Here is a 115215-nt window from a genome sequence, read left to right as displayed (position 1 = left end):
AAAGTGTAAGTCCTAAGCTATACAACGTATCAAAATCTGGAAGAAATTCACCGGAAGGATGAGAGAGCTCATCTAGATTCGCTTGAAGAAAACAGTCATGTCTATTGGCATTTCGAAGGGGGGAAAATGGGCTGCAATCGAGATAACACGTAAAATGGTAGAATTTTACAAGGGTTGACAACTTCAATCGATTTTTTTTTTCACGATGATGTCATGATGGATAATAGGTTTTCCCGGCCAATTTCGCACTTTTGTCAGTCCAATTCGTTATTGCTGCATTCAATTCAGCGTATTATAGATGACACATGTTCGGTATTTCAATTTTATGATCTCTTCATTCAAATTCATTTTGGAGCATTCAAATTACCTTTAATCTCATTCTAATTAACACCTTTTCAATTTGAATTCGTAAAACAAACACCATTTCGTTATTCGCAATTTAAAATAAATATTATGGTCACGTGATTACGTTTATGCTGCGCTCGTTCATTCGAATTCGTTTTGGGGCATCCAATTTAACATCTTTTGCAGTCAATTTAGCACGCATGTTTATGCTTTGGTTCTTTCTTTCTTTTATACAACATATTGTTTTGTAACAGGGGCGGCGCAGCCGTGGGGGCCGTGGGGGCTCGGGCCCCCACACTTTTTGTGCACCATACAAAGGGATACATAAGGTGTCATCACTTTTGGCCCCCACACTTTTTTGAACCCGGAAGTACGTAAGTGGCACTAAAATGAGAGGGGAGAGAATGAGCTGAGGATTTTTTTTTTTTTTTTTGCTTGTTAGCTCATGAAACCCGAAGTGGGCCCCCACACTTTTGAAAACAGTGCGCCGGCCCTGTGTAAGCATCATTACACTTCATATTTTAGTATTTATTTTGGAGATTTTGGCAACAGCTTTTTTTTTTTTCATGTGCTTATTGAGTCTCCCAGCCCGAAAATAGTGCATGTAACATAACACTTATCTGGCCGTTGAGCGCTTTATTTCGAGTGTTTTAGCCAGTTCTAGGAAGTCAAGGTTATGATCATCAAAATAATGTTCCTATAGTCTTTCTCTGTCTTCTTGAAATATACGTCTGTATCTAACTTGTGCTGTCATGACTGTAAGAAGATGAAGTTAATCTGTAGTGTTGGTACTTACATGATTTAATAGGCCTATGTGTATGAAACAAAGGAGAGTCACAGAACAACAAAGACCCCGTTTACACCAACCGAAAGGCCGGCCTTTCTGTTGATGTAAACGCACAAAAGTCGAAATGCGGTACCAAATAGGGTACTAAATTGCGGTGTATACCAAATGGCGGCCCGAGACTACCTCGAGGAGGTAGTCTCGGGCCGGCCTCGGGCCTGCCGGCCTTTCGTTGGTGTAAACGCAAGCGGACCCTATGCGCGTCCTGCCCTCTCAGCTAGCTGTCACAGTAGAAATCTTGCTGACGTCACGCACCGGTTTGGTTTCATCAAAGATCGTACATAGTCCATGGGCCAAGACCGGAAAATGGGTTATTTGTACCACCTGAGGTGGCAAAACCATTTTGGTGTCATTTTGTTTGTTGGACATTATGCTTATCAAGCTATGATAGCATTTCTAAATGAGTAGCTTAGTCATGATAAATGAATTTTTAACAAATTTAGTCTCGTTGTTATATCCCTATACTTCTGAATCACGCTATACATATATTTCCGCGTCATCATTACGTTTTGTTCTTAATATCTTGTTTGATTTGTTCCCCCCCCCCCCCACCCCGTACGTTCGAAACCGTCGGCGTCTTCTTTTGATCCAGAACGAAAGAAATTGCAGCCGTTGCTCTGTGTAACATTTTGCCCGCTAAATATAAAATGACATGTGTGAACACAATAGACATTATCATTTTGTCCGCGTCAATCACGTTTTGTTCTTATCTTCTTTTTCTTTTATATAAATTTTGGTGAACGAGCGCAGCGAGCGAGCCGAAAATTTTTGTATTTTAACCTACAAAACATGGAATTCTTGTCATTTTTTTTGGTTATTCAATCTTACAATTCTAATCAAGATTAGATATAGTGACGGCCTTATAGATAACGGTTTATATCAACAAACTGAGGACTTTAAAAATACTCTAAGCTAGTACGCGCGAGTGAGCCGAAATTTGTATATTTCTGCGTCATCACGTTTTGTTCTTAACTTTTTTTTGATAAATTTTGGCGAGCGAGCGTAGCGAGCGAGCCGAAAAATTTTGTATTTCACCTTACAAAGCATGGAATTCTTGTAATTTCTTCAAATCAAGATAAATAGTGACGGCCTTATAGATAACGATTTATACCAACAAACTGGGGACTTGAAAAAAAATACTCTAAATTAGTACGAGCGAGTGAGCCGAAATATGTATATTTCCGCGTTATCATTACGTTTTGTTCTTATCTTGTTTGATTTGGGTTTTTTGCGCCCCCCCCCCCCCGCTTCAGAACGAAAGAAATTGTAGTCGCTGCTCCGTTTAACATTTTTCCTGCAAAAATGACGTGTGTGAACACAATATGCATTGTCATTTTGTCCGTGTCATCATCACGTTTTGTTCTGATCATTTTTTTACAGATATATAAATTGAGCCGAAAAATTTTGTATTTCACCTTACAAAGCATGGAATTCTTGTCAGTTCTTAAAATCAAGATATAGTGACGGCCTTATAGATAACGATTTATACCAACAAACTGGGGACTTGAAAAAAATACTCTAAATTACTGTAAAACATGATATATTCGCGGCACGAAATTTTCGCGAATTGGAGCCGACGACCTTTTTCGTGGTAAGAAATTTTCGCGAATTGCCTCTTGCGTTTAATGCATATAGTGTAGATAAGAAATTTCGCGTGCATTTTAATTTCGCGAATCTTGGCGCTCGCGAAATTCGCAAAATTAAAATGCACGCGAACATTTCTTGTTTTACAGTAGTACGAGCGAGTGAGCCGAAATTTGTATATTTCCTCGTCATCATTACGTTTTGTTCTTATCTTGTTTGATTTGTTGTTTTTTTTGCACCCCCCCCCCCGCTTCAGAACGAAAGAAATTGTAGTCGCTGCTCCGTTTAACACTTTTCCTGCTAAATATAAAATGACGTGTGTGAACACAATAGACATTGTCATTTTGTCCGTGTCATCATCACGTTTTGTTCTGATCATTTTTTTTTTTTAATATACAAATTGAGCCGAAAATTTTTGTATTTCAGCTTACAAAACATGGAATTCTTGTGTGAACACAATAAACATTGTCATTTTGTCCCCCCCCCCCCCCCCCCCCGGTCCGGGCGAGGTTTTTTTTTTTTTTCTTCTTCTTCTTCTTCTTCTTCTTCCTTTTTCTTCTTCTTCCTTTTTTTTTCTTCTTCTTCTTTTCGTCTTCTTCTTTTTTCTTCTTCTTCTTTTTTTTTTCGTTTTTTCGTTTTTGGCGCCCCCGGGGAGTGACGCCCACGTGCCCCCCTTGCCCCTCCCCTAGATACGCCACTGGTTACTTGTGTCATTCTCAACCTTTCCTGCAAGTTTCATTCCAATCCGTTCACTACTTTTTGAGTTATTTTGAACACGGACAAACGAACTAACCAACTTACTAACGAACAAACCAACGGTAACGAAAACATAACCTCCTCCCTTGGCGGCAGTTCAGTGCTTGGCGGAGGTAACAAACCAACGGTAATGAAAACATAACCTCCCCCCCCCCCCCCCCCCCCCCCCTCCCCCCTTGGCGGAGGTAATCTAAATATTGCTAGAGGAACCAAGGTACAGTAGTAATCACAGGCATAGATACTAGTAACTCATAGAGCAGTATTATGAGTAATCCAACTCTTTGGGATTACCGATTACAGCTGTACAGCTGTAGGTGCTGCCATCAACGTTCATATATCTATAGCTATAGTTTGGCTTGCTGTTGCCATGCATCGTTACGGGAAGAGATAAGTTTACTCAGCTAGCTAGCTCGAGGCAAGGCTAGGCGCTCAAGAGCAGTTGAGATGGGCATGTTATGGTGGTCGAGGTAGGTGATCGATCCGCCGGCGACTCGCTCGACCGACGTGTGTATAGTGTGACGAGACTTGTGTCTGTGAGATTGAATCTAACTGGTGTCGTATGGAATGTTTGTGGTGCAGTGTAGAAAAAAATAACAGAGCATCTACACTATTACAAGTTGTCCAGGCTGTTTCAGTGAGGAATCCAGAGTCTACATCATGTTCATGTACAGGATCAGGAGAAGCTGACGCCGCAACTGAGATCGCATGAAATGCCTAACAGTAACGTTACATACAACTGGTGCGTGGTAGGGGTAGAATCCAGAAACGTCGAGAGTAGTAAGAGACAAAGGCTCCTCAAAGCTAACAATTCTAACAATGTCAATGAGAGTAGAAGCTAACAATTCTAACGTTAAGTTGTTAGACATCTAACAGTAACACTAAACAGTTATGAGTTACCGGTATCTTATTAGAACTAACAAGTCAGGGTCTATTTTTTTTTTCTCATGTCCGTCCTTTATTCTTTGTAAATAAAACAACTGCTGCCGAAAATATTGAAGGGGACAGCAAACCGCTGCTGGCTAATGTGTTTATTTTATTAAGAATGATGTGTAACAACGTTACTTACAAAACGTGTGGTGTAAACACTAGTGTTGACTGTTATCAAGTGTTATATTTGTCTGTTGTCAAAGCAATTTATTAATACCTGTGCTGTGATTGAGTGCATAACTTCTCGGTGGCACAGGTATAGCATGGGTACAAAGGCATGCATACATCCCCTATACATGAGTGTCCCACACATTGCCATATATAGTCAATATTTAGCAAGTGCATGGTATTTCATTCACTCTTTATTAAGCACTAAAATTCTATGAAATCCTACTGACATAGTCTAGATCTACCGTTAGATCTAATGCTGAAAATTCCAATGGAATTAAAAGTTCAGTGATGGATGCTGGAAATTTGTAGCTTTCATCGTCATACAGACAGTGTCATTTAGATACATGTGCTAAGGAAGGGCCCCACACTTCACCACCCTATGTCCCCATTGACATCATCATCCCACCACTTTTTATCTGTGTTTGTTCCTGATAGTGGGGGTTGGCTGGAATTACCTCACATATCACAGCTCTCACAGCAATAGCTCTCACACTTTCTTGCTGTCTCTGCCAAGAATTTGGGGCATCCCCCTTTCTCAAGCCAACCCTCCTGAGCTCTTCCTCCACCTATCTCTTCCACATTTTCTTTGGTCCCCCTCACTTTCTTGGCTCATTCACTTAAACTAAACTCTAGCACATTCCCCAGGATATCATCCTCATCCTTCCTAAACACATGCCCATACCATCACACTCCATTTGCCCTTGCCAGCTGTTCAACTGATTCCTTCACCCAAGTATCTCCATCATATCCTCAGTCTTCTTTTTATCCATTAGTTTCATACCACACATAACTCTCACCATTAGCTCTCGCCATCTTCAAAATTGCCATATTTGGCGCTCCCTCAAACACCACAGCTCACTCCCATACATCATTGCAGATCTCACACAACACCGATCAGATAAACCCTTCCTTTCATCTAGGAAAACCTTTTCCTATGATAGCTCTCCACATTCCCTGAACTTTGCCCAGCCAAGCCTCATTTTTGCTGTCACAGCTGCTTCACACCTGCAGCTGTACCACTTGCATTCTCCTATCCCCCAAAAAGCAAAACCCCTCACTGTTTCCATGTCATAATGTTTCAATTGTATGCGCCGTCTCTATATCTGTCTTCTCGCATCTCCCACAGATAAAATCTCTTGCAAGTCTTGGGGTCACCTTCTTCATTTTCGTACATCTACTATGAATCCCACATGATTTCCCACATTTTGTACACAGCACCAACTTTGCAATGATGCTCTTCCCACACACACCACATGGATTTACTGTACTGGCTGACAATTCTCCTGCCAGTCCACTTAACCATCACTTTTGTCTTCTTGAGATTTACCGGTACTGTCAGCCCTGTGCGGTCAAATGCCACTTTCCACTTCAAAAACTTCTTCCTCAATGAATCCCTCCGTTGTCTTGCTCATCAGAACCAGGCCATCCGCATACACTACCTTTTGTACTGGTACCTATTCCTCTCTTGCACTCTCCATCACCACGTCAACAGCTATTGCAAATGCCTATAACGACAACACAGATCCTTAATGTCTGCCAACTTATTCCACCTGAAACTCCTCCGACAGCTCTGATCCAACTCTAACTCTTGTCTTTGCCCCTGCGTACAAGCTGTACATATCAGCTGACCATTCAACTACCTTCTCAGAACCCTGTCGAATGCCTTCTCCAAATCAACGAAGCACATAAACTCCTCATCCTTACTCAATATTCCTCATTGCAATCTCCTAAGGATTGCAATCACATCGATCATAATTATGTATTTACATACTTGCCAACTCTACCAGATTTGGCAGTAGACTACTGCTTTTGAGAGATTTCATTAGCATTCAAGCTAGCACTGCTCGCGTAGGCATTCTGGATTCTACCACTTTCTCAAATGAAAATGTTGGCAAGTATGGAATAATACCCTGATATAGTATGTATTGCCCTGTATTTCATACATTGATTTGTTTTGCACTTTACAGTTTTGTTTTGCTTTGTTTTGTTTTTTTTGCCATATCTTTGTACACAATGTTTAGGGCTCACTGCTTGTTTAGCCTACCCTCCCCTTCACTCATGCTGTTGCTATTACACTCTTTTCCCATTCTATCACTGGCCCACCTCTGCCTTTTGTGTGTTCACCCCCTTGCTTTGATCCCCCTTCCTTATACTGGTTTGTCTCCCTGCCTTTGACTTCTAACAAGTAACAAACGATTACCTTTTGGTAGTGATACGAGAATTTTTGGGAATTTATGAAGGATTTTTGACATTTTGGCAGGTAGGGTCAATGAACTTGGGAGTTCAGGCTGCGCGTATTTGAGGTTGGCATACGCTCACTAAAGTGCGTGCTCTAGTTTCTGCTAGGGCGAGGCGCGCTGTGCCGCTGAGGGTTTATGAGGTAACAAAGGCTTCTTTCTATATTGGGAAATTGGGCAATTTTTCAGCATGTAGACCTATGGGTGGAAATCACTGATCTCTATGGAAGATCCCAAAGAGCTTTTCCCCAGTGGTAGAGAGGAGGAAAAACTCTCTTTGGGAAAAGCAAGATCATGGGTGGAAAGTAACTGCTTGGCGGAGGTCTGTGCGCTCAGAGTGCTTTTCTAGTTTTCCATGTGCCCATTAACATGGATAGGACTTCACCCCAAACTACAGTTTATTATTTGATTCTTTTTTTTTTAATTCTCCTGTCATTTTCTGCAGTTTAGTTTTAAGCATTCAATTCTAATTTACTTTTCAATTTGTTTCTTTTAGTACATATAACTCCTTACATATAACAGGGCTGCCAACTTACGAATTTGGAGTGAAAATGGATGAAGCGACTGAAGGGGATGATGTGGAACAGGGGGTGTTCCCCCATCTATGGTAGAGCTCTAACTTTTAGGGAGCTTTGACAATTTTCCATTTTATATGGTGCAATCTTGTGCATTACTTTAGATTGGGTGTAGACTTGTTCTAGTCCTGATGTGAACACATACATAGACTGAGTGAACCTGTGGAAAAATCTTGAATCTTTGGGCTTGAGTATTTTAAATGTTTGAAATATTAGGGATTTTGGAGACCTTTTTTAAAACATTTTTTTTTTGGGGGGGGGGGGTAGGGGTCAGCATAAGACTTTGTTCACCAGAGTGAGACAGTTAGATTGCGTGAATTGTGAGAATTGGCAGGCCTGTAAAATAAGTGTAGTTCTATCTACACAGGTCTAAATGACTGTACAATGTACCTGCCACAGTGCCAGGGCTGTGGATCAACTGGAGTCTACACATTGATGATGTGGCTGAATTTGCAGAGAAATCTACTCTGTTCTTGTAGTTTTGACAGACAAATGCTGTACCATGGTGCTCTTTAGTCTTGCTCTCTCTGTTACATGTAACTACCGAGGTATTCTCAACATTTTCTTTACAGTAAACCAGCATATACAGTGACTGTCGGCATCATCGACCATGCCAATAACCAGAGTTCCAGTTGTGCACAAGTTTGGAATCATCTCACAGTCTCAACGAGATGAACTCCAGGCGCGCCTCCTGCTGCAAACCAGGACAACAAATATCCCTCAGACGACCAGGTGATTAAAGTGATAAGAATTTTAATGATACATGTACTTTTAGATTACTTGCTATACATGCTGATGCTGATAACCAGCATTGGTACTGATATCAATTTCACTTTTATTTCATTTTTTTTTTCTTAGTCACAACATTTGAGCTTTTTTCTTTATGTTTACTTCATTCATTATCATTTTTTTTTTTTGAGGGGGTGAAAAAGTTACATTTTGCAACCTAAAAAGTACAAAAGATTTTATGCATGCGGTCTCACCTTCTGAATAGGGTTTCACATTGCCCAAACAGTCAAGGAAATCCCCTCTGTTTTAATGAGATATGACCTTAATTAAAAAAAAAAAGGTTCAAAAATTTGATGAGACTGAAAAATTAATGTTATGTGATTGTTTCTTTGTTCCCTCAAACTATGGCAGAAATCCATTGGAGCTGTCTGAAACATTCATCCAGCAATTCAACAATCCAGTCAGCGTTGAAGAGAAAGATAAAAATGAAGACACTGCCCTCAAGCTGCTTGCAAGAATTAAGGTAGGTGCAGCAGAATTTGTGTCTATGTCAAAAATACTGATAAATGTTCATTCTTGTTTATTTGGTAAATTGTCTTAGGAGTATCTTCAGATTGCATTAGACAAATACTGGAAAGTTTCATGTGATGCACAATTTTGCAGTGTGGAAATGGATGAAATTAAGTATGAATAATCATCGACATATTGATGAGTGCCACGATACTGATGTCCTAGTGTGTTCTGGTTTCTTTCAGAGAAGAGCAGGGTTGAAGGGAGGTGGCGTTGGGAGCCATGTCGACATTCCAAGGGCCTGGTCGGAACTCTCCATGCTGGCACAGTGCAGAGGAAAAGTGCAAGAAGGTAGTGTGTAATAATTAAATTAAAAAAAAAGAAGTATTACCTTTAAATCACCTTTAAGAGTGTCTCATGATAGGCTGACAAGGAAAAACATACGATTGTGTATTAATTTTTCAGGGGCGGATGCAGGAATTCCGTAAAGAGGGGGAGCCTTTACAAAATTAAAGGGGGGGAGAGGGCACCCCCATTTTTTCTTTTTATTTCTTTTGTTTTAACAAAAAATAAAGGGGTCACGCGCCTGATGTGCTCCCCCCTGGATCTGCCTCTGTTTTTGCCATTAGAGGAGAGATAGAAAAAAGAAAAGGCTATTATTTTTCAATGAAGGCAAGCAAAAGGTTTGATCACAAGCAAATGGTTATGCATATGGATTTCAGCAATTGCTTGAGCTTGATCTTTTGCGTGACAAATTTGTGATTGTGCTTGAAGCACTTAATATACAAATGGCACAGTGGCAGAGTCCTAAACTGTTATTTATACACATTCTGTTTGCAGCATTAATGTGTGCATTTGTGTTTTGAATATGCAGAATGACAGTGACATCGTGAAAACAGAGCACACACCCTTTTATCTTTAGTACATGATGTTTTGTGCAGGCATTGTCACAAGCCAGAGCTATCCCTTTCATGTGGTAAATGAAAAACTAGGGGTGAATTATGAAGTCATTTTGAAACTTATAAAATGGTATGTCTAGGGAAGGATATTGTGATTAACTTTGAGAAGTTGAGAGTGTTTTTGTTTGTGCGGTAAGGTGCGTAATCTCTGCAGATGTACAGTAATATCGATACCAAATTAGCCCCACTTGAAATGAAAAAACAAAAAAGCAATAAGGATGAACTCTTGCATTAGTTACTGAATATGTACACCCCAGCTAATGCTCAGTTCTTGGAGAGTGCAGACAAAATGTAATATTTACTGTTTGTTACTACCTTACCTTGTACAGAGTGCCTTGATACCCTGATTGTGTCACTACGTCAGGCTGAGTTCTCAGTGGACCACATTCCAAGCCTATTTTATCTAGCTGAAACCACTCTCTACTGGCTAAGAACTGATGCCATGGATCAACCCTTTCTGAGAATAGGGGAGATCAAGTTACTCAAGGTTTGATAATTTTCTATTCCATTTTAAATATCTTCTTATCTATCTCTTCTCTGTCATTTCTTGTAGGTGACTTTGAGGGAAAATATGAAAGAGAAATGGATTTCTATGATTATTTGTTGGACTTACAGCTGGTTGTTTGTATAAGATTTACAAGATTTTGGTGGTAGGTTCATGATATATCATCAACTATTTAACTTTTGAAATACCAAGTCGGAAGACTTCAAAGGAGAATGGTGAAAGAAGACAGTAAATAGAAAGAACAGAAAGCTGATGTACACTCAGGAAGCTGTATGTGGATATCTAGTGTGTTTTATGAGGGAGGTTCGTGGTTCCGTTTTTGGAAGCAGATATTCCTCTCTGGAAGGTAGTTTGGGCTACAAGTCATGTGAGGAAATCGCATGTGAACTCTGTCCTGTGCTTCAGCGAAAAAGAGCAAACATTCTTTTGAAGCTTTCTTTGTTGTTGCTTTACCTCAGGCTATTTCTGTTGATACAGCAAAGATGGAGTTATGTAGTATGCCTGCATTGTTCCCAAGTGTTTCTTTTTCTCTTTTTCTTTTGTGCCAGATCTAATGTAATGTGGATGAGATCACACAATACAATTAAAAGTTCCTTGTTTTCACTTTGACAGATGGGCCAAGCTGTTTTTCTTAGGTTGTTCTACCACCACATGGCTGGCCATCTTCAAGGCCGATCTGACTTTAAGACAAGACTTCTTACATATCTCTCAGGTAATACAGCATAAGACAAGGATTTTCTATCACATTGGTAAAGTGTTACTAGTAAAAGTTTGAATTTCAGGCAGGTATCAAAGTGCAGCAAATTCTTTTGTCAAATACTATCCAAGTATTCTTTTTTGTTTTCTTGAAATTTACACCTAAAGTGCATGGACATCAATCATATGAGTCCACTACAGGGTAAAATTGTGCAGTTTTATGAATAAGATGTGGATAAATGAGAATGATATCAAACCCTGCTGTCTTGCAAGTTGTAGCACAAAAAATAAACAAAACCAACAAACAGTGAAAGTGATATTGATAGTCAGTTTGATTTGCTGAACTTCCATCATAGCCCATCCTTGTACTGGTATTCTTAATCTGCTACCTAGCTGTTATATCCTCATTGCAGTCATGTTGTATAAGGTGGCAAGAGTCTGATGCTAGCCATCCATAAGAAAAAAAAAAATAAAACCTCAAACCAAACAATCAATTGGTTTTATTTCAAGCCAGAAATGTAAAGAGATGAAATTGGTTTAAGATCAACCACTTTGGTCAAGTGACCATGACAAGGAGATTTGCTGTCATAGCACTCCTCAATTACTGTAGGAGCTGAAATTTTCGCGATGGTTTTATTTTCGCGAATTTTGCGAATTGCCTTTGAACCGCGAAAATAACAACGCGCAAATAAGTAAGTTCAGTTAGACCCTCGCAACTGCGAAATTAACAACACGCGAAAATGTCCTCCAAGTAGCAATTCGCGATAATATCTGTACGCGAAAATTTCAGCTTGTACAGTACATGAAAACTAAAAGATTACGTTCACATCAAATCAAGAATATAGGATTTCAGGGATTATTTCTGATGGTCATTCATGACCTTTGTATTCAAATAAACAACAGTACTGAAAAGTACAGATGCACTGGTACTCATGAGCATCTGCATAGTTTCATATATATTTGGTGCCCTCATAATATATATTGCCTTTTAGATATATTTCATCCCTAACTGTGATAAGAACTGGTTCTTCTCATCTAATCTTCATACCTGTCTTGTTACAAATCTTCACACTAGCACTGGAATGACCGACCAGTCAATCAGTTTTTGTTTGACTTGAAGCCACAATCCTGCGTACAAATGGCTGTCTACTCACACTCCATCCTCCTCTCTCTCTCTCTATTTCTCTCCGAGAGTGGTATTCACAATGGAGTTACACTAAAATTAATTTTTTGACCCTAGGCAAATATTTTTTTTCATTCAGTAATTGGATTGTTTTCAACCATGTTAGTCAAGATCAAACGATGCATTTATTTTCCTCATATAAATCCATGCCTGCAACACAGCCATCACAGAAGGTAAGTCTAAGTGATGTTCAACCATTACAAAAGGACAAGGCAGGCATATCGTGACTTTTTTATTTTTGTTTGTCTGTTTGTTTGTTTTTTATCCCACGTTGCAAGTCAAGTAAAGCTTGCATAATTTGCAAAATATTCTTACCTAAACTAACATCATATGCTTACATTGCTACAAACTAAAATGACACACAACACAACCCTCAGTAATTTTGCAATGGCAAGCATAATGTGTGTAATTTCTAACAGCTGTAGAAATTAAGTTATGCATAAATGCGATATAGTAACTACCTGCAGATAACATCTTTGATAATATTGATTTAACACTTGTGTGTAAAACACTTGTTGTTGTTTGTGTGTGCCTGCGTGCGTGTGTCTGTGTGTCTGTGTGTTTGCTTGTTCACTTGTACACTCATTGCGCAAATCCAAATATTACTGCTTCTAAAACTACACATAATTTGGGTGCAGGTGCAAAAGGACTGGGGTACATGCATATCTGTCCTTTCATGAGGGCAAGTAAATCTTTTCGTGGGCAGGTAAATTGAACGTTTCAGTCCGTGGGTATGCATGGACATTCATACATGGCATGAAACTATGAAATTGCTTTGCATCCTGCATGCATGCAAGGGTTATGCCTGTTTTCATGCTTTAATAGATTGTAAATCAATCATATCTAGCATAGGAGCACAGCATACACACACAAAAAAAAGGTACCCACCAATCAAAAAAGGGTAACCTTTTTACTTTAACAAAGAGGTCTTGAGGAAAATAATTTGGCAGGGAATTCCTACACGAGTTAACTAACTTCTGTGCGAAAATTAGAATGATCTGTTAAGTCATGCATGAGTGAGCACAAAATGGTCACTTTTCAAAAGATGCAGGAGCCATGGGGGTGGGGGGGGGGGGGTGGGGGTGAGGGTCTGTGAAACTTTCTGTTTCTGGTGAATGTTTAGATTTTGTTGTTTAAACATCCATCCTTTCACCCCCTCAGTCCTATCCAGACACTTTATGTTTTCTGATTGTTTGGAGAGCACAACTTAGAGGAAAATGGTTCCTGTAAAAGTGGAAATTTTTCGCCAGAAACTAGCACGAAAATAAAACCACGCGAATATTTTTGCTTGCCATACGTTCCTGTGCGTGATGTCTTGATTCCGCGGAATTAAAAACACGCGAAACTCTTCTGACCCGGCCAAGCGCGAAAAATTTGTCGCGCGAAAATATCCACTTTTACAGTATGTTAAATGTTCCTACAACTGCAAAATCCATTCAGTTTATTGGAAGAATTTGAATCCGTATAATCGATGTTAAGTATTGTTAAATACACAAAATGTGAACAATAGTTATAATAAGAATGCTTCCAGACTAAACCGTCTACAGTTATGGTTTATTGAGAAAAATGCTGATATCTCCTTATATTTTAGGCTATATTGCGAAAATTTTATATGGTAGGATGTTTTGTGATACAACAGACCTACACATATGCATCAAACGTATTATCTTGAACATTTTTAAAATCACTGCTCCCAAAGGTAAACTGGACCTTTAAACATTCACCAGAAACAGAATGTTTGATAGACCCCCCAAAATGACTTTTGTGACTGTTGAAAATTGACTATTTTGTCTTTAATGTTTGCCCACTTATGCATGACTCAATAGATCACTTCTCATTTCCACAAAAGAAGTTTAATAATCAACAAGTGTAGAAATACCCCTGCTGAATTATTTTCCTCAAAACCGTTTTGTTCAAAAGTTTTGTCATGTTGATTATCTGATTAGTTTCATTTTTGTTGTGTGAAGTTTTTCACATTTCTAAAACATTCATGTTCAGACACCATAATAGTCTCATTGCTAATTACTGATGGCAAGTAACATTCCATGAAACAACTGTCTTAAACTCTGGCCAAAGTATGTGCATATAAACATGCACTCACCATGGTGGAGGTGAAAACAAATTTAAAGGAATAATTTACCATTTGCAGATCGAACAAAAACCCAGCATTAGTGCTGCAAAATAGTTCTAAAATGTGAGTTAGGGATAGAAACACTTTAAAAATTTGAACCAGTATAATCGAAGTTTAAGTATTCCAGAATAAACCGTCTACAGTTATGGTTTGATGAGAAAAATAGTGATATCTCCTTATATTTTGGGCTTTATTGCAAAAATTTAGTATGGTAGGATGTTTTGTGATACAACTGACCAACACATATGCATCAAAAGTGATATCTTAAACATTTTTTTTTTTAAATCACTGCTCCCAAAGTTAAACAGGACCTTTAAGCTAAGCTCCACCTCCTCAATTGTGTTTCAGAGATGAAACCATTCAGATTACAAACTTGCTCCCAGAGACGAGTTGAAAATGAACAGGCTATTAAACATCAACAGACCATACATGTCAAAACATGCTTTTAAAACATACGTGTGAGAAATTTCATTAAAGTTTACCTTCAAATTTCAATTAATCATTTTTGCCTAATGAGTGTGAAACATATTTCTTGAGCTCATAAAGAGCTCACTGCCATTTTGAGCGGGAATCGGTATTCATTAATGCAATAACTGTGAGGAGGTCATACCTACATCTACATGTGAGGCTAGCAGCCCATTGACCATGAAGCCGCAGCTGCCATTCTGACCCTAATGCAGAAAGGGGAGCATGTAGAGTGGCACACAGAAGAAGTAATCTACCTAACTGCCAAAGCTGCTTTTCATCAGTATGTTACCAAAGCTGTGTGACAAGAAAAAAAAAGAAAGGATTTTTGGAGTAACTTGATTCTCAGAAACTGATACTGAGTACATGATCATCTGTGCATGCGTGTGTGAGTTCAGCATTACTGGTTTTGATTTTTTACTCCAGTCAGCCATATGACACATTTTAATGTTCCAGAGTGCTGTGATTAATGCTATTAAATGGACATTGCATAATATGCACTTAAAGCTGCAGATGTTACGGCAGTTATTGGTCTATGAGTAATATATATTTCCCTACTACACAGAGTCAAAGAGTAGAGTTTCAATAGTGTAAATGAAGTTTTCGCCTTGTACTCATTATAGAGAGCAATCGATTCTTGGGGCTTTGAGCTAAGCTTATTTCCACCAATAATACCTACAATGTGTAATACCTGGTTAACTATGCATTGTCAGTCACATGATGGATAAACAACAACCGGGTAGTGTGATCTCAAGTTTATCTTTTTAAATGATGATACAAAATCTCAGTGAACTGTAACATCCAACATTCTCCTTTGTTGCCTCTTGAGATACAGTTCATGTCAATAATGGTTTTGGAGGCCTTTCCTAAAGGAGTTAGCTTTAATTTTGAACTATGAATTATATTTTGTCTTTTCCTTATAGTGAAGTGATGGGTTGGTGAGAAGCCAGGGAATGCTCAAATTTGTTGCACAAATATTGCTATTAGCATCTTAATTTCTATGATGACAGGTTTTGCTGAAAATGAGGAGGCGTACAATCCTTACCCTGGGGCTCATCTGTGCCTTAGACTCATTGCATCCATCGGCAAGATGATTGTGGGTGAGGTCGTGATGAATGAGCTCAAGAGACAGTCGGTAGATATTGGGACTGATATCAGTGCATTGGAGCGTAAAGTTGATGTAAGTGAGCAATTTATATTATCACTTGTTTGCAAGTGGCCGGTTTTCATCAAAATATGTAATTCACTGAATATTTGATGGGGGGGGGGGGGGTGGGGGGAGCAGAGGGTTTCTCAGAGGTTGAACTTCAGTTTAAGAGATTTCTGTAATATTCAGTGTGTAGTTCATAATGATGTTCCTTCATATCAACTGAAGATTGGAAAAAAAGTATGGGCCTGCATGTAAAGTTTTGTTCAGAAAATCTGTATCTTTCATGGTTGTCATTTGTTATTGTGCCTTTTATAATATACCATGTAACACTTATTAGAGTTACTCCAGAAATTATTTGTTGAAAAACTGGGAAATATGTGCATATTTATATTTTTTCAAATGTATCAGCCAACAGTTGAAGCATATTGACTAATTTGTTACTATAACTGTATACATATATTATGTGAAGTGGAACTTTTGAGGAAATTTTACAAGTGGATGAATTTGTGGCTGAGAACTGTATTGAAGGAATCACAAAGAATTATCCCTTTTCAAAAGGCAATATCCACTTTGGAAATGGTAAACAATGCATTTGTGTTATGCAAGGAAGTATTCATGCAATTATTTAAAAGCAGGCCAACTTATGAAATTTGCAGGAAAAAATGAAATCACTGTGAAATATACCATGTACACAGTATTGTACTGTTGTTGATGATTTTGGTAATTTCCAAAATCTTGGTATTGGTTCATTATTTGCAGAATCTACCAGCAGCTTACGACAAGCCAGAATCCCACTTCCCATCCAGTCCCCCTAACACAATTGCTCACTCTGCCCATGGATCACGAGACACACCCATGACCAAGCAACCTCCCCTCCAGCAGGTCCGGTCAAGCACCCAGCGAAATGCTCATCTGCAATCAGGGCTGTCTCCTCAACACACACCAGTAACGCAGCAGCCTCAGGCCCCACTTCGGCCTGACACCTACACCAGCAGCATTCATGACCTGAGCCCCAGCCTGTGGCATGCCTTGGACGTATGGCGATGTACTGTGCACCTCAGCGCTGGGTTCCCTGAGGCTCTTAAGGCCCTAGCACTATGTGGAACCACACTAGGTTCTGAGCACTGGTAAGTGATACAGCATCTAAGTTAGTCCTCTGGCAGATCTTTCAGCTTGAAATGATCCATGTGCACAGTGGATATACCGTGGGTCAAATATTGAAAACACTTCATAGGCCAATATTCATAGGATGATTTACATCATATTTGTCAGGTACTATCATTGTTATGCTGATGATATCCAGATATATACATCATTTTTACCTACCCAAACCAATGTCGTTGATATCATTCAGAAACTTGAGACTTGTATCCATGATGTCAAAAAGTGGAAGAGCTGTCATTCATAGCAGTTAAACCAGGAAAAGTCAGAGTTGTTATTTATTGGCTCCAAAGTTCTACTTGACAAGGTCAGTCTTCCTTCTTTAATGGTTGACAATGATGTGGTTATTGCTCCATCTAAATCGTGTAGAAATCTTGGAGTATTATTTGACTCTGCAATGTCTATGTCTGTTCAGATCTCTGCTGTCTGTAAATCCGTGAGGTATCAGTTACACAATTTGGGCATTATTCGCAAGTATTTAACTCGTTCAGCCACAGAAAAAATAGTTCATGCTCTTATATCGCCCCGACTTGACTTTGGTAATGCACTCCTATTTCAGCTACCACAATCTCAACTTTCATGGTTACAAAAATTGCAAAATTCAGCAGCTGGTATTGTTACCCTTACCAGAAGAAATACTCACATTACCCCTGTTTTGTCCTCATTGCAGTGGTTACCCATTGAATTTCACATTGTATTTAGATTATTACTGTTTGTTTTTCATTGCATACACGGATCTGCCCAGAGTACAATGTTAATTTGCTGACATTTTATAACCCTCCCAGATGTTTGAGGTCATCCGATTGTAGATTGCTTGTTGTTCCAGAAACGAAGAAATCATGGGGGGATCGGTCATTTGCACATGCTGGACCTTACCTGTGGAATCAGTTGCCTCAAGCTATCCATTACATTTCGAATGTTGACTCCTTTAAAGTTGCCCTCAAGACTCATTTGTTCGTAACCGTTTTCCAGTAGGATTGTATATTATTTTATATTATGATTTTTTTTTTCATCACCATTATTGTGTCATTCATTTTCTTGTGCATGTTTGTGTAATGATTTTTGTACTTCATAACTCACTTTTTTTACTGCGCCTTGAGCACGTTAGTTATGTGGAATTGGTGCATTAGAATAAGCCAGTTCGGAGTTCCACTTTGCGCATGAGCAGAAACAAGGTCATTCGGACCAGCAGGCATGTTGGTTTTAAATTTACTGGGATAAGCATCTGTCATGTAATGATTATTCAAGTAATCCTTATAAATGCCGCTTGCCAGCACATCCACCTGACAGCAAAAGTGGTATTTGGCAATATCAATAGAAAGAGATTGTCAATACATCCAGTGCAAAATAATGAAATAGATGCTTTCTCAAGTGTGAATTGACAGATCATTCTGCTCATCTGGTCTACGCAAGTTTATTCTTTGTTTGAACGGGATTGATGAATCCCATAAATTGTTACGTAAAGCATATGCATTATGTCGCTCTGAAAACGAGTGAAGTGCCCCTAACCAACTGAGAAAAAAGAAAGGTCATTCGTACCAATGTGCCCACGAGCTAACTCCGAACTGGATTATTACCCCGAATTATTATTATTATTATTATTATTACCACTACTATGTAATTTGTACAGATATTTAGAAGCTTCATGTGTTTAAGTGTTTTAATGAGTGCTTAAATGAAAATTGTGCAACCACTACAGTACCTTATCCTTTCAGTGATTTGGGTGTTGTCGAAGTAAAATCAAAGTCTGAAATATCCATTCTTTTCTGAAGTGCAGTTTAACTTGCTGCAAACATTGTCGGAAAAATTTTTAGTTGGCAGCCAAAATAATGAGTAACCACTGGCCAGGTAAGAAAAACTAGAAACAGTCAACCATTGAAGTGGAGAAAGGTGTGCTTTGGCATTGACATTCTATGTTGTGCTGTTATTTTCTATCAACTCATAGCTAAGAATCCTTCCATTAATCCCCTCTTCGAAAATCATGGGAGTACTGTGTAAGCCCAAACTAGAATATTGTGCTAGAAATAGATGAGATATATGCTGAGATATCTGTTGAAGAAGTATCCTGGCATGTAAAATACTATTAATACATGACTAACTTAGTATACTACAACCTGTGTAATAGTCACATTTTGTTTTCTCAGGGTGGATGCTGTAGTTGCCCTACGCATCATCTCAGAGGCAGCCAAGGGCAACATGAAGGTGATGCAGACTCTCCAGAACTTGGCCAAGGGTGTAGTGCCAGGGGCCACTGTGAGCTCAAGAGGGAGCAGTTCAGCACAGTCCACATCTAGTGCCTCACAGACCCGGCCTGTCAGTGGCAGACAGTCTGAAGATGAGCCAGGGTTAGCTGATCCTGAGGACTTGGATGATGGAAGTGAATTGAGCTTGAAAGGTAGATCATTTTAGGCTTTCCTATTCATTCATACTGAAGCATCCATGACCATAGGGCAATATATATGTATTAATATTTTTTCTATTGTAGTTTGGGATAATTGCATGTGTTCGCATGCTTCAAGAAAGTAGGAATAACCCCACCTGTCACAATCTTCTATGCAACATTTCAGGAATATGAGAAAGAAACTGTAGAATGTCACTTTTGTACACTGTCATATCAGCTGTAATGAATGTTCACATTCATCTTTTTGCCCATGAAAAGTAGTTTGTGACTTACTGTGCCTCTGCTTTACAGTGGTGCTGGAGGTATTACACTGCAATGATTTATTGTCACTACAAAAACATGAAAATGATGCAAAGTACCATATAAAATTAGCTATTTCTGTAAATGATCAAACTCATATCAATCGTTGTAATGGGACATGCAATGTGGCATATCTCACTTCAGTAACAACCTCCTATTCCTTTCCCCATATAGAATGTCTGAGTGACACGCAGAGTGTGGAGATAAAACTCAATGACATGCTTGATTCCAAGATGGAAATGCGCGTTGACTCCAAGACCAAGAAATCAGGCATGGAATCTGAACTGTCCCTTGGACCAAAGCAGTTCAGCAATTTGAGCAGTAACTCACTGCTTAAATCCACCAGCCTGCGAAATGCCTCTGTAGCTGTGATGGTAGACAGCCCTCAGGTACGCTTACTGTGTAATATGTGGGATTAGTGTCCAGCAAACAGTGTGTCATTAATAACACACTGTTAGTATTATTATTGTGATTTTATAGATACTGGTAGTGATGTGCTCAAAGTGTTTTACTAGTGTCATTATTGTATCATTGGAATCAAACCTACACTCAAAGTGCACGTGCTGTTCTCCCTGATTAGTAGTCCAACCAGGCTGCCAATATGCAATGCAAACAAGCTGCTTTTTATCAGGTGCTCATTGATACACATTGGCAAAGAGGAGCATTGTCGATAAATAGTGAAATTATCTGGTTTGTTTCACACCTACTGTTTATGCATGAACACTGCAAGTGGGCAAATTATCGTACTTACAAACATTTTCACATTGTGACCATGGGTATGCACCACAGAAGTTACATTTATTTGGTGAAATTTCTACAGTTTTGTTTTGTAGTTTTTTCTGATGCAGAAAAGTGGAGAGTGTATAGATTTTATGTGTTTTTATATCTTACCTGTACACCAGGATAAGCGAGCAGCATCCTTGAGTGACCGGAGCACAGTACTGAAAGGCTCTGGGAGCAGTGTGCACAGTATTCCTGATGTGAGCAGTCGAGAGAGTCAGCTGGACTCAGCTGGGGCCCTCCTTGCCAACCGCATTCATTCTCGCACGCCTGTCATGGAGGAGGATGAAGATGATGTTGACAGTGACCTTGCCCCTGGTGACGAGAGCTACATTGAAATAAATCGGGAAGATGTTACAAACTGTTACTCTGTGCCAGAGCAATCCCAGGAACCAGAGAATGACGATAACATTGCCATGCCCGAACTCAGAACGAGAAGAGAGGTGAGCTTTGACATGAATATTGTTGAGGAGACTATGACAGGAGAGGACATATTTCAGGACAGAAAGGCACAAGTTGATACAAAGCAGCATGCAAAGGAGGCCACTAGACCATGGCAAGGAAGTGTGGTACAGGAAGACGTAAGCAACAAAAGCAAATCTAAAGGAGTTGGTATGTCATCACGGAAGCAGACTCCATTAACTAGAAGACTTAAAGCAAAGAGCTTGGTAAGAACATAATGCCTTCAGTATGACCTCATTTTCTTTTCAGCTCTTCCTTTTAGGAAATTAACTCAAATTTGCTAGATTGTAAACCCTGTGAAGGTCATCTAATCTTATCGCTAAAATGCTTGTCAAGGTTTAAGATAGGAAATACAGTGCACTCCTATTATAATGAACATGGTTATAATGAAATTCTGGTTACAATTAAGTAAAAATTCAGGCCACAATATTATCCACTCTATGTATCTTTATTGTTTATTTGTTCGTTTATAACGAAATTTCGATATAACAAAGGAAAACTACTGGTCCTGAGGACTTCGTTATAACAGGAGTCCACTGTATATATTACAAAACACTTTTTTTTTTTTTTTTGGGGGGGGGGGTTGTCTTTCAGTCAGCTGTCTCTACCTCACCCCCCCCCCCCCCCAACCACATAGAAATGGTTAATTGTCTACATTTCCTCTGTTTCTCACTACGTCTTCCAATCAAATTGTTGACTTAACACCCATGCCTGCCTGCATTTAGCAAAGACTTGCTGCATAGCCCAAGATTGGTCCACAGCTCCAGGTTTGTATTTAAATTTCCTCCTGCTGCATGCTTTATCAGTCATGCTAGCAAGGTGTCAGGTTATATTGTGTTATGTTTTTTTCCATGATTAGGAATGAAGTCCATCTAAGAGAAATTTGTGATGAAAAACAATTGAAATTGGATTAACTGGTCTAGAATGACTGTCTTTATCATGGCATAAATGAATCAAAGCATACTGATACCATTTTCCTCTCACTGATAGGTGACAGAACTAGATGGTATCAATGCTTGGTCTTGGGAGGTGGCCTTTGCGTACACTGACCTTATGGGGCAGCTCTGTCTCCATGGCAACACAGCAAACATTCAGAAGAGGGCGCTGGTTGGGGACCGTTTGCCCGACTATCGCACTGCTCCATCTGCATCAGTTTATAAGCTAGGAGGGCTGACCAGTGCAGGCCTGCTGGACATGGCTGAGTTTGAGGGGTCAAAAGAAGATGACCTTGGTGAGCTGAAGCTCCTTTGAACCACTTTTGTTTGTTTCAGGATGGTATCCAACACGACAGATGTGCAAGGATAGTTCTAACGACAAGACTGTCTGAAAAAATCAGTGCTATAACTGAAGAGGCAATCCTAGGTTAAGCTAGACTATGCATTATTCTAGATGTGTCTAGCACATGTGTCCAGCCAAACATACACAAAAAGTAAATATTACTGATTACTGAGCAGAAGTGACATGCAGTTCTGAAGAGAAAATCTGTGTAATTTTATCACAATTGAGAGCAAGTGTAGTCTTCTCTGCAAAATGCATTTTTTTCTGTTTGAATGATTAAGGTCCAATACTGTTCATGTGGCAGAACCCTGTGTGTTAGTAGTCATGCATGAATTTGGTGTGATGTAGTTTGTATTTTTCATGAAATGCTTTGCCAAGAAATTGAATACCATCACAATAGTGAATTAATATAATTCTGACACTGTGTTTTGATTCTTTCAGTAATGTCATTAATTTTCTTCTACCATACTAAGGCTAGGTCCTGAGGGTCATGCATAACATTAATACAGTTTCTAGACATACTACAAGGGGTCAGGTGGGAAAAGAGTGTGGAAATATGCATACACATCTTTTTTTCTTGACAAATACATATATTTCATGTAATTATATAAATCATGCGCCCTGGAATAGAATGAATACTGTATAGGAAGCTGCACCATCAATGTGGTTGGATATATCTTGTGTGCACTTTAAAGTAGTAGCCTGGCTAGAGTGGAGAATCACTATTACACTAGGAAATAATTAATTCAAAAATTCCCATAGCAAAAACCAGAATCTTCAATACCTTTCTAACTTGTTAAGTGAATAAACTCTACCTTCATTCGCTCTGTGTTGTAAAACAACATCTGCTTCAGGTCTGCGTGAGAACTGGTCGTGGAGGGTGCGCTATGCTGCAGTGCTGGCTCTGGTCACAATATGTCGCTGTTGTGAGGGTGACACAGCCAAAGAGGGCTTGCGCACTGTGGCATGGAACTTTCTTATGATCAGACACAGCCGGGAAAAGGATGACCGTGTCATGGAGGCCTTCAGGGTGGGCCAGGTGGGTTGACTGTCTGAGTGTTAGACTAATTCTTTGGAGTGTATTGTATCTTATGACTGTACTTTGTGTGGTGCATTTAACAGAGAGACTAAGACATTAGTTTTTGTACTCAATTTGCCCTCTTGGCAGGAAAAAAAAAATCTCGCACTTTATGAAAGAAATGTATTGTATGCTTAAAATGTAGCAAAAAAAGCTGCTGAAAACTGCTTATCCAATAGTGGCGAGCCAATAGAGTAAAATGGAGTCAAAAGGGGCCTGAGCTTTCGATCGTAGCAGAATCTTCGTCAGAGGCAAAATGTATGATTAAAATATGACACATGGAAATGGTCCAAACGGGAGAGGGGAGATGGCAAAGTGGGAAATTTTCCTCTTTTTCTGTCATGTTTACTAGAAGGGAATAGTAAAATGTGACCCTGCATCACAAAATCAACAAAAAGTTGTCAAACATGGATTTTTTGAATAGTTAAGACAGGGCTCGACACTAACGGTGGCCCGGGGCCACCAAAAACGCACGTCGGGCCACCAAAATTTCAGAAATTAAGAATTTGGTGGCCTGATCGGGCCACCAAAAAAGGTCAGGTGTTTGCCTTTGGGCCACCAAAAATAAAAGTTAGTGTGGAGCCTTGGTTAAGAGGAGATTCTAAAAGAGCAGACTCTAAGCTTTATAATAATGTGTAACTCAATTCAAATGGACTCTCCTAATCTATAGAATACTGAAAAGAAATCACAAACTCTGAAAAAGTGTATACTGGGATAAGAGGCTCTAAAGTATAGGGTCTATTCAAGCACTTAATCTGACCGTGAGTCGTGCTGTGTGCAATGAATGGACAAAAACAGGATGTAAAACTTCATAGCAACAACAATGAAGGAATTGACACATTAAGCTGAAAGTGATCATGCTCACATTCTAACCAGGACTAATACCAACTTAGTACCAGCAGTAGCATCATCCTTTCAAAAGTTTTTGGAGTTTAAAGTGAAGAAAGTGTGAAGTGTTTTTTTTTTTAAAGAAATAAAAAGGAGACTCTAAAACACACCTATTTACACTGTTCTAAAAAAAAAAATGTTTTAGAAAAATGGTGGAAACATAATTTCCTGCTCGTTTTATGATCTCAAACTTTAGCATAATGTAGAAGAAGACTTGCTTTTTCAGAAAATATGAAAAACTAAAGATCGATGTGGTTGACCCATTTCACCTATTTTGAGTCCTCACACAAAATCAGTGTGTGCGATTTTTGTTGGTTTTGTGATGCACGGTCACATATGTCTTTTAATTTCTTGAAGCTGTGTTTCAAAACTTTGACCACAGTTATGGAAAGCATCAGAATAATCATTGATATGATTATTTAAGGTAAGACTCCTAACACTGACCTTGCATTCAGGTTGATGCCCACCTGGAAAGTGCCATGCAGAAGAATCCAGCATTGCACAACTTGAATTCTCGTCTGGCAGCAGGCCTTGCCACCACATACCTGCCACCTCTCACCCCTGCAGTGTCTCAGCCCAAAAGACCCCAATACCCAAAGGTGGACTTACCTAAGCCAGCTGAGCCACTCAGAAAAGGTCCCAATCGACTTTCTCTTAGGTAAGGAACCATTGCATTTTTGTTCCTTTTTTTAAATATCGTTTGACTTATGATGAGCTAATGAACCATTAGAAAAACACATGGAATCAAATGTACATCTCCAATGATAGTTCTTGCTGCTGGTGATGTTTAAGCTGCCATAAAGGTCCTTCTGTAATTTGCTTGGTCTTTACTCAACATTACCGTAAGGATTGGCATAAAGTTTTGTCCCTTAGTTTAAGTTCGGTAGCAAGTTGTTTGTATAGCCTAAACTTTGCCTGTTTTGGCCATTGACAATTAGGATGAAAACTTTACAGGGTATATTATCAAGTCTGAAACTCTGATTCTGTGGGTTCCCTGGATGAATGTGAGATATGTTTCTCATTTTGCACAATATTATTGCAGAAAGATGCCAACAATATCTATTTGGTTGTTTGATGTAGTGCTTTGTAAAGTGGAATCAAACATGCTCTGCCCCACTCAGTTTGCACTTATATGATTTTGTAGTAATGGCTTCTCCTTACTTCGTCTCGTCCCCTCACTTTAGGCAGGAGATTCAACTAGCCACAGCCCTGCAAGACCAGCTGACTCCCCATGCTGACTTTTACTCAAGGACCAGCATGGACCTCAAGCGCATTGTGGAGGATCAGGTACATTAGGTTGGACTGTATGGTTTGTCTTTTGGAGAGCCTGTGCCTTTGCAGTGTGAGAGTGGTCTGAAGTATGTGTTTTTCCCCAATAGCTTTATCTAATAGTTAGCATTATAGTATTGTTATTTCATCTGTTTGTTTTGTTACAACATACTTCAGACCAGGTGGAATTGCACAAGATGACAAACGTTAAAAAATCAATGCAGTTTGCTAGACAGTGCACTCTCGTTATAACGAAATGCTCGGGACCGGCAGTTTTCTTTCGTTATAACGAAATTTCGTTATAACCGAACAAATACAATTATAACGAAAACAAGGAAGCCACGCATATATGATATTCTGTTTGTTGAATACTCATCATACACTGGAAAGCTATGTGAACAATAAAACAAATACAGTAGTAAATCAATTTCAGATTATTGTATTTCAATAACGCAAGTTCCCCTCGGAAACTGTGGGTGACACACCAAGCAAGACACAGTGATGTGACGCGTTCGCCCATGCAGAGACGCTGTAAATGCCTTTTTTTTTCGAAAGCAATCCACATTTCGTTATAACGGAGCACATTTCTTTTGTTTTTCTTTGTTAGTGGTGTTCGGAAAAAACTTCGTTATATCGAAAATTTTGCTATAACCGTGTTCGTTATAAGCGAATTTTGTACCATAGACTTTAATGGCGATAATTTTGGGACCAGAAGTTTTACTTCGTTATAACGAAATTTCGTTATAACCGTGTTCGTTGTAACGGGAGTGCACTGTATTAGGTAATTCACTAAGCCATAAAATCAATCATTAATTCAGTTTAAATGACCTTCAAGACAGTTTGGAGATTAATCAGTCTTCAGAAATTAGGAATTGTTTTACTAAGCCATTGAGGAGCAACATTTAGTGCCCAGGTATCTAGCCATGTTCTATGTATCCTTCCCAACTAGATTTGATCTGAATCAGTCCCAACTGTAGTCATTGTTTGGTTCCCTAGACACTGTGTACTTCTTATGTTAGTAAAACAGGGTCCAGATCTCTGTTACATACTTCTAGAAAAATCTTTAGACAAAGAATCAAATGATATCCCTCTACACAATATAAGTACGAAGTGTATTATAGGAAATTATTGTATTGATGATAATGACAATAACGAAAACATGCTAATAAATTGGCAATGGCATCACTTTCCACCAAGCTACCCCATTATCACCAAAAAATAAAAAATTAAAAAAAATTTGTGAGGACCTTCTGTACATAGTGCCCATCAGACGGCATACTTTTCCAGAGTACTTCAAGTTTACAAGTATTAGCATTCCTTTTTGCAAAGTGGAAGTTTCTCAATTTCACATTCATTAACATTTCATTAAAGATTTGGAGATTATGTAATCTCCCCCATCTTTTTTCCTTTTTAGCTCACCTGAGCCAAAGGCTCAAGTGAGCTATTGCGATCGCCCTTCGTCCGGCGTCCGTCGTGCGTCGTGCGTCGTGCGTCGTGCGTCGTGCGTCGTCCGTCGTGCGTCGTGCGTAAACTTTTTACATTTTCATCTTCTTCTTGAAAACCCCTGGACCGATTTTCATCAAACTTGGCAGGTAGCATCCCTAGGGGGTTAGGAACTCAATTTGTTAAAATGGGCACCATGCCCCACCCAGGGGGCCCTCAGGGGGGCCCAAACCCCCCAAAATTAAGGAATCTGTAAAAATCTACTTCTCTAGAACCAGAAGTGATAGAGCTAAGTTTAATACTATGAGTTGGTACATTGATGACTGTAGTTTTCAAGTTTGTTCATGGCAGAATCGGGGTGCCCCCCTTGGGACCCAGGGGAGGGGGGGTGGGGAGGGGTCCTAATGGGGCCTAAAATTGTACATTTTCATCTTCTTCTTGAGAACCCCATGACCCATTTTCACCAAACTTGGCAGGTAGCATCCTTAGGGGGTTAGGAACTCAATTTGTTTAAAATGGGCACCATGCCCCCACCCAGGGGGCCCCCAGGGGGCCCAAACCCCCCAAAATGAAGGAATCTTTTTAAAATCTTCTCTAGAATCAGAAGTTTATAGAGCTAAGATAATACTATGAGTGAGTACATTAATGACTGTAGTTTTCAAGTTTGTTCATAGCAGATCCAGGGGTGCCCCTCTTGGGGGCGTGGGGTGGGGGGGAGATTGGGAAGGTCCAAATAGGGGCCTGAATTGTTCATTTTCATCTTCTTCCTGAAAAACCTCTTGATGGATTTTTCGTCAAACTTGGCAGGTAGCATCCCTAGGGGGGTCAGGATCTCAATTTATCAAAATGGGCACCATGCCCCACCCAGAGGGCCCCAGGGGGCCCCAATCCCCCCAAATTAAGGAATCTTTAAAATTTGGGCCCTTATTGTACATTTTCATCTTCTACTTGAGAATGCCTGGTCAAATTTTTAGTAGAGCTGTGAATGATTTTAGATTAGTGACTGCGTGAAAGGTAAAACTTGCGATACTCAGGTGAGCGCTAGACCCGCGGGTCTCTTGTCTTTTTTCTATTTTTATTTTTTGTTCAATGAATCACATTTTTGTTTGTGTTGTTACATATATACAGAGTTCAATAGACAAGCATATCCAGTACCATCTTTATTCAACTCTGCTAGATATGATGCCTTGTTACTGAATATATTGACTGTACTGTACTGGTATGATGTTGAAGGCCTATGCACTAAAAGAAGAATAAAGTATGGTTGGTCCAATGAGAGCTATCATGTGTGCTGGGTGGTGGTATTTTCCATCAGGGTCTTATTGTAACCACTTTCACTTTCTAATTCATTTTTGGCAGTGGAGGAAGGAAACTCCAGGAGCAGCTGGAGGAAGAGGAAAGAGGAAAGAGAGAGTACCTAGAGGAGCAGCAAGCTATGGTGGAAAAGAAACAGAGAGAAGTGGCTGATCACAAGGCTAGCAAATTCAAGAGTACAAACTCCCACAGCCATAGACCAATGACCCCTTCCTTCACAATATGCAGGTGAACAGCTTGGCCATGCTATAAGTAAACTTTAGACTTGATTAGGGTATTATGTTAAAAGTGATATGATAAATGACACACAATACTAATATTGTAGAGACATTATACAGTGGACTTCCATTATAACAAAGTCCTCAGGACTGGCAGTTTTTCTTTCCTAATATTGAAATTTCGTTATAAACCGAACAAAGAAACAATAAAAAAACATAGAGCTGATAATGTTTGCAGTCTGAAGTTTTTACTTCGTTGTAACTGGAAATTTTGTTTATAACCGTGTTTGTTATAAACAGGAGTGTACTGTAGCACAGTTTCCATTTTTGTATCACTTCATGACTGTTTTTTCAGCATTTATTTTTGTAAACTGTTTGGATTCTATTGTAATCAGTCCTCCCTGACCGTTGCTTCCCTTTCACTATTTCCAGGTTGGTCATCATAGCAGTGGAAGAATTCAAGCCTCTAGCTCTATTTCCATCAAGGACACAAGAGGTCTTTATGTCTTTCCTGTTGGCACCACCAATCATCAGTCCGTCCATTCCAGTTTCTGTACACATGTCTTCCAGATCCATTGTGTGCATTGAATTGCTTGATAGGTGACGATCTGAATTCTGCTGCACAAGGTTTGAATATGACAAAGCAATTGCTGACTAAAAATTGGGAAATATTCACTGAAAGGGGTAAGCAGAGCAAAATTCAGTGAAAGTCATTAGTATCAGTCACATCCCAATGTTTGCTGTTCCTGCAGGTAACTCTTCTGTGTGTTTTTTTTTTTTAATTTCAAGGATATAGAATAAAGTGTCAGCAATTTTTTAAAGTCGATATTCCAAGATTGCTGTGTCCTTTTTGTCAATAAATGATGAACAACAGATGTCAGTGGGTATGCTCAATTTCTCTGTTCCAATAACAGCAGGGTTTGGAATTTCAAGATACATACTGTAGGTTTCACCAGTGTACAAGACAAGCAACTGATTGGACTGTGTGTAAAATACAACATTAGAACTCAGTGGTACACACCCAAGGACACATGGGCAAGGTAAAACATTTTGTGGGCAAGCCGTTTCATCCATCTTACGATGTATAATCACTGTGAAACTCTGTGTGTGCAAGAATGAAGGTCGAAAGTATATCATACTATGTACATGTATGAATGCATGTTGTGTTGTAGATAAGCATCATGATTCCAATTCTCTGGCATGTTACTCATTTCCTTGTGCTTCTATCAAAATGACATTCTGTTTTTTGCTGTAACATCATCCAGTGAAAATACATGCAATTCTTGCTCATTTAAAGGACCTAGAGGACCCAGATGACCCTTTTTCACATTACAGGTCTATCTATGTGTTTTTATTTTCTCAAGAAAATGAATCTGGCCATTATTTCTAATAACATCAATCAGTTTTAGAGTAATGTGTTAATAGCCAATCGCCCTGGGAACATCCCATTTAGATTGCTGAAATTGATATACCACCATCTCTTGGTGTGACACCATCGACAGAGCTGAAGACCAACTCGTTTCACAGTCTGAGTGGCCTGAGCAATGTAAAACTAATGCTATGATCAATTAATTGCATATTTTTGTCGCCCTGGTCCATGATAACCTCAAAACTTTACATTAATGAGTCAAAAATGAATATGAGAAAAGCTGGCAATAAGCTTTATCATTGAATTTTACACAGGTTTTCTTTAACGGACCAATCAGAAACTTGTTAAACAGGCCAATCACAACTTACCATGCTTGCAGTCACACCTATTCTCTGCACGTACATTGGTAGAAACTTATTATTTGGGCCTGTGAAAGCTAGCTGCCACTCCTTCATTACTATCAAGATTATTACACAAAGTACATTGTACCATAAACCTGTAGTATACAAAATTCTAAATAATGACAATTTTTGTATGTACAGCACAGTATTTTTGTACATATATATGCATAGCACTGCATTTGCAAAGCGTACGCAATACCAGCAGCGTACTACAGGAAGGTGGAAGATTTCACCTACTTCCCTGCATGGTGTATACATAGATGCAGCTGTGTAATATGTCATTATTGTGTTGGATCACCCCAGAAATTTGACCTCATTTTGCTCAATTTTGTGTGATAGACTGAAATCCTTTCTCAAAAGTATAGAGTATGGCAAGGCTGATCATTTACACTTGAAACTGGAGTGCAGTCAAGATTTCATGTTATGTTCATGTGGTCACCCTACAGAATGTATTGTATAAAGTGCACTCCCGTTTTAATGAACACTGTTCAAACAAAATTCCGGTTATCATGAAATAGATATTCAGGCTGCAACATTATTGGCTGTATGATCTGTATTGTTTGCTTGTTTGGTTATAATGAAATTGCAATACGATGAAAGAAAACTGACAGTTCAGAGGACTTCATTATAACAAGAGTCCATTGTATGTGGACTGGTATCCAGGTTGAAAAGGTCAGACAAGCGTGGATAGCTATGCCTATTTTGCCTGCATACAGTATGTGGCCACATACATGTACATGTATTGGGTATGGCATTGCAAACTCAGTAGCAAGCAAACGTGATGCACGCAATGATCGTACTTGGGATCATCGGTTGAGCTCATGCCAGTGTGCTTTGTAGTGCATGCACACATGTATGCTACTTCACTCAAAGCTATCGCGGACATAGTGATGAAGCCTTGGTTGACTGCATCGAGGTGGTGCTATCAGTGTAAAATTCAATATAATTGCAAATATTGCATTTCGTTTATACTTTTATGGCTCAAAATGTAAATCATATCTGACTTGCAGTACTGTAGTCATGCATTTGGTCGGCCACCAAAATGTAATACAGTTATGAAAAGGATATTATGACATTCCCTATTGTGCCTGTTGTTGTGCATTTGCCATGGGGTGAATTTGTCTTGTGTAATTATGGCAATGAGCTGATTTTTGTGGGCGGGGCATAAACTGGCTGAATATCAAGGTCTGGCATTAAAAAAAACAAAAAACAAAAAACAAAAAACAAGCCTTAAACTACGTCATGTGTGTGTGAGCCCCATTTTTCTTTTTTTCTGCAGACCTCGTTTTCAGGTCCAGAACTATGAAATAAGAGCCAAAATGTGTTGCATTACATAGGTCCTTTAACTCCCAGTGATGTTCAGCTTCAACAAACCCCTAAAGCCTTCCTCTATGTGCTGACTGTAAGGTACTCTTTGATCTTTAACCATTGTCTTTATTACTAAGATTTGATCCTTGTATAATATGTATTATAATTATATAGATATCTTATTAAAAATGCATATTTTCCATAAGTGTAAGTACAAATGTACAGTGTAGTGCTATAAATCAAATACATTATTAAAGAGCACATAAATGCTACCAAAATGTCATTTGTGTTTTGCGGTGGTCATTCATAGATGTGCTGGAGAATGTCTCCTTCTGTTCCTTTGCTGCTTTCCTGCTTTTTAAACTAGTGTTTGCAAGTAGCCACTGGAATTGGAATTACGTCATACATCTGTCTTCAGGGCCATTGTGTGAATTACATATACATGCTGCTTGATGGAGTTTTTATCAGATAGCTTAATACAGCATACTTGATATAGGTCAATGGAAGTGATCATATTAAAAAAGCTTACAGCTTTATGATGCTTTAGTAAAAATTACTCGAAAGGAAATGTTTTTACCTATACCATGACAAGAGGAAAGAGAGAGAGAGACACACACACACACAGAGACTACAACTTGTATTTTGCGGTTGTACTCAATGTAAAACATTGTCAAATTTTGCAGACTGGGCTGTATAATGGTGATTGATTAGGTGAATGAAATAGGAAAGCATACACATTTCTAGGAAATTATGACTTCAGTATGATAATATCTTTGGAGTGATACAACATGTAACCATAACAATGACCTATTTCTGTAATGATTGATTCTAACAATACAGTCAATGGAAATATTGGGGAAGGAATATTTGTTGGTCTCGGATTTTCACTTTTTAACATACCAATTGTAATTACAAATGTAACTACAGATGAAGTTTGATTATTTTTTGTTTGTTTGTTTCATGAATTTGTTTTATCAAATATCAAAGACACTGGTTGCATGTGGAGTCATGCTGCTGAGACTTATAAAACCAGAAACATTGTCCCACAATGCCATAACTTACAGACATTCGATCAAAGTTAACATTAAAAAGGCCTACAGTCAGGTGGTGAGAAAATGAAACACACTGTCGTGTAATCATGAGCGAGAAACTCCACAAATTTGATTTTGAAAGGATTAGTTCAGTCAATTTTCCAATTTTTGACAGGGTTACCCACCACTGATATACAATGTACATTGCAAAAGAAGGAATTCCGAAGCAGTGCAAGTCGTTGTGGTCTCCTGAATGATATTCAGTGCAGCATTTCAGTGCAGCATTTGACTTAATTGATCACAAGACCTTGCTAAACCGTTTAAAATATCTGTATGGCATCGATGGGACTGTACTGAATTGGATATCATCGTACCTTTCCCAACGTTCACATGTTGTGAAGGTTAACGATTCTCTGTCCCAACCAATCGATGATAAGTGTGGGGTGCCTCAGGGCTCGATTATCGGACCGTTGCTCTATACATTATACAGCTCTCCAATAACAGCAATTATCAAATCTCATGGTCTGGAGACAATGTTGTACGCTGACGATACCCAAATGTATCTAACTTTCAGACCACAACATCTACAGAGTGCCATAAGCAGGATCAATGACTGTCTTGCTGATGTTCTTTCATGGACTCACAAAAACTGTTTGAAAATCAATCCACAGAAGACTGAACTAATTCACTTCTCGTCGAGATTTAATCCTGCGTCTTCACCAGCATGTATTGTAGTGGATGGACTGGATGTACATGAAACAACCAAAGCACGCAACTTGGGTGTACACATGGATCAACACCTTCAATTGAAAGAACATGTTAAAATTATGACTCAATCTGCAATGTGTGCATTAAAGAGAATAGGGAAAATACGAAATTATTTGTGCGAAAAAACTACTGAAAAGTTAATCCATGCATTTGTTTCTTCTAGAATTGATTTTTGTAATTCCCTTCTATTTGGCCTGCCCGAAAAAGACATAAGAAAACTCCAAATTGTTCAAAATTGCGCTGCCCGACTTGTAATGCGAGCAAAAGGAAGAGATCCCATAACACCCTTGTTGTCACACCTGCACTGGTTGCCTGTAGATAAGAGAATCATGTTTAAGATCCTTGCATTATGTCATAAAACATTGATAAATAAGTCCCCAACATATTTGTCTGACATGATCATTGAATATATTCCACAAAGAAATCTACGATCTTCTAGCCAGAATTTATTAGTTATACCAGCAACCAAAACATGTTCATATGGGGATCGGGCTTTTCAGTCAGCAGCACCTGTACTCTGGAACAAATTACCAAGTCAACTTAGGGCCATCACATGTACTCACACTTTCCTCAAGTCCTTAAAAACATATTTGTTTTGTTATTAAATGATTATGATAAGTTGTATTTTGTATGTTTAATTATATTGTTTTGTTAAGATTATGTAAGTTGTAGTTTATGGTACTCTACCCATTTGTGTAAAGCGCATAGAGATTCCAGGAATATTATGCGCTATATAAGCAGCTATTATTATTATTATTATTATTCTACAAGTTCCCCCAAAATCCAGCAGGGCAAATTTATGAAATTTGCATAAGATGTAAATTAGAGAGCCTCATGAGAGAGAGAGAAAAAAAAATCATACTTCTATTGAATTTAGGCTTCCAACTATCCAATTTGAGCAATCTATACACAAGGAATTTATATTTTCTAGGTGACTTAACACAATAGATGCATTTCAAAATGTCCTTGTAATTGTATAATTTGCATAAAATGCAAATTAGTTATCAGAATAAAAAGCAAGAAATAATGATTCCATTTTTTTTCTTGATTTCCAATTTGAGCGATCAAAATGTCCAGATAAATGTTTTTAAGGGTCAGACAATGAATTCATAATGTTTGATTTGAAGTTGATGCATTTCCTTGTTGATATTATGACACTAATTTGCATAAAATGCATATTAGCATGTAATTAATTGAAAGACAATAAGGCCTTTTGATTGTCGGTTTTGACAAAGTACCCAACTCACAGCAGATTTCATGCCGATTCACCAATCTTTTTAAAACCAGGTGACACATAATAACTCGGATAGAAGATAGAAGGAAATGATAGAATTAATTTATTTGAGACGATCAAAAGGAGGGACCTCGTGTGTGAAAAAAAAAATGATATTTTTAGGTCAGGATCAAAATCTGCAACAAAACTCTATGTCCCTATTCAATCACTGCTTATGAGTATCCATGAATAACATGAATATCATCTGTTGAAAACTTTAGCTTTTAGAAGGGGGGGGGGGGGGGAGAGAACTAATCGTATAGGAGCTAGAACATACGAGCTATAAACCAAAGAAGATTGATTATTTTAGGTTTGCCAGTTCAGTGAATACCACTCAATCTCTGCATGACAATAATATGTTTGCATAAAGTTCTAATATAAGCAGGATTATCTTTCTCATTTCTAAAATAAATGTAGTTCTATGGAGCGCAAAAACTCCTTCTAATCTCCACACTGCGGAATATTCCTCATCTAAAAATTTGGTGGAATAATAAGTCCCTTCCATGACATTTCTGTAATAGGTTGGTGTGCGTGTTTGTGCTTGTGTATCTGACTATCTGTGTGGGTTCGTTTGTGTGTGTGTGTGTGAGAGAGAGTGTGTGTGTGTGTGTGTGTGTGTGTGTGTGTGTCCGTAGCGGTCCTTCATTATTTTTTCATCATTCTTTGTCAATAATGCAATACTATGTACATATATTGCATAAGATACCTTAATTTCTATGTATTTAGTGTTATGCATTCTGTAAACGGGAATTCTCAAGTCTGCGGACTTTTAAAGGGAACGCAAACCCAAAGAGCAATGTGGATTGAGTGAAAGCAGCAACATTAGTAGAACACATCAGTGAAAGTTTGAAGAAAATCTGACAATCGATGCAAAAGTTATGAATTTTGAAAGTTTTGGTGTTGGAACCGCTGAATGAGGAGACTACTAGAGGTTATGACGTGTGAGTAGACAACAATATAAAGAAAATAAAGAGAAAATTCCACAAAAATGCATTTTTCATGAAAATGACAAAGTCCATCAACTTGATACTGACAAGGGTAGCAATTATTCCCCCTGCTTTCTGAATACGGTTAGTCAAGTGCTCTTTCATAATGCTAGAAAAGTGAATGTTGAATTTTCTTTACATTTTCTTTGTATTGTTGTCCGCTCATACGTCATAACCTGTAGTAGTCTCCTCATCCAGCGGTTCCAACACCAAAACTTAAAAAATTCATAACTTTTGCATCGGTTGTCAGATTTTCCTCAAACTTTCACTGATGTGTTCTACTAATGTTGCTGCTTTCACTCATGATTGATTATTTTGAGCTTTGTAATTGATTATGTATTGCATGTTTTCTGCCAAATAAAATAACAATAATAATAATAACAATCCACATTGCTCTTTGGGTTTGCGTTCCCTTTAACTCGTCTGCATGTTTTGATGGCAATAAACCTGATCTATCCTATTCCCGTGTGTTTATCATCATGTACTGCCCATCTTTTATTAGTTTTAGGGATGGCGAAAAGTGATTACCATACTTTTGCAATGAGACATGGATCTATTGTCTTTCTATCCGTGTAGCAGATCCATTTGGCACATACTTCAAATATTTTTGAGTGGTGGCATCGAAAATTATATCAAAAGTAATAAGACTGTTGTGACTCCATCACCTCCTTGGTCATATTATCAATATTACCGAAATCTCAATCAGAATGTAAGAAGGGTTTAATTCCCAGTCGTTAGTGATTAGTTTTTGAAATTATTTTATTTTTCACATGTCACACAATTCAACCAGCCAATTATAGGCCCATGGTAACCTTTACCACAGGAGCCATCTTTTTTTTTAAAGTCTTTTTGGCATAGCAAAATTATTTGTCATACTTTGTGTTTACAAGTGTCAGACTTTCATAATTTAGAGAGGATGTTACCAACCTTTTCAACCCGGTTACATCCTATGAGCATACGATATTGGGATGTCTTAGTAGGTGTATGTTACCATGATTGTTGAGGCTTTTTTTTCACATCGTTTGGGATGATTTGACCATGGACCTACTCCTGGGATGTAGTTTTAGATTTGTCGAAGCGTTGTCATTTTTTTTTTTTTTTTTTTTTGGGGGGGGGGGGGTCTAGGCTGGCTGTTGGTGGTAATGATAAGATCACAGTAGGAAAGCATGTTTTAATATTGCAACACTTTTGACAGAAATAGGTATGCATGAATTAATTAACAAGCGATAAACGTCCTCATGTAGTAGGTCCATGATTTGCAAAAATCGTTCAAGTTAAATTTACATATAAGAAAGTTACGTTTTCGTCACTTGTTAGGAAATGTATGGGAATTTCAGATTTGGCGGCCATTTTGATTTTCAAATATCCTCAAGGATCCAAGAGTTAATTCATCCAGATTCGAGTACAGCGCCCTCGGAATTGCGTGTTTGTTTGTTTGTTTGTTTGTGTGTGTGTGTGTGTGTGTGTGTGTTTGTTTTTATACTTAACCTTACAACTCGCATGAAATGTCACTTCTAAAATCCAAGGGTTCAACAACATGGTTGATACGCTGCCAAATTTAATTGAGTGTGATGTAAAAATGCAGAGTGCATGGATGGTTTTCGCGGAGGTCATTGCACACTTTTTGCATCTTTTAACAGAAGTGAGCGTTAGTAAAAATAGACCAGCTCACCAACATATAAATTTGATACATAGGCCTACGTGTACTTTCATAACAGTTGACTTTTTTGACAATCGGAAAGCTTCCCGATTTTTCGGGAAAAGGGGTGTATTTCAGGGGCTCAATTCGGAGAAAAAAATCCCGGGGGGGGGGGGGGGATAAGTCCTCAGAGAAAAAGATGGGCCATAGAACTTGAACGCACTTCTGAACTACCCTTTTTTGTTTTTGTTTTTGTTTTTGTTTTTGTTTTTGTTTTTGTTTTTTTTGAGAGAGAGAGAGAGAGAGAAAGAGGGGAGAACACGTTGTCATAACATGACACACCGGTACATGATGACACATAAAAGCCGGTTTCGGTAACATATTCAAATTGTATGCATAACTTTTAAACAAAGGTTGTTCTTGACAACTTGAAAGCTTATCGGGGCTTGTCCAAGGCTTGTCCGACATAGCAACAAGTAATACATGCAAACTGGACTCCAGCAATTGAATTTCATTTTGTGTAAGAAGAGCAGGTTAATGGAACAGCTCGTGTCTACGTTCTCGGAAATGAAACACACATAAATTTGAATACATTAAGAAAACGATCTATTGCACGACATTTGAGAAACAATGCTGTAAACCAAAAACTCTTGCGCTGGAAACCCCCCCCCCCCCCAAGTAAAATTTGCATGAATTTAATCAACAAAGTGGAAAAATAAGAAGAAAATGTGACTGGAAGGCGACATATCCTCTGTCCGTGGTACTACATTCCCATCGAAGCCTTGTGGAGCGCTGCATGTGTGATACCAAGGAAGTACAAGAGAATGGAGTCACAACTGTCTATTTCCTTTGTTAAATTTGGACCCATGTTCAATGTCGCCACTCGAAAATATCTGAGGCATGTGCTAAACTGGATCTAGAAATGGAAGTACAACTGATTCGTGTCTCATCGTATAATCACACAGCCACTTTCTAAGAAAGATTTGTTTTGTGTTTGCAATTACTTTTCGCCATCCCTACTTATAAAAGATATGTAATGTATAATGGTAAAGACACAGGGATGTGCGAATATAAATTGTGCAAAAACGATGAAATAAAAATGAAAATTACTTGACTGGGAATGCCCCGCCACTAACCAGACATATCCATTTATTGTACTTGAAGATTATTCCATTTCAAGTGTATTTGTCGGAATTATGTGGAAGAGTGATAAAATCGGCTTTCCAGGAGGATACAGTTCTAAACATTTTCACATGATACAGCTCGGATTTACATTTTTTATCTGGGCAGAATTGCCTTTTGTTTTGTATGCTTTATCATTCAGTGAGATTTCATTTAATTTGATATGTAAACAAGCAAAATATAGCCAACATAACGTTAAAGGGATTGGTGGAGATGAAAATTGGGCTTGTAACTTTTTGCGAGATACGAAGAAAACACATGAAATAGTATAGAGCATACCATTTTAAGAGGAATTCAAAGTTTATTTGATCAAAATCGGGTTTGGAATTACTGAAATATCCAAAAACAAAGTAAAACAAAGCGATTGTAATAAAATGTGGGTCCCACACTTTATTAGAATCGCTCTGTTTTGGATATCTCAGCCATTTCAAAATCAATTTTCATCAAATAAACGTTGAATTCCTCATGGAATTACATGCTCTTTCACATTTCATAAGAGGTTTCTCATTATCTTACTAAAAATGTTAGAAACCTGAAATTAGGTCTCAACCAAAACTATACGATCCCTTTAACGTAAAAAAATGAATATTCAGATTGCTTAGCAAGACGGCGGCATCGAACCCCATCATCAAAGGCACAATGCACCTGTGGAATTCTTTTGTGCACCCTATAGAAAACTGACAACTGTTTGAATAATTACAGCCAATTGAAACTCCATTTCTTAAACCTCCTTGGTGAAACATTGTTCAGATTTTTTTTTCCTTATCAAAGCCTTTAAATGCACAGCATATCCTGCATTTTAAGCAATTTGCCTACACATGTATTACGCATACAATTTTATTGGCGTCAAAACATGCATAGGCCTAGATTAAAGTATGTAACTCTTCATACGGATGTGATTTATATGGGGAATTTACATTTAGAACAGACTTAATAATCAAAAATTGGAATATGAACCATCTGGTGAAGGAAAACAAAAGAAAGACGGAAGAAAGCCTCCAGCATCAACTTCACGTTGATCACCATGTCATAATGTAGGCCTAGTGCTGATAGCACGTTAATTCCTTTCGAATGAGATGCGATAGTTTTCATGTTCGACAAAATATGGTAGTGGAGTTAAATAATGAACACAAGGTAACATTACTATTAAACAAAATGAACACAAACACATGCATACATACACACACACGCACGCACACACACACACACAAACAGAGTTAATTTTTGTCGACACTGTCCTATCTTATTTCCTCGAGACACAAAGCGCTAAAGTCAGATTAGGAAAAGCAAAAAAAAAAAAAAAAAAAAAAAGTGTATGTGTACCTGCTCACTAGACTGTCACCAATCCGTTGCTCTTGATGTGACTTTCCATGCACCTGAATCCTCTCATTTTATTGGTGGGATAAGCTGTTTGTATTGCGGTATTGTGCGCAAACATGATAACGGAAAACGGAGGGTTATGATTGACAATGCCGCTGATCTTGGGCGCTGCTTCCGGCTCTGCTGGGTTTCGAACCGCAACACATACCCCGGTGTGCCATGAACATGAACCGTACTGTCATCGGAGGTGCTGCATGTGTTCATCCACTGGTGCCGGTTGGGTACAGACGGTGGACAGTAGCAGGTGTTTTTTGTTTTGTTTTTGTTTTTGTTTTTGTTTTTGTTCTTGCGGGCGCTTTCCTTGCCGATTCCAAAATGAAAAACAATAATGTTTCAATTAAGCATGACTAGAACGTCATTTTCTCGGGATGTCGTATGTATAGACCTACTCCATATTTATGGTGGATTTGATTGCCAGTTACGAATCTCAGCAATATTGCAATTTTTACCCAAAATGCAGTGGTTAGAGAACTATAAGGATCCGTGATGACATCAAAGTATTTAAAACAAAGAAAAAAAAAAAACCACCTTCATCCACACTGCAAGTTTCCTCTGAAAGTTTGCGATAGCAGCTAGGCTTAATATTGACTAGACCTTGATCAGTAAACGACCAATTTGCTTCCCAATTTGACGTGCAGGATACTTTCCAGTAACCCTCACAATATTAATTCTGTGTGCATAGCAAAAACGAATGGTGGACGTGTGAATGCGGCTCACGGCTAAGCCCCCGCTTAGACTGGAGGAATGTCTGCATGTCGGAACTCTCTGTAGGTCATGGATTTCCTCGTGTCTTTTAGTCGTTTTTCTTCTGTTTTTTTTTTTTTTTGTAAGAGCCTATAATATGTGTGTATGTATGTGTGTGTGTGTGTGTGTGTGTGTGTGTGGGTATCATGGCTCCTGATCTTATGTCGTACATGAACACTGGTTCATTTTGATGAAATAATTTATCTTGCTCTTTTATCAAGGATAGGTCTGCACAAAGGAAATATTTTCCAGCTTATTGTGATGTATTACACACAAATTAATTTGCATTGGACATACCTAACAGCATCAATGGCCAAAAACTCATATCTAAACTCAATCTTGTTTCCATCTTGCTTTCATCCAAATTATTCTAGAGATTTATATGTGTACTCTCTTCTTACCAAAGAGATACTGTTCCTCTGGACATTCCATCTGCAGTTACACAGGAAATCTCCCTTTATTTTGTTTTCTTTAAGTACAGTAACCTTTGACCTTCACTTACTTTCACCATTATGTTCATGAAAAAAAAAACACCAAGTCATATCTACCCAGTCCACAAGCATAAAACAGCACTGGCATTCCTAGTAGAAGTTAATTAGTACTGGGAGTTTTGCCTTGACCTTTGACCTTTCACTGCAATCATAATTCATTCACAATTTTCTTTTCATTTCTACCAAATCATATCACAACTTGACATTCCTAAATTAAATCAGTTGAAAAATGCAATTTTTAACTAAACTGAAGTAACCTCTGACCTTTAATCCTAAGTGACTTTGCCCCAAATCTAGTCATCAAGCAAAGTACACCATACAAAATCTACGAAACGGTTTCTCATAAATCATGGTAACAGGATCTGGGTAGGGTGGACAGACACAAAACATGAAACAATTTTTCCAACACCTTTTAAGATGATACACTGTAGTCGAAAGAGGAACACCACATACACTCACCCTCACACACTCATTACATATGTGAATGGGAAATTTCTTGACAGTGGTAAATGAGTACAGGGCACTCCCGTTATAACGAACACGGTTATAACAAATTTCCAGTTACAACAAAGTAAAAATTTAGGCTCCAACATTATCAGCTCTATGTTATCGATTGTTTATCTGTTCAGTTATAACAAAATTTCGATTATATAACGAAAGAAAACTGGTGGTCCCGAGCACTTCATGACAACGGGAGTCCACCGTACCCATCACGCTGTAAAATGACTAGGAGTCATAGAAACCAAGCACTGGCTTAGAAATATTTGTTGATTCTCAGACCAAATGCCTGTACTTTATTATAATTTGTTAAATTCCATAAATATTTAAAACCTCATATATCTTCCATAACCCTTTTCACCAAAATTCACATTCAATCTTCACATAGTAATTGTTACATATCAAAACATTTACAGTTCCACAAGCAAAGCATCAAACAGTTTGTAAATTTGCAGTTTTTCATCGTAGGTTTGGAGTACCATTAACAGTACTGAAAAACCCACAATAAATCTATACATTTCTTAGATTTTTAGCGGCAGGAACCTCTGAGGTATAACATTGAGATTCCGTAAGACATAAGACATCATCCATGAAAGATGGTGTCATTATTCATAAATTGAATGTTCCTTCCCTGTTGATAGTTACATGCACATACCACATCATGGTCCTTAATTGCTTTTCTAAGACAAAAAACCCCCAAACTACATTCAGTCGATAACAACTGGCTCACAATGTAAAAAGGTATTGAATAAAAATAATTATAGTTAAGTCGCACATCCTTCACCCTATCAAACAACAAACAACACACATCCATTTTGCAGGAAATAGTTGGTTGTTCAAACAGGATGTTACTCATTTTGTCATTCACAATTAAACATACACATATCGTCACTAGGGCGACAAGACCTCGTATCTACAAAATGTCAAATGTTCAGGAGAGCCAAAAAAACATGGCGGCCAAAGTACTGTGGCGAATGGGATAGCCTTTCCTTTGACATGCCGTGGTGGCTTCATTTTTGGAGTAAGACAGTTGGGATTTGGACAGGACATCACTTAACCCATTATTTGACCATTAATCCAAAAAAGTCATTTTCACCCAAATTGCAGATACAAGGTCTTGTCACCCCAGCGACGATATACAAAGGGAGGTGTTTCTTCATAAAACGTTATGCACTGCAAAAGTCCGGTGTTAAATAGTGAACACCGAGCTGGTGTTAAATTTTCGGTGCTCATTTATGGTGTTAAATCAACACCTCCGGGTGTCATTTCCAAATATAAAACTGTTTTTTGAAGAGTTTCTTAGTAACTGCACTTCTTGTTGATTTTGAATTTAAACAAGATGATCAAGAATTTACATTAAAATACTAGATTTTTGAAAAAATGTGAAAATAAATTTACACCACAGTAACACCAGCTGGTGTGGTTTCTTATTGAAGCTGGACGGGTGTTAAACCATTGATATTAACACCAACAAATATCAAATCAACACCATGTGGTGTCATTTTTTAATTAACACCAGTACAGTGTCAAAATAACACCAGGTACAGTGTCAAATTAACACCACGAAGTGTCAGGTGAACACTTTTCAACACCATCACAGTGCATTTTCTACACCTGTGGGTGTGGTCCTCTATTGAAGTTTGATCGGTGTTAGATTTAACACCCATGGTGTTAAATCTAACACCGATGTTTTTACAGTGTGCTATCATTAGAAATTTTGGGAGCATGGAGTGTTTGAATGGTATGTGGAAAAGGTTCACATTGAATAATTAGCAAGCCTTGGAAGCAGACATCAGTTAGGTATACTTTCTGTATTGGCTAAGTCACTTCAATTTGGTACCTGTATTCCAATATAATTTATGAGTGATAGCATAATGATCATGTTCTTTGCTTATCAGTGATGAATGGTCAAATTCTACTGGCAGTTTATGTGATGGCCAATTAATTCTCCATACATAATGGTCACACATTTTAGAAACACCGTCTGACTTGGAAGATGTTGCATGTATATTGTACATGTACAGGGGTATATTACCAGTGTGGGATTTCTCTGAAACGTGTGCAATATGGTCCCATTAAGGCTAAATATTTGTATATACTGGTATTTCCACAGGGCATTTCTCATGAAGGATTATGACAGATAACTTCACATTTTATCTATAGAATATCAGAGGGTGTGCACATTTGTTTGAACGCAGTAAAATAATGCATCACACAAAGAAGCTTAAACGCACTTCTCACAGGAACCAGTTGTGCCATGCAAAATGACCCTGTGTAAGTTACAATATCTCAGAAGCCATATGGGTTAAAGGCCATACAAAAGTAGAATGAGGTTTTCCTGTAAGGGTGCATGGCAGCATTAATGTCTCTTTTCCTTGCACAGAAGCACTACATAATGACTTTGTCAACATAGAGCTGGCAAAGCCAAGACATGGCAATATAGGCTTACTGCCAAATTGGTCATTTGTTCATCCACATGTACTGAAATGAGAACAAAATTACACTTTTCCCCCCAAATATCCAGCTCTGCCAGATGATGACCAGCTCAGGCTCTGCTGACACAGTGTGGCCAAAAACACTCCATTGGGCATTTGATTTAATCGCCATCATCTCCCCAAGGATCTGTAATATATAAACTACAAATAATAGTTTAGATGAAAGACAGCCAGACATGAGCCAGATCACAGTTTACATTCATTCACTTGCAACTTACTTTTCCTATTCAGTCTTTTTGACCACTTTGATTGCACTTGAGTTTCATCATCTCTTGATGCTTTCTAGTCCTGTCAGGTGTTCCATTTCATACTGTTCGCATTTAGCACTTTCATGTATTGTCAGTATATTGTTCTGTCACAATGTACATTATATTTCTGTTCTTTGCTATTATGATTCTATCATGGCTTCAGTTTCTAGTTACAACTACTGGGTACATGTATCTTCAAGCTTTATTAACAGTTGGACTTCTTGTTTCAAACAGATACATGGGATAATAATACACGTACAAGCAGGTACCTGCACACTGACCTACAATTAAACTACCCGATACTGTGTAGCATGCCATATATCATAAAAAAAAAAAAAAATCATAACATGCAGGTGATGTCATTGAAATCAACGGATGTTGATAGGGCCTAAGCAGTAAACTGAAACTTGCCCTGAATGATATTACTTGCAATAATGACACATAGAGCCATAAACCAAACCTAACAATCTGAAATTGTGACTTTGGCTAAACAGGGGCAGTTCAATAGGCAGACATGCTAATACTATCTGCCAAATCACACAATTCCAACTGAAGGTGTAATATATCCTATAAAAGGTCATCGGTCATGTTATTGCACACGGTGATAAAATCTTAGCAGCCATGGCATACAGTGATAGGGATGGGAGTTGGCTATGCATTGTCTGGGCAAAGTTTGTCACAGGGCATAAATGATCGGCTTACGGAAAAATAAATCAAGTTCTGCATTCCAGCCTACATGTAAGTCAAAAGTCAATCCTGTTCACACTGCCACTGTTCCATTTCTTGGGTAGCTATCACCAGGGTAATGGGCACTGGAGAGGGATCTTCTGCTGCTTAATCATGACATGCAGTTGCAACATTACGCCATAAGTGGTCGCCTACAAGCCCATTTGTAATAAGTGCTTGCAAGATTCAGTAACCAGTAGGCCTTTGACAAAGGGCCAGAGATTCAAACTGGCAGTGGTTACACACAACCTCATGAATGCTGCAATCAGTACCAATTAATGACCAAAGAATGGTACTCTCTCATACATAACTCACTCATAAATGAAAACAGTATTCGATGTTACTACCTTTCTGCTCTGAATGGCTCTTTTTGCCCATCATTGTTTGTTTTTGGATTTCCTTGTTTGTAACTGTTTGATGTGTAAGCATGACCACTGATATTCAATACACTCACAGAGCCTAGAACCAATTGATAAGCATGGCCTGAAATGACATCATACTGAATGTGGTCTTATATATCTTGAATGCTTGATGCACCTACAGTATTGGAAAACAAATATGCAGAAGACACAGAGCATTAATTTCCATGATTACAATGCTGCAGCAAAAATATTTTTGTAAGAGTTGAATTAAAACATTGACAAGGAATGGGATATTCACAGACACACTGCAACTGTATGAACACACTGTGGATAAAAATACAAGTCTTTTTCAAGTTTGCATGATAATCTCATAGAATTATACAAGCAGCACTAAAATGCCACAAAATCACATAACACCTCATACATCTTCAAAATATAATACAAACAAGAACTCCAGACACAAAAGTGTGGACCCTTTTGCCTGTTTTTTCACTCAACCATAGCATGCTTGTGGGAGTGATCAAAAATCCATCTATAATTGTGTTTAATTCCCCTGACCATTCAAATAACAATCCCACAAATCTAACAGATTGTATCCCATTTTCCATGGTCTATTCCATCAACAATATTCACTGACTTTGCCAAATATTTGTGGTACTTTCTCATACAGACATATGTCCCTTTAAATATTACTTTGATTTCAGACTCAAAGGTTTAGACATTACATCCTGTCTGCATTGAGAGTATGAATAAATGGGATGGTAATACGGGCAAGAAGTATGAATAATTCTCCTCATGAATATCAGACTTTTAGAATCTGATCTTGACTAGTGTCTCTCAATTTGATCAATCAACCTTAGTGTAATCATGCCTGCCTGAGTCACATCTAGTAATTTTCATATTACTTTGTTTACATAAAGTTTGTTACACATAGACCAGACACCAGCACCAGTAAAAACAAAATGGCCTTATCCTGTAGGTATCACTGCAATGTGGAGGGACTTCCTTGAGAGATTGTGCATTTTGAAAGCTAATATTCATAATATCAGTCCAAGTTTTGCTGATTCTACGTGAAGTGGTTGCAAAAATGTTTGCTGATGTCTATGAGAGTCAAATGAATACAAACTTAGTTGGTAAATTTACCTCATGTGGTTGATACTGTTGCCAAACCTGACTAGCAGTTAAAGAATTATTGCACAAACTAGCAGTGTTTACCTCCCAGTTAATGACCAAAGGCATACCATAATATGATACTGCTTTTTTGTAGTTTGTGCTGGAACAGGCTGTAAAGCATTAGATATTGTTTCCTGAGTGACCACAAATTACAGCAAGAGTTGAGACGAGAAAGATTTCTGACTTACAAATCAATGTTATCTTGTAATTACTATTTTACGGTACATTTCTACACCAAGTATATGAGAAACACATTTTCAGAAGGCTTCTTTATGTAATGCATGAACAGTGAAATCCAACCTTTGAATTTCACATGTGACCTGTCCCACAGAAGCTTGTCCTTTCATATTTGTATAGTCATACATTAACATACAAGAATCTATTGATACATATATGACAGGACAGAAAACCCTCAAACATGCTTCCAGCATCACTTTGCATGTACATGTACATACAGCAGCAGAAGCAATAATATGCTCACAATGCATGGGAAAATCAATGTTCCTCAGGAATATTCATTGATATGTGTTCTTATTACCATGGTTTGCCCTTGCATAAGGTGATACATTAATATGCCTTTTAACCAAAAAGGGAGGTGAGTGATATCAAAAGTGCATCACATATAATTTCTCTCAGACAGGGATAAGATGTTAAGACTTTTCAATGGAACATATGACTGATCCTTCAAAGGATAGAATAGAAAGCAAAGCATGTTCAACCAAAGCGAAAATGAAAGCAATTAATGTCAAAACCGGAACAGTATCATATCTTAAGTTAACATCTTCAAGCCTGTCAAACCACTATTTCCTGAAAATATCTGGTGTATTGAATTGCTCTTTTGTAGTAAGTTTGAAGAAAAGAAACCATCCACTCATACCTCATTCAAAGCACAGAGATCATAACCCATCATTGTGTCACAAGCAGCTTAAGTGGAAGCACACTATAATAAAAATGTACAAATTCAAAGGTGGATGTGAATAAAATTTTACTATCGGTATATTGATTTCACTGGAAACAATATTATTCATTTTGTCTCTACTTGCAATGTTCAACACTGTTACACACAGTTCTGTGTAAGAAGGAAAATGAATTTCTTCATGCAAAACAAATGATTTTGGGGGATGTTTTGTATACAAAACAAGGGGCAGTCCTGGGATAACAAAGTAGGCCTGATTGTCACTTGAATAAGGAAGCAAGTTTACAGTGTTCATAGGATGTAATGCAAGAAGATCACATGCATGACTTCCCCAGAAATTGTCCCACCCCCCTGGCTTTAGTAACTTTCTTTTTCTAATACACTCATTTTTGTATTCCACTGACTTTGCTTCACTACTTCTGTATATTTGTAGTAGCACTTTAGCACTGTAACAAAACAAATCATATGTATGATCATAATCCTGTGGTCAGCATGATATACTAATTTCTGGTGAATGGTCCATCCTTATTGTAAGTGGCTTGAAGTGTAAATGGGAAAAAGTAAAATGTATGTAAAACTTGGTATTGTAGATCAACAAATAAAGTGGATGTGTCAAGGGTAAAGGCTACAAACTTGATGGATTACTTATCCCCTCATATGTTTCCTTCTGTGTTTTCTGATGAAAAATTATCCATTTACCTATGTTGCTCAAAAATGTATTCTCCTTTCTACTAACACAAAACAGAGGAGTTGGTTACAGAATGACACAGATATAAAAACAAACCAACCACCATGCATGCCCACTAAATACTCTCTCAAATCCCACTTCGTAAACTATTCCTCTTTATAGTCTCATATCCCAACACTATGATAAGGCTAGTGGGAATGGTGGAAAGTAGTCTTGCAGTCAGACCCTTTGTCAGTCCTCCAAGGCCCTCTTCCCTCATCAGTGTTTGAAAAGTGGTGACAATAGACCTCTGCCCAGTCACCTGAAGAATAGAACAGAATGAAACATACACTGTTGTAAACTAACACTAGAGATCCTGTAATTATAAATGCCTGAGTTCCTTATCATATTCTGCATGTTTGTAAATTACAATAGCAGACTTGTGGAAAGAATTAGATTCATTGCTGTATGCCTAATTTCATATTTGCTGTTATACAGAAACTCCAATTCCTCATCTGAATTATTAACAAAGAAATTTTGACTTGGAACTGTTTCATTATAATAACAAGCTAGTAGACATACCAGATGCATCAATATCAGAAGTATTTGACATTATGTGTATATCTTATTATTTTCTTACTAAACTGCAACCTCAGTTGAATACTTGTACCATGAAAAACGCTCTTGTAAAAGAAATAGCTTATCAGATTTTGCTATACTGTAAAAGTGGATATTTTCGCACGACTAATTTTTTGTGCTTGGTTGGCTAGAAGAGTTTCGCGTGTTAATTCCGCGGAATCGCGACATCACCTACTGGAACATATGGCACGCAAAAATATTCACGTGCTTTTATTTTTGCGCTAGCTTCTGATTGCGCGAAATGCGCGAAAATTTCAACACCGCAAAAATTTCCACTTTTACAGTACTACATTGTAAATATTGCTGCATTTTAAATGAAACTGCATTCAGAGAGACCAGGTTCAACCTGGAACTGCCTTTGAATGTCCCACATCTCTTTTGCACACATTCTTATTTTCAAGAAAATGTTGATGTACACCCAAAATTTCGGTGGGCGTTCTTCATCACTATTTCAATCTGTTTACAGTTCCAATGTAAGATGCAGCGCACTCACATTATAAAGAACATGGTAAAATAACAAAAATCTCTTTACAACGAAGTACACATTCCAGTTCCAAAATTGTTATTCATTTACTTTATAGTTTGGCTTAAATGAAATTTTGATATAACAAAAGAAAATTGCCAAATCCAAGGACTTCATAATAGTGGAAGTCACCTGTATATGAAATTCATTAACCATGTTTAGATTCATCATTTTCCATCCGAGTTGCTATGACAAGGAAACATGTCAGGTTTCCTTTTGACCTTTGTGTGTCATCTTTGATACAAAATGTCTGCAATCCCATCATTTGAATTGTTTTCATGCCATGACTACTGTAAATGCTATCACTTCTATCATACATGTAAAGATATTTTTGCGAAGGAAGAGGTCACATACACTTTTGGGAGATGTTGTTTTTGCGATTTGACACCAAGGCTATTGTAAGTGCACTAATGACGGTCAAATCACTCCGCCACTTTACTGCACACCCAGCAACCAAGATCACTACATTTTCTTGCGCTTGAGGTTTATCAATAAGGCGGGATGTGCATAATGTTAGACATACAAGCATGCATGTTTCTGGCCAGACATGGCCATGGTTTCGCCCTACCTCAGACAACATCTAATGCCACAAAATGAGCACATCAATATTTTGCCAGCACAAAATCAACACAATCAAGATAAGGTAGCCATATTTGTGCATCATGTTCAATTCGCGGCCTAACAGTGATCTGCAAAATTCACAAAAATCAAACCCTAACAAAAATAACAGCATTTACAGTATTTGATTGCTAATGCTTTCACAAGCTGCTTAAATGGGTGCAATCTTTGACGTAAATCTTGACATACAATGCAAAGGGGCTGACCTTTACACAGTACACCGTCTTGTAGGATTTTTAGGCTGAATCACACTAAAATGATTTTGACCAAATGGCTCAAGTTTGACTACCTTTCTTTTGGACAATGCATTCACAACTCAAGTTCCTCTTTATCTCGAGAAAAGTGTATACCTCTTTCTATTTGGCATCACGAATACTTGACAAAATGACTCTTCTGAATAGTGAACACATACAACACATGACTTTGACTACAATAAAGATTATTAGGATTCTTGTCACAGTTGGCCAATTTGCTCAAACTGCACACATTGTTGTTTATTGTATCATTGCTTCCATTTGTTCTGATTCTCTGTATGAGTAAGTTCTCCTCAATACTGGGCATCTCTCACCTGCAGCCTAGTCCGGATGGTGTCCATGGGGTTGGTGATAAATGCAGCGCTGCAGCCTGCACAAGACCCTGACACAGCCTGGACAGCAAGGGAAGGCACTTGAAGATGAAGACTATTCTGGAGGAAGGAAGCTATGCATTCTGTGAAGAGGAGGAGGGGATGGGACAAACAAACCCACGAGATTAGCGCTGAAATACAAAATATCCACAACTAATTGGAAATAGTGTACGGCAAATGGGCTGTTGGGTAGTCAACTGTGATGCCTAGGCTTTCAAATACAACATGTAATCATTATCTGCTGTAAGAACAGAACCCCTAGTTTACATTTTGATGAGACTCACCAATCTTGACCACCAATCAAGGATAGACCTTTCACCCTCTCTGCACCAAGAAAATATTAATTATCCAATTCATATCCATCCTTTACACTAAATAACAGTCTCATTGAACTTACACATAGTTGAATTCGTCGGGTGCCCGTGCATTGGCCGCTAACGCAATACAATTTGTATTGCGTTAGCGGCCAATGCACGGGCACCCGACGAATTTGACCAGAAAACGACAATAAGTTAAATATTGGTAAACATAACCTGTAATTCATGTAGTAATTCATATAATTGGTTTCCAATCATCTCATCAAATGTTGAAAACTGAATCCCCATTTCTGCAAAAAACTATACCATCCCTTTAATGCTGATTTTTCATTGTGTATTTTGCCATTTTCCCCTCCCCCTTTCTGAAAATTGTTCAGTCAAGTACATACTTGTTTAAAGTGTCTATAACTCAAAAAGTAGCTACAATGTTGGGATGCTTTCTTCAGGATGATTGACCATTTGTGTACTGAGAGACCTTCCCAGTTAGCTACATGCATTCACATGCATTATGTATGAGGTCCCATACGTAACGCATTTGTCCCATACGTAACATTATTTCAATGCCTAATAAAAAATATTCCTTTTACTGTTTTTTCTTTTTTCTGTGGTATTTAATTTCTCTAAACAATAAATTAGAACTTTCCAAAAGGGCATTAATATAACCTTAGCAATTTCAGAAAAAACCTTAAAAAATGACCTCAATTTGTTACGTATGGGACATCTCATGATAGGACACGAGCTAATTTGCATAATCATTTGCATAATCCCTAAATTTTCATACCAAGTTAAACTATTTGATGAACTTCTTATGTCCACATATTAATCAAATATCATTTGCTTTCCTTTGAATTAATATGAATTTTTATAAATGTCCCATACGTAACGCTGTGTTTCACATTTATGCAAATGAAGCCCTTGAAATTTGCATAAATTTACGTAATATAATTTTTTCCTCCATGGAAATCAAAACTTCAACTCATAAGCTTCAAAATGATACCAAACATGTCAATATTGAGCAAAGATGAAATTTTGCCTTCTGAGGGGACCTTATCTTGGACTTGCCCTAAATGTCTCCATTGTCTGTTAATGACATTTTGCTGTACTTTATCAAATGGAACAGTCTTATACAAACTTCTACATCAGAGCCTTGTCTTACCGTAGATCAAATATTTGACTTTATCTTTACATTCACTTAAATTAAATGTAGGCGTCATCACAAATTATATTGATTCTATTTCTAAAAATATGTCTGTGACAATATAAATGTAGTGAACACTAAACTGGAGTGTATAAAAAGTAACACCTTATGAAAACTAACCAAGATCAAATTAGATTAAGCTTTAAAAAGATAATAAGGGTAAAGTCCTCAGACATTGACCCTGACTTTTAATACACTTATATCTACAATGTACGTAGTAACCCAAAATAACATCAGTTGTACCATTCTACAATTTGAACTCATGTGTGAAGACTTAATATGCACAATGAGATTGACACTGTGAATTTGGATAATATGGTAATTATAAAAGACAATGGAAAATAAAAAGAACTGTAATGAAGACTTGTGTATGGACACAGCCCATACACAAGTATAGTACAGAGACACACACATGACTACATGACAATGCTTTTCAAATGAATCATTCAATTTCTATTTTTTTCCTTAAATGCATACCTTCATGTAATACCTTACAAATCATCACCCGAGTCAAAATACTAGGTTTACCTCAAAACGCATGTACTGAAAATGTGTGATTCATTGCAACACTCAGTCTGATGTTTGTTTTAATTTGGTATTGAAACATGTTCAAATGCAAGATTGATGAGAAGAAATAAAGTTGGATGGTATCATACTGAACATACTAAAATGTACATGAATAAGCAGAATTCAGGCCTTGTCATCTCAGGGCTGTGGATAAAACATCACAAGTACTGGGATTATGCAAATATGCTTCCTTTTATTTGATGTGAAATAATTATGAAGAGGATTCATGCCTAAATACCTGTATAATTGTGATAAAATGTCCACCATAGGGCACTGTTTGGTACAAATGTCATCAAGGATGCAACATAACCACGATAGAAACCAAAGAAACCACTTTGATGGTACGTCGCTCGGGCGATCTGCACTACGTCCTTGAAGTGGACTTCCTTTTTGACAGTCTGTGCATCCACAGCCAGTCCCAGCATCATCGTCCTCTGTGAAATGACATCCACAGGTACCCGTATTGTCTGTGAGACCAGCGAGGCAAAGCCTCCTGCGATGAAAGTACGAGGGGAGTTGTCCATATCCTTGCATGCTGTTCGCATCAACTCGTAGCTTAAGATGTACATCTGCTCAGAGCCAATGGAAATCAAGTTCACTGCGAAGCCCTTGTACAAGCCACGGACCCCCTCATACTTGACTATTTTTTTCAAGGCATCCCATGTTCCCTTGTACAGACTGTTTTGCTGCTGCATCTGAAGCCTTGTCTTGATGAGATGAGAGGGGTAGACTGATGTCCGGACAGCAAATGACAGCATGGCCCCAAAGCCAAAAAACTTTCTCTTGTCCATGTCATCCCACTCAATAATATGAACCACACGCTCTTTTGTTGACGTCATGGCTGCTTATTTCTCAGTACGCAGCCAGCAGTGATCATCAAAGCATCTTCTTGCTCATGAATAGTAATTCTCTCCAACCTGTGCTGATCTTTTCACCTGTGTGATTGAATTCAGAAAGAATGCATGATCAATGTGGGATATGATACCTGCTAAATTGGACAATTTATCTCATGTACAATGATGTCACTAATCTAATGACATCCCTCAGGGCTCTCCCCTCGCTGCAAACCGCACGAAAAGCATTTTTATGAAGCATCAGAAATATCAGGACACATCAGGGGGAAAGCAATTTCTGCCTGCCAATCATACCTGGTGCTGTCCAACTCCAACCACTCAGTCAGTACCCTGATTTGGTCATGGCAACACAATTGCACATACGCTGTAGCTCTGTTTGCTATTTGTTTTATTTCCCTTAATAGGAATGAAATTCAAAGAGAAGACATACACAAGAAATTAAAGTAGATAGATGACATCTTTTTCTCACAGGTTATTCAAGAAGATGAAATTCCAAATGATTTCCCTTTTGTTAATGTTTAATTTGTCAAATTGAATATTTATGAAAAGCACAGTTGCTAAAATTTACATTTTCTACCATTAGTACAAACAGCTGTGTCAAATAAACTGCTGAAAAAGAATACTCTTTGATCAAGGGATATTTGAACAAAAACAAAAATAACAATATACCTCACCATTCATACAACTTACTACAAGTGCAGAAAGGACGTAGGGTCCCTATCTGCATCTTCATTGACTATCGGTATCAGTGTGTACACATGTATAGGCCTACCAGGCCCACAGTAGTTTGTAGTCAAAACATGGTCGCGGCGGGGAAAAAGCGACACCATCATTTCACAATTGGCAAGCTATTGGCCAGAATCTTACATTGTAGTTATACTGTTGAAATGATACAAGTTTCAGAGGCATAGAACTCTACTCGCAGCTCATGAAATAGGTCCCACCACTGCGTGTATGCAGGGCTGCACACTAACCCATTTTTTCCTACTGGTCCCACCAGTCTGTAGCACAGTGTAGGACCAGTAGATAGTCTAGTAGGTAGAGTCCACCCATTTTTTCCCAATTTTTACTGGTCCATTCCTGAAAAAGTTACTGGTCCAACAGTGATTTTTACTGGTCAGGGACCGTCGGACCAGTGCCAGTGTGCAGCGTTGGTGTAGATGTCATCTATGACAGTATGTGGTCTAACGTTAGTGATACTACTAACAGGTTTGGCAGCTTTCCTGTACAGTGCAGTGTTATACTTGTGAATTCAGCCCTAGTACTGTGTGTAACGTTAGATATGTCTAGTCTAGTTCGAGTGGAGTAAATTACCTTAAGCACAGCGGTGGGGCTTTTTTCCCTAAAACTTGTGAATGCGGCCCAACCAAATGGCGTTTACAAATTTACGCATGATTGATAGTGATTGGTTAGCCCCGGAGACCGCGCCGCTATGATTTGGGGCTGGTCGCAGTTTGTGATTGGTGAGACAGTGGCCGTGGTGGGGTCGATTTCCACAGCATACCTACATGACCTAGAATAACCTAATCTTTCGTCCTTTCTTCTTTCCTTTTTCCCTTTGTTCTTTCTGTTCTTTCACCCTTTTAATTCTTGGAATCGAAGGACTTCCTAAGAAATGTCCCTCGACTAATTTAACCATGACTTTTGAGTCCTGGTAAACCTAACCTAACCGAGTAATGTTAGGCCTGGCCCTGTATTGACTTTGTCTTTGGCCGACATACTGAGATGGCGAGTCTAATGCTAGGCCGACACTTGCACGACTTTTGGCCATGATTTTGTCGTGGCAAGTTGTGCCACTTTGGGGCATGAACTGGGAGGCTCCCGCACTGTTCACGACGAGTTCACGACGAGTTCACGAATAGTTCACGAATGCGTGCCCATCAGTGTCCACATTGACACGAGTTCATGCTTGGTTTGCGCATAGTTTGCGCATAGTTTACGCACTTCCCGCATTGGCACGACGAGTTTGCGCAATTCGGATGGTGTCGTGCCGACTTGGGCACGCCATATAAAAAGGGGGCCCCCCCAACCCCTGGTCATTTTTGGATTGGCTGTGGAAGAGACAACATGCTGAATACTTACAATTACATATTTGTTGTTTGCTGTTTTCATGTTAATAAATTGTTATCTTATTTCAAAACACTTGTTTTTCTTTTTAACCTTAAAATAAAGTTAAAGAGAAACAAAATGAAAAAAAATAAACGAAAAAGAAACGAAAAAAGAAACGAAAACAAAAAAAGAAAAAGAAGAGAAAAAGAAACTAAAAAAGAAAAAAAAAGAAGAAACGAAAAAAAGACACGAAAAAAGAAACGGAAAAGAAAGGGAAAAAAAGACAAAGAAAAGGAGAAATGGAAGAAAATGAAAAGAAAAACGAAAAGAAAGAGAAAAGGAAAAGAAACGCAAGAAACGCAAGAAACGAAGGATTTCGTTTTTTGGGGGGTGGGTGAGGGGACTTTCTTGCGTTTCTTGCCCTATATATAACCCCGCACCGACGCGAGCGCCACTGTCGCGCAGTAGTCGTGACCTGCTCGTGCCATGCACAAACTGTTCGTGAAGTGCGTAAACTAGTCGTGAACTGCTCGTGCCATCAATGCGTGAAGTACACGTGACCGTGTCAGTGGGAAGGCACAGCCACGCTGCGACGCGCACAAATTCGTGAACATGTCGTGAACTCGACGTGAGCTGTTCGTGAACTATTCGTGGCAGATCGTGACAGTCTTGGCATGGCGCGCACTGCCACGCACTGGCACGCATCCTCCCGCATCGTCCCGACAAGTTCATGACGAGTTCACGAACAGTTTGCGCATAGTTCACGACCCTGTCGCGAAATTTTGTCGTGACCAAAATTTTGAACATTTCAAAATTCTCGTCCCGACATGGCACGCAGTCACGACGGGTTTACGCACACTTCACACCAGTTTACGACTAGTTTGCGCACTGGCACGTCTCGAGTCGTGCCAATGCGTGCCACAGAATCGTGCAAGTGTCAGCCTGGCTAACTCTAACGTTAGATCTGTCAGTGTCAGTGTCACCGGTTATTTATGGTGCCATTTAGTTATGAGTATGACTAACGCAACAGTGCTCACACAGTGTTAGGAGCTAGGAGTAGGACTAGGAGCTCTAACCGTGGCGACGTTTAATAGATTTTCTATGTCAACTTACTGATACTGTTACAAAGGTATCGGACATGGCCGAAATATCATCCGTGTTAATTTCGTGTCACAAAGTTGCTAAGATCTAACATTTACACAGCTGGAAGACAGGCAACGTCGAGTTTGTTGGTTAACAAACAGTTTTAATACAACGTACTGTACAACTTACCGGTGTTGTAACTGGCTGTCATGACATGGGCCGGGTCATCAGCTGGCTTATTCGGCTTGTGTGTATGGATGGCTTGCCACCACTGTATGCCACATGATCACACCGTTGCACCGGCCGCCGGCGATCAGTTCATGGTCTCTCTCGTGCGATCGCTATGATGATGACACACTCTGGAGAGTATAAAAATCGCGAGCGAGTCGAGCAGACTATGGTGGCGCTTTTCTCGCGGTAGCCACTTAGTAATCTATTTATATCCGGTAATGCGGTATCCCCTGCTGGCTCCCCACCACAGTTGTAATTTATATAGTAGTCTTAATGAAAAAAGAAAGAAAGAAAGACAAATGATCAAACACTTGGTAAAGACGGTTCCATGATATATATGCTGCCATGAAATATCTGCATGCTAAGCCAGAAACCCATGTACATGACCCTAACTAACTCTAATCCTCACAAAGGGAGGTGATATGATCACAGACATAATTTCTTATGAAAAACTATATACCCTAGCTAGCTATATCAGAACCCTAACCTTAACCTAAGTCCTTGGAGAAAATAAGATTGAAGCAGTTGTCACAGGAGCAAATGTCATGTCACCTGTACCAGAATGGATAAATTCACTGATCCTTTATTCATGAAATCATTTTCACTGGTGTACATCACAGCATCAAGTGACTAAACATAATTATATGATTGCTATGTTTCATAAACCATTGTGAGTATAGAATCATGTCTACTGCATGTGGTACATTGATCGTCTTAGCTGTAATATGTATGTACGAAAAAAAAACAAACACACAAACAAAGCTATAGTGATATTCATTGTCAGTAAAAACATTTTGTAATATATCATAACATGCACTGAGCCTCTTGTGAAATTACTATAGGGTTCTGGGTGACTGAACGAATACCAGCAGGCCTACTATTTTCTTTGCATGGGGGCTGTGTCCCTCAGAAAAATAGTGCTATTCGTGTCATCTATAGGAATCGATCATTTCAAATAGAGGCTCTCACAGGCTCAGTGCATGGTTTGTTTACTACATCTGAGTTTCTGAAGAATTGAAAAGAATATGTGATGATTAGGATTCAATTGCTGTTGTTCAGTTGTTTAATCTCGTTATTTTGAATACTGCATGTGATCGTGCATCCCCACACTGGAGCATTGGAATTGTTGTTCCTATTTATGAAAACAAGGGCTCAGTTGATGACCCTAATAATTTCTATGGGATTACTCTGTTTAGCTGTCTTGGGGGAATTGTTTACCATGGCTATTAATGCTCAACTCATGTCGATCATGCTTAAACAGTTAATGTTGGTACTTAAAGGACAAGTCCACCTTCATATACATGTGGATTGAGTGAATGCAGCAATATTAGTAGAACACATCGTTGAAAGTTTGGGGAAAATCGGACAATCCGTTCAAAAGGTATGAATTTTTAAAGTATCTGCATAGTCACTGTTGGATGAGAAGACTACTATAGTGTATGATGTCATATGCGTACAACCATATAAAGAAAATAAAAAGAGAATTTCACAAAACTTTACTTTTTGAGTTCAGTGCACATTTCTTCGACGTGTTACTGACATATGTTAAGGGTAATATTATTCCCACTGCCTTCTGAAAGAGAGAAGTCAAGTGTTCTTTTGTTATGCGAGAAAAGTGAGAATATGTTGAATTTTCTTTATTCTTTCTTTATATCATTGTACTCATGTGACATCACAAGCTATAGTAGTCTTCTCATCCAGCCTTGAGTGAGCAGAAACTTCAAAAATTCATAACTTTTGAACGGATTGTCCGATTTTCCTCAAACTCTCAATGATGTGCTCTACTAATATTGCTGCATTCACTCAACCCACATATCTATGAAGGTGAACTTGTCCTTTAAGGGATGTGCAGGCAGGCTTTCTACAGGCTACTCTAGCTTTTGTCATAGTTTTAGTTCTCCTTTATAGTTTAATTATTTATCTATATTCATCTAGTTAGTAGCAAAATGTTTTTGTGCTTTTGTGGATTATAGGAAAGCGAATAATAAAGACTTTGATTTGTTAGATGCACTTATTTTGATGGTAGGTAATCACTGATGTTGTCAAGGGGACAACTTCAATTACTATTTGCCATTTATCCAAATGATTTTGTGTTGTTGGATGTTGTTTTTTTATAAATCACTTTTGCAGAGGCCGGAGTTAACGATGATGTGGAGTTTTATTAACGGATGTAGGCCTATATATTATTCAATGTAGACACTACTATTGGTATTGTTATGTCTGAGAGTGCTAATGACATAAACAAAACAAAACAAAACAACTGGATGTGTATGGGAAGCCTTGTGGGATCTCGCTGTGATCTCTCTGGGATCTCACTGTGAATACTCCCAAAATAAAAGGCCACGGTTTATTCTACTAGAGAGAAAATAAGACACATACCAGTGTTAACTTTTCATGAAAGTGAACATAAGGTAGTAGATGATTAGACGTATTTAGGTGTCACAATGAATATAGTGGTCATCTCAAAAGAGCTATAAAAAAAAAAAACAGGTATGTCAGTCAAGGACATCCCTCTCTCAAGAGGCATCTTCCAAGGTTGTCCTATTTCCTCTTTACTTTTTATCTTAGCTATAGAAACATGGTCAATATCTATCCAGAGCAACACCCACATTAAAGGAATACCTGTTGAAGATTATGAAAAAAAGCTGTAGATGTATGCAGATGATACTGTTGTTTTTTTGTAGATGGTGAAGCAGATTCTTTTCAGAACCTATTCGATACCTTGGGGAAATTTGCTGAATTTGCAGGTTGTAAGATAAATATGTCCACACCAGAGGCAATACTCATTGGCTCTTTGAAGGGGTCTGAATTTAATGCTTTTTCTGCACAGGGTTTGCAAATGGACATCAAACTCATTTAAAGCTTTAGGAATAATTTTTTCTTTGAATACAAAATCTTTATATGAATTGAATTATGTGCCAAAGTTGACACATATAGAACATGTACTCAATTGTTGGCATCATAGGAGTCTATGTCTTATAGGGAAAATTGCAGTCATTAAAGCACTACTCCTACCTCAGCTTTTATACATTTTCTTTGTTTTATGCATTGACATACCCCAGAGGTGGTTTTTTTTTTACGATCAAATAGTTTATTTTTCTTCAATTTATATGGAGAGGTGGGAATGATAGAGTAAAACAAGCCTTGATGTGTAATGACTATAATGCTGGTGGTCTGCGCATGATCATGAGACCCTGTGGTGTATGCTAAGTCTCAGAAAATGAATTGGGTTGTTAAATTTTTTGACCCCTTGTACTCTAGCACATGTAAGTGAATGGAAAATTTCATGTTAGTGAGATTTCATGCAGATAAGATGGTTTTGTGGAATTCTACAGGCAAATGCTCCAAGATGTGTTTTAAATAAATTAGGCAGTTCGCAATTGGTGAAAAACTCTCAAAGTTTGGTACATTTATAGAGATAGCATTCTCTCAGATACTGGTTTATCTAATTTTCACCTTTCATATGGTGGAACAAAGAAGTTAGTCTGAAACACAAGCCATTTTTCTTCTACCCTGAGTGGTTTGAGAAGGGAATATGTACCATAGATGATTTAAGAGTTCGTGGTAATATTGTAAAACCCTTTGAGGACCTAGTTATTGAATATGATATGTCAATAAGAGATAGAAGAAGATATAACTCTTTGATGAATGGTATATACCTCAGATAGTTTGGTGTATCAAAGACAGTTGATGAAAATCTATTTGATAAGATTGTTTCTGAGTTGGTGAGAAAAAAGAAAATTTCTAAGTATGCTTAATATACGTTAAGAAACATTCAGGAACACTCATGTGGGTAAAAAGTAGGGAAATGGAATGAAATATTGGAAGTAGACAACTAGATGTTAACTTGGTCCTCTGTTCATTAAAAAAATGTCAATTGTACAATTGAGACTCAACTTGATTCTTTTTATTTTTCTATTTTTCATGAAACAGTATGTCTGAATGCCTTTTTACACAAAATTAAGAAAAAAGACAATCCTAACTGCTCATTATGTCATCAAAGCCCAGAAACAACTTTCCATTTATTTTGTCAATGCCCAAAGGTTTTACCCTTATGGCAAAAATTATTCAATTTTATTGATGAAAAGACAAAGAAAACTAATGCATTTTCAGTTTTTAATACAATGTTTGGAGTAAATAACAATCAGAGGCTAGATGCATGTATAAACTTTTTATTTCTTTGTTTGAAACTTTATATTTACAGGTGTAAATTCCAAGAAATAAATTTAGTTTTTGAACATTTCCTGGCCTTGGTAAAATATAAGCAAAAATACAGAGTACTGGATAGCCCAAAAGAGGGGGAATTGGGAACCCACCTTGAGAAATGGTCCATGTTCTCTATAGACTAATCCTCTGTACGAGAATAACAATTACTTTTAATAGAAAAATTTACAAGATGTACTGTTGTTCATATGTTTTTGTGATTGGTAGGTGTATACGTGTGTGAAATCACAAAATATATGATTGTACATGTACATGTATGTCCCTTGTTTCTGTTTTTGTTTTTGTTTTTTGATGTCTATATACATTGTACACGGTATATACGTTTCAATAAATACAGGAAAAAAAAAGAAGAGCAATGCTTAGCCTCCTGGGAAATTGGATGTCTACAGTTACCAGTTGATATTTATTGAGATGTTTTGTAGAAATTTCTTTAGTAACATCCCCAAATAAGTCCACAGCTAGCTGCATTGTGTATGGATAAACAGGAAGATATGAATTAGCAAGTGTTCTGGGGATCAGAATGGTATTTTTTTTCAGACTTTTGGTGGGTAAGCAAACTACACTGCCTTGTATGATGTATAAAGCTAATGAAAGTAATGGATGAAAGTGATGTTTAGCATCTTTTCGATCCCATTGGATTACAAAGTTTGAATATCTATTGGATACCAATTTTGAAATGTTTGGCAAGAACAAGATGTTAATTGGTCAAAATATGCACTAGAATTACAGCTACGAGATATCGATACATAGAACTGGCATGATGTTGTCAAAGAAAAAGGCCAATATGTAATGTATAGGATTTTCAAGGAAAATCTTGAGATTGAACCTTACTCAACTCAGCTAAATTATAGCATGGACCTAATACACATGGACATTCATCGTATCGTTAATTAATTCATGCACCCGTACATCTCAAAAGCGCCACAAAGACATTTTCAGCATGCTTCACTGCTTTGATCCCATGATCGTCACCGCCAGCAAGCCGGGAGAAGAACAAGATGGAGATTCGAGAAATCTAAAACTATATGCGCAGAAGAAAATAACTCACAAAAATTAAGTAAAGTGAATGTGCAGTTGTGGTGTATGTTAGGAAATCATACCTCAAACAATTTCGCTTGGGAGAAGCAGGCAGTTTTTAAAAGAAAGCTAACATTTTGGCAGAATGATTGTCATTTGTGATCTCAATATTTCACTTTTCTCCAGCTTATTCCAGAGCAAAAAGGGACGGTAATGGTAGAGAACAGATATATCTTGCCATTAGGCAAGGTCTTATGCGTGTGCGAAAATGTGCGAATCAGCAATTACCCATCTTTTGACACAAAATTTGTAATAATCTCAGGTTTGCTGCTCCTCATCATCTGCATTTATTCAGACATTTCCATCTGAAAAAAGGTACATCAGCAAAACAAGACTGAAATGAGGGAAACAATTCGATTGTTAGTGACGATACATAATTACACAATCGTTATTGTCAAGACACCTGAATGTACTCATTAAGATGCACATAATCAGGTGTCGGTGACGATCATTACATCAAAGAAAGACTGCCATGAATAGTCCATGTTATATTAGGTCCATGATTATAGTAATAGAATCACTTTGTGCAAATTTAGATGAAGTAGCTACTGTCTTCCATAATTTGTTCCTGATCATTATGCGAACATCACTACGTCTGAGAGAATATGTAGCCTTTGTAATTTGAGTACAGCGCTGTAATGGTAGACAAGTTTCATCTTGTTTTCAATGTCCTTATCCTTAAAAGTAATAGCATTAAACACAATCCTTTTAATTTTTGAATCCACCCAATGACTTTAAAACTGTTCGTCTTATTCAATGCCAAATATGTAACATTACTTTATCAAACTTCCCAGATGAATGAAAATGTTTCATTGTCTAGATAGCAGAATTGATTCTCTTGGTATCCTCCTACAATACGTGCCAAGAAATTATCACATACAGATTAGTGGACAAGTGGGCATATAAAAATCCACAGGAATAATGCCTCTGACATCACCAAACATGAGTACTAGAAACATAATATTTATATCAATGATCCATGTTTCAAATATTAAATACCTATGAAAAGACTTAAATATGGTAATCACAATCACACTCACAAGAAGAAAGTAGATGTAGTAGTAGGCAATGGATGTCACATTAAATCACCAGAATGACACTTGACTTATTAACAGTATAAGAATCATATTTTCATTTGTCAAATGATATGATTTCACAATTGCATGATAATCACAACACAATCTCATTTACATTCATTTGACCATGTTATCATCCAGGGGACATTCTGCAATGATGAGTGACCAGAGTTTGGCAACTCTAGAATAATGTTTTATAATCACTACCTAATGATGTTTGACACTGTCATGCCCTATTCAGCCAAGAGACAGCAATCCCACACGTTTACTACCAAAATACACTTACCTCATTTTGTTCTCCACACCACCTCATGAATATTCAGATCATGTGCATTCCCATTCAAAACAGTCATCTCTCACTGCACTCCTTTATCATTGTCTGACGAACTTTCGATAATGATCAAATCATCAAGCCAAATCAGACATAATCTCTTTACATCAATGAATTTATTTATCCAGTAAAACACATCGTATTGTGACACAAAACACAACATATATTGCCAAAAATCACTCATCCTCAATGTTATCCCTACAAAAATCTCATTTACATCACATGGGGCATTAACATTAATACACAAGTATTGTGTCCTCTATATATTCACAAGGAATATTATGCTTTTAATTTATATTCTATGCTATTCATATGCATGATATAATGTCACCATGTAGCTCCTCCTGCTGCATGAGATAAGAACAGAGACACGCCTCACTTCATCCTCGACTGTCATGTGCAGAGACTCCAACCCAAAGCACCTTCTGCTCTGGAGATTCTCCCGCCTGAAACCCCTAGCAAACGGGAGACTCCAACTTGATGTGTACGAAGCGCAAAGTTCCTAGGGTTCTAGATGCTCTCTGGTGCTATCTAAGGCTTATTTTTTCAACATACGATAGAAATAAGTAAGAAATCTTCCAACGGGAGACAAAGAGCCAGGGCGGGAGAAATCAAATCTCAAGCGGGAGAACGGGAGATTTTGCAAAAATAGGTTTTCGGCGGGAGATCTCCCGTCGAAAATGGGAGAGTTGGAGTCTCTGCATGTGGTGATCAGGGGAGGACTAGTCAGTGGCAGTCAAGAAAAGTGACTTATTCAGAGACTTGGAATTAAATCTTACATTCTACTCTGTGTCCCTCTCAATCTCGTGTACTCTTAACAAAACCTGTTTCCCTTGCTTTTCTTGAGAGCCACACTATGCCTATTTTGTATAAAGTTACCTGAAATATGAATACAGTGCATGGTATGTGTTATGCAGTCTAGTTTACGTGTTATGCACTGCACATAGAGAATATCATGCATCAATAAATGCTCTGTAAATAAATAATTGTTATAATCATTACAATATTGGTTGGTTACACAACTTATCTATATTCTCGTCTCTGACAAGAGGTTCCCTAGAAAATTGGGATATACGCAAATGGAAACCGAAGGGGGAAAAGCGGGTGGATATTACAATGTTTAGAAATTATTTCCTTGAGAACTCAACAATTTCAGCACACTTTAAATCATATTTATCAAAGTCCTATTTGGTTGTATCATGGATCAGTTTTCTTCCTTTCCTATCTTTCCTCAGCATGACTTTCTGCTATTTTGTATGTCGAATACCTTAAAGTACCTGTCAATGATTTAAATATTCCCCCCCCCCCCAACATCACACTTGTTAAGAGAGAGAAAGTAAAGGCATCCTGATATGTTGACTGAAATGCCTCCAAAAATTTATGATGCAGGTAGTAAATGAAGCACAGTGTGTGCTACCCTACCACCCTTGTCTGCCCACTAGTGTCAGATTTCGTCCCATCATTCACAGCTAATCTGATGAAGTCATATGAAATGCTTCTTGAGTTAATAATGGAAGCATTAGTGCATAAACAGTCAACTTTACACACTTCAACTGACCACATTAGTTTGCCAGCAATCTAATCGGTCAATTGTCCTGTCATCTCTCTCTACAGGTTTGATGACCCTTTGACCTATTCTTGAGTTGATACTTAAAAGAGTTACTGCTCAGAATGTAGAATAAACCTTTGTCAAAGTACTTCAGTTGATGATTTCTGTCACATACTGACTGCTTATATGTGAGTGGTGAAAAACTCTGGATCTGACTTCAACCATTCCATCTGGGTCAAAACTCTGAACAGTTCATTGCTTTGCATTATTTTATCTCCTTACCATGAAACTGAAAGTCATGCTGACTGATACAACTTCCATTATAGCGAAAAAAAAAATGAAACTGGAATAATGACCTTGATTTTTTACCAAAATTTTCTTGAAATCTTGCCATTTAAATATCATAAAATACTGTATAAGCTGTTATTTTCGCATACAGATATTTTTGTGAATTAGGAGGTCACAGATATTTTTGCGAGATGTTGTTTTCGCGAATCGACACCGAAGCTATCATAAATGCATTGCTACTATAGTGTATGGCAATATTTTTGTGTGTTGTTAAATTCGCGATCCAATAGTGATTCGCGAAATTCGTGAAAATTAAACCCTCGCGAAGATAACAGCTTTTACAGTTCAGTGTACACATAGTGCTCAAGACTGGATAGCTGAACAGATTTAAAAAAAAAAATACAATATCAAAAAAAAGGAAATTGATTTAGACTGAATCAGAAATGGACCCCCAAAAAGAAAATTCATTCAGGTATTTCTCAAAATGCATTTGCTTCACAAAGGTTGATCAGATGACATTCACTGAGTAAATGCAAATACAGAATGTGATGAAATAGCAACGCAAGACAAAACCCTGGAACAGTGAGTCTGCCTAATAAAATAGGGAAACATAATCAGCATTACTTTAAGTAGCAAATATGATGAGTAATACAAGTTTACAAGTGTGTAAGACGATTACAACACATCATAAATGTGAATCATTTTCACAGAAGTAAATAAGAAAGGAAGTGAGTATACCTCTCATTCACTGTTTGTTAAATAACTCTTGACATTGATCAGCTGCTTGCACAGTCTGTCTGTCATGTCCATTCTATCTTTGCCTGTGAATATACACTGTACAGCTGTAATTAACTCTTGTGTCTGATGGAATGAGATGAAGAGTGTATGTGAGTTCCTTCTATTTTTTTCATCTCAATAGATGAATTTCAGCAGTGCTAACAAAAAGGCTAAAATTTGATATACAAGGTACGAGGATATTTGTCTTTGCTTAACTTCAAATATCTATGTAAGGGTGTCAGTAATTCTTAGGCACTAGCCATTCGTGGTTCATCATGTCTTTATTTCTTGGGTCTTTTTTAAAAATCTTTTCCAGACCAAAACACATCCAAAAAAGAATTTGCTACATGATGAACCGAAAACCAATAGTGCTTGATCCTCTCCCAACGGAATTTTTGAAAATTCTCCTTGTAATCATGTTCATATCGCTGATGAGATATATAAACTACATAATGAGTATTTTCAGTGCCCCATTTGGGTTGAACTTTATCGTCATTACGAACTATTAGCTAGAGAATGGAACGAGAAGAGTTTGGGTGACTCACTGAATGGTGACAAATATCTAGTCTCTACCAAATCTTTGATCAACATCATTTCACAAAGCAGTTTCTTCCACATGTCTTTCTGTGCCTTTCTGCACATCTTGATTCACTACAGCAACTGGCTCAGAATCCACTTCCCCCTCATCCTTGACAGCCTCTGAGCTCGCATTGGAGTTCATGTTTTCATTCTGAATGGTCTTGTTTTTGACGGTGGTGCTATTTTTGATGGGTTCTGCTAAAGTCTCATCCTTTGCTTTGTGTGCTGCTTCTGGCTCTTTCTGGTTTGCCTCTGGTTCCTCCTTGAGATCTGTTTCCCTAGCAACCGGCTCCTTCTTGAGACCTGCCTGGGCCAATGCCTCCAACATCTGGGGCATCTGTTGCTGAAGCTTGATCTGGACCCGCAGCTCTGCACACGCCTCTCGCTCGTTGTGGATGTTGTAGCTCAGCTGCATATTTTTCCTCTGATATGATATGTATGCAAATCAATACATAACAAATAAATCAAACAGTATACAAACATTTAAATTTGCAATGAAACAATAATTTGGAGCTACATGTTATGATAGTCGTGCAAAAAGAGCATCTTCACTTCCTACAAATACCTACTAGTGTTCGCTAAACTGGACTGCAAGAACCTATATGTGACCCTGCATCACAAAACGAACAGAAAGTCGCCAGACATGAAATATTAGTTAATATCATATTCTGAAAGAGCAGACTTTAAAGACAGCCAATCCCTTTTGCATGCAAATTTTTGAAAAATTGGTGAGAACACTTAGGTATTGAAGAAAACACTATTTGGAAACCTCCTGTAAATTTTGACCTCAAGAGGGTCTTTATTTGTTTAGTTAAATTGACCGTTAAGATTTGAATGATTTTTGCGTACTATGCAAAAATTACAAATCTAAATACTAGTCTAGTTTTACAGACCTGTGTAATGCACTTAGTTGTACATGTGAGTTCATGTAAGTGGTGTGTTGTTATTTGCCATTGATAACAAAGTAAGAGAAGCTAGTGAATTCTTCTTTTCTGACAGCTTTAACATGCATATCTGTTGTTCGAAGTATAAGTATCATATTACAACCACAGGAGGATTGATGTATGCAGCTGTGCCTAGTACACAGAATACGTTATGGTGAGCGTTTGGTGCATTATTTGAATTTTAACGGCTAACAACCTTCAAATATCACAGAAATGTTATAGATTTACAATAGTCTTGTCATTCTGGTGGAATATATCATGTTCTGTGCTATTTGGGAAGGAATGCAAAAGGGAAGGGCCATCTTTAAGCTTTAAAATGATGTATAATTCAAATCAAATGGACTCTCCTAACCTATCTAAATATTGGAAAGAAAGCACATACTCAGGAAAAGTGTGAACTGAGAAAAGAGGCTCCGAATCACAGTGTCTATTCAAGCGCTAAATCTTTACCACGCCGTGCTGGCTGTGCGATGAATGGGACAAAAAACAGGGTGTAAACCACTGGAGTAACAACAATGAAGGGATTATTAGATTAAAGTTAAATTGAGCATGCCTTATTAACACATTCTTTCCATAATTAATGCCAACTTTCAAAGCAGTATCATCATCCTTTCAAAAGTTATTAGAGTTCAAAGTGAAGATCGTGTACAAGGTTTTTAAGAAATGAAAAGGGGACTCTAAAGACACACCTAATCACACTATTCCACCAAAAAATGTTTGAGATAAACTGCTAAAAAACACACTTTCCTGCCCGCTTTATGATCCCACATGTTAACATAATGTTGAAGAAGACTTGCTCTTTCAGAAAATATGAAAAAGTCAAGATCGGCTAGGTTGAACCACTTCACTTATTTTCAGTCCTCACACAAAATCAGTGTGTGCGACTTTTTGTTCGTTTTGTGATGAACGGTCACATATGTTCATGTGTAACTAAAATCAGCTGCGATTCAGAAGTTATTGTGCGTAAATAAAGACAAACTCCACTGGATATTTCAATGCAGACATTCTGTCTGTGTTACAACAAGTGATAAACTGTTGTAACTGGTGCTTAAAGCTCTAGCTGTAGTAAGTTAGTTAAAGCATGAAATCACACATTGAACAATTTCTTGTTGGTTGATTGTTTGCTCATTAGTTTATATTTGCAGTGCACAGTCTGTAGTAACTAGGGTAGACAGTTAGTCTGGATGTTTCACTAAGTACGGGAATGTGGTTGAATGCCATTTTGCTAATTTCAATCCAATAATGCAAGAATGAAACCAGAAATGTCACTATGGTGACTGGTATGCCTCCGCCATAATGTATGATTCTCCTAATAGGTCTATTGTACGTCTTGACAATGTGTGATGACAGTTTCATCTAAGAATATTGTGTTGAGTATTCACTTTCCTTGAACTAGATTTAATTGGATGAATGGCTACATTTTCTAAGAGAGCATGTATTTGGGGATTTGAGGACTTTTACTTGACTTTTAACCCTTTTATAGGTCTATGCATTGGGCAATTTCAAGGTATAGAGAAGTGTAATTTCTGCCGTAGATGGTAAATTGTTAGAATTTTGACCCGGCTTTTGATCCTTGACCTTTGACCCCATGACCTTCAAATTCCTAAGAGAATCACTGTTAGACAGAACATGCATAAATAATAGTTTCATGATGATACCTTCAGCCACTTCCGAGATATGGAGGAAGAAGTGAAATTTAGCAATTTCACTTGACCTTTGACCTTTGGGCCTTTGACCTTCTTGGCCAAAACAACTTCCCACAGAATCTCTATTGGGTAATACATGTATTCACCAAGTTTCAAGAAAAATCTTGCAGGCATTGCATAAATATGATGGAAAAAGTGAAATTTAATGAGTTGACCTTGACCTTTGACCTCATGACCCCAAAATTTTCTAGCTAATCACTGCCAGTCAGTACATGCATATGTACTATGTTCCATGAAGATACCTTCAACCATTTGCGAGATATGGAGAAAAAAAAAATGAAATTTTCACTTGACCATTGACCTTTGAACTTTGGCCTCATGACCAGAAACTCGCACTAGAGAATCTTAATTGGGTGACACATGTATGCACTAAGTTTCAAGAAAATACCTTCAAGCATTGCATGGATATGGGGAAAATAGTGAAATTTTTAAGCATTTGACCTTGACCTTTGACCTTGAGCATCTGGACCCAAAAGTTGATAGGCACAACTTCACCCCCTCATACATATACCTGCAAAGTTTCATTAGGATACCTCAAATGGTTTTTTTTACTTATGCTGTCCACAAAATTGATTACGGACGGACGGAAGGACAGACAACCCAAAAACATGATGCCTCCAGTGACACTTCGTGGTGGAGGCATAAAAATGAATGGAGCAATCTTTATTGATATTCTTAGTCTTTTTTAAAAGTTTTTAAAGGATTGAAATTTGAGGTGAACAGTAGCACAGACATGAATGAAAGCACAGTGGACTCCCATTACAATGAAGTCCTTGGGACCAGCAGTTTTCTTATGTTATATCGAAATTTCATTATAACCAAACAGATAAACAATAAAAAACATAGAGCAGTTAATGTTGCAGCCTGAATTTTCACTTCGTTGTAACCAAAATTTTATTGTAGCCATGTTCATTATCACAGGAGTGAGCTGCATAACAAAATTTGTAAAAGCTGCATTAATTAAAAAATGTACACTGAGAGTTTATACCTTCTAGTCTTTTTTTTACATCCACTTCCTTTCATATATCTTAATTATCATAATAAGGACTGTCAAATTCATCTACTAAATAAATGATATCCCTGAAATCCCCTTCAAATCTGTTGGTGAAGATCTGTTATCTTGTTTGAAGTTTTGTATGAGAAGTCATAATGCTACCTACCTTTAATTCCTCATTTTCCCTGATAAGTCCTTCCAATATTTTGTGCAGCTCTTCTTCATCTTCCTGAGGATTCACAATGTTAAGGAAACTATAAGTGTCAATTTGTGTAACAACTGGTCAATAAAATGGGGGGTTCATCTGAGCTTCAAGGTCAATATGACCTTGACAAAATCTCCCATAGGAATCATTTGAGAGTACACTTTATGTCATTATAACAATTGCAACATCCTGTGCCTTACAAATAATTGACCCTTAACTAAAGTTACTATCACTACTGACATGAATATTGGTTATGAAAACTTGTGTGCTTTGGTGATCCTTATACCATAGTACATTGTTTATATATAAAATTATGAAAATACACAGTGTATTGGCTGTACAACTTCTGAATCTGGAATAGAAGATAGTGAAAATTTACTTACTTCGTGGTACTAGGAGCCACCTGTACCAATTGAATAACTCTATACCCCCTGTTCCTAAGAATGATTTCTTTCAGGCTTATTTGAAATATGACCACAAGATATGCAAAAGCACATACAAAACTGTACTAATGCAAGTCATCTAGCAGGCACAATTTTTAAAATTCCAAAACAGAAGTAGAATGGCTTCTCGTATCATTGAGTTGTACTACCTTTTATAAAAATGTGTCATAAGAGTCAAAACACATTTCTTTAAAGGAAAATGTTTCTATATAAAAACATATAAATCTTTGGCTACAAGGGGGTTGTTTCATTAAACCCTGTTCAACCAAACTGTAATTTTGTGTATAACATGTAATAATTCTTTTAGCATTATACCAGCAACTTGACAATTTATTCAGATGCTTGCAGCAAGGACTGTTTTTTTTAGTTGAAATTTGTAACAAACGCAAACAGAAAAACTGACCAGAAATGAATAATATTTATTAGTGGAAAATTGAGCATAGAAATTTGTAATTGACAGACAAGGCTGTTTGAAAGTCCTGATGTAGTTTGTGTAATGAATGTTGATTGATGTATTTCCAATATTTGAGGTTAAGAGAGTTCAGCATGATCTTGCTTTCATCATGTGAACAAGTGGCATTTAATAAAAGACACATGAACTTGCTCATGGTCATGTATAAAAAGAAGAGAAGTCTTGCACCATGTAGTGTTTAGAATACAATCATTTAAACAACTTAGTGTTTGAAGCATTTTCCTTGCACAGTATGTGTTGTATGCTTTTTTTATACAAAGAAGTGGGGGAAGAAAAGGTTTATGGATTAATTTTAGAATATTACATCCACTTTGTCAGATGAATGCCCTGCAGTAAACCTTGATAGTAAACCATGATAAATCCTAATTATGTTTTCTCGGATCAGCCCTTAATATCCTCCTTGCTATTTGTCAACAACATGCAGTTAAGGATACACTCTCACTGCTGCTCTCCGATGCTGCCGAGCTGTCAATGCTGTCCACTGATGCACCTCTCCTTCGTGCTGCCTGCTTGGCCTCAGTGATGGCTGACTGTAGCCTTGCTATTTCCTGCTGCTCAGCCTCAATGCGCTTCTGGAGATCATTGCGAATGTTCATGAGCTCTTCCTTCTCAGCTACCACCTCAGCTTGGGAGAGAAGCAGCAGCTTTACCATCTCTGTCATGGGAGAGATCGACAGAGGCCTGATAAGAGCAATTCAAACCTCTTTGCAATACACATCTAATGTGCCACATACAATCATGAAACCTATGCCCAGGAAGTTAAGGCCTGCAAGAATCTCTGATGGCTACAACTAAAGTAAGTTCAAAGAGAGAAAACATTTTAAAAACAATTCAACTAAAGGACTTAGCTTTTAGACAAGATTCTGTATCATTCAGACTTGGTGGCACAATTTTGTACTTGAGTAAGAATAATTCCTGGATTTGACAAACACAGCTGATATTAAATGCAACCTACCAGTCCACAAGATTCTTTTCAAAACCTGCACTCCATAAAAATACTTATGAAGTGATAAGCTCCTTTGTAAGGGATTTGATCGATAACTGATTCATAACTTTTATTTACTCTGTCAGATTTCTATCTGGTCAAAACATGTTCAACAACATGAACATGGAATACAAATAATCTAACTCTTGAGGGTTTATAGTGTGCATTCTTCATGAGAATAGAGGAAACATCTACTGCACATGTCTTCTCACCTAGATCAGGTTCTGCAGACTCATTCACACTATCCTCAACCTTGGTTCTCTCTTCAGCCTCTTCTTTGATTTCTTCTGGTGGTTCCTTGTCTTCCTGTGTCTCCTCGGCCTTGTTGCCATCTACTTCTGTTTGTTCCGGTGCACTGGATGCTTCTTCATTACTTGCTTTCTCTTCGGTTTCCACATTTGATTCTGAAACAAAATTACCCAAAATTCACTATTTCCCGCTTCTTGATTTGTCTAGAAATGGCATCCAGTATCACAATGACATGCACAATCTCCTAACTGAGATTTCACTTGCATTTAACAGTAAGAAGTGAAGTCCTTGAATCAAATTTCAACCACCATGGACATGTACCAGTAGCTGATTTTGGAACTGAAGGTGCAGTGAGATATACAGGAGGGTAAACTCCTCTTGATAAATAGCTTGCTCCTGGCTAGGTAACCATTTCGCTGGTGATAGTTGGACAAGCAGGATTTTGTAAAAGGAATATTGCCATTGCATTGATCAATTTTGCTTTCTCTTTGGGAAAGCTTTAAAAAGCCAGTAAAGCTTCAGTTTGTTTCATTATGATGAAAGACATCACAGCAAAATCTCTGCAAAATCCACATGAAATTTATTACAACATAGAGCAGGACAAGAGTTCAATGAGCTGTAATGTCAGCAGAATTGGCTAATTCCAATTAACAAATGTATTTGTGTACCTCAGAGCTAATCTTTGGAGTCAAAAGGGGCCTGAGCTCTCGATTCCTAGCAGAATCCTCGTCAGAGGCAAAATGACCGGTCATTTTGCCTCTGACAAAGATTCTGCTGGGATCGAAAGCTCAGGCCCCTTTTGACTCCATTGGCTCGCCTTTATTGGATAAGCAGTTTTCAGCAGCTTTTTTTGCTACAGCTAATCTTTGGGATACAAAAAAAAAAAATAGATAAAGCAAGAGTACTAATTCAGGGTTAATATGTTTACTTTACCTCCCTCAGTGAAAATCTGTTTTTGATTTTGAACTTTACATCAAGCCATCTCCTTTTAACTATTTTGAAACTTACCAGCTGGCACATGTTCCTCGTTAGTCTGCTTGCTGGTCTCTGGAGGAAGAGACACACCCTTGGCTGGAGATTTCTCCTTGGATACCACCTTGGCATCCTTCCCCTCCATCTCCTTCTCTTTAGCTGCTAGTCTCGTCTCAGACACTCTTCTACTAACTCGCAACTGGATGACAATTTGGGAGAGGACACCAAGGAAGACAACACAGAGATCAGGACTACATGTACACAAGTTTTCAAGAGTGAAATTCTACATGTAGATATATGATTCTTATGAAAAAAAAAAAAGTATATCAAAATTATCAAAAGATAGAAAGTTCTTTAAAATATGTTCAATTACTATTCTGCCAGTGCACACAAGTAAACATCAACATATTCAATTATTCACAAAATATTAACACATTACAAGAGCTTTCTGTTTTTAACTGCCATCTTACATTGTAAGTTTCAATATTCCTTCTCATTCTAGATTTGAAAAGATGTGAAGGTGCCAGTATAGATCCAAAATTTTACTTTTCAGGGAATAGCAATATTTTGAATACTGCCATTCTTAATGTCTTGTTTTATTTACATTCTGAACCATTCTAAAGAAATTTCTCTTACACTTCATGTGGCTCATTATTCTATTTCACATTTACACTTCTAATGGTAATGTCATCTACATAATACGAAGCCCAATGAAACAAAAAGGCAAAAACTATGACTTCCTTTAATTCTAAGGAGGTCATCTTTCAGGCATGATGTGCAAAAGTAGGCTGTTATATTGAATAATGAAAGCAATCCATTAACATTAGCCCACATTTATGGAGTAACTTACCTTCCTCTTGAGCTGAGTGACCACTCTTTGTACTTCCCATAAATGGTCTTCAGTGCTCTGTAATCAATCACAACAACATGCGGAAAAATTTACAAAGTTTCAGCAAGAATCAAATATGCATGCCACTCTTTTTGGCCCGAAAACTGCAGAACAATTCTTGACAACTTGGAACAAGCATGGCAAATTTTTACTAAGTGTACATTACAAGAAAACAATCTGCAATCATTGTGCTACACATGGGTCAAATAATTACCATGGTTTCTGTCAACAACACCTATGATTCTTACCTTGTCTTCAGTCTTTCTCATCATGATTGTGACAGAAACACTTACAATTTACAGAGAATGCACAGTCAGTTGAAATAAATCATCTACGCTGAACAGACATATTCACTCCTTTCAGAATCATCAGCAGATAATTTCTGAACCTAGCATGACTCATAGTCTGCACGTGTTAGAAACATGACTGCAGCTAATTTCTCCTGGCATTACATGTATGTCTCAATGTCAACAAAAATCTTCAGCTAGATACTTGTCTCTCATGTTGTCAGCATAGAATCACACATAATCCTGTGTTCAGAATTCACCATTAAAGGCTGCCCAAGGATATGGGAAATCACTTCAAGGCAGAGCAAACTTTCCCTCATTCATTTTCCCAGTATGAAGTTACAGATCAAGAGAATAAATCCAATGTAAGGCTTCCATTTATTATTCCACATTAGGACAAAACTTAGACATTAATATCACTGAAATATTCCTTCTTCTTTTCTTTTTTTTTCAAGAGTGAGACCCAAAGTATGCAATATTAATGTTAGCTGCTTTATTGGGATAAATTTTACTGGCAAAACCTCTAGTTCTTAAATGTTTTATCCTCCTCCTCCTCCTCCTCCTCCTCCTCCTCCTCATCATCATCATCATCATCATCATATAGGAATCTACATACCTATTGTACAACTGAATATTCACATTTTTTTTTTTGGGGGGGGGGGATATATATTTCAAATGAGATATTCCTTAAAAATTATGCTAGCGCTTTACGAACCTGATTGATTCTTGCAACAACTTTACAAGTTGTGAACATTATCTCTCCAAACTTAGAAAACCATTCAAAGTGGCATGGGAAGACACATCTGTGCGTGAAATTTTAAACCTTACATGATGTTATCTTTCTGTTTCCATATTTTAGTCAATTTAATACACTTCTTTCCTCTGCACAAATATTTGATATCAATATCACAAGACAACAGGAAGGAAACAATGTTGACTCATTTTCTAACTTGGCATTGAAAGATGTTTCTCTTTATGTTGACTGTATAAAGTCCACACTTGAAACATCATATTCTGGATAAGCTTACTGCATTTCATTGCAGTTCCGTCATATAAGGGTGTAGCACCTGGCTCACAAAAGAATGCTTAAGCTGCCAAGGATAAGAAACAACCCAGTATCAACAGAATTGGGTTTATGGATAATACAAGTTGTAAAACAAGTGAATCTAGCTGTTTTCAAAGAGCCACCCAAATATGAATAAAACCTCTACAAAAACTTGATGGATATATAATCAAAGCATAAACTTTGATTCAAGCTTATACCATGTGCATCTGGATTCAGGTCCAGTAGTTGTTAAAAATCTGTGTGACAACTGTAAGTCTTTCAGAGGAGTCATGATAAAATCCAGCTGACAAGAATGATGGGGGGGGGGGGGGGAATGAGGCAGACAAAAGGTAGGAACATAGAGCTGTTTGTAACCCTCATATCTTTGAAAACAAGGAAAAGTAGAAATTACGCGGTGCGTAACATATGTCCCCGCCGGAAGTAGCATTTTGTAACAAAATGTGCAATATAGGTAAAAAATCAAGGTCAAAGGTCAAAGAAGTCAAAGGTCAAAATTCTGTGTAGAAGTTTTGAAGCCCTCACCTAGTGCCATCACATAAAGCAAATGGAATCGAAATCGGGTTAGAAATGGCGAAGGAGTAGCATTTTGTAGCAAAATGTACAATATAGGTCAAAAATCAAGGTCAAAGGTCAAAGAAGACAAAGGTCAAAATTCTGTGTAGAAGTTTTGAAGCCCTCACCTAGTGCTATCACATAAAGCAAACGGAATCGAAATCGGGTTAGAAATGGCGCAGGAGTAGCATTCTGTAGCAAAATGCACAATATAGGTCAAAAATCAAGGTCAAAGGTCAAAGAAGTCAAAGGTCAAAATTCTGTGTAGAAGTTTTGAAACCCTCAACTAGTGCCATCATATAAAGCAAACGGAATCGAAATCGGGTTAAAAATGGCGAAGGAGTAGCATTTCGTAGCAAAATGTACAATATAGGTCAAAAATCAAGGTCAAAGGTCAAAGAAGTCAAAGGTCAAAATTCTGTGTAGAAGTTTTGAAGCCCTCACCTAGTGCCATCACATAAAGCAAACGGAATCGAAATCGGGTTAGAAATGGCGAAGGAGTAGCATTTTGTAGCAAAATGTACAATATAGGTCAAAAAATCAAGGTCAAAGGTCAAAGAAGTCAAAGGTCAAAATTCTGTGTAGAAGTTTTGAAGCCCTCACCTAGTGCCATCACATAAAGCAAACGGAATCGAAATCGGGTTAGAAATGGCGAAGGAGTAGCATTTTGTAGCAAAATGTACAATATAGGTCAAAGGTCAAGGTCAAAGGTCACGACTGAAATTCTGTGTAGAAGTTTCAAAGCTCCCATGTAGTGCTATCATATAAAGCAAACAGAATCAAAATTGGCTCATAAATGACAGAGAAGTAGCAAATTGAAGATTTTGATCACACACGGACGCACACACGGACACACGGACACACGGACGGACGGACGGACACACGGACGGACGGACACACGGACACACACACGTACGGAGCCCGTTTCATAGTCCCCTGCTCGAACTCGTTCGGCGGGGACAATTAAAAGCCGTCAAGTGTAATGCCTAAAATTAGACACCTGCAACACATGTCTTTACCTTGTGAGCTACGCCGTGGTTCAAGTCTTCGTGCATCTTGGCAAGAATGGTTTCATGTCGCAGCAATTCATCTTCAATTTCTCTGCAATGACAGCAAAATAACAGATCACGAGTACTTAAACATTTCAAGTTGTCCGAATATAAAGTATTGTAGACGAGTTGATTCATGGCATGATTCTGCATTCCTCAGATTTTCATGTTCTCAAAGGGTATTTGTACTTAATTGTACAGGCATGAACATATCACAATTTTTATACTGAATACTTATTCTATATAGCATAGGTAATGCCTGGATATAGTGGATTCATGTACTTGTGGAAATACTCTAGCATGCTGTTGATTTTGCAAATATCAGTTAAGTCGGCTTATAAATCTGTGAAAACAACTCCATCTTGAAATATACAACATATACTATTCTATGCATATCTGGCTGTGTGTAAGAAAAAGTGTATCTCACACTTATGCAGGGACTGGTGAATCTGTCGGCCAAGGAACACATGCACACATTGCTATGATACTCACGCAGTAGTTTCTGGCATCTCAAACACACTGCCTGGAATCCACTCAAGTGGCTTGGGGCACCTGATACAGTATAAACCAATGATATATTGTCATGTCGCATATAGCCAACAAAAGGAAAAAGCTATTTCAGTTCTTTTCTCTAAAAACACAATACCCGAAAAGTATACTAACAGTATGATTACAAAAATAAAGGTACATCATTCTAACATTTCTGCAGAGTTGTGAATTCAATCATCTGTTTATCTGCAATTCACTCCAAACTCCATGGTGGTAGAGTGATATTCATAAATTAAATTTCTTGGAACTGGAAATAGTCAAGCATCATAATTTTGCTTTCAACAAAATAAAAATCTTACGATTTGTGAATGACCATTGTTTCATATTAGATCCATCTGGGTCTCTCATTGTAATAATTACAAACTGTATGACTGAGTGCTGCACAAGCACACAAACTGCCTGGTGAAATTATACCATAGTTAAAATATTGGTGTATTAATGTAACAGATAATGAACAATTCACAAATTTCTTATTAAAAATGCAAAAATTATGACTTCCAAACAATATTGCATGATGAACTTAAATGGTGTCAATATATTTGTTGACGATTCAACTATCAAAGGCAAATAGGCTTATGACAAAGGAATCTACTATGAAAGGCCCCACTTGACCTTTTTTTTTGATGACCGATTCACATTCAGATGATCACAATCTATTGATGACAGTCTACATGCCAAATATTGTTCAGTCTGTTCCTTTGCTTTCACACACATTTATGTTTGTGTGTGTGTGTGTGTGTGTGTGTGTGTGTGCTTGGAGTATATTTTCCCTGACTGAGTGAACATAACCTTAATAAAGTCATTATTCTGCTAAACAGCTGTACACAGAAGCCCATCATGAAGTAATTTTTAAAAAACTTTCTGCAAATATTTAAATTTACCATAAAGCATGGACAATTACTGGGCCATACATTTCCAGCAATAATTCGAGCACAAATACACACTATATGGCCTGAAACCAAAGCCAATGAACACATGCTTTACAGATCAACAATGCAGCACATTTGCATACTATCTATAAATTTGATCTGAGGTGACATTATATCACACACTTACTCACTGAACATAAACTGCTCCTCTGAAACCAAGTCTATAAATAGACTATTTGAATGACTCCTAATAAATGATGTATCAGTGGGTGATTCACTCCTTGCCAAGAATATTCAGATTATCCATTTTTTTGCTAAGACAAAGGTTTGACTTTCAGCCAAAATGATAACCTTTGTTACAAATTGCTATCAACTTTTTTTTGAAAATTGGGAAGACATGAGAGAAAGAGAGAGAGAGACAGAGGGAGGGAGATATATATATATAGCAGGGCACACAGACAAAAGAGATAGACAGACAGCTGGACAGACTGACAGAGAGAAAGAAAGGAGGAATATGGAGGGAAACAGAGAGTGAGAGATGGAGAGAGAAACTAATCATCTCATCAATCATGTGAAGCATTAAGTGTGTCTGAGACATTAACAACTGAATTATATTGTATACTGTATACGCCATATATTTAGCGAGTCTACATTTTTGCAAATAGGGACTTCCTGACCATTTTGCGAGTGGTTAAATTCGCGATTGTGGAGTACTATACTGAACGGAGAAATGTATACATGTGCGTCACAATCATATCAGGATCATAGTCATTATTTTTGCGTGTCTTTAATTTCATGAATAGCACCTGATTCGCGAAATTCACGAAAATAAAACCTCGCGAAATATTCAGCGTATACAGTAAATGTCTCAAGCAGGCAGCTTATAAAAGAGATATATGTACCAACATGGAAAGTTAATCTTTGTTCAACTTCAAAAACTGCTACACTACCAATAATGACATAGAAACAAAATAAAGACATATTTTACTGCACTGCACAAGCTCTTATAGTTTTAATATGCTTGATCTTACAAACTAGGCATATTTGAATAAAAAGATGCTTCTACTCAGAAAGACAGAAAAAAGGAGCAGGATACAAAGGAGAGGGCACAAAGGTCTTTAACTGCCTTTGAAGGGTGCCTTAAATCCACCCCTCTCTAAATATAGAAATAAAATCAATTGAAATATTGTTAAAAATCATAGGGGAAATTGTTACTCTGGTAGTTTAGAGAGGTCATCTAGTCATCAAATGGGGTGTATTTAAGAAGACCTTTCATGGACACCAAGGGTGGCACATAATTGTTGACAACAAAGCCTATGTGTAGGCAGCAGGGACAAATATCTCATCTTACCCCTTCTCTAAAAGAATTTTGGTGCAGTTCAGACATTGGGATAAGCATTGCAAATTTATAGATGTATTTCAAATATAATGCGCAAAAGATACACAAGACTGGACCTTGTGGATTAATCCATCAAAACTGCAGGAAGGAGGCAAGCTAAGAAATGCCACCATTTCCTGCCTTGCAGCTAGTTGCACACTCTAGTTGGCAAACCAACCACACTCTCTCACCTCTTTAGGACGACATCCCCAAAGAGGTTCCTCCACTCCGTGAAGAGGAGGTTCATGGTACGATGGCTGACCCGTAGGGTGGGACACATGACTATGGACAGGTTCTGGATGGTCATTTTTGTCTCCTCCTTCTGTCAAGTGGCAGTGGACATGTACAATAGATGACATCAAAGTAAAGAATGATTTGAAAAATCTGCATTCTATCCAAGCCACAAATATTTTAAAATAAATAGCAGAAGTTTCAATACTTCCTACATGTCCACTGAAATAGGAATAGCACGCATATCATTGCACAGTGCACCTTAACTTTGGCCTGAAACTTGAATTTGAGATTGAAACAAATACATATGAATAAGCTTATCACTAGTCCAACATTTTCCACACACAAAAAAATGCATTTCAAACAATATTGATTCAACACAATTACAAACCTTCAAATGAAAGTCCCTCACCATGTTTTACACATGCTCTGTGTATGAGGCATAGCAGCCAATTTCTCTGCACTGCTATCATTACTGTAATTATTCACATGTATCAAAATGGCTGAAGAGAACCAATTATATGTGATTTAATGTGCAGATACTATTGCTCTGAATTACCGTCAGAAAACATACAGAAACATGTGATGTTTGTTTATTGTTTGAACAAATCTAAACTGTTTTAATAAGCAATTCAAAAGATGAAGAAATGGCAAGAAGAGGAGTTCAGGAATCATTCCAGAGACACTGCAAACATAAGAGGTCTATGTCACAACTTCTGTAAAATCAGTCTAGGGATAATTGTGAATTGTTAAGTTTCCCCTCATGCAAATGTGTGAAAACAATTGGATTTTGTTCCTTTTTTAACAGGAAGTGATGTCTATGCTCATAACTCATAAAATTAAAACATGTATAGTTCAAGCAATCAAATACATGTGAAATATCATATCCTAAAAGTTACATCTTTAAGATATTATACGAGTGAAATAAGGACTGCACATTATTACCAACAAAATTATAATGCCAGGCCATGCAGCTCCTACTTTCCTAAATAAATCTTTGTGTCATTTACCTTTTCCAAAACATGAGCAAGATGCACCATTAACCAGGATATGAGTGTGAAATTGCAGGTTGGTAGCTGAGCTAGTATCTTCTTGAACGTCTCTGTCCTGGCTTCAGATTTTGGGAGCCCTTCATTGTAAGAGAAATAGAACCAGAATGGAAGAAAAGTAGAGAGAGTGTATTTAAAGGGTACCATCAGGTAAGAACTTTACTTCTGCTATATGACAGACAGATACATGGCTCATAAGCATATATCACAAACTGTTTTCATCTCACAATTCCTACTGACTCCACAAAAGGACAAAACATTTTTCAAGACTGTGAAGAACTACTAAATTGCATGAAACAGGAGTGCCCTGTTTTGCTATGTTTTTTTTTTTGTTTTTTTGTTACTTTGCTAAATTGATGTGATGACATTAGCAGCAGGATGTATCTGTGGCTGATTGAATGGGGATGATTAATTTTTCTTAATAAGCTGAATAAGAAGTGAACCTAAGTGTTGAGACTATCACTTTCCAAGAACAAAAAAATTAAGCCCAAACACAGGTAAGCATAAATGTGACATCTTACTATTGTGTAAGGTCGCTAAGAAAATGACACAACTATCATGAGGGCACCCTAACACCAGGAAAACTGATGTTCTTTGCTGAAGGAATCAGATTTCACTGCTGGCAAAAAGGAGATCTGACATGTTCTGACAGGTTTGTGAGAATGAAAGGACAAAAACTCATACATTTGGGAACATTTTGATCACAGTACAAATTTGAGGACTTGAGAGGCAAACATTAATGTTATAGAAAGATGTAAATACAGCAATATCAGGAATCAATCTAGAAATAGAAGAATAAAACTGTGATGACCTCTAGACATGAAATCTGACATCGTTGATATTGAAAAATTGGAACGGTTTAATGTTACATGTATTAATTCACAAACAAACTATGAGTGGTTACACACAAGAGAAAAGTCATTATTGGAATCAGCGGTTAGAGTGATGGCTGCAATTTGTGATTAGAATGACTGGACTGTAACCAAAGCACTTTTGTGCCATGTCAATTAAAATGGTCAGTTTAGCACACGAATCAGCCTGCAGTACAAACTATTTACAGTGTACACACTTGTAGCATGCAGTTTGTCGGCGGAAGTGGTTGGAAGATTATGTAAGCTCCCCCTCAAAAATCATGTTTTAGAGGACCGAATCATGGTATCAGTGATATTTCTCCTAGAATTCACCTCTGGGGTAGATTTTGAATTCGTCACTGTAATATGAATCACAATTCTGGTTTGTTTACATGCATCCTACAAAACTATAATTTGAGTGATCATAATTCAAATAACATATTTTTTCTCATGTGTAGCCCCTCAAAGACAAGTTACCCACTACCCACAACCACCGTATGCTTGCTTGTTGTCAGAGGTCTGAAAAGCATACTTTTGTGACCTGTCATCAGAGCTTTCTCGAAAGAGCTGTGGCACATTCAAATCTCACTCTGACTAAATTGTGAGAATCACAAGGCCAAGAAGTGCCACTCACTGTCAATTTCATCCCATATATTCCAGGCTTATTTTTGCTCTAATGCTTATCATAATATCCTTGGGTTCCAATGTATGATGGACACCAATTTTAACCTTGAATTTCAAGAGAGAAGCTTGTTGCCAGTCATCACTTTCTAATTAGCCTTTACTGAACTAGATTTTGTAGCATGTTGGTATCAATCAAGGCTCACCTGATACATGCTCAAATGCTGGAGTAAGTGTGTTGGTAAGAACAGTCTCTGGTAGCTCTCGGAGGTACAATTTGAGGAGACTGGTGATGGTAGTAGGGTCCACTTCTTGCAAGTTCACTTTCTCATCAGCGTCATATAGGGCTTTAAGTGCTTCCACTTTGGATTTGACCCCAGACAGACGATAGATGCCTGCTGTTGACATACCTATAAGAGCAATGGCAGACAGTGAAAAGGTAACATATACTTTCCTTTAAAAAAAACAATGCTTCCATTATCTTTTCCCTTGTGTTTGAATGGGTTTCGTGATAATTTGTCTGTTACACATCACATATCATACTTTTTTTTTTTTAGAATTTTGCTGCAGAGACTTGACACGTTATTACATGAATAGGAATGTTGACATGTTGCCATAAATATTAAACTTCAAATCACTTGTAGAGTGTGCTTGCCTCAGAATATGATAAGTCCAATAATACAGCTAGGACATTATGTTATACCCAAAGGAAGCTTGGCCTTCATTCATTTGGCAATTCAAGTCTATTATGAGGATATCATGAAACTTTGGAACTATAAATACTTATGATGTTGCTCCTCACTTCTTGTCATGGTTCAGACAGGGCAATGACAGAACCAGGGCACTGCCATTGTTCTTAAATCACAAGCGATGCTCATGTCACTTACAGAGAGCATTCCACCATCAGTTTACTTGTATATTCCCTGCTCTTCTGTGAAGTGGTTAATGCATGAAACATTCTCTCTGAAATATCTGTATCATATCAAGCAGGCTACTAATTGTTCATCAGTTCTACCTTCCAAAATAAAAGATATTATTAAAGGAAATTTCTAGCATAATGGTTGAAAAAGCCCAATTGAAACTGTAACAGGATATCAAGCAGAAGTAAAATGATCTTTGATTCTGCCCTTTGAGAGATCACCAATATACATCTCTTATAATGTAAATACACATAATGCTCACAATGCAAATTGTCTATGATTTTCTTCCTGTTTGTTATCCTCCCTACCAAAATTACATTATCGACAGACATTCCTGGCGAAGTAATGGCTGGAAATGCCATGGGGGAGTAAGGTGACCTATGAACGTTACTTTTCACCTCTACTGTATGAAACTAAATTGTCTGCCTATTTCTACCCCTTTCAACAATACTCAAAGTAAAATTCCTAGCTGAAGGCTGATAAATAAGATTTTAGGTCTGTCCACACAAACATCGAAATCAAGTTTCAAGAATTGACTTTAGCAATGTGAAGCATTAATTCCTGTGCGTGGAAAAAAGAATCACTATCGTGATTCACAGAGTGATGCAAAAATCAGTCCGTCTTATTATTATTATTATTTTATTAAACTGATAATTTGTGTGAACTGCATGTGACAAACTCAAGTTTGTTAACCCTATGATGTAACTTGCAACACTAGGTCTGCACACAAGGGCACATAGAGTCATGCTTTGGCCATTGTTTAGGCATGCCCATTTAGGATACTACAGAGCTATAAAGCTTGACTAATGTCTGCACGCCACGTGTGAGAATGGTATCAAATAATATGGATTTTTGCGAGCCAATGTGATCCCAAAATCAACAACTGTCTTGAGTGAAAGGGCCTTTTGTAAGTCAATGTTCAGGGATATTTGACCTTGAGCTATTGTGCAGAAATCTAATCAAATTTATGCCTGCCTTTTAAGTTCAATTCAGTGTTTCAGTTTGTGATCATCTTATACAAACATACTGGCACTAAATTATAACTCATGAGTATAAACTCACTTTCAAAAGCAGTGTCAACTAGTTTCTCTAAAGGACATTATCATGTCCATTGACAGAACTATCATATCAGCTGGCAAAATATGAAGGAAATGTGGGAGCTGTGTCTTATTTTGGCATATCTCCATCTACAGCCATGCTCTAAAGAAGCCCTAGTCACACCTAATAATGGCATGGTGGGCGGGGGGGGGGGGAGGGAGAAATGGGATTAGGGATAACAAATTGGGACTTCCTCCCCCCTCTCTAGTCAAGATGTCAAAGTTCCAGCTCATAAGACAGCTGTTGATGGGGCAGCTGCTAGACAAGATTGTCTGTTTTTGCTCCTGGTTGACAGCCATCAAATGAAGGAGTGCATGTATCTGTCTCACACCTTGAATGAAACTTCCCTGCTCTAAATTCTTGAGCATACCATGAAAACTTGCTTTGAATGTGACAATATATAACTGTTATAACAATTTCAAGTTACCAAATAATTGAACCTGTTTATGAATGATTCCTTATATAATTTCACATTTCATGAACAGATTTTGATAACAATATCAATTTCAGTGGCAATGGACATGTTCGGATGTACTTCATTCATGCTATCTATTTACTGTTATCTGACAAATGGTGTCATGGCTTTTGTAGAGGATAAAATCCTTATAATCTCATCATTTCAGAATCAGTGACACCAATCATAAAACATGAATTCAAATACCTCTTACATTTAAGATGCCATATGGAAGACATTGCAGTCTAATAAGGGTGTACGGAAAGATTTTACAGTGCATTTTCTTTTAACAAACTCATTGAACCTATCACTACACGCACTTGATTATGTAAAAGAATAGATGGAATTTTGCTGCAGTGTTTTAAAAAAGATACTACATAATATGACATGATATGTAAAAAAAAAAAAGTAAAATAATATGCTGTAATGTAATCCCACTAGTCAGCGTGTATTCCTTTATTTTACTTAATCATCTTTTTTTCAGGTGCTGCAATTTGAACTAAACAATATGCACATTATATACGATAAATTTTTTCAAATGCCTCCTTTAACATTGTGCTTTCAGTCAATGTTTTTTTTTTTTTTTCTTTTATGCCCAATTTAGTTTCCTAAACCTCCACTGAGGTTTTGGATTACATATCTTTGCATGAAATGCACAAACCCACTGTGATAAACTTTTCACAAAGATACAACTCCTGCAGATTTCTGTAATATCTCTCCCTACTTTGTTTCCTCCTCGTAGAATAAGTACCGGTACTAATATCTCATGGCACCCACAACAATATCTGAAGCAACTAACAAACTAAAGTTGTACAATATGTGAAAGTCTTATCCACTGCCACTCATTACATTTCCATGAAACTCTCCATTTGTGACTTCCACTTCCTAATTCACTTTTGTAACTACAACCCCACTTATAATGATGATGCTGTAGCTCTTCTTTTAGAAAAAATTGGCTGGCCCTTTCCAATATCAATGGAATCTCCATATAAATTCTGACTGAGGGTAGAGAATTTCTTGGGTGGCAACATAACTTTAAGAGGAATACAGGGGTTTATGGCACACATAGACTATTTGCTGCCTCAAAAAAAAAAAATGACAAGAACGCATACACATGGTAAACACATAAACACAAATACATGTGTATGAAGTGGTCATGAACTAACCCTGAAATGAATAACAATAAGACATATTTATGGCAGATAGATTGACTGATTTCAAAGTACTACACCTGGGCGTAGGACCAAAAGGGGATTGCTTTGGCAGTTAACATTTTGAAATCAAGTAACATCCTGCAATGTCTACAGCAAACAAAGATCTAATGAAATGTATTTTTAACAAAAGCTATGATTCATCCCTTATATAACAATGGAAATGAAACCTGATTGGCTGGTATATTTTTAACTGAAAGATGACCTCAGGTACAAGCATGTCTTTCTTTCTTTTTTTTTTACTTTGCAGATCTTCCATCGAATCTGAGAGGGAAACTGCGGCGGGGTGGGTGCTTGGCACTGCCATCTGTGCATTGACGTCAGTTAGTGTGGCAGGGTGTCAGTGATATACTTCCAAAGCAGGGTTGTCATGTGCAACATACATCAAGCATCAAGATGTCAACTGATATCCTTCCCAAAGTTTGTTTAACCCAGGTTTCCTCTGCCACAGTGGTGACAGTGCCTGAAATAAGTTTTCCTTATCTTTGGTCAACTTCCATAAAAAAAAATTAATTAAAGACAACAAACAAAAGTTGCGACCCTGCATCACAAAACCAACAAAAAGTCGCCAGACATGGATTTTTAGTTAAGGGAAGATTCTGAAAGAGCAGACTCTAAGCTTTAAAATGATGTATAACTCAATTCAAATGGACTCTTCCTAATCTATCTAAATATTGGAAAGAAAGCACACACTCTGGGAAAGTGTGAACTGAGAAAAGAGGCTCTGAAGTACAAGTTCTACTCAGGCACTTAATCTTTACCAAGCCATGCTAGCTGTGCGATACAAACAACAGGATGTAAACCACCGGAGGAACAACAATGAAGGGAAATCAGATTAAGTTGAAATTAGCATGCTCTATCAACACATTCTTTCCATGTTTAATACCAACTTTCAAAACAGTAGCATTATCCTTTCAAAAGTTATTAGAGTTGAAAGTGAAGAGTGTGCACAAGAATTTCAAAAAATGAAAAGGGGCTTCTATTTAGACATGCCTCATCACACTACTCTACAAAAAAGGTTGCAAAAAAACTGCTGAAAGCACACTTTCCCATTCATATTATGATCCCAAACTTAGAAATAATGTAGAAGAAGGATAGCTCTATCAGAAAATGTGGAAAACTCAAAATTGACTAGGTTGACCCGTTTCACCTTTTATTGAGTCCTCACGTAAAATCAAGTGGTGCAACTTTTTGTTGGTTTTGTGATGCAAGGTCACAGTTTAAAATTAGATTGTTATATGGTAGCAGAAAGGAGACTTTAAAGCCACTTCATTTGTGCTATTGCCATTTCTTAACTGTCACCTTTGAATTACAAAGTTTAAACTATGTTTAGTAGCAAAAACCTACCAGTTGAGCTCTGCTCAATGATGGTCATGCATATATATATACATGTACATTTTGCACTGACAGCTGTTGGGTGAATCTAGTAACTTTAGTGGTTAAAGGGATGGTATAGTATTGGTGGAGATGAGAACTGGGCTTTCTACTTTTTGTGAGATAACAAGAAAACACATATAAAATAGTATAGAGCATACCATTTAAAGAGGAATTCAAAGTTTATTTGACCAAAATCGGGTTTGGAATGACTGAACCATCCAAAAACAAAGTAAAACAAAGCGATCATAATAAAGTGTGGGTCCCACACTTTATCAGAATCGATCTTTTTTGGATATCTCAGCCATTTCATTAACCAATTTTCATCAAATAAACATTGAATTCCTCATAGAATCACATGCTCTTTCATATTTCATAAGAGGTTTCTCATTATCTCACCAAAAAATGTTAGAAACCTAAATTAGGTCTCAACCAAAAAACTGTACGATCCCTTTAAAGTGACCATAAACTGAATCATTCATGGGTGGTGCATGTAGCAGTTCAGATTTCTGTGCACTCACAAGTAATTATCACATCTGCAAATCTCAAAAGGTCCTGAAACTCAAGCACTTTGTTTGTTCAAATATTTCAATACACAAGTATCTAAAAAAAAAAAAAAAATGTAGAAAAGAAATATAGCAATATGGTGTTTTTTGTTCTTGTTCTGTAAAGTCTCAATATCACATGTATTCCACACTACCCAAATTTTCATCTTTACAGTAATGTACAATACCATATAACAATTGGGTAGTGAGTATAATGAGGCATCTCAATGTGGGCTTACTCTCACTTTGCACATTATCCATTGTATTGTAACAATGAGCTTTATGCTGGACCGGTGGCAGAATGTATTGTTCATGCACCCCACATGCTTGCACTTTTTAAAACACCTTCTAAACTACTACTCTATAGAAAACCACAATCACAAAGTATTCTCCACTTACGATTTTTACACCCATTAAAAAGTCCCATTTAGAAGAGATAAGTGTGTAAAAATATATCTTTATATCAATTATGTCAACTGCACTAAATTTTCATTTCTGTTATCCAATCAAAGCCATCTGGTTTTACTTCAGTCCTGGCAAAATAATGAAGGGGACTGCCTGTCCCACACTCCAGCTCAGGGTCTGTTAAAGCTAACTATATACTTGTCTTCTCTCAAACACTCTACATACATGTATTTTGCAAATCTATGCAAGATCAAGAAAAAAAGAATATGATTATGTGAACATGCATCATAAAAACCAACAAAAGGTCGCCTACACTGATTTTGTGTGAGGACTCAAAATAGGTGGTGAAACAAGTCAACCTAGTCAATCTTGAGTGTTTCATATTTTCCGAAAGAGCAATTCTTCCTCTACATTATTTTGGGATCATACAGTCCCCTTTTCATTTCTTCAAATCCCTTTACACTCTTCACTTTCAACTCTAATGACTTCTGAAAGATCGATGCTACTGCTTTGAGTTAGTATTAGTCATGGATAGATAGTGTTAATATGGCATAATCAATGTCAGCTAAATCTGATAATCCTGTCACTGTTTTCGCTATGAAGTTTTACATCCTGTTTTTTTACCCCATTCACTGAACAGAGCAAGGCTTGGCAAGATTAAGTGCTTACTTCACAGCCTTTTTATATCAGTCCACATTTTTCCAGAGTGTGTGCTGTCTTTCCAATATTTAGATAATTTAGGTGAGTCAGTTAAATTGAATTATACATCATTTTAAAGCTTAAAGTCTGCTCTTTCAAAATCTACCTTTAACTAGAAATCCATGTCTGGTGACTTTTTGTTGGTTTTGCGATGCAGGGTCACATATATGTATCGTATCTAAATATCAGAGACCTCTCAAAAAGAAACCATATTTGTTCTGAAGGTTGTGTGGAGTCTTAGAGGGGAATTCAACTTTACCAACCTCACCTTCCTGGGTATTGTAAAACAAAAGTAATCCTTTATTTTTTATTATTCTCCCCCCCCCCCCTCCCCCCCCCCCCCCCCCCCCCCCCCCCCCCCCAGTTTGTCAAGTAGCAATGTGTTTGAGCCTGGATAGATCTTCAGGATTTTCAAGTATGATGAGCAAGGACAAAAAAAAAAAAACACAAAACACAACAACAACAACAACAACAACAACAAGTCTGAACTGATTACCATACTCCTCCACACAGTCGATGCATTCCCGCACCACCCTTGGCAGCTCAATGTTGTCATACAGTTTGCTCCTGGTGACTGCATCTTCAAAGGGTGCGCCAAAGACGGGCTCTGAAATGATCAGTGACAACACACACACAAAATTCCTTTTATGTTTCTTTTAAGCCCATGTGCCTCAAGAACTTGTTTGTTGAAGCAAAGATTCATCATATCTGTGCTTATTTCACACTATTTGTCAGCACATAATGCCTATAGTGATGCTAGAACACAGGCAGCATTAGAGGACAATTTCTGTTTTGGTACAAACCAGATAATCACTCATGAGGGAGAAGAGGACTGAGTAGATCTAGCACTGTCATTGCATTGGATGTCACATTGTGGACTTTTGTGGTTTCAGTTTTCACTTACTCAAATATCAGATGTGGCCACAAATATACTTAGTGATAATCTTCATGACTAAATCTGGCTCTCACAAATGGCAAAAATACACAGCACTGACATTACCCAAATACCCTAAACACAACCACACTTTGGCATGTAAACATCTTTTTACATTGACAAATTTTGGTGGGTTTTTTTTTTTTTTGCTTTGTTTTGTTTTGTTTTTGTTTTTTTGCTGCTCACTTGTACTGTAATAAATTACCTACATTGTTAAAACACCTTCGATATAGACAGTAATAAATTTGCTACAAACCTAAAAGGAACTATGAAAAGATAATTTAGTGTACTCTATTAAACATTAAGTACTTCAATAAAACTGCTTTCCTTACAATATCTTTCATATAGAAATTGGTGAAGAATTGAGAATAAGGTGGTGGATTACTCCTGGATAGTTTTCAAGAATGGTTTAAAAAAATATGTCGGCCTTTCCATTAAATGTGAAAATGTGTGATGTTCAACATGCAAAAAGAAAGAGATCATAACTTGTAGCTCTGACAGTCAACTCCAATATTCTGCCATTACTTCTCTTTTTCTACTTTAAAAAAAGTTGCAGACATTTAAAAAAAGTTGCAGACAAAAGTTGCAGACATTAAAAAATGTCATATATTATATTGAAAAAAAAATTTGAAAATAAATGACAGGATAAAGCTAACTTCTTAACAAAGAATAGAAAAAAAAATCAACTTAGTGTTAAAATCATAAGTATTCTTTTAATGCTTGGTATTTGTTTTGGTCTGCAATGTGAGGTATTCCTTTTCTTTTGTGCAACTGCAGCTGCAGCATGTCAGTTAGAATGTCATGTCAATCTATTTGATATTGGGAATCTGTACCATTTCAAATGCCATCTTTTGGTTGCTATTGTGTTTTGGGAAGTGAATACAGCTGCATGTATTGTCTACCACTACTCTACACATCATGAAATCTACAGTTTGACACTTCTGCCCAATTTATGGTGGGGTTTATTAAATCATCAATAAATTTGAAACTACAAAACAGAAATGGAAACACCACCATGACTACAAGGATTAATATTTAGAGGCAGAAGTGTACAAAAAGTCAATATGGATAGCACAGTTGATGATGATGACGACAACGATGATGACGATGATGATGATGATGACGATGATGATGATTATGATGATGATTATGATGATGATGAAGATAATGATGATGATGATGAAGAAGAACAGCATTCAAATGTGTACTTATAACATAGTTCCACTTCTCTGTAAAGAACATTCAAAGGTGCTTGGATCCCACAACATGTCACAATTGCATTGTGTATCTGGAATCAGCTATGATAAACTGAGTCATGATATTCACAACTTCCTCATGAGGGCAACTCTGAACATGTTTGTCAGAGAGTGAGAGATAGAGAGTGGACATGATTATGATGGTTCAAGAGTAGTTGAGAATTGACCCCATTGAGAAAATTCTTTTTAACGAATGCAGGAGAACATTCAATGAATAACAATACATTTAAAACCTATAGGGTTATAACAAATTAAGATCTTTTGTCATTTGGGCTGCTCAAATTAGCAGTCTTAGTCATGTACATAGTAAGTGAGTCATAAAAAGTAGAGAACCTCTTCAGTTGTTTGGCTCATGTCAGATTTGTTTAAACAATACAAAATAAAACCAGAAACACTATCTTCATGAGTCCACATAGTTTATCTCAATGAGAGTGGATGTCACCTTCATATAAAGTCATGTATACCCTCGAGAAGAAAGTAATTTCTCTGGAACAAACTCAGAAGAAATAAACCTGATAAAGGAATCTTTAATAGGAATCTTTGTACACACATGACCGAGATGTTATCTCAGTCACACAACCAAGGTGTCGTTGTGTCCCTGCAATTACATTCTTTAATAGGTCATTTTGGTCAAGTCTTCATGCATTTTCATGTTTGCTAGAATGTTTTCCACCTGTTCCTTGTATTCACATTATTTTCTGTCAATATCTTATGTTACATTCTCTTTCTCATTCCCAAACTGACTTTGGTGCAGTACAAACAAATGTCTCATTTATAACATTTGAAAAAATCTAGTTTGAGGTTAGAGAAACTATTAGGTAATTCCCATCCCCCCAAAAAGTCTACCCAAATGAAATAGCATTATACAGCCTTTAAAGCTCATATCTATGCCCATTTCCCTAATTTTGTGCAGAAATACTGGATGTATCAATTAAACTATCGTGTAAGAGAATAAAAATGTAAGAATATGTAAGCACACATGGACATCAACAAGTTCATACATTTCACCACTATTTGAATTCATTGCCATTGAAAATGACACATTTTACCTGTATATGTGAACCAGTTACTTTATACAATACTTTCTTTTTACCACATTTCTCTTTATATGATGTACATACTATGGCAATTTTCATTACACCAACTTTAACAAAGCATGAAAAATAATGCTTGTAATTTCAAAATGCCTATTGTAAAAGTATCAACAAATCTTTGAGTAGAATCACTTTGTATTGTATTCTGAGATGCACACAATTTCCCTTTAGTCCAAATGCTTTAAACGGTGGGATTCTTCTCGGCTTGATTCTTTGTGTCTTTAAGCATGCATCACAGCATCTGTGTGGTGTGTTTTCTGAATCATAGAATATTCAGTGTCGAACAGAAGTCTGTTGGTATCATCCAACAAATATAGAAAATGTTAAAAGTTGCTCTGACTCACCTCAAGTCAACGCACAAGTCTGACAAAACAAAACGTGTGTGCATACTCTACATGGCACCTGTTACCACATATCAGCGTATGGTGAAGTGGCGTAAAATTCAGCCTCAGTCTGCTTGTGACTATGTGCAGTTTACATCAAACTAACACGTCATAACACTTGTGAAAACATGTGCTCAATTTTGAACAGTCTCCAGTACAGAAGAGATAGATATCATGTCATTTGCCCATCTATGCACTAGGATACCATAAGATAAAGAAAAGCAGTCTATTTTTACTACTCACCTGGTTTTACGTTGGGAATGTCAATGGTATGTGACTTCTTTTTTAGTTTCTCCCTTTCCTTGCTTTTACTCCTCTTCTTGTCATCAGCCACACCCTTGGATTTCTTCTCCTCACTGCTGCCTTTAACCTTCTTCTCTTCCACTCCACCCTTCACCTTCTTCTCCTCTTTAATCTTGTCCTTGCTCAGTCTCCTTTCATCTGTCTTTCCATCCTTCTCTACACCTTTCACTCTGTCCTTTGGCTTTGTCTTGGCAGACGGAGCAAAACGGCTCTTGAAGAGGCTTGGTCTCTTCTTGCCCTTTCCTCTGTAAAAACAAAATAGGTCAGAAATTGTGATGAACTATATATTTCTCATTGTTAACTGACAATGCTTAACGTCTGTGGGAATGGACATAATTTGACCCTGTTTGGCATGGCATAATTGCAAACAACAACAACAACAACAACAAAAATAATTGCAACATTCGTTACTTTTCCACAGGGCTTCAGAGAATTACTAGTGATTAAGATTTTTAGTCTGGTCATCATCATTTAGATTGAGAAAATGACTTGCATTCCATTGTAAATACATGGAATTTGGTTTCCTGTTGAGTTAAGACTGACCACTCCAAGATTACCAGCAGTATGCTGGTCGTCCTACTGGTTTGTGCTATATTGCTTTGTGTGTGTGTGTGTGTGTGTGTGTGATTGTGTGTGGCTATGTCTATAATCAAGGGATGAAAATGAAGTTTTCATCTTTCTTTTTTAAACATACCAATAGCTGGTATGACTTGCTTTCAAATTAACTGTTAAAGCTGTACATGTAGTCACATGTATCCTGTGTCCTATTTTGATATTACATAAGTGTGAGTTACCTATGCTAAAGAAAAATAATCACTTCTACTAGCAGCATATACACGTCATATGTTGAAAAAAAAAAAAGAACATGAAAAAGACATGAAGTATATTCTGTGACTCCTTTCATACAGAGAGAGAGAGAGAGAGAGAGAGAGAGAGAGAAGAACTTTTCTCTAAACAGTCTCTGTTCTAATATCTGGCAGCTACTGCGTACTAGCAAGTAGGTACTAATAGGTCTCAAACTTTGACTTTTCAGTCGTTGGAAATCCATGTTGTTGCTTTGTTTTGTTGTTGTCATTGTTGTTTGGGGGTATCTCTTGTGTGGCATGAATAAAGCTTGTCAGGCTTATGAGCATGAGGAAGACTCCTGAGGCATGAGTCTCATGCCTAATGTAATGCCAGAGACTTGGTAGATAATTACACAAAACTTTGTGAGTACACTAGAGAACTTGATTTGATCCATCAGTAGCCACAGTCTGTACATGTAGTGAGGACTTCTTCACAAGCTGTACCTCCATCTATCTTGGTCACAAGATGCCACAAATCTTTCTGGCAAGCTCTATTCCAATGTGCATGGACTGTCAGGGTTGAGTGTAATGCCAGAGCACTAGCACTCAACATTCAATACAGGAAGTAAATTTATACATATCACTTTCTCCCTGGAGTCACCCTTCAGTAGACAATAAGGAAATCAAGGTACGCAGTGTACACTACATACTACCTGCAGAATTATATTTGTGCTCACTGTCTATAAAGTTATTTTCAATGACCCGAGTTTTAAATGGATATGCCACTGACTAAATAGGGCAGAAGCTTGTGGAAATATGACAGCACATGCATACATTGTAGGTAACAATTGCAATCACTACTTGTTAACTTTCTATGCCAGTTAGATAAATGTTCAAAAATAAGGTAAAGTCTTGTGAGAAAGATTGACTAAACATTCAACTGTATAAACAGCCCTCTTCTGGACAATAGAGGCAATTGCAACTACGCAGTTCTCAAAAGAAGGAGACAGATATTAGTGCAGTTAAGAACATGTTATGGATGAATGCATCATATGAATTACATTACTATCTAGGTCCTACTAGATGTATGCAAGCCAAACAAATATAGCTGAGTTGTACACATACCTTTCATCATCTTCTTCTGAGAAGCTTTCGGCCTCAAATGTCTTGTATCCTTTCTCCTTTTTCTTCTTGTCAATCTCCTTCTTCTCCTTCTTTAGCTTGAATGGGTCTTTCTCTCCATAAGAGTCTGAATCTGTGAGAGACAATGAGAGCAAATACAGGGTGTGCATGACATCAGGTTTTAGAGTTAACATTTTCATACACAACAGAAGAAAGACGCATAATGAAGTGTAATCACAATGACAATAAAGTTAACTCCCAAATAAATAAACTTCCTAGAATAAACACTTCATGACATTCAATGTCAAAATCAGAAAATAAAGCATAGCACAAGCAGTTATAATTCAAGATATTATTTTAAAAATACTATATCTTAATAATATCTTAGATCCAGCATCTAATGTTCAAGTGTACCTCTTACAGTGTATAGATAGGCCAGCTTGAATTGCTCACACCTTGCACATCTCTTGATATTTGGAGTGACACTGCTTAAAATGTCATGGAAAAGTGATATACTGTCATCACCACTGATATGAAAGACGTGTAACTTTGAACCCCTTAAATGACAGTGAAAGTGATGACACAGCAGACAAAAAAACAAAAAAGGTAAACAAGAGGAGATTGTCATAGAATCAAACAGTAACTGCTAATAAAACAAATATTTTCTGTTTCTGAAACGAAAAACTTCTAACGGCAAAAGAAATACACTGATTGAAAATTAAAAACAATCTTACTCTCAATGTGATTGGAACAGAAACATATTGGAAAGTTGCATCAATGTACAAAAGTTTGGAGGGTCTTTTTTTAACATTACACAAGAAAACAATATGATTTGCTGTCCATTTTAAAATACTTGTACAAAAAGCAGATTGATCAATGAATTCTGCATACAAATCTGGACAGGCTATAATTATGGGCAATTACAACAGTATGATGCCCACAAGACCCCACAGTGATTTACACTATGAAATTGTAAGAATATTCCCTAAAGCTTTTGACTTTGTTTCAATGCTTAGTTTAAACCAGATCCTTGAGAGAGAGAATAAAAAAACTTTTTTTTTTTTTCAGTGATGGCACTTCTTAAAACTCTATAATTTCCAAATAATTGGCCATTCCTTCTATAGTGCTCCATGTGGGGGCATCATCAAGGTGATATTTACGAAACTCTAAACAGGATGGAAAGATTGACTGCAATATGAGCTAATCCTCGTAGCAAGACAATCACGGGTCTCCACATCACCCTTTATTTTGAACTGCAGAAGACCACACACCTTCTAAGAAGAACTGCACTGCCCTGCACTTTACAGAATTTCTTGAGATTGTATACACTGAGATCAAAAGTAATCTTGCACAGAAATGTTGGGTGTGTTTCCTGCTATTCTGCAATTAAAAAATAATTTCACCCAACAAAATTACTTGCTGAAGTCAAAGTCTCACGATCTAAATAATATGACGCTAATACACCAAAGAAGTTTTGCATTGCACCCTTGGAACAATCAATATTTGTAGTTTATGGTCAAAACAGGGTCAAAAGCAGGCTTTTGGTAAAGATATAATATTTGTCTATTTGTGCTGATACTATTAGTTCAGTACTACCAATAAGAACAAATGCAATACACATACATGTATGATGTTGTGATACATTGGTCACTAGAGCAGTATACTGATTTTCTGAAAATTTGCAAATGCATTTGTACCTCCTTTTAATCATTGCTACTCACATTCCTCTCCTAAGGTCTTGTCTTAAGGCTGGCTATGCCTCCCAACAACTTCAACAGTATAGCAAAAAGTGCATTTCACCAACAGAAAAAAAAACCAAACCTCAATTAATAGAAGACCAGGGAAATTGATTTCATCACCAAGTATGATGGCAGGAAACATTCATGGATATTAAAAAAATATTCCAAAGTGCTGATAAGGCAGAACACATACAATACTTATCATAGTGCTAGAGTAACCCTCCCCCCCCCCCCCAAAAAAAAAAAAAAAACCCAAAAAACCCCAAACAAACAAACAAACAACAACAAGAAAAAACATGTCCAATTGTAAACTGTTTAAGATTACAATTATTTAGGTTTTTGTACTAATGTGGAATATACTCTTAAGTTGCTTCTCTTACAAGATTGTCTCTCTTTCAGTAATTTCAGCAGGAAAAAGTATATGTACAGCTGCATTGAAATGTTGTCATTCAGTGACTCAAATATCTACTAAATATTTCACAAGAGGAGACTACAAAAAGAACACTGCATAATTTTTCTATAACAAAAATTCTCTATAGATCTACGAACTTCCAAAGATCTTTGAAATAAAGAGTATGTGTGTGTACTTCCTGAAAATCCCCCAAATGCCTACATGTATAGTTTAGTAAGTTTGATTGAATGGTTTATTGATAATCAAACTTCGCAGCCAAATGGCTGAGTTGCGTCTGATTTACAGGGATAAAAATACAGTGAGACAAAATAAATTACATCTATATATACAAAACACGAACAAAATACAATCATTACAACAACAACAACAAATCATCAGTACATCAATAGTGGCAATACATACACATATATAAATCATATTAAAACAAAGGCAGAGTTGGGTGGAAAAAAAATCAAACCCGCTTTACAAATGTACCTTATATCCTCCATTACTGACATATCACAACCCTTTCAGCTAATAAAAAGGGTAAGAGAAAAAGAGAAAAGTATATTTATAAATATGTGCTTATAGAGGGTCAACTGGACACAAGATTGGACTTTCCTACATGGACTTCACTATTATCTTGAAAAAAAGTTAAGACACACACATGACACCTTGGCCTACATGTATGTAATCTGGATTTGCGGTTGTGTCAATTAGACTGTTCACTTTTCAGATGGACTATTTCTGTACATCTGTGACACACATCTGATTTAATCTCCTTAACTAATTAGCACTTTCATGGTACAATTCAGGAGAAGAATCCCTCTTTGACACATGAGCACAACTCTCAGGAACATGGTGTCCCTCATATCATCAGGTAGCATGGTCTTGTGAGTACCAGACACTTCCCATCAAAACAATATGAGTCAAAGAAAAACAGTCATACACCTAACTCTTCTAACAAACAACCATGAAAGTGCAAAATAATCTACTGTATGTCTAAGATTGTAAGGCTACTCATTGTCTTTGCATAGAATCTGAAAAGGAGATTTGTTAAATTGTAAATATAAAGAATGTTCATGTAAACCACATATTCACATTTTCTCAATCTTTTTAAAGACAGAAGAGCTAAGGGACTCTATGTCTAGAGAACACAGAGAGGAAGAAACTAGTTATAGCCCAATGTGTGCCACCCAAGCCTCCCATCTACAAAGTACATTGTACATACATCCTCTCTTAGAGCCCATCAGACAAGCCATTGTATTAAAGCAGCTTCAACATTGCTACGGGGATAGATTTAGATGGAAATATTGCATGTATTCACAGAGATAGCAAGGACAAATTGGTGCAGTTTGTGGATCATAGGAGGAAAAGTCAATGAGAAGGGGTTTAAATTGAGCAAGAGGTTGAAAAGTGATTGTTTTGGAGCTTCTCTAACTCATCATCACTGCACATTAACAACAAAGCATTTACAAAATATGCATATGTTGGACAACTACACAGACTTAAAAATGGTTAAGTTTACGGTTTATTCTGAAAGACAAATGCATTACAGTGATACCAAGGGTTAATACTCACTTGCTCAAATTAAGAAATTAGTCGTTGGAGATGATTAATGTATTCATTCACTTAATGAGATGATGAAACAGTTGCGTATGATTGTTGCAAGCCTTTATGTTTGCCAAGGCCCCTAAGAACTTTTTTCTTTCAATCTGAGATGAGACGATCAACATTAAAATGGCCAAAATTTCTCTCTTTTTTTACTATTCAGATTCCACTGACAGTTTCACTGACTATTGCTTTTGTTTTGTACATTGCTCTTTTACAATACTGACTTCTACTTTAATGAGAAAAAATAAAACACTTTGAGTACAATGTATATCTATGATCAAACATAATAAACTGCAGATTTTTTTTTTTTTTTTTTTGCAACTTAAGCAGCATGAGACTATCCAATCAGGAAATAAAAAACTGCAGAATATTCCTAATGCAGTATATGAAATGCTGGCATATCACAGTTCTTCCTCAAAGTGTGGATGTCTAAAAACGAACAAACAAACAACCTTGTAATTGGAGCCACTCCTGTCCTACATGAAGTAGATAATGTATGCAGCATACATGTAGATCAATTTTTTGAGGTGTGTCTCTCCTAAACTGTAAACCTCCCTAAGAGAGAATGGGATTTCACAAGAAATATCACAAAACCAAGGACAGTTTGCTCAAGAATCAAGTAAATGTTGCTCTCTGATTAATGCCTGCCATACATGTATACTATGTTTGTGGGGAAGGTACACGTATATAGAAGATAAAAATAATAAAAATAATTGAATGTTTGATCTTCACACCAAGACACAAGTTTGTTTTTTTCTTTTTAAAGTGATCCACACAATCTAACAATGTGTGATGCATACAGTTATCATTCAATACTGTTGGCTTAACTTCAAATATTCCAGTCAGAAAACAGCTCTGACTCTCCTAAAACGTTCTTACTAAAAATGATGAACACAGAAATTATCACAACCTGCAGGGTAAGTCATTAAGGTGAAAAAAAAAATCATAGATAACAGAAGGTCCATGCTACAAGACTGAGAAAAGTGGTAGGTCTGTATGTACAACTGGACAAAATGAGTAACTGCTTTGTGCACAGCAATCATTATAGCACAGCATATAGCCCCTTTCTACCTACCAAATATATACACTTTCATCATGTGTGCACAGGAACAAAGATGTGGAGCTCACAACGATGCCTGAATTATGAGGCAACAAATCATGCTACAATCACAACTCCACAAAGAAATATATGTCCAAATTTGTTGCTTGCAGAGTGTGCCATCTTCAGCTGGCTCTTCATATATCCATAGACATAAAGCTGGTCTAGATACCAAATCCCTCTCTCCAAGGAAATTAGTGCAGCAACTACACAGTCCAACAATCCGATTAAATTCGCTGAAATACATTTTCCTACCACAACCCTTAACTTGATAATGAACACACGGCATTAATACAGTACTCACTTTTCCTCTTTACTTTGGATGCCATTAATCTCACCAGGATGTGAATGAAGTTGTTTGAACACAATGGAGTACCAGGGAGCTGTTCCTTTTGACTCGAGACACACTTCTGACTGACTGCTGAGCAGATTGCTAGGGATATCATTTTAAGTATCCCTCTGCCCGAACTAGTCTTTGCTCTTAACAGCGCTAGACACTACTCTTCCCATAAACCTAATTGAAGATTTTACTTTAACCTACTGGGCACTGGCTCTATGATTTCATAGGCATGGGAAGATTCTACAACAGCACTGTACTAATAATGCTTTAAATACTAGAATAACTTGTTTAAAATGAAGTATAGCTGTATGTAACCAAAAATAAAAATGTGATATTCACGTGGGACAAAATAATCCTTAAGATTAGATTACTAAATTCTGCCCTGATCACTTAAAAAGAGAGAGAGAGAGAGAGAGATCAAGGGACATCTTTGTTTCTCATTTCTAAATAATGAAGACAATAGAATTTCAATATTCAACACATTGCTATCATGTGCTATGCTATATAATACAATGAGATGAAATTCCATGGGAATAATGGGATTATGTAGATGAGCTATTATGACTGCAGCGTTACTAAGGGTGATATTTGTAGTACTATATTTGTTTGCTACAATGTAGTTACTACATGGCAGCATTTTGCTTCCATCTGTGGAAATATTGCCAAGATTTGTGACTTGCCAGCAGTTTTTGTATGCATGTTTATGGGCATTTAGGAGTACAATTGTATGTATAAACACTGTTCTTACAAGTGATCATCAAAACTTTTTGTTGAGCACTGCTCTACTGTCTGAATTATGTACGAAAATAAAATCAACCAGTTAGTGTCACTAAAACTATAAATATCATATGCTGCCAATCAAGGTCTTGAACTAAGACCATATCCTGCCAGCAAAGGTACCCCGTTGCCTGTCTGATAAAGGAAGAGGGTAGTTAATAACCTTCAAAGCTTCACTTTTCTATCAACTGATGAGTCATGCATGGTTTATGACAGATAACCACAAACACTGAGCACTGAATTTCTTTTTTTAGACATCATTTAGTTAATCTGAGAAAAAAAAAATGTTCATTATTCACAAGCTATGTTGATAGTAATATGATAATAACAGCTACAATATGAAAAAAAAAAATGAGAGACCCCTGTGCTCACCAAAGCACCACCTACGAAAACTACTCCAAAATTCTTGATATTTGGAGATTGCTGCAGGCCCCTGGGGCAACCTCCTCCTAACTTTGGGCAATCGGGTCCTATCCTATGACCCAATGGGCACCACCACCAATTATAATCCCCTCTCTCATTGATGATTTCTGTTTTGGTAAAAAAATTTGGGGGTTTCCCCCTCCCCCCACCCCACCCCACCTGGGGGTACCTGCATCATCTGCAGGAGGGGGGGGGGGCTGCAGCCCCCCCCCCCCCCCCACACACACACACACTTTGAGTTAGTGGGAAAAAAAGGGAAAAAATCACAACACCCCATGAATTAGAATTTCCAAAGATTCCGCCCTTACATAAAGTTCCCGTCTAAGCACCGGCATAACAAAAAAAGTGGGGGGGGGGGGGGGGGCGATGGGGGCAGTCGCCCCCCTTAAGATTCTGAATAATTCTGAGTGCACAAGACTTATCACTTCCATTCCGAAAAAAACTAGAAATGTCGCTACAGCGACTGGTTATACACTACCCCCGCCAAACAACATTTCATAAGCTTTGGTCAAAACAACATTTCATACGCTTTGGTCAAAAAACTGAGGAAGTAGTTAAATCCGCAAGATCTTTCCTTGATCTTCTGCCATTAATATGCCGTTACCATGGCAACATACTTTCGGGTACTGTCGAAAAATGCGTCTTGCACATCTACAACCAAAGTCACACATCTGTACCAAGTTTCATGGAAATTGGGCAAAAACTGAGGAAGTAGTTTGCAACACAAAATTTTCCATCATTTTGGCTCATAATATGTGAGCTGTTACCATGGCAACATACTTTTTGTCACTGTAAAGAAATGCGTCATGCTGACCTATATCCTAAGACAAACATTCAATATGAATTCCATGAGAATTGGAAGAACACTGATGAAGCAGTTTTGCCATGAAGCATTTTGCCCTATATTTTACCAATAACATGCCGTTACCATGGCAACGCACTTTTTGCCACTGTGGAAATATGTGTCTTGCACATTAACATATTCAGATGAACATCTGTACCTAATTTCATAAAAATTGATCAAAAACTGTGGGAGGAGTTCGCGACGCAAGATTTGTACCCATTTTTGCCCATAATATGCCATTACCATGAAAACGTACTTTTGGGTACTGTCAAAAAATACGTCTTGCACATCTACAACCCAAGGCACACATCTGTGCCAAGTTTTATGGGAATCGGTTGAAAACTGAGGAAGTAGTTCGCGACGCAAGATTTGCAACGGACCGACCGCCCGACCACCCGACCGCCCGACCGACCGCCCGACCGCCCGACCGCCCGACCGCCCGACCGTCCGCTGATTCCTATATACCCCCTTCAAACTTCGTTTGGCGGGGGTATAACAATAGTTCCCTCATGTACAAGGGGAATATCCCCTTTTAATCAACCCTTTCGATAATTTCCCAAATATTCCATTAAATATGCGTATACGATATATCTCAATTACAATTTTAAAAAGGCAAAAGCTCCCTCGTACGGGAAGGGTGGGGATAGCACTCTCCCACGCTTTCTCCCTGTTTGCCACAAAATGTGTGCACCAAAACATTCAACTGCAATCAGAAAATACAAAATCTCCCTCATGTAGGAGGGAGAATAGGGCTTATCCCTTCACACATCATCCTGCTATGTCTCCTTCCACAGACTTGCACTTCTCTTATTGACAAATTTCCAGATATTCCAACAGAATTGTGCGACAGATTGTTGAATTTCAGTTCTAAAAATGGGAAAAAAAAGCTCCCTCGAATATGGGAGGGGTATCTTGCCACCCTCCCATCTATTGGTCCTCTCGATATACTTAGTAGTAAGTACACTTTTGGGAATGAAAATTTCTGAATTTCCCACAAAAAGTGTGCTTCAGAACGCTTTATTTCAATTCTAAAAAAACAAAAGCTCTGTCGAGCGGAAGGGGGCATTCCCCTCCCACACCCTCCCCCTCTACCTCATTAGACTTTGTACATACACACAGATGATGCACAAGCGGAAATATCCCTTATGTACATCCTCGTGTGCATGCCTTTTTCTGTTTGATTGCTTAACAGACAGCGTTCATGAAATTCATTGTAAGAATTAATACAAGAAGTTTATTTAAATGGTATACCACTTTATGGGCAAATTGTTCAATAATAATCAACATCAAAATGTCCTGCTACCTTAAACAAGTGGGGCCGTTTCAGGCCGATAAAACATGCAAAAACATGCATCAAATTGCACTATTTACAACATCAAAATGCCAAAAGTTCTCACCGTGGGAGGGGGGACACCCCCCCCCCCCCCACACACCCTCCTCCCTCTCGCTCGCTCCGCTCGCTCGGGTTCAGTCGCTTCGCTCCCTCGCATAGTAACCACCCCCCAAGATCATATCCTGGCTATGCTTGACTGATTGATTGATTGAATGATCTGAGGATGCATTAATTCTGTACTTTTCTTCTTGACTGAGTGACTGGCATGTGGTTTTGATATATGTTTGTGCATGATCTGCGATAACTGTGCTTAAAAGATCTTGATGTTGTTAATCAACCTTCCATAACTATCATAACATAATCATAACTGTGACCAAAAGAGCACTTTGTTTGAATGAGGACACTTATTTGTACTGCTGGCTGAATTTTCCATCTTCTTTCAATTTGGTGCAAGTCATTTTTCACACTCTGGACAAAGAGCGTCAGTGTTCAGCCAAGCGTGAAAAAAAATTGTTTTGTTGATTGCACTTGATAGATGAGACTATTGGGCATCCATAAATATGAAAAAATCTTCCAAATATTTTGAAATGTAATTTAGACGTTTTTTTAAAAAAGTGTAACATTTTTTTTTATATGCCCTGTAGATCAAAGCACACTGTATGCAATCTCAATTTAATTTAACAGAGCTGAATTAACTGTAACAGAAAACAGTGTACATGCAAAAAGAAGAAGATCCAACTTTGGAGGGCTACTGTTTCATAATTGTCAACTATGGAGAGCTCAATGTTGGTTTTGAGAAAAGAAGAACTCTTCTTCTTTCTATTGATACCTACAATTGTAATTATGTTTACAAATGTCATGCATGACTGAGCACATGGACTTTAAAGACAACAATAGGCGTTTTCACATCAGCCCGATGTTTCGAAATAGCGCGCTATTTTTCTGACTTGTGACATTAAAAAATATCTCGAGCTTGGATTTTTATCGGGCTGATGTGAAAACGCCTAATGACACACTGCACTTTTTCCAAGTTTGAGTGTTATCATGAAGGAACAATGAATGTCTCACTGAATGTATGAGATCTGTCAATGAAAGTGGCCAAATAGGCCAGCCCTTACGAATCAAATACAGGTTAATAGTGTTTAGGATTTGTGTTAAGGGTTTCTTCTGACATTTTATGCTCAATAACCTTTAACATGGCCATCTGTTTGATAACTTCCCACAAATACCAACCCACACAGTCCATTTTTCTCTATCATATTCAACACATAGCTCGCAGCAACAAACCATGTCTTGAATATGAAGAGAGAAAAATGGATAATGGGTTAGCTTTTGTGGGAGTGACCAAGTTGTCGACAATGTGGCCATGTTGAAGGTTATGGACCATAGAATGGTAGAAGAAGCACAAACCCTGAAGTCAGGCTGGCCTGATAATTTGACCACTTTTACCCATTCAGTGAGATATTCATTGTTCCTTCACGATTAACACTCACTCTTGGAATCACAATCAACATTTCGCTCTCCATTGCTGAAAATTATGAAATAGTAACCCTCCAAAGTTGGATTACCTTTTTTTGATACGCACTGTATAATACGGATTATTTGCAATTGGTGAGGAAGTTGTAGTAAGAGGACTCGAGACATAGTGTATGCACTCTGTACAATGTGCATCAATTAAAGGACAAGTTCACCTTCATATACATGTGGATTAAGTGAATGCAGCAAAATAAGTAGAACACATCAGTGAGAGTTTGGGGGAAATTGGACAATCCGTTCAAAAGTTATGAATTTTTAAAGTATCTGCACAGTCATTGCTGGATGAGAAGACTAGTATACAGTGTATGATGTCACACGCGTACAACGATATAAGGAAAATATAAAGAGAATTTCATAAAATTTTACTTTTTGAAAAAAGTGCACATTTCCTCGACTCGTCACGGACGTATGTTAGGGGTAATATCATTCCCCCTTGCCTTTTGAAAGAGGGAAGTCAAGTGTTCTTTTATTATGCGAGAAAAGTGAAAATATCTTGAATTGTCTTCATATTTTCTTTATATCGTTGTACACATATGACAACACAAGCTGTAGTAGTCTTCTCATCCAGCAGTGACTAAGCACAAACTTCAAAAATTCATAACTTTTAAACGGATTGTCCGATTTTCCTAAAACTCTTGCTGATGTGTTCTATTAATATTGCTGCATTTACTCAATCCACATGTCTATGAAGGTGAACTTGTCCTTTAATGATCTAAACAGGAAATCAACTTTCAAAAGATGGACAGAGAACAAGGGTGACAATAAAAATAAATTGGCAGTTTTGATATATGCAAAGGGACAGTGTCTATCCATGACACAGTGCAACCCATGCAGGCATGTACGCATGGTGTATGCATGCATATTACACAGTGTACTGACATGAGTATAGTATCAGTAACTGACCAGTTACACAATATTTCAGTACATTCTTCCTCATAGGAAATCCAGTGCATTGTAAGTGCTTTGCAATGGAACAGTGGAGTTCCTCATTAACAAACGTAGAATAAAGAATGCCTTGAAGATCTGAACCTCATGCATGCTCTGACAAGAACAAAGAGAATAAACATAATTACTGATGGTTGACATGACTGCAACCTTGCATATTGCGTATAGATCTAATCTGCAACTCCCTAAAAGAAGAATCTTTTCTTCTTCTTCTGTTTTATTCTTGTCTTTACATTCAAACTTTCACATAGAAGTTTCTCCTGTTTTTTTTTTTCTTGTTTTTTTTTTCTGGAGGTACACACAGTCAGTTATTAATTACTGCATCACTGCATCACATGCATTTTTCCCCTAAGTTTTGTTACTGTTATTTTCGTTTTGCATTGTCCTTGTGTTATTATGTTTTCTTGTTTTCTTACAATATACTTGTAGAGGTGAATCACAGAGTTAAGCATGAATGGTATATAAGAGGTACTTATTCACATAAGGTAATTCAAAATACAAGTACAAACAAATAAAATATTGTATTCATGATTACAGTATACATGTAGCTACATCATTTAAGAAATTATCATTTCACAACATTCACAAAGTTTGTATTTCTTTATACTGTTCTTCCTACATCTTTCTCTTATAAATACTCTTTAAAAAATAAAATTAATTATGAAATCTCTTTTAAAGGCATTATTTACCATTTGCAAGATGAAACAAAAACCCACCTCTAGTGCTAAAATGTGAGTTAGGGATAGAAACAACCAATGTAAAAAATTTAATCATAATAATCAACATTAAGTATTGCTAAATGTGCAAAATGTGCACATTAGTATAATATAATTGCTGCTAGACTAAATGGTCAACAGTTATGGTTTAGTAAGAAAAATAGTAACATCACCTTATATTTTAGGCTTTATTGTGAAAAATTTGTGGTAGGATGTTTTGTGTACAACTGACCTAGTATACATAATCAAATGCGATAACTCGAACATTTTTTAAATCACTGCTCCCAATGGTAAACAGTACCTTCTAATTCTGATATAGAGAAAAATATCTGGTAGCTGAAATTGCTTTGGAATAAACTGACACATTACACTCTGTATAATCTTGAATTGAAACTGAAACTGAAACTGAATTGTGGGAAGATAAAATTTACATTTGAGAGGATCATAACCAACTGATGATGTTTTCTAGTCAATTTTGATATTTGCACAAACTTGACTGTTAACTTGACAATAAAAAGTCACATCTGATGTGATCTTCCTTTGAACTGCACTTTCTTTAAAAGGTAGAATCAGATAAACAATTTGCCCCAATCATATCCTTCTATGAAAAGACTTAGCATTTAGATATTGAGAGTGTCTGTAAATATGATTTACTTGTAGAAACATTATGACAGAACTAGAGAAAACAAAAACAAAAAAACATTGTTTCATTTTGGTTTGCTGTCGTTAAAACACTTGGAAATAATCTATATCATACAAATGAATAGTGAAATTCGAGGACAAGTCATGCCCAAAGAAATGGAAAAAGCAACACTGGCATCTCTCTTGGCTTCTTTGAATATATTGTCTGGATTTTCCAAGACTAAGAATTATATTACCAGTAATTTGTAATGGTACTATGATCTTTTGCTATGGTTGCTGGTGCAGCATTAACATGAATTATATTCCATACATTTTGAGAGTGCATGGAACAGTAAAGTGTGAAGCTGTATATGAACATTTTTTTTTTTTTTTTAAATTCCCTAATTGCTACACCTGCATACAGAACTGCATCATTCTTACATTTCTTCAATGGAATGTAAAGCTGCGTTTACACCATGTTCCCGCCAACCACAGCAGCCCTGTTTCATGCCACCGTGGACAAAATGGGATGGACCTGAAACAACATGGTGAGACAGGATAGGCGAACGCGACAGGCTGCAATTGTCGTGGATGCTGTGTCAGATTTTTACACTGTCCAAAAATTTGCCACAGCAGTCCCGGTGCTATTGAAGAATCTTACATGTAGTGATAACATGCAGTGAATGCAACAAAATACGACAAAACTTTGCCGTAACAAAACTTGGAGGCTGTCCGCAGAGGGACGCGACTGAAAAAATTTATAGTCTAGCCTGACCAGATGCCGTGAGAACAGCGTCTGATAGCTACATTGTATATGTTCAATGGGGTGAGGACTGGAACAAACAAGACTAGAATGCAAAGGAGGGAGGAAAACAAGAGAATGTCTCATCTACCCACAGCACACTACGTTTCAGGCAAATGGGGCTGCCGTAGCCAAATGACATATTCTATGAAAATGTCAAGCAAGAAATGCCAAGTTCAGGCAAGCCTCTTTACCAACCCTTTTGAGAAGAAGATTTATGTACTATATTTGTATGACATGTCAGCATCTTTCTTGACTCTATCTTTTAAAGGAAACCAAAACCCACTCGTAGATGTAGATTGTGTGAAAGCTGCAATAATACACTTAGTTGATCTCATCAGTGAAAGTTTTAGGAAAATTGGATATTCCGTTCAAAAGCTATGAATTTTTAAAGTTTTGGCACTGTCATCGCTGGACAAGCAGACTACTACAGTTCATGACATCATTGTGGACAATAATATGTAAATACAGAAAACAAAGAATATTCAACATATTTTCACTTTTTTAGCATCATAAAAGAGCACTTGGCTTACCTCTTTCAGAAAGCAGAGGGAAAAATATTACCCTTAACATGTCAGTAGCTCATCAATGGAGTTTTTACTCGCCATGAAAAATGAAATTTTGTGAAATTCTCCATAGATTTTCTTAATATTGTTGTCCACAATAATGTCATGAACTGTAGTAGTCTCCTTATCCAGCACTGACGATTCAAAATTCAGTTCTTTTTTAACCAACTGTCAAATTTTCATCAAACTTCAGCTAATATGATCTACTAATATTGCTACTTTCACTCAATCCAAATTCATATTTGGGTTTTGGTTTCCTTTAATGTCACTCATATTTTTACTTTGATATAAGTCAAGTACTCGTATACATTGTAGCATTCACAGGGCTGCCAACATTCACACATTATCAAAAATCAGGGAGATTTCACAGATCAATAAGGGAGATAATTTATCTATGACATGCATGTCAATAAGCTAAAATAACACCTGCAATCAGGTAGGATTTTGTACTCAGTTGACATGACATGAAAAGAAATTTCAGATTCTGGGAAGTCTCTTGCAAAATCAGGAAGACTTTGCAGCCATGCATTCAAACCATGCTCAGGTATAAAGTGTTCCTTTGGTAGCTTCTGAATACAGACTTGAAACCTCTGTGTTTAGTTCCAGTTTCAAACATCAATTTGGGTTGACAGGATCATTTATCTACAGGTCGGTTTAATGGCTTTAATGACATGTAGCCAAAGTACAGTATTGTTCAGACCCTTTTGTGACACTGGGAGCACTAACCCAGTCCCGTGTTCAGACCACCATGAAATACATTGGGAAGTGGCTTGCACTGTTATACAAGTCGTACGTAACAGGAAGATTCAAGAGTTTCCTTGTAAGAACATAAAATGGAGTTCTTGCACTCATCTGTGATCTCATCATATACTGTAGATACTCAGCATGCAAAGTTGTCACCCTAAAAGCTGCAGGAGACAGCACAGGAATAAAAAAAAAATAATATAATAAAAAGTATAGAGTATTCATATTATCAACTGTAAATTGTGTGTACACATATATGTACAGTATATACAATGAAGCCTAAAGGTATACAAAAATTTACAGTATAGAAAAAAAATTTGAAGGCAAAATCATATTTTGCATAAAAAATGGAAAAACTGCTCATATATGGCATGCTATAATGTACATCAAAGTTTTATTTTTTTTAAATCGTATTTTCTTTTAAGACATATCTTCCTATTAATTATATGAATGAAAAAAAGAAGAAGAAATGACACTAAATATCACACAAACATAACAGTTGGCGGCTCTGAGCATGTCCACAGTCCTGATACTCAGCATAAATTTGGCACTTTCACGTATGTTCATTCTGATGTAATTGAGTACAAATGTCTTCTATCCGGATGCTCTTGCATGATGGTATCAGAATCAACAACATTCATGCCTTCACTTTGTCAATATGCATTGTAGGTTATAAGTCCCTAATTTCCACCATGCATTGTAATTGTACAGTCATTCTTGCATACTCATCGCATAGAAAATGGAATGAGAACCCATGTTTCTGACCATGATACTAAAATCCTCCTGTACAGAGCAAAGTTACAGGTGTACTAGACTACACTATTTTCATTCACAAATGCTTGATACTTAGTACAGTGCTGTAAATCTCTAAACAGTCTGCAAAGAGAGTAGACTGTTTGAAAAGTCTTGTTTTTTTTTTAAAGATAATTCATAATTTAGATACAGTACTCTCCGCGTAATCGGGTATCGCTTAAACGGGTGCTCCGTTTAATTGGGTAGTGAATTCAAAATCAGTTCCAATGCACATAAAAATTACCTGATAATCGGGTTGCCTCTCCGGATAAACGGGTAAATAATTGTCTTCTAATCTTATTTCTACCCACATTTTATCGCAGATATAACACTTTAAGAAATCACGAATGTCAATTTTTCCACGGCTAATTGCATTCTCTGCTTAATTTGCAAAGAAGACTCATCATTTATTTTGGGGAGTGATTAAACATGAAAACACATGTACAAGTACCGACTTGACACACGGAAACGAACATTACACGTGTAACTGGCACTCACAATTGCATAGACAGACAGGAGTTGAACACACTTGCGCTCATCCCTTGCTCCGCAGCGACATTCACAATGCGATAAGTTTGCAACGAGAATCAGGCCATGCACCAGCTCCTAATTCCCCGGTCACTTCTCGAAAAGTAACCTGACGTTCTACGTGACTAGTGCACGCAAAGAGACGTGTTCATTTCGGAACATGCCTGCATGTTTTCTAGCGAAGAGCCTACAGTCAAACGACAAAGTTTTCTGAAGACATATTTGTCCATAAAATGAGTGTAAATTATTGTTCATGACTGAGCAAGTGTAAGTTATGTATAATGTGCCGTGCAGGCATACAGTGTAGGTGTTTGGTGCAGTGTAAAATGCATGTACACACACATTGTGTGTGTCAATTGTGAGTGAGACGTGTTCTTCTGTTAATCGGGTACTCCGCTTAATTGGGTAAGAAACACTCTGCTCGAGCCTACCCGATTATGCGGAGAGTACTGTATTAGCAGAGTAGAGGGTCAAAGACACTCACTTGCACTAAGTGGCAGTATGCCACAGGCAATGTGATCAGCTCAGTCAGAAATGTTATTTACACACAAATACAAAACTACAATGCTATGTAGGAATATAGCAGAGAGTAGGAGCTGTTATGCAGTTTTCATACTCCCATTGATTATATGAACAACAAACCCTAAATGCCTAACCAACCCATGCCTAACCCTAAGACTTCTAGGTGTATTCTACATGCGTGTAGGTTGATATGTGTGATGATTCAAGTTAGAGAGTACAAAACTGCATCAGCACTCAGAGAGTCTGCCTGCACCTGTAGACTTACACTGTACATTATAATACCGTGGTATGTGACCCTGCACCACAAAACCAACAAAAAGTGGCCAGACATGGATTTTTAGTTAAGGGCAAATTCTGAAAAAGCAGACTCTAAGCTCTAAAATGATGTATAACTCAATTCAATTGGACTCTCCTAACTTATCTGAATATTGGAAAGGAAGCACACACTCTGAAAAAGTGTAAACCGAGAAAAGAGGCTCTGAAGTACAGGGTCTACTCAAGTGCTTAATCTTTAGTAAGCAGTGATACCTGTGGATGAATGGGACAAAAAACAGGATGTAAATCACTGAAGCAACAACAATGAAGGGATTATCAGATTATGCTGAAATTGAGCATACTCTATTAACACATTCTGTCCATGATTAACACCAACTTTGAAAGCAGTGGCATCATGCTTCAAAAGTTATCAGAGTTGAAAAGCGGAGGGTATATACAAGGATTTTTCAAGTAATAGAAATGTGCCTCTAAGACATACCTGATCACACTACTCTAAAAAAAAAAATAAATAAATGGTTGTAGAAAAACTGCTGAAAATCCACTTTCCCATTCATTTTATGATCCCAAACTCAAGAATAAGGTAAAAGGATCCATTAGTTCTTTCAGAAAATGTGGAAATGTCAAAATTGACCTGGTCGACCCGTCTCTCCTTTTCGAGTCCTTGTGTAAAAATTATTCAGGGGGTGCAACTTTTTGTTGGTTTTGTGATGCACGGTCATTCTGTAAATTTACATGTATAACTATACACATAACCTGATAACACTGTTCTGTGAAAGTTTCGACACACTTTGTAGGAGATGTCTAGATCTACAAAGTCTAAAATCTAGTTTGGCTAGGGATCTACTGATCTAGGGTCTTAGGGATAATATGGCAGACAGTGCCACTACTTTCACAAGGATCAAATTATATGAGACTCTTGGAAAACACTGCAAATTTGCATTCTCCTTCACATGTACACACAGGTTACCTTCAATCTTCATCTTTGTAAATTTAGTTTGGTTCAACTAGGAAGAATAAATTTCTGCTCACGTAAATTTACTAAATAGACGCTACTATATCCAAGCTTTTTAATAAAGCTCGATTTCAGCTTAATATAATGCTCTGGCATTCCTATAACCAAACCTAGCTTTGTATGTAGATATAAAAATAAAGTACATTAACTTTTACTAGATCTCTTGCTATAAATTCTGTCAGCTATAAAGTGTAACAAGTTAGTTATGTTCTGCATGCTGCAGCGGGACATGACGGACAATTTACTAACACCAATAGAGTACAGTGGGACTGAATGACCAGATGATCCACCGCTGTCTCGCTCCCACAGAATGGAGTGATATGGTATTTATTCTGACGTTACCTGCACTGTATTCCTCTCTGGCCTGTTGTACAGCAGCCTCGGGAAATTCTGCTTGGTTAATATGACCTTCACCAACGCTCATATTTTCTGATATGTTAGGGAAATACTTTAAAATAGGTAATCATGTTGTACTCTGCAGCCTAATCTGTAGCCGGAGCTCTTCGGATTGGTCTGCATGGTATAAGGGTCGTCCTACTGTGTACTGCTGCACAGTTTTCCTCATTGTTTATCGATTCCATGTTGTGTACTATGTATGCCAGAGAAGGCACTCATCCAGTGCAGTCGCGGCTTTGAGAGGGCGTGCCTTGCACTGGTGGGAAGCAGTGACTGGTGGAAGTCGGGTTCCTTTCTCAAGTGGGAAGTAGATTCCCTTTATACGTGATAAATGGACTCTAGATAATGGATAGTGGGAAATCGGTATAATGCATATAAAATTATATGACTACGGCCCTTCATTACTGGAAAGCGCAGCCAGGAGCAGGCTCAAGTGCAAAACAGGGTCGACGCGTCGGTGGAAAGGATAAACCGTTTTTCACTAGATATTAAACCAGATGATAAAGCTTAGAAATTGGAGAAGATGGGAAAAAGGCGACCACACTAGCCTATTTGAGACCTTTCCTTCATGAGCGAGCATATAAAAAGTATCATTTTGATATGTGTGATGTTTTCTTTCCCCAAGATTTCATATCTCTTAATTCTGAAGAGTCTCTTTTCAATTTGTCCAATTCAATGTGGAGACCCAGGGTCAAAAATTGATTGTTAAGTTGTGTTTTCAATCATGTAACGATGAAAAAAAAAAATCGAGTTTGTTTGTTCGTGGTCTGATCTTTACCCGGGACTTTTTATTTGCTTTCTCTCCTCCCTCTACCCCCGCCTCTCCCCGCCCCCCCCCCCTCTCTCTCTCTCTCTCTCTCTCTTTCCAAATTAGATGACCAAGACAGCGTCTTACTTATTTGCCGTAAACTTTTCTTATATTCCATCCAGAAAGTTATATGCACCGGGATCGTTGACTTGAATTTTAAAAAGATGCAAAAGCTCTCTTGTGTGTATTGGGGAGGGGGAGGGGCCGTTATACCCCTTCCCACCCCCCCCCCCCTCCCGCCCCGGCTCGGTCGCTGCGCTTACAGATTTTGTGAACGGATAGACAATTTTATTCATGTATTCATTTATTCAATCATTCCTTCTTCTTTTTTTTTCACTTCCTGCATAAACTTCTCAATATTTTACAGAGGTTGAATGGATACTTTACAATGTACAATAAAAGAAACGTAGGCCCTGTAAGTTTGCAAAATATTGACAATAAATGGAAATGCTGGGCCCTTTACCACTTTATCGAGACAGAGATGTTGGTGAATCAAAGACATGTATAGGAAAGTTATGTAACTTTAAAAACATTATTACAAGAGTAACAGGGGTTCGTTGATTAATCCAACTAAAGATAATGTGGTGAAGCCGGGAAGGGGGATCACCGTTTCTGTCGAATAGTAATGAGGGTGGAGAGGGGCTGATTATCATGACCAGGGGTGTCTGCATGAGGATCAAAGGGAATGATGGGTACGCGCATGAATGAGTTTTCCTGCTTTTTCTGCCTCTGCGAGTGGTTGATCTCTGCTTTCTACGTCATGCATAGTAAATTCATCTTGATGATGGTGTATCAGAGAAGGGCGGCAGATCACGGAGGAGCAAAA

At 37.5% G+C, this 115215-nt stretch overlaps 2 protein-coding genes and 1 pseudogene across 2 annotated transcripts; 1 reads left to right on the top strand and 2 right to left on the bottom strand.

The window, feature by feature from the left end:
- The first annotated feature begins 8049 nt into the window (after window positions 1–8049).
- LOC139741853 (uncharacterized) lies at window positions 8050–28963 on the top strand (annotated as a pseudogene).
- An 18231-nt stretch (window positions 28964–47194) lies between these two features.
- Window positions 47195–53430, bottom strand: LOC139741849 (solute carrier family 25 member 44-like). The gene is made up of 3 exons (XM_071652426.1): window positions 52742–53430; window positions 50365–50504; window positions 47195–48338 (listed from the first exon to the last, which is right to left on the bottom strand). Exons 1-3 carry the CDS (start codon window positions 53340–53342, stop codon window positions 48165–48167), a joined length of 915 nt encoding a protein of 304 aa, XP_071508527.1. The 5' UTR covers window positions 53343–53430; the 3' UTR covers window positions 47195–48164.
- Window positions 53431–66637: 13207 nt separating this feature from the next.
- LOC139741852 (uncharacterized) lies at window positions 66638–113711 on the bottom strand. Its single transcript, XM_071652429.1, has 15 exons — window positions 113528–113711; window positions 95569–95698; window positions 93599–93903; window positions 90185–90295; window positions 83189–83392; window positions 81472–81590; window positions 80422–80552; window positions 77927–77986; window positions 77405–77486; window positions 74442–74498; window positions 73628–73790; window positions 72476–72774; window positions 71820–72038; window positions 70432–70494; window positions 66638–67045 (listed from the first exon to the last, which is right to left on the bottom strand). Exons 1-15 carry the CDS (start codon window positions 113607–113609, stop codon window positions 66638–66640), a joined length of 2433 nt encoding a protein of 810 aa, XP_071508530.1. The 5' UTR covers window positions 113610–113711.
- Between the last annotated feature and the right edge of the window lie 1504 nt (window positions 113712–115215).

Source organism: Diadema antillarum, unplaced genomic scaffold, assembly GCF_040938485.1.
Source record: "Diadema antillarum isolate AM-2024a unplaced genomic scaffold, OU_Dant_1.0 seq00000957_RagTag, whole genome shotgun sequence".
NCBI lineage: Eukaryota > Metazoa > Echinodermata > Echinoidea > Diadematoida > Diadematidae > Diadema > Diadema antillarum.
The sequence above is the reverse complement of the archived record's forward strand: the minus strand, read 5'-3'. Positions and strand labels throughout refer to the sequence as shown.

Coding starts and splice junctions, on each gene's coding strand:
- LOC139741849 (XM_071652426.1), bottom strand. CDS start 53,342: ATGACGTCAACAAAAGAGCGTGTGGTTCATATTATTGAGTGGGATGAC. Junction 50,505..52,741: donor ATTTTATCACAATTATACAG/GTATTTAGGCAT, acceptor TCCTCTTCACAG/AATGCATAGCTTCCTTCCTC. Junction 48,339..50,364: donor CCATCCGGACTAGGCTGCAG/GTGAGAGATGCC, acceptor TCTATTCTTCAG/GTGACTGGGCAGAGGTCTAT.
- LOC139741852 (XM_071652429.1), bottom strand. CDS start 113,609: ATGAGCGTTGGTGAAGGTCATATTAACCAAGCAGAATTTCCCGAGGCT. Junction 95,699..113,527: donor CAGAGAGGAATACAGTGCAG/GTAACGTCAGAA, acceptor TGTCTCTCACAG/ATTCAGACTCTTATGGAGAG. Junction 81,591..83,188: donor AGCATTTGAGCATGTATCAG/GTGAGCCTTGAT, acceptor CTTACAATGAAG/GGCTCCCAAAATCTGAAGCC.